Raw genomic sequence first — 104,560 nt, 5'->3', positions numbered from 1 at the left:
GCCACTTCCTTTGCTTTGTAAAGAATTTCGTCGGGTAGAGTATCGTCCAGGTGAGATGCTATCTAGCATCGCTATCTACTGTCTATCTGCTATCTAATAATCTAGTTAGGTATTGTAGGGAGCAGGGACTCAAGGAGAAGGTACATACTGTCATATCTTACTAATTTCCCCGAACATCCTCCAGGCTCTTAAACGGTGAACCCACATGCACCGCGCGCCCAGCAGGACACCGTTCGTTAAACCTTTCGGCCGGAACTGAGATTCATCCTAAGCGCGGGGTCTCCACCACCCATCTGTCTTGGCCCGGGCTGTTAAAGTTAGTTGCTAAGCCTCCTTCTCAACCATATTCTCCAGGCGGGAAACCACGGCCTGGGTAAGACGACGACGGACTTCGCGGCCTTTTTTTCACAAGCGTCAACTGGAACATCAATTCGCCCAAATGATTATACTACGGCCATGTCCGGTGAGCTCATTCGGAACGCAAAGGCATTTCAATCAATTGCTGAATGAGAGGAAGACTGTTGTTCAAACCCACGCTGCTGAGAATGGGCGCGAATGGAAGCCGCCTTCTACTCAACGCCGCCGACGCGAAAAGAATCCGTCTCTATTGTAAACAAGCGATGCCCCGAGAACTGGGCCAAGAGACCAGTATTTCTTTCCTGGGTCCTCATTTTCTACCACTGTTCGCCTCGCATCTGCGTTCACCTTTTTCGCTCGCTCAGGCAGCCGCCAAGGTCGGCGCAGACCCGACGTATATGGGAGCTGGCGCATTTGCCACCTAACCATGGAAATCCAGGGTTTGATGATACTAGAGCTCGAAACGTTGAATACGACAAGGCTCAGCCGCTCAACATCTGCGACATGTTTGACAATGAGTGATCTAGTCGATGGGAGACAGCTATCCTAATCCGGTTGTTCTCCGGAGCTGGCGGCCGGCGGCTGGTGTGGATCTTCGAGAGACTGATCCTTCGAGGGTCCAGCTACTTTATCTATCCAAGCACACTATTAGCATTGTATGACTATTATGGCCGACCGGGTGATCCTCTGAAAACTCTCAGTTCAATATACGATCGGTTCTAGTGACTGCGTCTACAGTCTTCACTAGGTATTCCAAGGCCTCGGTGCACCGGGTTGACTGGAGCGATCGGGGACTGAAGTCTTCCGGTATGTATCGGCATCGAATTTTCTTTTTTTGTTTCGAGTTGAATAGGGGAGCTAGAGGCGAAGATTCTTTGTTGAGACGTGAGAGTGATGCGAGGCTGAATGAAGTAGGTGGGTCAGATTGCGTTGAGGGGGAAAATAGAGTGATGTTGAATATACGCCCTGCACAACACGTTCTTCTCGAGGTGCTTCTTTCCATTTCCCTGGAGTGGAAGGTGGTTATTTAAGTAAGGGTCTTGAACGCGAGTGTTTCGGGTCATTTGATCTTGATTCGGGGTGAGATAAGGTTGGAACACGATCAACAGTCTGGTCCGTCTGTCAAGCTTTCAAAGGCGGAAGCTTCGTAAGTAAATACACATCAAACAATGAAAGTATTTTCCCAAAGCAAGATCTTCTAAGTTCTGTGATGCTGGTTTGAGCAATTGGTACTGTACTGGCCAAGTCCTGCGAAGATCTCATGAGTCTCTGCAGAGCTTATCGGGTTTCCTTAGATCGATCCACGTCTCTCTACCCGGAAAATTGCAAGATGTCGTGCTGAATCATCAAACCTTACGTGCGGGGATCGGAGTCAGTTACTTGGACTTGGCCTGTGGATGATCAATTTGAACAAGTTATTTGTCACATACTGAAGCTTGCCCTGCCGGGACGCCCCCTCAGAGTCCACAAATCAGATCTGGCACTTCCTCGTACAGGATTACTTCGAGATGATCGGAGATGACATCGCTCTAGGGTAGAAAGTTGGACTTTCACGCAGATCTATTCGCGATCTCATGCTCCGCACCACGAGCCTCTCACCGAAACATTGACTGATATCATCAATCCCAGATTTTGAGTCCAATGACCCACGGACACCGCTCAGATCTCAATCGATCCATCATGATCTCACAGCTGACAGCATCCACATAAGGGTTGAATCTCCTTTGCAGGCAGCTTCCTAATCTAGACCATGATCCAAGAAAGCACGCCCAGCAGCACCAGAGAGCTCATGCCACCGACAGTCTGAACCGACACGCCTGCATTAGGCGTCGTCGAAGGCGATGATGCCCCAGCGCTTGTCTTGGTCGCGGATGCGCTCGTAGCAGTGTTGCTGATGCTGTCTGTTGTCCTGCTGGAAGTTGTCTGATTCGTAGAAGTTCCGAGGACACCGCCGAAAGCGTTCGCCGGGGTCGATGAGTCTTGGACTTGCGAAGCGGCGCTCTTGAAGGCTTCGATGGTCTCTTTTCCACCGGACCTAAAAAGAAATATATCGAGACACGAATGCGATCAGCTCTGGATCAAGTCTGAGAGCGCTACAGGTGAGCATCCACTTACGGAGGATTGATCACTCCCACCATACCGGCTTGACAGTGCTGTCCCACACCACAGTAGTACCAGATGGGATCGGTGTTGTTCACTGTCACAGTAAAGGTGGTCTCCTAGGAACAGAATTAGTGCCATTATACCCTGTTCTGGTCGGCGTCTTCCATTCTGTCATCGTCACTTCCGGTCGGGTTCGGGTTCGGGTTCAGGTGCTGGTCAACTTACAGATTTCCCAGAGGTGGAAACCACTCCCGAGTAGAAACCACCCTGCTTGATTGGCGAGCATGGGTTTGCAAAAGTGGACTGGGCCACCAAGTGTGCTGGCGGGTAAAAGTGAAACTCAATCTTGTCACCCACGGGAACGTTCAGGGACGCCGGGGTGAAAGAGAGACCATCTTCACCCACGTCAACACGGTGGACGGTACCGGTTCCAGAGGGAGCGGAGGCCGATGATGAGCTTGACGAAGTGGCGGTTGTCATTCCATTGCCACTTTGGGCGTGGATCAAGGGCAGAAAAGAGAGCGCGGCAACGCTGCTTAGAAGACGCATTTTGCAGGAAAGATTTTGATAACGTCCTGTCACTTTTAAGGACCTGGTGATGAAATGAATATGTGAGTAGTCTCAGTCATGACGGATGTGACTATGGGCTATTTATACTCCGAATCGAGGAAGCCATAACGATCGTGCACTACGCCTAATGTGGGCTGATAGTTTGAATTCCAGTTGAATGGGACGAGAGCTTCATACTCTGACTGACATCCTTCCAAGAGACCCAGCCTCGGAGGTCACCAATTGATGCTTAGGTGAATGTCCTGCAAGTCTGGCAAAGGATCAGACTCCGGAATGTCCGGGCGAATAACCGGGGTCGCTCCCCCCTCGTCCGCGCATCGTTGATTGATAAGACCGAAGGATTGCTTAGGTAGCTACTAGCTACCCACCTGCCTGTCGAAGTAGCTCTCAAGGACGATGGCTAAACGAGAACGACAGGCAGTGCCCTACATCAGACGGCAGTGGGGACGGGTTTCCGTGAAGCACTATTAGCACCGTCATCCTGATTCTCTCCTCTACTTCCTCCGACGCGGCTCATACCCACAGCCCAGCCATGCAAGTCTTCTCTTCTTTTACTGTAATGGGTTAATGTGCAATGGAGCCCACGCTCAGCCTCGAAACTCCAATCCGCCAGTCGCTGACCTGAAGTGGAGAGACAGTCCCTGAAAAGAGCTGGATACTGCCAGATGGTCTTGGGTGTCATGAATGAGGGAGCAAACTGGTAATTAAACTCCGTGGGTCAATTTCGTGCCAAGCCCAGACTAAAGATCCTTTTAAAGTTTGTCGGTCTTTGCCGGTTCTGGCTAGTCTGAAAGGGTCTCTCCAGGGCGGGGCGCAGCACTCTTGGAGCTCTTCTTCAACAAAGACGCAAGGGTCACGTTGAAACAAATGGCCAAAATCTTGAAGGATGTGAGTCGGGGGATGATCAGCCGCATAATCTCCAGATTCAGCCGGCGGATCTCTGCCTACCATTCTAGATTGGGCAACTCGTTCATTGCTCTTTCGAGATCAGCCCCCGCAACTGGGTTGAATGATCGACCATAACCTGGACCGTCGAAGGATCTCTGTCGACGAAGATGCCAAGCTTGAACCCAGACTTGGAGAGGAACGAAAACGCCAGTGACAAAATGATTGTCATCCCAGCAGGCCGGCTCCCTTCTTCCAGGCTGCAATGAAAGAACTAAAAATATGTCATTGCGACGACAACGTGGCCCAGTTCAAAGCTGCGTCGCGTCAAGTGCATATAGTCCCCCGTTGCAACCCCGAAGATAAAGGTACAGAACAGTCAACAAACTCAGTACTTGGGCTCTGAGGCGGATTTGAAATAACCCACCAAGGGCGTTAGCAGTCGCAACTTACCCAAGCGAACACTCTCACTCTTGTCCTTCCTTTCTCTTTCGGTTTGCAACCTCAACATTAGTTCTTTCCAAGGATCGGTCCCTGCTCAAGATGCAGAGTCTCCTGCGACGGACAATAATTCAATGCCTGTGTTGGCTTGCCTGGGCTGAGGTCAGCCTGGCCCAAATACAAAGTTTCCGCCCCAGCGGCATCGATGGCATCACGTACAGCGTCAATATCCCTCAAGATACAGCCCAGTCTGGCTCGGGTCCAATCTACTTTCAATTGAAGTCGACAAGTCAAGTATCGTGGTTTGCCCTAGGCCAAGGCTCCGGCATGTCGGGCTCAAACATCTTCGTTGTATATCCCAACGGCAACAACAACGTCACGATCTCCCCTCGCCTGGGTAGAGGGCAAGTGCAACCCCTTCACAATGATGCTGCACAAGTCTCACTGCTCGAAGGAAGTGGCGTGGAGAATGGTGTGATCACGGCCAACGTGCGATGTGACAGTTGTATCAACTGGGGAAGTGGAAGCACTGACCTGACCAGCACATCGAGCTCATGGATCTGGGCTGTGAAGTCTGGCTCACCACTGAGCTCAAAGGACGCGTCTGCCTCTATTTCCTTTCACGACCAAGCCGGCAGCGTATCGTTGGATCTAACGAAGGCCACTGGAGGATCATCAAGCAATCCTTTTCTGGAGCGAGGTAATACACCCGGGCCGACGACAATCGTGGCTGCCTCCCAGAGCTCCGACAACACCACTCAGAAACGCAAGACTGCGCATGCCGTCTTGATGACTGTCGCCTTTGTCATCTTATTCCCCGTCTTCGCCCTACTTTTCTATCTCGTCCCGTCTCCCCATGTTGCTCTCATTCATGGTGTTCTGCAACTCTTCACGCTTGCAGTCGCAATTGCCGGAATGGGTCTGGGAATCGCCATTGCTGGAGACCTCCAGCTAATGCATGAAGCCCATCCCGTCATTGGAATTGTCGTTGTCGCTGGACTCACGGTACTTCAGCCACTCATGGGCCTCGCACAGCATCTCTATTACCGAAAGACGCAGAAAAAGGGCATCTTTGCGTACACGCACCGATGGTTTGGCCGGGCTTTTATTATCCTGGGGATTATCAATGCTGGGCTTGGACTCAAATTAGGTCGGGCTTCACGAGGAGCAGTGATTGCAGTCAGTGTGGTAGCGGGTGTGATGGGTCTGTTTTATATTGCTGTGCTGTTCTTAGGCCAGAGGAGACGTACGTTGAAGGCGTGATTGAATACTTTTTTCATTGAAAGACGGTTCTTCCCGTGATGAATTCTTCCAGTCCCAGCCCTGTGTGGGATACTTGCGTGTACCAACATACCGTATTTTCTTGTGATAAATGTGTCCTGCGTATAGCAATCTTGGATATTCAGGAGGTTCTGGATTTGCCGAATGAGTTGGCCTTTCATCATGATGTCTGTTTATGTCTTTCCCCGGGATACCGTCAGTCTCGTTCGCTGGCTGAGGGGAACTGCTATGCCCCGATTTCTTGAAAGTCAGTAGGTTCCAAACCGAGTCACGGAATCTTGTGTAATAAGTCAGATTCGGCACTCTATACAAACAGAAAATTTCTTAAAAAAACTTGACCTCACGTCAGGAGTGGGAAATAGAGGATGAAAACAGACCAAGCAATCGCGGTACGTCTGCAGGGCACAAGGTTCAACCACAATTGCGGGTATATCCCAATTGCCACTTTAGCTACCAGATCCCTTTGGTACTGACAAGGCAATATGTGTACACTGTACAGGAATAAGGCATGAGAAGCCCAGGTTGTCTGAGATTGACTGCTCCAATGCCCTTGACCGAGAACATCACACCAAGGACGTTTGAAGGGCGATAATGCACACTATGCACTCGAGCATTCCACATTGGCACATGTAAATAGTGAGCGGGCATATGACCATAGAAGAGAAGGTCGAGTATAAGGGGCCCGCAACGAAGTTGGGAAGCGAGGGTTGAATATAATGTATCTCAATGCTTGTTTCTTACTAGGTACTACATAGGCAGTATTAATTGACTCTGTGATTAACAGATTGATAGGTAGCTTTCTATCTAAGTAGGTATATCAATGATAATTGTCTACCTAATATACAGTATTTGTTGGCGAGCTGCATCCTCGTAGGAGAATACATTATGCATGCATTCATGATGATGGATTCATGATCAATCGATGATGGTCAGCCCTCCATTATTGAACAAACACCTCGGTGGCATATGCGAATCTTTCGTCCAACAGGCGCGTATGATTATTTTCTTGTCTTGAATGTACAGACCAGTCAATCTCGACTAGTCATCCCGTGGCAATCTTCGTATCGCGCGGATTATAGGCGGTGCACCGTCTAATTGTCCATTGAACTAAGTACTCGGCGTGCTACTACACAACCGCCACAGGGAACGTCAAAGCAGGTGCCAGATGACGTCATAGAGTCCCGACTTGCCAACAACAAATTTGCTTTTGGACTACCATCACTGAGCATGCCTCATGCATCCCCATCACGATACATATGGTGGTCTTGTGCACTAGGGCATTTTTGATTCAATTTATTGGAATAAAATATGGATAGAATCAGCACGGTTGATCAGTCATGGTGTGAATCCTTCAGGTTCAATTGAGTGCAGAGCCCTACAGGGCTGGTCTCCAATCCTGTTTCCAAACCTGGCTAGCAGACTTCTACCCAGCAGTCTGATCAAAGATACCTTCTCCTTGAGTCAAGTCCGGGACGCCAGATGAAAACAAGACCAAAGAAACCGGGAACCTGAAATGCAGCTTGAGCCTAGTTTAAAGCTTTCAGTCATATCGTGGATGATTTGCAGGTGGGCCATCGTTTCGAGGGGCAACTCTTTGTCAGGTCGATTCAGACATTTTCCATGGATCCGCGGTCGGGCGCATCAAGATTTGACCCATGGAACAGAACTATGAATTCCCCAAATGTATACAGGTGTAAACAAAAGATGCTTTCCTTCTGTCACAAAGCGAAGAATGCATGCCATGCCTCATGCATCAGGTTGCGCACCCCCGCGAGGGCTTAGCTTCAGACTCGGGCGCTGTACAGCCCTGCTGCATTTCGGCTCACCGTCTGGTCTGCACGTATTCCTGGATGGTCAAAGTCACAGACAGCTACCCGGGTGTGGTCAGGAAATGAGAAAGCCAGCATTTATCCAGAAAACCATTCCTATGTTCTAGCAGCCGTTGTACTCCTCGGCGGTGTGTACAGGAATGTGCCTTGTGCAATGTACTGCAGAGCCTCACGTGGCTGTTGCGTTTTTGACGTGCAGCTTCGTAGATGGTCTGACCTTTTCCCTCACCTCCACCACTGCACCCTCCTTTTAATTACTTAAACTCATCAGCATCATCCTCCTCCTGAAAAGTACATCGTGACTACGTCTTTCCTCAAACGACTTTATCCAACCTACTTGACCTTTCACCTTCACCTGACACTCATCCTCTACCTATCTGCTCCTCTTCTGTGCCAATTAGTGTTGCCTGCTGATCATCTGCAGGCGCCTGCGGGGCCGACTGGCTGCGAAGAGACTCCGCTCGGCTGTGGACACTGACTGTTCTGACGAGACACGGGGTGCATTTTTGATTGAGATCATCGGCTGCACCCTCGAAGAATCTCGATCTTTCCGACGTGGGCCAAGTCTTGGACAAAGGTGAAATTGTTTCCTTTGAACTTCCGTGCTATCATACGCACGACGTAGCCCACTGGGTGGCTTTCGACTCGCTTCTGGAACTTCCGCTTGCCAATCGGATCTTGTCTCGACTGACTGAGCAGTGAGCAACTGAGCACCACTTTCGTGCATTGGGCCGCTTTGTCTGTCTTGCGCCGCCCGACCATACACGCCAAGGACAGCTTGTCCACATCTGGCAGCCTCTCATCTTCCCTTCCCATTTGGAACCGACTGGACAAAGGTGTGCCAGGCTCAGCCAGTGGCGCGGTCTCCTCGGCTGGGATCTTGTTACTGCACTCTCGCATCAAAAGACCCGCTGACCTGCGTCGCCGCCTTCCCCCCAATTCCTTGCATCGCATTTGTTGCCGTCGTGCCCCTCCGTCGGCACCTTTCCACTTCAGCCTCCCCGATCGGCTTACTCCCACACTCATCTCTTTTGAATCCTTTGCTCTAGTCTTGAATCCATATATCTAGGACTCATCTGACTTTGGTCATTCACTTATTCTCTCCTTCACTGGTGTACCATGTCGTACAGCTACCGGGAGCGTGATCGGTACGAGGATGACCGACCCATCACTATCAAGCGTTACGTCATCCCCTCTGAAGAGCGGGATGAACGACGAGAATTCAAATTTGACCGAGATGATGGATTTGGTGAGCGAGAATTGGTGATCCGTCGGAAATTCGAGCGTGAACAACCCTTGACAGTGGCTCGGTATGAGCGCGATGTGGAATACGATCCTCCAGTTCGTCGTGTGGAACGTGAATATGAGCGGGATTACTACTATGAGCGTGAGTCCACAGAACCCCACGGCCCCCGCCATTACGCCAGATCGAAGACGATGAGTCGGGACCCATACAGACGACCCCTGGGCTCGGCTCATTCTCATATTGAGCATTCATTAACGTCCTCGATGTCAGCTCGCAATGCGTACTCTAGTCCGCGGGAGTCGGAATACGACATGGTTCGACGCTCCGATGCGGAGGAAGAGCCCTACTACTACCACCGTCATCGACGTGTGCGCGAGTATGATGATCGTCGCTCACGTCGTGAGTTGAGCCCCGGTGACTCTGTTTCTCAGGCGAGCCGTCGTCATCGTCGCGACCGTGATGATTACAGCAGCGACGATAGCATGGTCTACATTCGCAAAGAGACCCGTGAGTATGACGATGAACGTCCCCACCACAAGCTCCATCTCGCTGAAGGCGCACTCATCGGGGTCGGTGCCGCCGAGCTCCTTCGCAACCACAAGCAACGTGAAGGTAAGGAGGTGGGTCACGGGATGAGCCATGCTGTACAGACGGCTGGAGCCGGTGCCCTGGGCGCTGTCGCGGCAAATGCGGTAGGCCAGGCTCGGGACTATTATCGCAGCAAAAGTCGCCATCGCCATCGCTCGCACTCTTTCGATGACGGCCGCCGCTCTCATCGCCATAGCCGCCGCAGTCGCAGTCGCAGCCGCAGCCGTTCACAATCACACTCTCGTGCGAAGACACTCCTGGAATTGGGCCTGGGTGCTGCAGCAGTTGCCGCCGGCGTGGCTGCCCTGCAGAAGAAGAAGTCCGATGATCGTCGCAGCAGATCTCGAAACCGCTCTCGCTCCCGCTCGCGTCCTCGCGGCTTGTCTCGTGGTCGCTCTGAGACGGTTCTTGACGGTAAAGAGGGCGAGCGCAAGACGCACATGGTAGAAGCAGGCTTGGCTGGTGCTGCTGTCGCAGGCTTGGTGGATCATGCTCGCAATCGATCGCGCTCCCGCAAGGGTGAGCGCTCGCAGAGCCGGCTTCGCAAGGCCATCCCCGTCATTGGCGCTGGCCTTGCGACTGCGGCTGCCACTGGTCTTTATGAAAAAAGAAGGCTGAGAAAGACGCCAAGGGTCCTGTCGATGCCGGTGAGGAATCCCGCTCACGTTCGCGTTCACGAAGTCGCAGCCGAGCGCCGTCTGAAGCCTACGCGGACCCGTCGCGTGAGCCGGCCGGACTAATCGAGTACGGTGCCGAGCCTGTTGCAGGAAGAATCCCTGCGGAGCATTACTATGGCCAGCCGGCTGGTCCTGCAGATGTCTATTACTCGGACGGAGCTCGGCGACACAGTCGCTCCCGAAGCCGCGCTGGTCGTTATAGCCCCAGCTCCGACTCTGACCGTGGCGCTCGTCGCAAGAGCAAGAGGCGTCACAGTCGTTCGCGCGACCTGGCTGGGGCGGCCCTGGGCGCTACAGGCCTGGGATATGCAGCGCATAAATTCTCGGAGCATCGAGAGCGCAAGAAAGCTGAGCGGTCCCGTTCCCGCTCACGTACCCGTTAGTTCAGCCCTGGACAAACGTACCTCATGGCTGAGACGCTGACATTAACTCCACGCAGGGTACAACGACGACTCCCATCGAGATCCTTACGTGGAGGCTTACGATCCAGTGCCGTACCCCGTCTCTCCCCAAGGTACCCACCAACACCCAGCAGACAGCTACTATCCCAAAAACAACTATTTCCCGCCGCCTCCTGGTTCGTCAACGACGAACTTGAACAGTACCCCTCAGCCCTATAATCCCGCAAACTACCCACCACCGCCAGGTGCAGCGCCTCCGTCACAACCTTACAATTATGGAGTCCCTCCGCCTGAGGCTGATCCCTATGCTGCTCGACCACGGAGAGCCGATGAGAATGTGAGTCCTGTGGCGAGCTCCACCATTACCCTTCCCAATGAGAAAGCCCACGACGGTGCGTTCTCCGTAACGTCTCCGCTTGCCACATTTGGTCGAATTGTCTATAGCTGACACGCTTTTCGTTAGGTTTAACTGAGCGCGGCGTTACACCAGAGCAATCACCTGTGAGCCCAATGGATCAGCAACCGACAACGGCCTCCAAGTCCGTGTCATTTGACTTGGACGCGAAGCTTAAGCGGGCTCAAGGCTCTGCGTATCAGACCGAAAATAGCAAATCAACTATTGACGGCCACTCGTCGCATCGTCATTCTCATCATCAGCACCGTACCCAACAACGATCGTCTACGTCTCCCTTGGAGCATGATGACAATCACAGACTGAGTGGTCGGACCCACGCGAGCTCCAGTTCGTCCGCGTTTCCCGATGGAGCGTTGTCATCAAAGTCGCAGTCCCGACATTCCCGCCGGTCCTTAGTCCAAGAGTCTCACGATGATTCAGATTCTACAGTTGATCTGCCAGCCCGGTTCGACTCTGAAGGCCAGCCTCTCCCTGAAAGAAGCGCAAGCTCCTCTGTTGAACGACTTGAGGACTTGTTAGAGCGAATCACCAAGGTTCTGATTTGAATGCTGCTGATTCGCGGATACCTTGGTGTTCCAATACCCCGTACCCTGAGAAGGAGAGCGTGGCCCGGAGCCGCAATTTCCCTCGACGCTGCTTTGATGAACCGCCCCCTTTCTTGTTTTATGATTTGATGCGTTGTATTTCGGAGGATAGAGATGATGACCGGATAATGTGTTGAGGCTTCGATGGATATCGCCCTTGTCCTCAGCACGCTCTTACACTGCTTCATGAATGTAATGATGATGTCCCTGCCTTTTCTCGACTCCCCCATTGTTACTCCACGCTTTTGCCCCTTTCCGCCAATGATATGATTTTTTTTTTTCAACGTGATGTATGTTCGCCCCCATTAATGATGATGATTGATGACCAGCCTCCAGCTTGATTATTGATAGGATGCAATTAACTTCTTGATCCGATCCGTCTCCATACATTATTTCCCTACGTAACCTAGTCTTTCTTAGACTCTGGTACTACGTCCGCCTCGGATACGTGGACCATGAAACTTATTTACCATGCCGTATTTTAGCTGGACGAGCGTACTGAGAACTCGTGATCGCAGAAGGAAGATTGAGAGACACTTCACCGAGGGAGATATGTCAAATGTATCGTCGAGCATAGGTGAACGTGATCTTTGGGATTGTAAACACGCTATGTCCATGCTAGTTGCTTAACAGCGTGCGCTTAACAGGATAAAGGAGAAGCTGAAAACAACCACCTGATTGAAATGACCAGGTTGAAGTGGTTGAGCGATTCTTGGCCGTCGTTATCGTAACACGTAGACACATGATGATGCTAAACATCAGAATCCATGCAAAGAAAAGAAAGGGAAAAAGTGTGTATATAGCAATGCAGTATTCCAACTCGGGTGCTGAGAAAGTGAGAACAGATTGCAAGGGATGAAGAGCAATGAGACAGTTCCCAAGTCCATCAGAAGTAGTTCGAAATGCGGGTTGCAGGTGGTCTGTTCTCGGATAGCGATTTCGAGCGAGACTGGTACAGATTGACCCTTGTGTAGAGGGAGAGGGTGGGAATAGGACACAGCTTTGGGTGCGGATGCGATTGGGGTTGCGAATCGTGACTGTTTGGTCGTTGCTGCCTTTCCTCGAACATGACAGGACAAAGACGGGTTTCGAACGGGGCGCTGGAGGTTGGAGGAATACCAGGGAAATCAATGCATTCAAGTCGCAAATCACAAGCTTCTTTTTGTGGTTAAGAGGAAGTGTCAGGGCGCCAGTTCAAATTTCTCCCAGGATTATGCAGATCGTGCCAAAGAAAACAGGGGCAGTGAAAAGGTAGGAGTGGGAATCATGGTTATACAAAGTCAGAAACAGCAAATAGAGCAAGTCAGCTGGACAGCTGCTCATGCGGCTCAGAGCCTTACACTGAAGGAACAGAAATAAATACAAAGGCAGGCAGAAAGGTATTCTGTAAGGTTGTCATGAAGGACATCAATCTATCGCTAAAGGGTTGTACAATAGTATAAAATGTAGGGGAAAAGAATTCGTAGTCGGTCAGGTTCACGATGCAGTCTGTCGACGTTGTGTCTCAGAAGCGTGGTCGGAAAGACGGCCCGAGTCGGCGACAGGATACGTTGCCGCAGGAATGCCCGCTGAAGAAGAGGTTTGTGATGGTGATAAGAGGCCAAGGTGGGTTGAATTGTAACTGATCGGTCCGTCAACGTCACCGCTGTCCTCGTCAGGAATGACCCGGCGAGTCGAGCTGATAGACGCGGAATTGTAGCGCGCGCTCAGTGGAAGTTGGTATTTGACCGTGCCGCGCACAATGAGATCGAACGGATGCTGGAGAACGCGCTCCCATCGCTCGGTGCCGCCTGCCTCCGTCTTATTGCCAGGCCGAGCGAGTCGAATTTGGCCCTTTGAGACTGACAACATACGCCCCCAGGGAGACGCCTCGAAAGAGAGCGGTGAGTCAAAATGGTAAACACGTCCCAAAAGCATGGTTTGCGAATCGCTCTCGGGGTCATTTATGGGATCCGTGCCCTTGTCAACACCATCACCAGTGTGTGGCTTAGAATAGCGATCCATGGCTTGCTCAACACAGTCAGTGCGACCCAAGCACTTGACCAGCTGTGAGAGATACCATCGCTGTCGACTCTGCTTGACGCGTGGAGTTTGGTCGTTGACCATGGCGGGGGCGTTGCTTGTCCATGAATTATCTGTACCCACATGTCGGCTCTTGGCAAAGAGGTTGAGATCGGTATCCTCTATTGTCACTGGAAAGATGTTGGGATTCACAGCTTCGACCAGTAAGTCGAGCATTATTTCTTGCTCCGAGGCCAAAACATTTTGAATTTCGAGGATCTGAACATCGACCAGGGTCTTCGTGGCCGCAGCTATGAATGAGGCAGCGCCACCAGCGATGATGAGCATGACCAGCAAAAAGATGACGCACGACCCATATCGTGAAAGGCAGCCCCTTTCGCGCTGAGCCATGTATTCCATCTGCCTAAGACTGGCACTGCCGGGGCGACGTCCGTGGCGACTGCGAGAGGTTCGTGTAGTCCCCACAAGGGGCGTTCGTTCATCATCGGCACCTTCGGCATCAAAATCATATACATCGCTGGTCCTCTTGCCGCCGGGACCTTTATAATTTGGAGAAGAGCGCGTGTTGCTGTTGCGGGAATGGCGATATCCACTGCCAAGAAAATGGCGAGGTGACTTCATCGAGCCTTGCGGCTGGGGGAAAGGCCCATCCCCATCAAACAGGGAGGGATATACACCGTTGCGTCCATGGCGTCCCACATGGTGATGGCGAGGGGTTACGGTACCGCTGCCATCGACTCGGCTACCTGTTCGGCTGCCATCTGCATCCTGAACTTCGCCATCTAGACTGCTGTTGTATGTATTGTTGGTGAATTTCATGCTGCGTTTGCCAGTCACGCTGTGCGCACCGTCGCGCATGGCCCCACGGGCTCGACCGGCCAGTTGGTCCACCTGACTCGCCATCGATGTCGCGCTCGGCGTCCTGGAGTGGTATCGTGTCTGACGAGACGGATAAGGATCCGGAGGATTTGACTCGTACACAAAAGTCTCATCAGAGTCAGACACGTCGGCTTCGTCCACAGCGCTAGCTACCTTGGCTTCAAAGATATCAGCCTTGCTGGTGCCCGGGCCATTGGTCAAATGATTGGACCGGCGAGTCTTCTTCTTTTCTTTGCGTGGTCGTATAGTCTCTGTGGAGGGCTTCATACGCAGGGTTCCCGGGTCGGCACGAATTGTCCCTCCTCGCTCGCCGGGAACCACACCTAGCGAGACTTGCGGGATCGAGGTCACCGTTTCCGTCTCGACAATCATATTTCGGACGGAACCATCAGCAGGCTTGGCCCGTGCATTGGCACTTAGAGATGCCGACGAACGCTGCGGTATGATTGTGCGGGGCATCTTCACCGTGCCTGTAGCGGGGACCGGCGTCTTATCCTCTTTGATACTTGACTGGCCACCAGAATCGCTACCACTCTCTGGATTGTGTTTAAAGGCCCGCGGTGTGGTATCCTCATCAATCGTGTGTAATCGGGCGTCCTCCGGGGTCGTGGGCTTCACATCGGTCTCGCTAGACGGAGTGGATGGATCACTGGCCATCTCTTGCACCGTCTCCAAAGAGAGTCCTTGCCCACTCATGCCCCTTGCAGCTGGCCGGTGGCTGCTACGGTCAGCCTTACCCGACTCTTCCACCGGCGAGGGGGACGCTCGTTTGTGTGAGATATTCGAAGCGGACGGATCCTGCTCCGGACGTCGGTTCCCCGCCCAGGATGAGATGTTGTGTTTGTCGGTATTGGGAACATTGGTTGATTGTTCGGAGAAGGCGGGGGAGGGGAGGAGAGATTGCGGATTTGAAGTCGGCACAGGTGAAGAAGAAGCACGCTGGCTGGGTGGAGGCGGCGGGATACGGGTTGCAGAGTGGGAGGTGCTCGAAGCTCGACCAGGAGAGAGGCGGTCCTGGCTGGGTTTACGGGTGTGAGACAATGTAGAAGTGGTCGATCCGGGATTGTTCTTCCGTGAGGATGTCCGGACCGGAGAAGATTCACGGGAGGAGACAGTAGAATTGCAGGTCGATGAAGATGCAGAGTACGCAGGCAAGGTAGGGAGCAGTTTGGGAACTTGAGTCATCGCCTGTCCTTGGAACCGACCAGTTGAACGTGAAACTTCCGACATGTCATTGCTATCCTGAACCGGCCGTTGTGTTGTTGTGGTGTCTGCTGCGGGCGGGTGCGCGTCCTTGCTGCCCGGGGAAGTCGATGAATCGTCACCGCCGGGCGGCCTATATGGCTCTGAAGGCATGATCGATGAGTAAGAGAATGGCTGACACGAACAGTACAGGTGTCTCAGCCGACCTAGGCGACAGCCTCACAGGTCGGGCAGGAATGAATCACTGCAGTGACTGCCCCGGAGGTAGTGTGGATGGTCCCCAAGTCTGGCCCTAGACGGGAGGGGCCGAACGAGCCAGTGGCCGACACCAGACTAGACAGACAGCCTGATGTTGTCCAAGGTCGTATTGATTGGTAACAGGATGATCAAACGCCGTGAGAGGTGCAGAGTTTGCTATGTCGTGCAGGAGGGGAGTGGTCGTTACACAAGCGATGCGGTCAAGCGAATCATCGAAATTCACATGCTGGTTTGCGGAAAGCCGTGGGTACCAGGGAGAGCGGTCGGGTCCGGGAAAGGGTAGGAGGCAGAGAGAGGATGTCGCGGTCGGTTCTAGCAGAGAGAAATGCAGGAATTGAAGCAGGTAGACGCTGATATTGTGTACTGTGTAGTGGAAAAAGCGGGAGGAAAAACAGGGACCATGAACAGTCTGTGCCTCTGTGGTGGTCTGCGCTTAGTGAGAGCCGGAGAGGGCAGGAAGGAAAAAAACCGAAGATCGAAATGGTCACGATTATTCAGGCGCCATCACCGGCCTGGCCTGTTGGCTTTGTTTGCCGTGATCGCTCAGACTAAACAGGAGGCGTCTAGAACCGGAGGAAGGTAACTGGGGGGGGGATTATGGTTGGCGGGAACTCACAAACAATGGGGGAGGGAAGCCGCCGATCCGGTTCAACGTTTGGGCGTCGATTGGGGGCGCGGCGTGGTACATGGGACATACTTGTTTTGACACTTTGAGCCCTTCTCGAAGGGCGAAGATGTGGCGTAGGTCTCGTCTTTCCTGGCAAAGGCGTGCAGACGTGCAGAGTTGTGCGCACTTTGAGGTGTCGGTGTCCACGACCTCGGGAGAACAAGTGGCTGATAGAGTGGAGTGCACAGAGCCGTCGAGGAGCAGAGAAGCCAATGGTGGTGGCCCACGTCAAGACTGAACGGCTGGGCCTTTTTTGGCGGACTGCAGGAGAGCACTCGGATGGAGGGTCTATAGGGGACTGGACTGTGCAAGTGGTCAGGCCTGCAGAAGATTGAGGAGAGAGCAGGTGACAGCAGTGGAAGTAGTTGCCAGTTACTGGAGGACTGAAGGAACAGCCATGAAAGGATTAGAATTGCGTAAGAGTGAAGCAACGATTCCGGGGAAGGATGGGAAGATGACTGTGGATCGTACCTTGCGAGAGAGGCCTTTTGAGAAGAAAAGGCTCAATAAGCTGGGAATCATATGACGACAGATGGTTTATTTCTGATTACAGTACATGAATGTATTACTGTATTTTATGGGTGTGGCTTGGGCTGTCACTGGATGAGATTAGTAGTAATAATACAAGCCCCATGAACATCGCTTACCGTGGACTGGAGCAAGTCACGTGCATAGCTTTACCGTAGGCGTACGCGAGTTAGAGTACTCAGTACATCAGTACAGCACCACTGCAGTACTGCACCAGTGAGCATCTTACGTGAGTGAAATAAGAATACTGTCAAGTTTCAATTCGTCGAGTCTTCAATGAGGTCATCATGACCTTTACCAACGGTTCGTCGATAGTTACCAATTACCTATCTAAACGTTTTTACCGTCATTCATGGTTTAGTTATCATCATCTGAACACTCATCCTTACTTTAGGTATTACTCATGTTCGACCGTCGTGAGGTGTGATCACCTCGAAAAATGACAAATTCTTCCAAAGCAAGGAAACATCCCTATGCACATGCATAGTATAGTTAGTACTCGGGACTCAGAACTCAGTAGAACCTATGTACTAACTTCATCATGTTGATAACTTCATAAGGTCCCTAGCGGTGATATATGAATCCCTAGCATACTTTAGTAACTTTACACGTGCGCAAGCTCACACTGTCAAGTGTCAACTAAACTCTAACATACACAGCTGACCAGTTCCTCTTAGTAAATGACAATTACTTTCCGCGTCAAAGATCACCCTCATGAGTCGATAGTCGATACTCGATATACTACCGAGCTATTACACGCACTGAACTCAGTAAGCTAGATGGACAAATAATATACTTAAATGTAGTAGTGCAGACTGCAGAGTGCTGGGCAGATGGTACCGTAGGCTCTGCCTCATTACTGTCCGCTGGCTCCCTAAGTACAGGCCCTGCCGACAATCTTCACCTCCGGGGCCTGCATGCATCGATAGCAAACGGGGCAAGGAAAACATACAGTACAAGGAAAGGGGCGAATAGGCCGATCCCGTGATCTACCCCCATCATCAATGACTTGCTGTGCGTATACTACGCTCAACATAATGCCGAGGCAAGGCAAGCCATTTATTTTGAAACCTCTGCAATTATTCAGTTAGGGAGGTTGAATAAATGGCCTGTGAACGCCGGGACGGAGATGATTAGCTTGCGCCCCCTCCCTCACATGCACATGAGACTCTCGTGCGAGCCCCCTCGGCTCTTTTCGACGGGTATCATGGAGTGTTGTAATGGGGGATTAGGGATGGCTTGCTTGATTCGATATGAAAGGGTAGATAAATAGTACTGGAACTGATGGATTTCACCTCGTCTATTTGTCAACATTCTAAGTCCTTGATACAGTACAACTTTCGGGTATGCAACCATGTGACCATGTCAGTGAACGATACCAATCGTGATACTCGTCTCGATGATGGTATTCATTCACTCAGTATCTAAACCAACGGGCATCGAATGCGCCCACAATTCATACATCATTTCATAAATCGCCCCGAGGGGTCTTGCGCGTCGGTGCTGATGGCACCGTACGCATCCAGCTTACTCGCTTTTGCCATCCAGCAGACGGAACAAGGTCGTGAACTCAAATGGACCCGCCTCCAAGCGGTTACCCTCGAACGCACCGGGGCCACAGCTGCCGGTACCGATACCATGATGAGCAAAATCAACGGTGAACTCTGTCTCATTTTCCAGCGCATTCAGCTCATGAGGATGTTTGGCACGGTCCAGCTCCTCCGTAGAGTACCGGCTCAGCGAGAAATTGAAAGGCGAGTCCATTCGGGTCTCAATCTCAGGCAGAGCTGCTTGAGCCTTGGCAGAGGCAGCGTACGATTGGTCGGCTGATGCCGCATGAACCCGGACCCAGCGGGTATCGGTTCGATTGCCGTTTTCTTGAGGCCACTCGTAGGGGGTCTCGAGGCCAGTGTCGATTGACGAGGTGAAGGTTCCGAAGCGAGCAGCGGCTTTCTTGTCGCGGTAGGACTCGCCGGGACCGCGGCCGAACCAGGTTGCACCCTCGTAGCTACGGGGCAGACGGATCGTGAGACCGATACGGGGAACGACGGTAGGGAAGGTACCGGAGAAGTCACCCTTGACGTGAAGCTGGACGGAGGACCCAGTGATGGTGTAGGTGAGATCGGCAACCATGGCCCACTCAAGGACGACGGGTGCGACGCGGACCTTGGTAGTGATGGAAACGCTGCCGTCGTTGTTGCTTTTCCAAGTAGAGCTTTGCACGAGCATGCGACACAAGCTGTCCACACGGAAACGCTGCCACTCGGCGAGAGGACCGCCAGCCCCGATGTCGTTCTGAGTCAGGGCACGGTAGATACCAAGCTGGGGTCCGCTATGGAAGACCTTGCCCGCATCGGTAGACCATGCCAAGTCACCTCGGACAAGGTCATAGGTGAAGTTGGAGGCAAAGCTGTCCGAGTAGATGTGCAGCTTACCCTGAATCTCAGTAATAGAGAGCTTGGAAGGAGGAGCCGAGATTTGAGGAAGGACGAGGCTGTTCTCATCAAACAGGGGAATCTGTGCCCATGCAATCTCGTGGCCCTGGGGAGCCCATGATGTGGCCTTCTTCAACGAGAAGTTGACAGCAAACCAGCTCGCTTCCGAGCTCGGGGCAACTCCCTGAGGCAGATCAACCGTTTTGGACTCGCCCGGCTTGATCTCAGGGAGCTCCCAGGCGACGGGTTCGGTGTTTCCAGCCTCTTTCACAATGTGCCATGAGACAGACAGATGATCGAGGGTGCTGAAATCGTAGTGATTGGTGACCTCCACACGACCGTCCTTGAAGGCCACGGTGACCGGCTCAATGGCCTTCTTGTACTCGATCAATCCAGGAGTGGGGGTGTGGTCAGAGTACACCATCCCATCGAGGATGAAGTCAGCATCGTTGGGCTTATCGCCAAAATCGCCGCCGTAGGCGTAATAAGGTTGATTGCCCTCGCGAGTCAGGATGCCGTGGTTGCACCATTCCCAGATGAAACCACCCTGCAGAAGCGGCTCGCTTCGGTAAGTGTCAATGTATTCCTTTAGGCCACCCGGACCGTTACCCACTGTTTGTGTGATTAGACTGCAGTTCTTTTTGACTTTGTCCCTGGACTCGAAGGATTTGCTTTTTGCACTTACTCGCGTGAGCATATTCGCATTGAATCATCGCCTTGTCGGGCTTCTCCGCCACGTGCTTCTTGAGGGCTTCGGGACTCCAGTACATGGTAGAATACATGTCGGCAGACACGGCGTCGCGATCACCTTCATAGTGAACGAGACGTGTAGGATCGGCTTCTTTGATCCACTTGTACATGCTTGCATGGTTTTGGCCGTAGAATGCCTCATTACCCAGGGACCAGAAGATGATGCAAGAGTAGTTCTTGAATCGCTGAACAAGCTGTTCAGCCCGATCAAGATACGCGTCCTTCCACTCCGGGTTGTCCGATGTCCACTTGGTGGCAATCTTGTAAGAGGCTTCCTGCACCTCATACTCCGTCATCAGGTGTTGGTCTGGGATGTTGGAACGCTCCACAGGGTCAAAGCCGTGTGTCTCCAAATCGGCCTCGGCGATGACATAGAGACCTAGCTCGTCACAGACCTCGTAGAGTCTCGGATCGTTAGGCTGGTGACTGCATCGCAAAGCATTGATATTGTACTTCTTCATCAGCAAGAGATCCGCACGCATGCTCTCGTATGGCACCGCACGACCGTACAGGTGATGGTGTTCATGGCGGTTCATGCCGTACAGCATAATTGGTCGCCCATTAACGTAAAAGTTGGGACCCTTGCGCTCGACGCGACGGAAACCCACGCGTTGCGGGATCGTGCGACCGTTGAAGGTGACCAGCAAAGTGTACAGCACTGGGTTTTCGGCAGACCATAATTGCAGATCGTCACCAGTCACCTTGATCTTGCTCGATTCGGAAGATGAGAAGCTGGACTGCTCAAGAACAGAACCGTCCGGGCGAAGGAGTTTTACGTCCACGGAGCCGGCCTCGCCCTGAACCTTGACCTTGGTGACCAGCTCGGCCGAGGAAAGGTCCTCGCTCAAAATCGGCACGGCATCGAAATCCACAATGGTACTCTGGGGGAAGCCCAGCAGACCCACGTCACGGAAGATTCCACTCAATAGCCATTGATCTTGCCGCTCAATGTATGAACCATCACAAAACTCGTACACGCGCACTGCCAGAGTGTTGACCGAGCCAGTCGGTTGAAGGAGGGAGGTAATATCGAATTCGCTGGGGTTTCGCGATCCCTGAGAGTAGCCAACCTCTTCGCCATTCACCCACAAGTGGAACGCGCTGTCCACTCCCTCAAAACGAATGCGAACCTGCTGGCCCTCCCAGGAAGCGGGTGTCACGAACTGGCGCCAGTAGGAGCCCGTTTCGTTCAAGAGGGGAACATTGGGAGGGTTGACATGGAAGGGATAGTTGACATTGGTATAAGTTGGGTGGGAATATCCCTGAACTTGCCACATGCCGGGGACCTTGATATCATCCCATGTCAGAGGGTTGACCGTATTCCATTCCGGAGCCTCCAAGGGCGAGCTATCGTGACGAAACTTCCACGTGCCGTTGAGGGAGATGTATTCGCTCTTCTCGCGATCAAAGGTCAAAGCCTTGTCCTCGGATCCATACGTGTAAAAGTGCGCTCTTGAAGGCAGTGTGTTTCTGTGCAGGACACTGAGATTGTTCCAATCGGGTTGCGTTCTGGGGCACGACATAGCTGCGCACGACTATTGCAGTAACCCGGGGGGAGTGGGGGACGTACGGCGATATCGAGTTGGAAGAGAGAAGGAAAAGTACGCAGACCGGTGAAACAAATGGTCGCGGATCGGGGACTTTATTTAACAGATCATGAGAGGGGTATCTCATGGCCAGAGGAACCAGCCCGGCCACACAGACCATGGAAGGATCGCTGATAGCCTTTCACTCTTGGCTGTTGTGGCATACCCAGTCTGCATGAATCCATTGCTGTCCTTTCTTTTCCCCGCCGCAGGTAAACTTTCCCATCCCCAGGGAACCCCACCATACGTTGGAAAACCTAACGCAATCGGGGTGGGGTACGAACTTTCCAGGCCTACCAGGGGCCCGACGCCGCGCCGGAGATGTCCTCATTGCAGATGCCGAGTGGAGGGCTTGCCAGGACGGGCTTTTACCAATATACAATTTGTCTTGAGCAGGAGTTGTGGCGAGTGGCTCACCGATTGAGTGAAACGTGCCTCCTGCCGTGCGCACCGCGAGGAAGAGTCGAAGCTGCTGCGTAGCGAGTGATCGGAGGTCTCTGGAGAGACACGAGCAGTCCAAGTGGTTCATTCGGGGATATCGGATACTCAAAACACTCTCGGCCTTACCCTCATGGATGCCGCTGATGCCACCCGACTCGGACCGATTTCCAGGCTTCCCTCATGCGGGGTGAATCAGCCTCGGAGGGCGAAGGCAACTGCTGTCCTTGACTTCCCCGCCAGACCCGCGGTCGACGACCAAGAATTAGTAGGTCATCGGTACTCCTGAGGCCTGATTCAGGAGTGCTGCCCTGGATCTGGAAATCCGTAGTTGTCGTGTCCACTTGGGGTCCCGATGAGCCACGGTACTGCGATGCGTGCTACGGTGGCCGGCGTCGAATTCAATGGGGCAATTTCGCCAGAATCTCGGGGGTGCCTCCTGGTGATCATACTATACGGGGCCCCAAATCCACCCCACGATGAGCTCGCTGCTCATCCATGAATTGGGGGAGTTGCCTCACTTGATTCGCTTTGCCTAGGGTGCAGTATCCACCGTCTACTCTCTGCAATCTGCGTAGTCCATACTCCATAGTCTGGCCTGGAAACTGAAGTATGGAAGAATTTGGTCCACGGGAGGGAAAAGCCAGCAGTGCCACGTGCCGTCCGGAAAAAGCAATGATTCCAGAAAGTCCACCGTACTGTAGTGTGTAAGTTGGAAGCCACATGGTAGTCCATTCGCGAAGAAGAGGGGGATAGTCAGGCGTTGCGGGGGACAAGTGTACGCCAGTATTCGATCAGCCATTGCGCTTCACCTTCCTCATACATCAGACTTGGGACTTTCCCTGCGTGTTCTGCAGTAGAGCAAAGAAGAACCGACGGCATATTTGGGTAGTGCACGTGGTACATTATTATACGCAGGTGTCACACGGTGCGCCGGGGGGGGGGGGGCTGGGTTGCCTGGATAGAGACAAGAATTTGTGGATCGTGGAGAACTCCAGACAGGAAATAGCGAAGCGGGTGCTCGCAACCGCGCTTGCTCCTCTCATCCTCGGGGCACGCGGGTCCGGTTGGGGAGGTCGCAACCAGTCGGTGTGGAGTCTGTAAACAGTCTGCAGCTGCTTTGAGGCGGCTCTTCGATCGAGGGACAGACTGCGTTGGAGGTCGGTCCGAAACGGACCGAAGGGTGCGAGTCGACGTGAAAATCGTAGATAAAATAGTGTAAAAGACTACTGTCAACTTTGTCAAGAGACTCAATACATAATAACATACTGCTACGCGTACGAGCCTAGCGTGACCCTTGGAGCCAAGGCAGAGAGAACTGATGAGATACGGCTACTGTAGGGGCAGCAGTATCGATGTGTGAGAGGGATGAGGAGTGAGATTGCTGCGGGGGAGAGATTTTACCTAAGCTATGGACAATTGTGGAATACACTCGGACAAGCAAATTCAAATCAGTTCCTCAATCAGGACTGGACCTGACGATTTCGGAAAAACCACCCGATCTGACCCTTCGCCCACTTTCTCAATTGACATTAGCTTGTTTTTAGCCGGTCATCCAATTCCACAGCACTGAGTCAGTGAGTACTAAGTAGTCACTCGTTAAGACTACAGTAGTAGGTACTAGGTACTAGGTAGGTAGTAACTTAGTACACAAGTACACAAGTACATATCACATGATCACACATGTGTACTAGTAGGTAGTTTACTAGTTGCCCACGCAGCAACTTGAGCCTGAAAACCACGGAACTAACCTAACACACCGTGGCGCCGAGGGTCTGACCGAACCCGAGATCCCGAAAACATTTAGGTCGGCACCAATGCGATAGCATGTCTATTGTCCAATATATTATGTAGCAATCTTGGAGCAAATACTCAATCACGACGGAGCCAAAAGAGACCGTTGGATTCATGATCATTTTTTTTCACCAATCTAACAAGTGTAGTTGAGCTGGAACGAAACACTAGGTGTACCCACAAAGCCCGCAGGCACAACATAGGAAACATTGTAGAACCGGTTGTCGCCGAGAGTACTCGACCCGTAAACAACAGGCTGTTTCTCCAGCCCCGTGGCATTGATCTTCGCGTTCAGACACGGCAATTCGTCGAGCCCGCGCACCACGTTTTTCTTCGTCAGAGTCCAGCTGGGAGGCACTTGCGACAGCACAAAGGTGAAGATATCCGTTCCTTCCTGCGTGGTGTTGGGATAAGAAATCTCCAGCTGATTCGGTCCAGCAACGGCATGAATGGTTGATGCGGTCGGATACAAGCTGAAATAGGTCATGTAGGGATGAGGCTTGTGGCCTCTGTCACCGGCCCATTGAACAAGAGCAGGCACATATTGTTCGCCGCGGTTGACGGTCTCGTTGACGCTCTCTGCACCGATCATAAGCGAGGAGCTGATCCAGGTGGTTGCGGTACGGGGCTCGGTGTGTAAAGTAGGTGCGTCGGGGATCTCCTTGCTGATCATGCGCTCGCCGGTCCATTCTCCCTTCGATTGAAGCCACGTCGAGTCCGAGGGAGAGATGTGCGACTTGACAACATCAACGACGAGAGCCAGAGCGGATCCCTGCGCGACGTCGTACAGAAGATCGGTCTCCATCTTGTTGGGCTGAGGACCCGTGCCATACCCATACAATGCCCACCAGAAATAATCAATGACTGCAGAATGAGTGACTATGTCGCGGGTATATGCTCGGTCATACTACAAGACAGAGTCGGATGTCAGCGCTTGAAAGTTCTACAAGGAAGAAATCAAACAGGCAAATACTGACGGGGCCGGCCATGACAGAAAGGTACGGATTGTAATGAGCAGCAATATCCGCCCAGACTGCCGTCAACATGGTCTTGGAGTTCTTAACAATGGTTGCGTTGCGCGGAGCGTACTTGATGGCGCCCGCGAGCGCCCAGACGTCCATTCCATAGTAGGTCGGGGCATTGTACTCGGGGAGCACATTTGAGCCTGTGGATTGGAAAAGGTTCAGAATGGCGTCGGCTTGATCATTGGCGTACTTGATAAAGGTCTATAAGGACTTAGCAAAACAGCAAGGATGTCGGATCAAGGATAGGAAAAAAAAGGACCCCTGCTCACCTCGTTATGTCGTCGCGCACCAATCCACGAGACGTACCAAGCTCTCATGAGTGCTGGGTTGGAATATGCCGGAGTCAGGTTGTCGCCTTCTGGATATGAACCATTGCGTCGCATTGATCCCACCGCTGCATATTCTAGGCTGTCTTCGATGCGGGACACCAGTTGGTCTCCGAGAAGGTCTGAGAACTCTTCGACAACTTGGACCAGCTGACTTCCAATGAATTCTCTCCAGTTTGGGTCATATGTGTCCTTAATACCAGGGAGGAAAGCGATCAGTTTATCACGCGATCGAGCAGAATTTCGTCTCCCTTTTTGGTACACTTACATAAATCTTGGGAGGATACAGATCGGAGTCCGGAGTGGGATATGGCTCATCGGGGGAGAGCTTGAAAGTACCGTACCATGCCGAGTCGAAGCTCTCAGTCATCTGACATGCCAATCTGAACAATCAGTGCTGTTAGCACGCGCAGGGTAGTGATCATTGCCCGAAGTGCTTTTCGCGAAGACAGATTTCAGAACACCTACATCGCTTCAATAGCAGCCTTTGCATTGTCCACATCATGGCCTTTATTCCGATACAACAGACCCGCGACATACCATGCGGTAAATCGAGTCGACCAGGGGCCATTGTCGGCATACCAGATGAGTTTATATGAGTCGTCGAATCGAAGATCATTCACGTGCATAGAATAGTCGAACAAGTCTTGCGCATCTGTTGTGATATTTGAAGACGCCGTTAGCCTTGACTCTAGCGTAATTCACTGCCCATGCTCCTACGATCAATGTACTTTTGGATAAGCTCTTGGTGATTTGCGCAGCTGAAACACAAGTTGCAAGGATGCCACTGGCTAGAGCCCAGCGAGTGAAAACGTTCGCCTTCATTGTAATTGCCCTCAGGCTTGTCCGAGCGAGGTAACTCCGTAACTGAGGAAAGGCACCTGGGAAATCGCCCTTGATCAATGGACGACCAAATGAAGGTCAGCTCCGACTTTTATCCCACTCCATCAATCAATGCGTGCGTGATTCGAGCCCACGCAAAGTACTTGTCCACACTCTTCCGTCCACTCATTGCAGACACCGCAAACCCAGCCGCGATCTCATTGTTCAGGGCGAGTGGACCCCCGGTAAAGTCGCCGGCGAAGAGCTTACAATCACCGAAGGTATGTTGAACGACAATCAGTGACCTTGTCATGTGGGGCTGATCTTTGGGGCATTCATCGAGAAAGATCTGCTCTGTTTCCCAAGGAGCCATGGGTGACCAGTCCACTTCCCCCGCATCTCGGCTGTTAGGAGTGAGATTGTTTGAAAAAAAAGTCTCACACAGTTTGAGTTCACCTGTGGTTTGTGGGAGATAACCTTACCGGCCTTGTCTTATCTTTCCCCAGCTGTGCTGCGGTCCTGTTGGGGACCCGGGGTGACTTTCGCAAGCGGGACGGCTCAGACACAAGGGGGGGATTGTCAGAATGCATGGCCGAGTCTCGGAGCCATATATCCCGGTAGAGGTATGCTTATTGAGGACCTTGTGTGTCATAAACTTACTCTATCTTGATGTTTCGCGTGTTGAAAGTGATCTATGGATTTCCCGCGCAAGTCAGCATGACCGGTATATGTACTGTATAGTGCATACTGTACTATCCAGATGATATGGGCCCTGGTTCAAACGCTCCTTCTATGTCCATCCTCGCCATGTTATGAGGCATCAATGTAGTCACGGGCAGTGGGTTAGAACAAGTGTTGAAACCTATGAGATCGCTTACTATCGGCGTGACTGGCATTCAGTAGGATCCTATTGAGCTGTCTTCTGACTATTTGCTTACTAGGTGGTTTGATGCCTGATTCTGGCCATCTTGCTAGGGTTGGACACAGTTCTTTCTGCTGGCCAAATAATAGGGTTGTGAAATTTCTGTCCAAGGGCACGATATGCCATGCGGGAAATCCGAAGAAAAAGAAATTCTCATATCTTGTATTAGTGTAGGTCTTGATAAAACTACTTCGCCGGAGTTCCATCTGTCTGAACTGTGACCGTGATCATTTGATCAGTACCAAGCTTTTTCTCCGCCATAGATGCTGTGGCCTCGATGAGTTTGTTCTCGTATTCCTCTCCATCCATGATAACGGCACTTTCTTCAAGACTCAGATTACCGGTCTCCACAAAGAGGAAATAAACCACCACCAATTCAAAGGCCAGCCACACGTCGTACGTGATGTAGTATTTCCACTTGCTGTTCGTGACCCCAATCGGGTTGACGTACTGGTTGAAAATCCCGGCGATCGCAACGCAGAGATTGTACAGCACCAGACCGCGGGCGCGTAGATCGAACGGGAGGATCTCGATGCAGTACGTCACCTGCAGCGGAGTCCATCCGACCGAGAAGAAGAATGTGTACAGAAAGATCATGGCCAAGACTCCCTTGGCATACCCATCGCCTCCAGTGCCGTTCAGCGAGGTCTGAATCTCGTATGTAGCCTCCAGGGCAGTCCAAACGACGTAGACGGCCAGACAGCCTGCCGTTGAGATGAGGAACAAAGTGCGACGTCCGAAGCGGTTCATGACAGAGGCAAAGACAAGACTCCAGATCATGCCCCACAGGGTCAGGAGAGCGTTGATCAATGTCTGTGTGCTTTCGGCAGTATAGCCGATGGAGTCGAGGATGAGCGTCAGATAATAGGAAATGAGTCCATTGCCGCTCCATTGTGAGAAGAATCCCACGGAGATGATGATCATGAACCGTCGGATGTTGGCCTTGGTTTGGAAGAAAGTCAAGTAGGATGTATTACGTCGTGCTTCCAGTTCGAGTCGAAGAGCAGTGCGGATCTCCTCCATTTCCAGAGTGACGAGAGGATCCGAGTCGTCGCCGTTTGCATGGTACTTGCAGATCAATTTTCGCGCCTCTTCGTCTCTTTCCTTGCTGAGAAGCCAGCGCGGTGACTCTTCGATCAAGAAGCAGAAGCCCAATTGAATGACGCTCGACAGACCTTGGAGCAAAGGTGGGAGACGCCATGCCCACGTGCTCGGAATTCGGAAGGAGCCGAATGTGATCCAAGCTGCGACCAAGGCACCGAGGTTCCAGAGACTGTTGTAAATGGCCACTTGAGGACCTTGTTGCCGAGGAAAAGCTAGTTCCAAGAGAAGGAGAGGCGCAGCCGTGATGTTCAAAACCAATCCCATACCAATGATCCCGCGCGCAGCAATGAACATGCCCACATTCTGTGCTGCAGCTTGAAGGGCTACTCCGATAACGAGGATGCATGCCCCAGCAAAAAGCACGGGACGTCGACCGAATTTGTCGCAGCTGTAAGCACAGATGGGCATTGTAATCAATTGGCCCACATTTTGTATCGCGTTCAATCTAGAAGGCAGGATTGATGTAAGCAGTGTTCGGTGAAGTCGATATGCCTCAACAGTAAAGGTGCATGTTAAAAGCCAGGTACCAGGTGTCACTTAGGGTACATACAGTCCTAGTTCAGAAGCGCCAGGATTGTTGAAAGATTCTTTCCAGGAAGTAAGAGATTGAAGTCCATTCATCATAGAGCCATCGTATCCCGTTGCAAAGCTGGACACCTGAAACAGGACCAACATCATGTTGAGCTGGACGATGCCCTTGTTAGACAGCCAGCCGAGACCTGAGCCTCTTTTGCTCATGGCACCGACTGTCAAGGGCGACTCTGATACCGGGGACGTGGCACCCATGGTGTATGCAAATTGTACAGTGTTGCAGCAGTGTAGGCAGGTGTTGAGGGTCAATCATTGAACGATAAATCCGGGGCAGGTGGGACTCGACCGCAATTAAAGCCTGGACGTGTAAGGAGAACAACCTTTTATCCTGTCAAGCGGCGGGCTCACGTTGACCTGTCTCAGATGGCTGATAACACTCCCAGTAGAAGCCATCCCCACGCCGGACCATCCATCTAGACCCGGACTTGCGGACACGGTCCAGGAGATAGCGTCTCCCTGGACCCAAAGTGGCTGCCAGATCTCATGACCCAATGCCGAAAAGAGCGAGCCCTGATATGGCCAACTGTCTGATATCTTCTTCCCCGCTTCGCAGATGGGAATCAGCCACGGCGCTGCTGATCCACCCTTTTTTCGGCGGTTCTGATAGCCGGAACCCTGAATCCACGTAGACTTCGCACCGGCGAAATCACCAGATTGCCGGACTCTGCCGGCAACGTTCCGATGCGGGGGAATTAGACTAACGCTTAACGTGCACAACCTTGCCGATAACCACACAGTCGTTGAGTTGGTGAACCATGGCGAGCCTTCATGCTCCCACGCAGTGTAGCATCTCGTAGTAAGGCGCGACGAGAACAAACTTAGCTCGAAAGTTTAGTTCTTGATGTCCAAGACTTGGTAAACCGGGGCCATGCGAGCAAGAAACTGCCGCTTTGGCGGGAGTTCTATACACAAGTCAGAGCTTCAGCGGACAGGCAGTACTGCGTTTCACTGCCTGGGCATGATTAGATGATGTGGTGCAGTGCGAACCTAGAGGTACAGTGAGGTTGATGATGAGGTTTTGGTGGTTGCCGAGTCGGGTGCCCTTCCACAGGAAGTCGAGGTGGGATTTTGGCGATCGAGCTCCTGGAGAGACTCCATCGGTATGTAGTAGAAGATACGGTACTACCTAGACGAGTTGAGTGTCTAACATCGTCCTTCCTACCCCACGTCCCTCAGAATGAAATATCTCCCAGACGAACCCCCGTCGGGTCATTCGAAAGTCCAAGACGGGCAGTGGTCTTAATTCGTACTCAGATCGCTCACAATACACCAGGAATCTTACCTCTCAAAGATCGTATACAAGTTCAATGAGTCTAGTTCTAGCTCACAAGGCGATTTATGAATATCTCCCGCTATTATCTCAGTTGTCATCGTGTCATGTGTAATTAGGTACCTTTGGCAAAACTCGCTTTGAACAATTCTTGGTATACAGTCTGCCACAATACATAAATATACAAGATCTTACAAATCACGAAAAGAAGTCGCGAACGTGAGGTGGGGGGGCAGCAAGGGGGCAGCAAGGTGTCAAGTTAATGAAGAACATCTCTGCATGCCGGTTGGAAATAGCAAGAGGAGCAAGCGTCGGTTGGTTATCAATCCATGCGGTGCAGAAACATATCTGGAATGAGGCGATTCTTGACAATATGTCGCTCGACAATCGGTTTCATGGATACTTGCTTGTGGTGTACGCATGACTGGGAAATGTCATGAGAACAGTGCGTGTCGAGTGATTGAATAAGCATTAGAAGACATTAGAGGAGGACATGGACATCTCTCTATACGATTTTGTAGACGCGCTTAGCAATCAAGAATGATGCAAGGCCAAACAAGAGCAAACCGGCAGTGACTATGTATCCCGTTAGTACCCATGCACGACACGTCTATATAATTAAGGGGAAAATAAGACATACTTGACCAAAACCAGTTGAGATTTTCAATATCCTGCCCGGGTACTTTGACGTTCATACCCCACATACCGCAAATGATGTTCATCGGCAGCACGATAGTACCGAGTACTGTCAGTTTGCCAAGCACATCTGCGGTCTGTTCTTGGCGCTCATTCATGAGGATATTGATCTGCGCAAGGTAATTTGAGTGCGCACGTGACAAAATTCTGCACGGAAAGGACGTGTGAGCTTCAGCGGGTACTGGAAAAGCAAACCGCAAACAGTAGTACTGGGTAGAGGAGGAAGGGGGGAAAAATCTTACGTCTCATAGTGCGTCAAATTACCAGTCATTGTCATGATATGATCCTGGATGTCGCCCAAGTAGAGGCCAATTTCAGACTTTGGTGCAACCTCCCACTGTTCATTGCAGCGCTTGGCAAAACCCTTGACGACATCCGCCTTGTTGCTCAGCAGCCGATATAGACCCATCACCTTCTTGCGACATTCGCCAGTTCGTCGAAGCATCTCTCCCGGTGCAAACGAAGGCGGTTCGTTATCAGTCACATCATCCTTGGTAGACGAGTGCATCTTCATGATGATCTCATCGATCTCATCGACTTCATCTTCAATGGCCTGGATGAGAGGACCGAAGACATCAGTGATATCGTCGATCAGGGCATAAGAGATCCAATCTGAGCTTAGAATGAGATAGTCCATGAGTTGACGAATCCGCCGACGAACGTTGGCGGGATGTGGGGTTTGTGAGAAATGGAAAGAGATCACTCCTTCCCTGAATACCACCACGTACATGTTGACGGGCTCGAGATAATTCTCGCTGTTTTGGTCTTGTTCGAAGGTGCGATAGTTGACAAAGTAGTAGCTGCGGAAAAGCTCGACCTTTTCTCGCGCTTCTTGCATCATAATATCTTCGGCAGTTAGGGCATGTATGCCGAACGCCTTGGCAATGACACGCATCTCTGCGTCCGTAGGTGACAGGACATCAAGCCAGAAGGTTGGCCGTGGACCGTATCGCTTCGGTTTCTCTGCTTGATGCGACTGTGAGGGCGATGCGTCTCTCGTGGAACCTGGACGGGTCTCGCTGATGATGGATAAGCGTTGGTTTTGAGGTCCTCGATTACTGTTCACTGTACCGGACCCTTGTTCTTGAGAATTCTTCGTTTCAGGGTTTGCTTGCGCAGGACCAGTACCGGTATTTGCGTGGTTGGCATTGTTAGTGCTTGCAGGCTGCGTTTCGTGGTTATTGGACCAATGCGCGCCGTTCATACTGGCAAATACTGATGTGGGGTTACCATTCACTGAAGGTTCAACATCATCCTCATCTTCGGACGAGGAATATTCGAGCTCCGGTGGATCAGGAATAAACAGCTCACGGAAGCTACCTCCTGGCTGAACTAACTCGGAAATGGTCTGCGCATGAATTGTGCTTTGGAATTCCTCGTTGAAATAGGTGAATCGATAAGGAGTGTCATCTTCCTCGCGTCGCCATAGCTTGTACTGCGGGCGCAACCGGCCTTCCACCAAGACCGGCTCACTGATCTTCTTCACGCGCAGGTCACCATTCCGGTCTTCTTTTTCACCGCGGCTCCACTCCTCCAAAACATCGAGATCTGGCCATTGACGGCGTCTTCGTCTTCGACGCTCACCCTGTTCATCTCGGGGTGTTTGCCGCTCTTCATCAGCGAATTCGGAGACATCCTCGGTCGGGAAGCACACGTCCTCCTCCACGGGTAAGGTCACCGTTCGGCGGCGTCGCAGCTCTTGGGGGGAGTACTGGCCGGAATGAATCGACGAGGGCTCTGACTTTTGCTGTCTGGGACCACCGTCGACATCAATCAGGGCGTCATTGGGTCGATTCATGGACTCTCTACGTGTCTCCATAGACCGCGCCAGTGCGAACTCGAATTCGGCTCCCGTCACTACCGCATCGTCATAATTCATATCGGGTCCCAGCTTTGGAGTTCCTGGAATGGACGGTGGATTGTTCACATCGTAATCACGCCCTAGGTCAGGGGAGTAGGGCGGGGTCTGATGAGTCCGTGGAGAGCCTCGGGGCGAGAGCGTATGAACGGACGCCCGACGAGGGCGCGCGAATGGGATCGAGCGCTGGTCGGTGCCGTATCGAGATTGACCAGGCGTGTGGCCCGAAGACCCTCTAACCAGTGGTGTCCGGTCGGTGGCATTCTCATTTTCGCTGTCTGAATCTTGGTACTGCTGAGTTCGACTGGTTCTCGGCGTGTTCCGTGATTGACTGTCGTTCGACCAGACACCCCCCGAGAGGAGTGAGCCCGGACGGAACGAGCCCGCCAAACGGCTGTCCCGACGTGGTCGCATCATAGGTTGATCTCTGCAGCCAGCAGCAAAGAATTAGTCTCGTTGATCCCATATATTTGCTGTAATTCCTGGCATCTGCAATTCTCAGAATGCGGCTTGACGTACCTATGGTCCAGCAATGCGTCGCTCTCGAGACTGGTGTTGCTGTGCTTTCGACGCAAGGTAAAGTACGATGGATTGTCCCTGGACGTCGGCCGCTCGCTATCATCCATTTCCCTGCCTCCAACAATCGTCGACACAGGCCCCGACCCCTCGTCAGTCTCGTCGATCTTCGGCGTGAGGAACGACTGTTGTCGATTACGTCGTTTGCCTTTACGGTTTTTTCTTCGCTTGGCCGACTTGGACGGTTTCTGCGCAGGAGCATTGTCGGAAGCGGGGGCCCCGGGGCGGGTCTCCGGTATCTTCGCCGGAGATTGATTCATTGCCTCGAATGACCAAGGTTCAAGCGATGGCGGACTGATTTAGCGAGAGAGAAAAAAAGACGGCGATGATCAGATGCACGATTGAGTAGACCCCTCGATCAAATCTGTCGAGTCTTAAGCCGTATGTGTCTACCTCGCTCAGTTGTAGCAAACTGGGTCGAAGGCTTCTTCAATCGAGTGGAGATCACATGGGATGTGCGACAACGTGCGAACCAGTGCTCTATCAACGATTGCACGCGAATCTCACTTCGCCAACGGACTCGCGAACGTATGAGCTAGGGGTCTGGTGCGTTCATGAAAAGCCCAGTGAGCACGGCAGATGCGCAGCAAGGAACGGTTGGAGCACCTCTGCCGAGTCAGCGTATCGAGGAAAATGACTCGCCGCAATGCAGCCCGGGCGGGGGCTAGACCAAGCAGGTCTTGGCTGTGGATGACGCGTGTGGCGACGAACTGTGGAACGTCAAGGGTCGAGACGTGTGTTTCGATATCAAAGACAGAGCCTGGAAGGGTGTGAATGTCACAGAAGACTGTATGTGCCTCTTTGAACTGGAGAATCTATCACGAGTCGTAGAAAGTTGGGCGATTGATCGTGGTGCTGTGAACGTCGTGGAGAATCAGTGCTGGCACCGACACCCGCTCCGTTGCTCAATCCGGATCGATGAGGTCAGCGGGAGGACGGAGTGCCGACTGGTTCAGGGAACTTGACTCGGGTTGGAGTACTACAGTATTACTACTGCAGCCGTGTACCTTGAATCCAGTAGATTCATTTGATTGTAGATACGAGAATGACAGCGACCGTTCCGAGGATCGCAAGGACTTGACAAAGCTTATCTTCAACAGCTCCTTATCTGCGAAGCTCCGGAGTGGACACTTTGACCTGTTGGAAGCATCAGTAAAAATGGCCCGAGTCCTTCGTTTCCAAGCCATTGGAGCCATTTTGGCTGCAGGTGTTGATGCCCGCTGTTCAAACAGGTGACGATTCCGGTCCTCTTCCCAGTTCCCAGCGTTGGCCCATCTTCGCGAGGTCGTACGCTTCTGGTATATGCACCCAGGTTTGGAATCCCATCCTTAGATCTTCCGACCCCTTGACCGCTATCACAGGATCTGGGCGTCTCATCTCTCGGCAATGTAGGCCTCGGGTAGAGATGACCAACGTGAGCAACGTTGTGGAGGGCCTCGTTGAGGAAACAAGAGTCTCAGTCGGCGAAGACCTGTTCTTGATGGGGCCAACTATATCCCACCACATCACCACCATCATCCGCACAGGATGACAGCAGTGGTACGCTTGCTTTTCCGGGTGTCAAACTCTCTTCAACAAAACGCTCTGCTGGATGAACGCCCGAAATCGACGGCTCCTCATACAAGGTCTTTCCTCGGACAGTACTGGCTCACTGGGTAACGAGCATTGTTCCCCAGAGGAATAGATAGTAGATAGTAGATACTGTAGTGCATACTTGTCGCCCGCCGTACAGGTGCTGGCCTTGACGAGAATGGCGGTCCGGGGAGTCACGCGGCCCACGCCGCTCAGATCACCTTCGTGGATGCGTTGGCACATGGCAGGTCACCTCCAGATTCCACGTTTGTCAGGGTACGAACGATTCAGCTGTCCTCCGCTGACCAGCTCAAGAGACAAGAGATAACTGATACACAACAATCATGCGAGACCAAGTATGATCCCAGCGTTAGCCGACGACATATTACAGTCCGACGCACATCGATAGATTCGATACACCTCGCCGTCCCTGACACTTCGAGCCTTGGCTTCCCTACTACGCCAATGTCACCATTTCCGGCGCGTGAACATCGTTCAGTTTCTCTCCTTGTCAGCCACTTTTCGACAGGTGCAGGAAAAAGCTTCGAATACATCGCCTTTCTTTTTCGATCGAGATCCCTGAAAATTCCTGAAAGTTCAGCCTAATTCAATTAGCGCTGGCGCTAGACGCAGGTTGTGGGCCACGCTCGTTGCTTGAGGCTTCCCCACCCATCGGGAGTCTGGACCAGATTTGTTTCATCCCTGAAGGTGTCGATGAAGAGGACGAGAAGCAGACCCCTCGAGGTTCACGCCACCATACAAACTTGATGATCCTGTCCTGGGATTTGGGCAACTCGGTGAGGGTGAGACGGACACGATGTCGATGCTCCCCTGACTGGCTAGTCCTTGATGTGTGGGAATCGGACTGGGAACATGAGAAGCCCACCTTTCGAGCTGAACTTCCACCGCGCTCAACTGCCTTCTGCGGCAGCTGCTGCATTGTGGCGCTGACGCCCCCCAGCTTGAGAGTGGATCGGGCAATTAAGAGCGACAGACCAAGGCCACTGAGTGCAGGAGCAACAAATGACGATCAAAGGCTCTAGCGAGCGGAATGCCAAGAACTGGTGGGAATCTTCGTATCGCTGCGTCGGTCACTCCTCCACGTGTTGATTGGTTGTGCGATGAGTGAAGCACAGCACTAGCCGTCTGGCGAAGACGGAGAAATGGCTTTATCCTTTCTTTCGCGTGGCTGTCGCGAGCAGATGGGTTGGTCTAGCTCTATAATACGATTTCACTCCGAAATGGTTGATTTTGTGCTTCTTTGCCTCCATCTCTCCACCGCTGTTCGTTTCCTCGTTGCTCGTTTCGGTCGCCAGTTACAGTCAGCACCAAGACTGGATACCACAACGACAACGCCGAGCCTACTTGCAATTACCTCATTGACTAAATCTCCAAATTTCGAGCTGGATACACAGGCATTTGCTCCATTAGGACCTGCGCATTTCCAGCATCCCCTTTGCCCGCGTCAATTTGCCATTCACGTTTGGCCCTTCCAGTCGAGGACCCTTTTACTAGGACGCCATTCTTACCGATCACCGACCAGAAGACCATATCATAATGTCCCTCCGCTCTGGCCGTCGGAACGGTGTCCTTGAAGATGATCCAGTGGGACCCTATGCCATCGAGAAGACGCCTAGGAACGGAGACAATTCTTCGTTGCCGACCAACAATCGCGATATTTCCCACCGATATGTCTTGGGTCTGTTCCGAGTTGACAGCGCCGGCGAGAGTGGTCGTACGGGCTTCCATCCTCTACACTTCTTCAGGGTCATCTTCAGAAGCACATGTACATTTTCGATGATTGTCAATGTCCTTTGGCCATTTGTACCCGCTGCGATTGCCATCCATTTCGCTCGACCGGATCTGCACGTGTGGGTATTTGCACTCAACTATATCGCAATGGTGCCTTCTGCCAACGTGCTGGGATTTGCGGGCGGCGAGTTGGCGAAGAAATTGCCGAAAGTGCTTGGAATCATTCTGGAGACGTTCCTCGGTGGAATCGTCGAGGTGGTTCTCATCATGGTCCTGCTGCACAATCACACTCCGGATCACCCACTCATCCCCGTCATCCAGGCTGCCATCCTCGGCTCCATCCTCGCAAACTTGCTTTTGTGTTTGGGCACATGCTTCTTTATTGGCGGTCTTACACGCTCCGAGCAGAGTTTTCATGAAGCTGTGAGCGAGGTGGGCACGGGTCTGCTCCTGGTAGCCGGGTTCGGTCTGCTGATCCCGAGCGCCTTCTTCTCGACCCTCAAAGGCGCTGTCAATGAAGAGTTCACCCTGGACATGCTCCGTAATGACACACTGACAATAAGCCGCGCCACGGCCGTCATTCTCATTGTGGCCTTCTTGACGTAAGTCAAACGCACACTCCTGGAGCTGGTGTCGGATACCCATTGCTAACACCTGCCCCTTCTATGTACAGGTATCTCGTGTTCAATCTACACAGCCACAACACGATCTTCGATGAGATTTTCGAAAAGGATGAGGAGCAGGACGAGGATGGACACCTGGAGCAACTGCGGAAGAAGCTCACCTTCCTCGAGTGCATTATTGCCATCCTCATCTCGCTCACTTGTGTCACTCTGTCTGCTGTGTTCCTGGTGCAAGAGATCGAGCCCATTGTCGAGCAAGGTGTCTCTGACACCTTCATGGGTCTGATCTTAGTCCCTCTTGTCGAAAAGGCCGCGGAACATTTGACCGCGGTCGACGAGGCGTGGGACAACCAGATCAACTTCGCCCTTTTCCACTGCCTGGCACCGTCCATTCTGACTGCTCTTCTGAACGCGCCGCTGGCCGTGATTGTGGGCTGGGGCCTCGACAAGCCCATGGACCTCAATTTTGAGATTTTCATGGTCATTCTACTGGTGCTGTCCATCCTGGTCGTGGGGAACTTTTTGCGGGATGGCAAGTCCAATTATCTGGAGGGAACACTGTGTGTGCTCGTGTATGTGATTATTGCAGTGACTTCATGGTACTACCCTGGTGCGCATATCACTTCGACGAACGGGGATTTGCCACAAACCACTCACGGCAAATGAGTGGTGTCTAGGTGGGTTTGTATGTTTCATTCGGGCAATTTCTTTGCCCAGAAAAGGGAATCCGACTCTCACTCCTGTATCCTACAAACGATTGAGATTACATAATCTAATTCAACTCCAATTCCCCTGTACTAGGATGGAACTCAAACACAAAAGGTTTCTCATATGAGGCCGCAGGGTTAAGGCACCCAGTCACAAATCTATCAATAGATGTTATACAATTTCGAGGCGCATCTCCAGCTTTAATCGAGACAGTAGTACCACGCCAGAGAAGCGAACAGAGTGGGAATTTGGGAATATCTTGTTTATACCACGTGACTCGATGATAGTATCTATCGATGCGAGCGCAGATAGGGGCAGACTCAACGTGATAAGGACATTTCGTCAGCATTGAAGACATTATTTGAATCACGACCGACTCTGTCAGGAATAGATCTGGCCTTGTAGTCCATGAGTTGAACATACTGCACCACTCCCCGACCCACTTATTCCTGAAGCAATTCCCGAGTTTCGGGTTGCCGCATTCCCACCGCGGGCGGCCCCGCGACTCCAACGCGCTATCCAATCCACTCAAGATGCAAGCTCCCAGGACGACCAGCGACATTCTGAGCCTATTCCGGGAGCGTGGTCTTCCAATCAAGCGAAGTCTGATCGATGAAGTCGATGCGGCACTCTGCTATTCTGCCGCTGCCGCCGAGACTCAGGAATGGGTGTCAACTCACCTGACGCCGAGCACTCTCCTGTCACGCGAGGAGGTCACCCTGTATGTTGAGATCCGTCATGAACGCATCTTGTCGCGAGATCAACCCCGCCTAATTATTGACCCGCTCTCCCAAGATATGACAAGCTTGAATCATCTGGCGCCCTCCAGCAGATCATTCACAATCCTGATCTGGGAGCAACAAGGCCATTCCTCGAAGATGAGATCCGGTTGGCCATAGCGTCTTTGGAGGCGACGACGGCAGAGATTGAAAAACAGACGGAGACGCTGTCGTTCCAACATGAGATTCTGCAAAAACAATTGCGACAGAGCGAGGAATCCGACCAGGCACGCGACCGAGATCTTGCGCGATTGAAAAAGAAGCATGAAGCTGAAAGGCAAAGAGTGGTGATTTCTGTGAGTGGAGTGCGTCTTGATCTTGCGGCGGAAATTACTTGGCTGACCTGCGCAAATGTGTATGACTAGGCCGATGACCTCGCGCAAGAGCTCGAGAATGAGTTCAGAATCATGACGGAAAGAACTGCGATCGAAAATAAGCGAATCCTTGCTCTACTCTCTTCGCGATTGAAGCAGGATGATAAAACACTAGCCGATCTGGAAGATTTCATTCTGGGGATAAGATCTGATGGGAACGATGCAGAATCCCTCAAACGGACTGGGCAGCTCAGTGAGCTTCTTGCAAAGTATAGTGCGGAGCAAATACACTACCGACTCGACAGGTTGTACTTGGAAGGTATCATGGCTGAGGAATCTTCGCCAACAACGGTTGGCGGCGATGTGGCAGCGCTGGAAGAAGAACTCGCAGCACTCTATCCAGAGATCGAGATTCTAGCAGAAATGTCTACCAAGCACGAGTTTCGAGATCCGATCTTGCGGGCTATCCAACACGAGCACAGTCGGCTGCGGACCGCCTCGGTGCAACAATTGGAACAAGTCCGTCCCTTTCCCTGGGGTACTTCCAGCCGTTGTATGAGACAGCAAGTACTGACAGAATGATTCGAACTAGGCTCTCGACGTGCTTATTGATATGACCCGGTCCCAAGAATGTCTCACGGAACAGTTACACGAACGAGAGTCCTCGTGTGAACTTCTCCAGCAACTCGCCAATCTCTACCATACCGTAGTGGGCCAGACTCTCACGACGCCAGCGCCCTCTGCTCGTCGCGACTCACTTCGACGACGTTCCATACCGGCAGGGGTCCTTACTGCGCCACGCTCGTCTGAGACTTCATCTTTAATCGCTCTTAAAGATCCAGCCCTGGAGAACTTGCTTCGGCGCGTTGGGCTGTCACCGGAGTCGATTGCCCGTTCACACGCAGAACATGGGGAGGCCTGGGCGCAAGATCTTCATGAAAAACGTGTCGAGTTGAATGACACCCTGCAAGCTCTAAGCATGGCGGGTGACGCGCCTCTGATTACTGGATTGGGTTCTGCTGACAAGGCATATCATCTTCTGTTCTCTGCTCTGCATCGGGAATCCAAGTACGCAATTTCGCTCCGTGATTCGAGTCAAGAGAAAGCATTGTCTGATCTTGACTCGGAACTGGGCCAATTACAGAAGGCAGTGAAGATGTTGGATCTCAATGTGTTACATCAGCGTGACCAGAGGCGGGATCGATTCATGGACAAATGGGGCCCCTAGCCATTCCCCCGGAGGGAAGTAGGAGCATAGGTGTTCGAGATCCGAAAATCATGGTCATGACGGTGAAAGTGGTGTAAAAAAGTACTGCTGCCTAAATAATGCTAATTACTTCAGAGGAATATTAATCCACCGGCCATGAATTGCTCTTTGAGTACACATTGATGATTCCTATAGAACGACGAGCCCGACCAACTGCCCTTCGTGTTGGATTTTCTCCAACACGGTAGACTGCAAATCATTCAAGCTTCGCCACGCATGCCTTGGCACGGGGGGTTTCTATACCGAGTATCTCCGCATCATAACTTCACGTTTCAGACAACACGCTTCTGGCAATGGTGTTGTGGGATAATCGGGGCTGAGTCTGTGGCTAGTGGGTTGTCCGAGCACCAGCGTATCTAGCTCGCGCCCAAGTCAAAAGATTGTGGCTACGGCTCGAGCATTGCTCCGAGTCAGGCGCAGGTGGTTACTAATACCTCATATCACTGATTAAGACTACCGAGAGCATGATATTTTTGTAGTTGATCTTAGAGTTGGTAAGTTTAGGTCTACTCGAAGTTCTGGACCACTGAGTAAAATACTTCAGTATACTAGTAGTCCAGCCTACCATAGCTCAGTTGTAGACTAAGCTTCTACACACCCGCGAGAGTCAATGGAGGAGGAGAGAGAGACTCCCCCGCCTTTAAACGTGCGGCTCGACCTGCACCCGATCTGCTAGAGGCCACTGAGTGAGCGCAACATGCGGTATGGTTGAAAGCACCTCTGGTGCCTGACGAGTTCTCCACGGCCCAGCTGGCCATATGCATGTCTATTCAGGACGCAGACGAACGTTTGGATCTCAGTGCTTGAACAGGTAAGCGCGCAGACCTGGCGGGCACTAGCATTGTTGTGATGGGACGGACGGTTGGTCCCGTAGGCAAGGCTGACTTCCTGCGGTACGAGTTATGACTTGTTCGTGCAAAGGTCGTAGACTACTTTAATTTGTAGAGTGGTGTACCTTGCTATCCGTCATACCGTCACACGGTTGTCTGAGCACAATAAATAAACCCGTGAACAAAGAATCCTAATACTTCCGGTAGAATTAGCAAATCTATTTTTTTTTTTTTGAAATGCCTATACTAAATCTGGACATATTTCAAAATACTTGAAAAGAAAAATAGCATTGTCAATGCCTTTGACCAGTTTTCCACGGTTGCCCTATGCAAAGTGTAGCGATATACTGCCAGTCTACTATCGTACTGATTCATGTTAGTTGGTCCGGCTGACTAGTACAGCGCCTCCCGTGACCAAGCTGCCACAGCAAAAGACTAGTCCCACGGGGCACCAGGATGACAAAATGATCAGGAACACCTTTTCTGACTTTGATAGCGGACGTGAATTGAAGTCACTTGCGATCTGAGAATATTTTTTTCATTAATACCATATTTGACGGTGCTCCGTGGCTGTTCAGCGTTCAAGCTACCTAGGGCTTCGGGCTTACCAGAAGAGGGAAGTAAGAAGGATGTCGGTTTTGGTTGGACGTGAGCATTGCACAGATCTCTCTGCTGCCTTGTGCCTGGCTGTCTTGGGCTGTCACAGAAGCACGATGACGGACAGACTTTTGAATCCCTTGATACATACACCTAGAGAGATCGATGGATGTTGCAAACCACTCGGAGGCGTGCTCTGCTACCTATTGCGGGTTTGGTGGAGGGATGGCCATAGCCCCCTCCTGGAAGCTCTTTCGCCTATATCTACATCTTTTATTATAGAGGACAGAAAAATTAACAGAAACAGCCCATAATTCAAATTTTCAAACAGCTATCTTTTTATTTTACGGCCTACTTGCCATTCACTCATCTGATACTTGTCATGACCCCCCTCATATGAGGAACTGAAAGGAAAAACGACCCGGCGAACCTGACCCGTCCGCGGGAATGATATCGAGTATCACCTGCATCGGGCCGATGACTCGTTCTCCCTTATTATCTGATATGAGATACTCGGATGGAAAGATACTAAGCTAAGGTCCCTCCCAATACGAGACTTTGCTAAAGAACAACCCTTTGTCTTTTACATAATATGCCATGTTCCATCTATTCCTGTCATTGTTGGCTCACAAAGGACGTCCCCATCAACAAAGACTCGATCTTCCTCGTTTTCTCGGGTCCTCTGATTGAGTCTTTGAGTAGGTTCACCATTCAAGTTCGAAACGCCATTCATGATTATAGTCCATTGTTTTCGAGCATGAGTTGGTACTCAACCAGACTGCCTGTCACCAAAGAATTGCATTGTCTCTAGGAGCCGCAATCTATACGATGCCAAAAATGGACCCTGGACTAGGCAAAAGTCCAACCATGATGTCGTCGGCACATACAAGAAGATATTCTTTCCCTCTCACTCCCTCGAGCCTCCCCCTCTGTCAGAAACGATGCTTGGAGAATCGCCCATCCATAGATGAACGCTGGAGAGACAGAACAGCCTTTGGCCTTGCCCTGCACAACCTAAATCGTCTCCGCCGACTCTTCTGCTTCTATCCAGATTCACATCTAGTCCGGTGCACCTGCAGGATTAGTGGCAGCTGTCCATCATTGTCGTTCTCGCCTTCAACATCACTTCCATCACTGCCCTTCTCTTCAAACACCAGCATCACAGACCCGGATGATCTGTATTGGATACAGTCTCAGAGAACTCCAAAGATCAACATATCCTCTCCTCTCGGCGCCTCGGATGTGGAATCGGCTTTCCACAGTATGAACACAGATCGCTGTCGGCCCCGGCGCTTCTTACGCCACTTTTCGGAGTTGTTCGATGGAGATACTCGTCGGTATGGCTGGCAAGATGCGCGAACAAGAGTGGATCACGCATACCGATATGAAGAGACACTTGCCCGTCATCGGCATCAACCTTCGTACCCAGATGCACGGACATATCGAACTCAGTATGAGCATCGACGTGAGTGGGATGGAGAACGCGCAGCTCGTCTACGGTCCGGGCGTACGCTGCCACCATCTCGTTACCACCACCGGAGATATCGCATCTCGCCCCAAGCAGGCGACCGTGCTGACTTGGCACATGGGATGCCTCGAAGAGATTTGGCTGAAGACGCCGAGGAACGTCCCGACGCGCGTTTCCGCGAGAGACAACATGAGATTTCTCGCCAATTTCCACGACAAACCCCTCAGCAAAGTTCAAGAGCACGTTTCCTTCACTCCTCGCCTCCTCCAGAAGAACGAGCAGCACGCCCGAGATTCTACAGTCGTCCATCATCACCGTTGCTACAGCCAAGACGACGTTCAGGGCCCATTGAAAGACCTGAGGCTCGGTCAAGACCAGCTCGCCCACCCAGCCCAGTGAACGAGCACGAACCTGCAAGAACAGGCCGATACACCTCTCCACGGCCAGTCTTTCGTCAAAACCGCCTCACACATCGCTCCCCACCATCGCCGATACTCACTCATTTCGATTCGGGTCTTTCGTCTTATGAACGCATCCGCCCTGTCCCGGACGCGAGTACGGACGATCATGGGCGTCGTTTGACTGGTGAAGAGACTCGTCAAGCGCGGAGTGAAGTGAGCGTGAGAGCAAGGGCGTCTCAGGTGGATTCTGACGGGCGCTCACCGACCGAACGAGTCCGATTTGATGCACGTAGTGACAGCGTGATCCCAGAAATTGTCTACAGTTCCAGCACCTTCAGCTCCCGCAATTCAAGATCGGGAGGACACGCAGACACTCGTCAGAGCGCGAGTTCTGACTCAAGCAGCGGTTCTGAATCTGAATCCGACTCGAGTAATTCGACGTCCATCTCAGCGTCTGGCGGTGCATCCGGATCAAGCTCTTCTCGGTCGAGCTCCTCGGGATCACGCTCGGTACATCGCCCTGCATCCCTGGTCGGGTCCGATCACAGCTCAAGCACCAGTGCAAGGTCAAGCTCCGGTTCAGAGACTCTGACTAGACCCTTTCCTGGCAGACAAGCTCTCCCGCCACGGACGCGAAGACGGGTCAGAATCATCGAGTACCGTCGCCCACAAGAACAACTTGTTGATGTTGTTCATCGGGAGCCTCGGCCAACGCTCGCTTATGGATATCGGCCGGGGGGCCGTGGTGCGGATGAAAGGCAGTTCTATGTGGTCCGTAGACCCGGGAACTCGGGCAGTATGAGACAGGGATGGTGGTGAGACGGACGGAAATGCCAGGCTTTTCTCATGGAAGATTGATGTTCCTTTAACTAAGGAAATTCTTGGAGACGCGTCTTATCTTGGTCTCTCTCGTTTCGTCTTGAGCCCGAGGTCCAGATGAAGATCATGCAGCGTGAATGGTGATGGAGTGTGGCATGACGGCTGAGTGTTGGAACGGATCACGTTCGGATGTTTGATTAGATCACGAGATACCCGCAGTTGGTGGGTTTCAAAGCATAATTTCCTAGATGGTCAAGTTTTCTTGCCGGTTGCTTTGCCAGCACTTTCTTTGCCAGCACTGTATGATCGGACCTGTCACTCCTTCGGCTCGAGGGACACTGCTCAATCCGGATCCATCGGGCGCATAAGTTACATAGCGGATCTCGGGATGGCCGTTGATCTCTGCTAAGCCACCTTTCTTCCGTCCAGATAGTCTAAGTGGATCTGAAAAAGGCCTTGCCTTGAATGTAAGGTTGCAGCTCAACGACAAAGACAAGACTTGAGACCAAGCGAGATTAGGTTCAGGCTCCAAAACATGCAAACAACAACCTTATATACCGAGCTAGGATACAGCGCTCTGTAGACGACTTAATCAGCCATGTCTCGAGTAGTCATAGAGCAGGTCTTTGGAAAAAGACGAGGCTACTAGTAAATAGCTCACATAATAATCGACCACGGTCGTGCAACTCATGACCACGATTCAGCATGTTACGCTGGAAGATGCCGGAGCCCGCAGTATACAGTTTCTGCACGCCACTATCTATACGCGAGAGGAACGGTGGAGACACGACCTGGCCCCGATCGCAAGCATCGGCAGGTTGTTCAACCTTGGCAAGTAGAAAGCAAGTCCAACGACTGTGGGATGCAGCATGGACCGTACTCAAGCACGCTAGACAGGCACGGAAAGCATCGAGAACGGAAGAGAACAAACAGTCTTATCTGGCGTGTGAATCGTGTCCACATCCTCCCCTGATTCCTTGGCTCGGTGGGCCGAACACTTGGATCTTCAGCCAGGCCTGGAACGCAGGATCCTCCATCGGAATGCGTCCAGATGATTTCTTTCTCATGCAAACTCTCCGACTGCGGTTGTCCCAATGTGCGTCATTCCCTCTTTTCCACCTTCATCTTCACCGTGAGTGTATATCGATTGATCAGTCCACACTCCACCCCATTCTCCCGCGGCTTGAAAGCTGGCTATCCTGTATCCGAGTCCCCTCTTCTCTCCATCACCATCTCCACGAAGCCCCCGTTGTGTCGAGCGAATTGTCTCCCAATCACCATCCACACATCGTCCATGTCGAAAAGGATTGGTTCCAAGTGAGTCCGCCTGGGCCGTATCTTCTTTTCCCTCGGCTGTGACTTTATCATCCATCACTCTTCCCTTGGAGTTCACGCCATCTTCGACCCTCTCTGTCTTTCTCTCTCATTCTCTCTCTCACCTGGGACGGGACTTTGAACCCAGCAAGATCATTAACCCACTAAAAGTCCACCACAGCTCTGAGTCGCCGTCCACCAGCGTTTCACAGCACTACGATCCAATCACGGGTGCTGCTTCTCTGGACGCCGTGCACCTCTCATCCTTGAGCTGCATCACAAGACTCGCCCCCGACGCCGCGTGGTTCCCTCGTGCAGTCCACTCCCCTCCCCCTCCCCCCATATCCACCTTCTCCCGCCTCGGCTTCACCTCGCTTCTTATCTACAAGGCGACGAGATCGCCCCTGGCTCCCTCCACAGAGTGTCCCACGGCGCCATCTCTCCCCCCCGAAGCCAGAGCCCGGGTGTTGAAGTTGAACCATGAGAGTGTCACCGGTGGAGCCGCGATCAACCTACACCATCAGGTGTGCTTCTATCCAGTCACCAGCCGCCGTTGCGGCGCACGTCTCTCACAGACACTAAACCCACCTAGTCTCGCGGCAGGATGACCGCTGTCATGACACAAATTCAGAGCGCGTCGCCGGATGATGTGAAGCCGCCGGGGTCGGTCGTCAAACTCGGCCTGTCCTCCGCCGATACCGATATCTCGAGACCAGAGTCGTTGCTGAACGGCGCGATCAGCGTCTTTGACATCCCGCCCGATACGGCACTTCTTCTGTTCTGCAATAACATCGAGAAACTAGTGACGCAATTCACCGACCTTCCGCTCGAATCCTTTCCCGGCTCCAATGGCTCGACCCCATTTGAACCCCGGACTCCGCGAGAGGATCTGGTTCCCAACCAGACCGTAGGACTGCACTGCGGCGATTCACACGAGGCAGGCCATGATCGGACGGAAGAAGAGACGTTTCAACTCCGGATCCTGTCCCGCAAATTCCTCTCGAAGAAGGTGCCCCCGATCGCGCTCCGGGATTATCTTCTACGCCTGCAAAAGTATTGCCCGATGTCGACCGCCGTTCTGCTTGCGGCGAGTGTTTACATTACAAGGATGGTCGTGGTGGACAAAGTAGTTCGTCCATCTCCCAAGAACATGCACCGCCTTGTGTTGGCCGGTCTCTTGGTCGCCACCAAGGCTCTGGAAGACCTCAGTTTCCCACACAGTCGCGTGGCCCGAGTCGGTGGTGTATCGGAACAAGAGCTTTCCCGGCTCGAAGTGACATTTTGTTTTCTAGCCGACTTTGAGCTGCGAGTAGACGCGCAGATGCTCATGGATGAGGCGACAAGACACTGGTCACCGCGCTCTGAATCAGGAACTGGAGAAGGGACCGATTGAGTGAATGTTGGGGGGACCTTTCGAGGAATCTAGTCTCGGGGGACTCTGGCTCATCTATGTGAAGGCTTTTTCACCTAATCTGTACACCCGTTTTGGTATTAGCGATGCAAGTTATCCGCGGAAAGATACAAAATTTTTTTTGGCCGAGTCACGGTTCTTTTCAGCTATGATTGACCGTACTGTATCAGATTCTTACGGTCTGAAATAGCGCGAGCTAAGACCGCCAGCCCTGAGATGGTAGCACGTCACGCTGCTTGTTCGGATTCTCAGCTTGAGTATACCCTCCCTAAGTCAGGTCTGATTTGCGAAGCTGCCCGAGTCTACATATTGGCTGTGGCCTTGAACCAAGGTCCGCTCAGATCATCAGAACGAGACAGAGTGCCTACGAATCTATCCGATGATAGATCGAGACTTCAAGAGTCCTTTCGCGCTTGGCCTTAGTGCAAAGGCAGCCGCAATTTGAAGTTGAACATGGAGTTGAAATGTATTGATATCTCTACTCTGGCGTCGTGCAGGACGATCTGTAATATGAGCGCCCACAGAGCTGCGTATTGACAAGCCACACTCACTGATCTTGTCTGCATTCTTAGACTGCGCCCTCTACCTGGACAAGCCTCAGCCCTGCAGTGCGCGGAAACACGGCTGCCTATGGGGCTGAGGAAGGATGTCCTCATGGAGATCATGGACCAGGAACCCATACTCCGAAGTAAACGAGAGCAAATTTAATTGGACTCAAAATCTGTGAAAGGAAAATTTGCCGACTCAAGTAGCACACTCGTATCCAATTTGAGGAGGCTTATTATTATTAAAGGACGATTGAGCATCTGGTCAACCCTTCTTGGCGTGGTGCTTCGCTTCTTGAGCTCCGAATCAATTAGCGTGAGGGAGAGCTGTGTCGCTCTTCCGAAAAAGACTCCGCCTTGTCGCCGCTCTGTAACCAGGCCGATCATCGTCTCCGACAACTCCCCTTTTTTGAGTTGGTCTTGTCAACAGGCGCGGGCACGGCAGATCGAAGGAACAAGTCTGCATTCGCCATTACGGCCGCATACTTGCCTTGTGTCAAGTATATTCAACGGCGCATCAACAAGTCCTCCTTCCGTCATTCGGGCGTCGTGTCCATCTCCGGCCCCGGCTTTTCCTCCGCATCCTGACACTTTCTCCCTCCTCTCGCTGCGCCAGAACAACGAAATAAAGGGAGCGCACCGCTTGCAAATATGGCATCAACCTCTCCAGCCGACGACCAGGGTGCAAAGTCTGGATCTCCCGAGTCTGGGAGTACACCAGCCAGTGTCAACAAAGAGGCCACCGCATCGGCGGGGAGCGAGGTTGAGATGAAGAGCATGCGGTCAAACACGCCGCCAAAGGGATCCATCCCGCTGGGCGAGGATATAATGCAATTAGCCCGAATCGGTGAAATTGGCGCGATGCAGAATTTGTTCGTGACGAAGAAGTTGACTGCGAATCACCGGGACGAAGAGGGGATTACGCCGCTGCATGTATGATTCCCAGACCCAGCTTCCTGTTCGGGTTCGCTTGACGATTTTACATTGGCACCATTCTTTCCAGCACCGAGGATCCTGCAATTCCAAGCTCGTCCTTGCTGGTGGAATGAAAGTTGCTGTGAACTGAAGCTGACTTTTATTTTTTTATTTTTTCCTCTCGCAGTGGGCGGCCATCAACAACCAATATGCCATGTGCAAGTTCCTGCTCGATTCCGGCGCCGACGTGAATGCCAAAGGCGGGGAGTCGGTCGCTACGCCAGCAATGTGGGCAGCGCAACGATGCCATTATTACATCGTTAATCTACTCCTTTCCTATGGCGCGGACCCGCTGCTCACCGACGTACAAGGCTACAACATCCTCCACCTGGCGACGATCGATGGGAACGCTTTCCTCGTTCTCCTCCTCCTTCATCAGGAAATTCCCGTGGATGTGATGGATCAACAAGGCCATACAGGATTGATGTGGGCTGCGTACAAGGGCTACCCTGTCTTGGTGGATCTCTTCCTGCGATGGGGTGCCGATGTCAATGCTGTGGATGAGGGTGGCTTGACACCGCTGCACTGGGCGCTGGTCAAGGGTTCATTGCCCAGTATTGTCAAATTGCTCGAGTATGGCACCGATCGCTTTGCAGAGACTCGTGACGGCAAGTCACCCAGCACTGTCGCGCAAGAAATGAACACTTCTCGGGTCTGGCAGCGTGCGCTTGCTGAGCGCGGGTTTGAACCGGACGGTACTCAGAAACCGCCGGGGACGGGGTTGTCTGGCTATTTGAAAAATAAGAGTGTGATGGGCAAATTCTTCTTCTTGTGGCCTTTCCTGACCCTCCTTGTTGCAATCTGGATGCTGAGCCATCTTCCCATTTTCTTGGGCGTCCCCGCCACGGCAGTCACTGCTTTTGGCATGCAGTATGCTGCGCAACAGGTGGCGAACCGTGGTCCATCGGAGTATCGGATTCTACAAAAAACGGTGAGATGATCTTCCAAGCTCCTTGCGGCTTTCAGCATGCACGACGATTGAAACGAAGCTAATCCAACTTCCTTAGCCCTATCTGGCTGGTATTTTTGCGGCCACGCTGTTCTGGACTGGATTCCGTTACGTTACCAAAGTGCTGCCCGGTAAGTAGACTGTCTCAACCTTCCTGATGAATTTTTCAGACTGTTGTCCTAATCATTTGCTACAACTACAGCTACTTACTCCTCGGCTCCGATCGTCAACATTCTTTTCACTGCCTTCTTCTGCCTTACTGCGTACTTCTACACCTTGGCCATGATCGAAGATCCCGGCTATGTACCCAAGGTGAACAGCCGCAATCAGCAGAGAGAATTGGTCAAAGAGCTATTCGAGCAGTGGAAGTTTGACGAGGAAAACTTCTGTATGCCGTGTATGTCAAGGAAGCCACTGCGCAGCAAGCACTGTCGTCGTTGCGGACGCTGTGTTGCCAAGCATGACCAGTGAGTGCACAAATCGCGTTCCTCTGATAGAGCATTCCGCCCATTGCTAATCGCATCACTCAGCCATTGCCCTTGGATTGACAACTGTGTGGGAGCAAATAATTTGCGCCACTTTGTATTGTACATTGTGTCTCTCGAGATCGGCATCATTCTCTTTGTGCAACTGAGCGTCACTTGTAAGTGGTCAATCGTTCATCATATGGTTGGTTCTCCGGCAAGCTATACCTTATTGACACATTTCTACGTTTAGACATCCAAGGTCTACCGTCCATTCCTGGTGCCAGGTGTAACGTTATTAACGACACACTTTGTGACATCATGACCCGTGACACGTTCACGCTCGTTCTGGACGTCTGGGACACCTTGCAACTCGTCTGGGTAACCATGCTCTGCGCTGTACAGCTCGTTCAGGTGTCCCGCAATCAGACCACCTACGAGAACATGCGTGGTCACCATGTTGATCGGTCATACCCCAGTTCCCAAGCCTTCGCCTCGGCCATGGCTGCCGGTACTCCCTCAATGGAAGCCGCCGGTCTCACTGCCAACGGCGCCGGACCCAACCCGGCAATCCCACGTCCCGGTCAACCTCGACGGAAACACGGTTTCTGTGCCCAGTGGTCATCCTTGCTCGGCATTGACACATTCTTTGCCACCGCACGTGGAGGGCAAGTTGCACGGCCCCGAAATCCGTTCTCACGCGGCGTGATCACCAACTGCCGCGACTTCTGGTGTGATCCAGCTCCGGTGTTTGGAAAGAATCAAACCGGCTCTGGTATGCTCGGCGGCGAAGTCGTCAATTACCATAACATGTATCAGACTCCGACACGGATGCACATGAGTGCCCGAACTGGTGATGGCGGAGCCTACCGCAGTGTGGCTGGTGAGGATCCTGAACAGATGGTTTGAATAAAACAAAGGAAACATAAGATTTGCATTGTCGACACGATCTTCCGCGACGTGTTTTGGCCTATTATTCTTTTTTTTTCTCCTCTTTGCAGCCACGATTCTCATATCTGTTTCTTTTTGTCCATTTGGCTGTATATGCATACCCCAATACTTTTGAAGAAGCTCATGGCATTGCGTCTCCTTTGGTCACGATTTCTCCCTTCGCCGTCTCTTACTTTATGTTTTCCCCTGTTTGCCTTGTCTTACTTGCACCGTCGCCCTTTTACTTTTGTGGTAGATCCTTGTTTTATACGCGTCCGTCTCCCTGCCTCTACGTACATGAGCGATGACATGAACTCAATCATAATGGATGTTACAAAGATAATTATACCACTATTTCGATGATCTATGTCTGGCCGCTGCACCTAATATTCGACTCGATATGACTCTCTCAGGCCTCACGTGTCTCCCATCTCAAGATCTCCTTTACAGTTCAAGTCTTCACAGGCGGTTCGTCAAAATAGAGACCTGCCTAGCGCCAGCCTTCAAGTCACTGCACCTATGACCTACCTTACCCACCGGGCCTGGTCGCGTATCTTACGACGTTCAAGCGTGATCCCATCCGTTCAGGGGTTTCCGCTGATGGAATGCAAGCGACGCAATCGGGCAGCCGCGTCCTTATGATTGGATATCTGGAGTGAGAACGGATCGAACTTGAGGACGGGAAAAGAAAACAATTGGAATGAGTGGAAATAGAAGAGATGGAATGTCTATTATCTTATATTGCGTACAGCAAAAATAAATCATAGCAAAGCGTTGACTTCGGTGTGCCTTGCATAGGTCCTCGTCGTGTATTGCATCACATGCATTTTGAGTGAACTTGCACATCGGGAAATGAGGGACTAATACAGGGTTCAGGTTGACTGGGCCTGGAGTAGATCAATGCTTCAGTGATTAGGTTTATCTGAGAAATTTCCAAGAAAAAAAAGAAGAATCTCATTACACCCAGTCTCTACTCTTTTTAGGGGGGCGGTGAGGTGAAGATGGGGTTTGGTTTCTTCATCCACATTGGAGAAGTTCCAGATCATAGCATTGCCCGAATTGGGGTGTCCTGCACCTGCGCGGAAACGCCAGTCAATTCATCGCCAAAGACAGAATTGACAATCTCGCCACCTCGCACCGCGAGAATGGACAGCAGACTGTCGCTCAGACCGTGCGTCTTTTCGTTACATCCTTGCAACCAGATTCCTGCATCGGGGCTGACTTTGCTCTCGTCCAATGCTACGCGGTAGTCTCTGCCCGTGGACCAGGCTGATTGACCTTCTGGTCGGAGGGCGCGCACTTGCTCCAGGAGTTGCTCATGGGCATCACGCTGGTAGCCCGTGGCTACCATCAGGGCGTCGACGTCTAAGGTCTCGTTGTGGGCGGTGTCGTCTTCGTTCACGGACTGGACGTGGATGCGCATGGGACTGTTGGGGTTATGGTGCTCGATGCGAGCGACCTTGCGTTCGGGCAGGATGCGATGTTGCCAGGTAGACTCGTCAGGGTTGCGGATGCGTTGCAGATACATGGCGTTGTAGATTTCTTCGATGAGTTCTAGACGGACGACGGAATAATTGGTGGCTTTGTCCCTGGCGATGCGTGCGTGACGTTCGTCTTGGGGAAGTTGGTAGAATTGTTCGACGCGCTCGGGGTTGAAGATTTCGTTGACGCTGACGGGGAGGGTTAGATAAGTGGCCACGTACAAGAGATGAGCGGATGAAGCCTTGGGGAGGGAGGAAAGGCCTGTTTGGGCAATTGACAAGGGGGAGTATCAACATACAAAGGAGAATCATCACTCGGCCGCAGTGCGGTATCGCGTAGGATCAATGTTGTGCGGCATTTGGGATACCGGCGTTGCAAGTCATGGAAGATCTCCGCGGCACTCTGTCCGGATCCCACCACGGCGATGTTGTATGAAGCAGACTCATTCTTCAAAATGTTGGGCAGCCCTGTGCAGTACTTGGACGAGTGCATGATGCGAGCGTCCTGGGGGAACCCCGGGGGCATTTTAGGTTTACCACCTAGTGCCACAACCACTTTTCGTGCTCTCCTCGAGGAAATCTTCCCCGTCGCCGAGTTCCGAGATCGCACGATGAAGTAATCCACCACGCCGTCGGTTTTGCTTCCAGGCACCACCTCGACGACTTCCTCGCCGTAGCTCACCACATCCTCGAAACGCTGCGCACACCAGCGCATATAATCTTCAAACTCCATCCGCGCCGGCAAGAAGGTCCCCAGGTTGGTGAAGTGCACCAATCGGTTCTTGTTATGCAAGTAGTTTAAGAAGGTGAAGCTACTGCGAGGGTCTCGCAGAGTAGCCAGGTCCTTGATGAAGGAGATCTGCATGCGCGAGCCGGGCACCAACATGCCCGCATGCCAGGCAAACTGGGTTTGACGCTCGAGGAAGGCCACCTTGGGCGCGAAGGAGGAGGTCGAGGCGGTTCGTGTCAGAGCCGGGTCCATGGCGTCATGGAGCGCAATGGCGATGGCCAGCGAGGCCGGACCGAATCCCACGCAGAGAAGGTCATGCATCTCCTCGGCCGGGACGGAGCGAAGCCGCGTACGTTGTCCAGATGTCTGTGAGCGTGCTGTCATTTCGTTCAGAGTGGGAAGCTCAGCTTTGCGAGAAATAGATTGCATGGTGTGCGGTCGAACAAGAAGGACGTCGACAGCAGAGGTAGCACGAGCCGACCTGTGATACGGAGGATGTTTCCAGAATATAGTGACGGCACCAATTCCAACCTAGGTTGACAGTTCAAGCAGACGATCCAAACAGTCAATAAGACAGTATTGGTCAACGGTACGTGTAGACAATGTCCAACGCAAGTCTAACAATGTGAAGGCCTCCGGAGCTGTGATGCGCAACCGACACGATCGAAGCTTGTAGAGAAGGAACAAAAAAGTGAAACCGGGAAATTGACCCCATCGATGGGAGAGGCCGGATTATGTACAGCTAGCGAATCCAACAAACCGCATCTAGCGGGACAGCGGGACAGTCCTGAATAATCGGATCGATGCGAAGAAAAATGGCGCGGTGGTCCGATGGGAAGGAGAGTTGGCGTTCAAAAAAAAAACATAAAAGCCCAAAAGTGAAATTGACCTTCGAGGGAAAAGCTTGAAAAACGAGATCGGAGCTCAAGAAGGCCGAGGACAAGTCCGCTTTTGGAGGTGGGGATATGGAGGACAAGTCATGGATCACAAGCTTGCCCTGCTGCGGACCTGCGCACCAGCTTGGACTCTTGAAAGTTTGCAGCCTGGAACGGAGCTTCGGTCACTGAATTACTAGTTATTTGGGTCACATTGGTATTGATCATTTGACACTGGGCTGATGGGCTCGGCAGAGTCGGCACCAGGAAATCTGGTGAGTTCGAGGAGAGCGTACTGTAAATTCAGAAATTGTTGGTCCCGTACCATACATTACTTTCGATCTTCCATCTTGCAGTGGGATGCCCGATGCACGCCCCCACTTGGGAAAACCGGCGGTGGAAAGTTTTGCCAGTGAGACGGAGGCCCAAGCGGATCAGATAAAAAAAGTGGCTCATCAAAAATGGAGCCTCCGTTCCTCCTGTCCTGGCGAGACGGTCAGCGTAGCAATGCCGTTCTGCTGCACCTCTCAACGTGCACTAAAGAGGGAAGAGACTAGCCCGGCCTCGCGCTCACCAAAGAAGGCAGACGATCCAGGGGATGGTCATGGGCAGCGTTATCAATCAGTCTCCACCATTCAGTTTACGACTGCACATGCCTCTGGCGGGGCTGACCTCGTTGTAGAAAAGTCAAATCACTACAAGTTGTTTTGTGCGATGTGTCAGTTCAGCAATCGGTATTTCGGGCTTAGCTCTTGGAAATCCATGGGGAGTCCGGGTTTCTCAATTGTCAAAAGACGTAGAGAAATATTAGATTCGACACAAATTTGAAACGCACGTTGAAAATGTGTCTGATGATGCGGAATAGCTACGGACATGTCATGGGAGATTTCCTTCAAGCTGACTCCGCACGGACATGACATCCCGCCGACGTCAATGGAATCACCTTTTTTTTTGAAGCTGCTCTCTTGCGCTTCGAATTCTGCAAGAAAAAGCGCGTGGCGTCCTGGGACCGGTCGTCCTCGCTTGGCTCCTATATACGGTCAAAGCCTTGACACATAGATGTCGGCTACTGGCCGAGACTGGAACTCGACAAGACCGGTGTCAGAAATTTGGTTCATTTCCGATGTCGGGAAAATCCACGAGCGCCGACTGTTCCATGGAGTCTACGCGAAAGACTTTCTAATGAATAGTCCCAATCGGAGTACAGATGTCAGATGACAATGAAGGAAACAGCTGATTTCAAATCTGATCTGCCGTCTGGTCTTATTTTCTTCTCGTCAAATCCTGCATCAGTGCATGCTTGGCAGTGGAGCGCGGCCCCCACGAGGCTCACGGTTTGAAGTTGGGCAACAATACCACCGGAGCCGGGACTGCACGTCGGCGCTGGAGTCGACGAGAAAGGCAATTGAATGGTCCCGGGATTCCTTGGCAATTCTCATGGTCAATGCACGTGATCTTCTTCCAGTTCCAAGTTTCTCCAGGAAGATGGATAGGATCAAAATGACCAAAGAAGAAAAGCGGGGGTCTGACGGTGTTCATCGCTAGAAGTACTCGAGCATGAAAAAGAGAGACCTGTCACAGCTCGAGTTCGTATGTAAAAATCAAACAGAAGCGAGTCATGAACTGATCCGGGAGCGTTCAGGAATCAACTGTAGTAGTGTACACACTACACAGTACACACTACACACTAGGAAGGTTGGATGTATATCTCCACATGGTACGCACCAAAATTCAATTGGCAGGCTCAAACGCGTCGTCAGTGGCACGGTTTACTTGGCAGACCTTTGGAGTTTTGAGACCTTTGGAGTTTTGAGACCTTTGGAGTTTTGCAGATCAGTGATTTGAGTTTTTCAATTGTTCCACATTAACATATACGAATGGTTTCGGCTCGCTTCTTTGTTTTCCCCCCAATCTGTTGTGATTCACACCTTTCTTGTCCTTCGGTGAGCAGTCCACTTGAATCCACCAAGGGGCGGTGACTTTGAATCGGAAAAAGGATGGCCAAGTCTGGTGGCAGGTTGGCTTGAGTACGTACTTCGCTTCTGTCCCGATGGCGACGAGTGGGGCAGGCGGCACATGCACAGAGTATGTTGTGGAACGATCAAGGAATCACCCGAGTTGGTCTTCGGCGGAAGCGGGACAAACGATCTGATAAGAAGTTATGGATGTTATTCACGGGCTGAAAATCAGACCGTTGGCATCCTAGTCAATTCGCACACAAAACCATGAAGGATTTGTCTCAGCTTGGTGGGGACTCGTGCCCAGCTGACGGGTTAATGTTACGAAATTTCATTCAGATGCCTCGGTAGTACCCATCACAAAAGTGTACAACATCTCGGTGTGGATGGTGCTGTGGTCACTTGGTCTCCATTTTGAGACGGGGTCGGGTCGAGCTCGAAGTATCTAAATAACGTTATCAGATCCGCTCTGATGACTCCATGCTCCGCGAGCTATTTTCTGTATGGCTAGTACCCACGGAAGAGTATGTCACGTCACCGAGAAGAACTTTTGTTCGACACATACTGCTGACTAGAATTGTGGCATTTGCACACCCACATGGAACAGCCCTTTACCAACCGTCACTAAGGCATATGAGGTGTGAGCCACTTCGCTCGGATTTGTGGACAAACTGAACATGGGGACGACTCCATCAACAGAGACGCACCTGGTTCTTATTCGACTGCCCACCTTCATGACCATGCACTACTCATGGTGTAGAAAAACGCAAGACAGCACTGAAAGCCCCTCTCTCTGAACCATCTAAGCTGGTAAAATTGGCGATTGAGATTGATGGCTCCTAACATTGAGATGAGACATCTGCACTCCTCCATCCATGGAAGCGAACAAGTTGCTCCACGAGTTTGACTTTGTCGATCAAAAACTGTTGAAAGCAATCCATCGATAGGTTTGTGCCACATCATTGACGTAGTCATAATTTCTCGACACCGAGCATCTTTCTATTTCACTCCGGTTTGATCCGAAGATTGACAGCTCGAAACGCAAGATCGACTTCCATGTTGTCCCCGTCGGAAAAGGTGTGGGTGAGCCGGAGAATTAATGGAGGATCTGATAAGGAAGCTGGAAGAGCGCCCGATTCCGAGTCTAACTACATTCGGCCCAGTGCCCGACACAACGGAAAATGACGGGAGAAGGTGGTGAAAGGAATGAGAACCGTAAATTACATGTATCATACACGCTATTCTGCCAGATTTACAGTACTGTAATCTTCCTCAAGTCATCTCCAAGCGGCCAGAAGTGGACGCATGTAGAGGTACGTCATCTTCGTCATGGCGCCCGCAAGCTCCGCTGTCGATCGAGCGGCAGCGAAAACATCTCTGCACGTTTCATTGTATGACTACGCAGGCGTGCCGATGTATTCTACCTCAGCCTTCGCTCGTCGTTATAGTGACTACAGCTCCTACTGTATAGATACATTCAGATACCTTGCCAGACAATCTGCGATCCGCCAGATCTTTGATTTAAGCTAGATAAACCCCTCGCTCGCATAATCGTCAAAATCCAAGATACCGCCCCACCCTGTTAAATGTCCGTATCCGTCGTGGTCAAGGTTGCTCTCGCCTTCTCTCCGAGTTGGATTCCCACTTCGGTCACTACGATAAAGTCGCGAAGCTCGGACTTGTCCACTTCTTCATGTTACACGCGGTGATGGATCTGGTAAGGAATAGACTTTGAGTCTTCAACGCGAACGCGATCGGAAACAGTATTTTGGACCTTCTCCCGCAAGATTTCTTTGGATGCCTGCCCAGTAACCAACCATCAACCACTGATGCGCAAGGAAACGACTTAAGAACTTGGCTGTGGATTACCCACTTTTATCTAACTTCCTCCTCTCCTCGGTGTTTTCGTTCTCGCCTTGGCTGTTCGGTCGGGCATCGGCAGAGTCAGCCAGACCTCCTCGGATGTTCTTGCGGAGCGCCCATTCTAATACGGCGGTGCATCAGGCCCAAATACAAGTGGATCACCCGAACTGGAAACGCTTTCGTGCTCAGTCCACCCTTCAGCCGCCGGTCACGAATCAGCTGCGTGTCGAGTCTGTCGACCCTGATTCAAATTTAGCATATGAGACAAGATCGTTCCTGATTGTCCTTCGATGCTTACTGGGCGCCGGACCGTGCTGGTATCATTTTGTATTTTCCTTTTCCTCTATTAATCGATTGCGAACAAAGTCATTATTCTGCATGGAGCCCATGTAATCAGTGGGAGTTGATCCACTTCACGAGAGGACCCATTCATGACCCCTCCATCCTTCCGGATCTTTCATAATCAGGTGAACGAAGTGCGACTACCTTGTCGGTCCTTACGCCAGGTCGTTTCGGATATGTTAGTGTTGGAAAGACAGCTATCAAATTCAACGTCCGCTTGAACCAGTGGTCAACATAGATTTGTCGTCACTTTGACGACTATTGATTCACTAGCGACTCGGGCAACATCCCACTAGCCAATCGAACATCGTTGACCAGACTTTCAAGTTTGGAGCATGCACCTTTAGCTACCAATCATTCCAGGATTCAATCAGAGACTTGGAACGAGCATCATGGACCGATTCACTCAATTTCCTGCGATTCAGCGCCAAGCGGTTGCTGATGAAACCGGCATTGCATGCATCAGCCAGGCATGGCCGGCAGAAACTGCAGCCTTGCCAACGGAGATCTTGGGCCTCGCATGGGCAGTTCTGTTGCGAGCCTTCACAACAGAAGAAGCCCCGGTATTTCTGCTCGACGGTAGCCCCGTGAAGGTGGACACCTTGACGCAAGAGATTCGCCCGGCGACCCTGGATCCCATTGAATTCTCTGCAGAGCACACTGCAGTGCATTTGACCGATGATCCTGCACGAGTCTGCGAGGAACTGTCGAATGGCAGCGCGAAAGACCAAAAACTACCCTCTGAATTGTGCACTTTGACGTGGCATTTCAATCGCAAGGCCCAGACGAGCACATTGCAAGCAACCACTGGCATGGATTCTAATTACATCCAGCAGCTGGGCTGCCAGCTTGAACACATTGTTCGAGATCAAGCATCTCTATCGGGAATCGCAGTGAGATGGAGTCCTCTGGCAAATCAGAATTCCGAGACGACAATGAGACTCTCTATTGCGAATCCCTCTCCCCGCAACTTGGCAGGGCCTCAGTTGCTTCATGAGCTCGCACTGTGTAATACCACGTCGGAGAATGATGCAATTGAATTTATGGCCGCAGATAGAGCTGTCTATCGTCTCAGCTATCGTGCGCTTGACCAAGCCTCTACAAGGCTAGCAGCAAGAATCAGCACTGCGGCAACAACCACGAGGACGCAAGCAGAGCAGCGACAAATGGTGGTGCCCATTCTGCTGCCTCAATCCTTGGAGCTTTATATAACCCAGCTCGCCATTCTTAAAGCTGGCGGGGCTTTTTGTCCTCTCACAATCGATGCACCCTCAGACCGCATCGAGTTTATCATACAAGATGTAGCTGCGGCAGTGATTGTCACGCAGGATGCTCTGACCACGAGAATCCCCAAGGGCAGCAATGTCACAGTAATTACTGTTGACGAGCTCGAGAGCCACTTGGAAAGCCACAATAGCACAGGGACCATAGAGCAGGTGCACGCGCGAACCATCGCTCCTACGGACCTTGCATATGTCATGTACACTTCTGGCTCGACTGGTCGACCCAAAGGTGTGGGCATCTCCCATTTGGCTGCAACGCAGTCTTTACTCGCACATAATGAATTGATACCCCAATTTGCTCGCTTTTTACAATTCGCGTCACCCACCTTTGACGTTTCGGTCTTTGAAATCTTCTTTCCCCTTTTCCGTGGAGTCACGCTCGTTGCTTGTGAGCGCGAACAGATGCTTCTCGATATCTCCCGCGTGATGACCACCATGCGCGTGGACGCAGCTGAGCTGACACCTACGGTGGCCGGAGAGCTTCTACGAACCCGATCTGCAGCGCCATCATTGCGCGTTCTCCTCACAATCGGTGAAATGCTGACTCGAGCTGTGGTCGATGAATTTGCGTCCTCGCCCAACGGCGAAGACGGCATCTTGCACGGCATGTACGGTCCAACGGAAGCGGCCATTCATTGCACAGCCGCAACGCAGTTCCACTCCGATGACCGTGTGAATCTTATCGGTCGAGTCTTTAGTACTGTCTCTGGATTCATCATGCCCATCTACTCAGACGACGAGACGGATACCAAAGTCGACGAGCTGCGGCCGTTGCCCCTGGGTCAGATCGGCGAGTTAGTTGTCGGTGGTCCTCAATTAGCGGATGGCTACATCAATCGGCCGGAGGAGAACGCCAAGGCCTTCATCGACAGCCCTGTTTATGGACGCCTCTATCGAACTGGTGATAAGGCTCGAATGTTGCCTTCTGGGGAGATTGAATGTTTTGGGAGAATTTCCAGTGGTCAGGTCAAGCTCCGAGGCCAGAGAATTGAGCTTGGTGAAATTGAACATGCTATTTGTCAAACTCCAGGAGCGCGCAGCGCAGTCGCCGTCGTGAGCAATGGTAGCCTGGCCGCGTTCGTGCTGGTCAACAGCAAAGAGACAACCGAGCGCACACTGCGAGACGTTTGCCGGCAATGGCTTCCGCGATTCATGGTTCCGGGAGAGTTCATTCTGGTCAACCAGTTTCCCCAGCTACCATCCGGCAAAATCGACCGAAAATTGTTGGAAGCCGATTTCAAACGTCATCGTAGCAACGCTCAAGCCGCCAAGGACTACAAATTTCGTGATGAACTCGAGGAGACAATTGCTTCATGCGTGGCAAGCGTGATGGGGAGACAAGTGTCGGCTATAGAAAGTCTCGGTGCGGCAGGGTTGGACTCGTTGGCTGCCATTCGGCTTGCATCTCATCTTTTGGACAGTGGAATCCGACTGGACGTTGCGCATCTCCTCGAAGCAGACTCTGTGAATGGGATATGGGAGCTCGCGAGGACAGCCGAGGCCGTAGCTTCGACTGAGAATACAAGCGCAGGTCTGCAGCTGATCCATCAACTGGTGGCAGATGCAGGTGCTGCACGGATCGAGGCTCTTGGATTGAGTTCAAAGGTTGGTGCTGTTGATCTTTGCAGCCACATCCAACAGGCGATGATAATGGAGACCGCTCGGCAAAGGCAAGCATACTGCAACTGTATCGAATTGGAATTCTTGCCCGAGACACGTTTCTCTGATATACAGCATGCGATTGTGAAGCTCCTGGAAAGTAACCCAATTCTTCGCTCCGGTTTTGTTGAAATCGGTCTCAAGGATCAGGCTTATGCCCGATTCGTGTACAACCCGGCAGAACTTGATGTTCTTCACCAACGCGAAACATTCAACTACGGTTTTTCACTGATGGTGGAAAGCGATCTGCTAAATCCACTTCAATTTTACTTCCGAGAGGCAGAAAGCGGTCCTCGATTACTCGTTCAGATTCACCATGCGCTATATGACGGCTGGTCTTGGCAGCTGATCATGAGAGATCTTCGTCAACTCTTGTCAGGCGAGGCTATTGAACCCAGGCCTTCTTATACACTCATTTCAGACTTCTTCGCCGAACACAAATTGGGTCATTCGTATATTAACTCACTGAACTTCTGGCGCGACAGATTGCAGGGGTCTCCAGTGGCTCCCTTTCCTAAATTTGTCGCGTCTGTGACTCCAGTTGGCACACAAGAGGCAAGTCGTGACCTGCAAATATCGATTGAAAGACTGGCAGAAGCTTCTCAAACGCTGCACGTCAGTCGCCAAACAATCTTCCAGGCGGCATACTGCTACCTTCTCTCGACATACTTAGGATCAGACGATGTGACCTTTGGTACTGTCTTTTCCGGCCGCACGCTTCCAGTCAAGGGCATTGAAAGTGTTCTTGGTCCTTGTATTCGCACACTTCCTACTCGAATGGCAATGGGCCAAATGCGAACCGTCGCCGATTTGTTGCTCGCAATTCAAAACATGAACCACCGATGTCTGGAGCACGGTAGTGTCTCGCTTCAAGATATCAAGAAAGCTTCTGAGATCGACCCACGAGCTAGCCTCTTCGATACCGCTTTTGTCTGGCAAGAGACACTATGGCAAACTAAGAAGAAAGATGAAATTTTCAAGGAAGTCAAAGAGAGGGAGTTTCTAGAGTTCGCTGTGTTGTTGGAGCTCGAGCCCCTCGAGACAGATGTCCGCGCAAAGATCACATTCCAGCAATCTATTCTCTCCCGTGAGCAGGCTCAATTCCTTCTGGAGCAACTTGATGCCGTTGTGGCCGTGATACTTGAGGCACCAACCCTTGTTATTGAGGAGATCGGGCAACGACTTCCAATCAATATTCTGTCAATTGCCGATTCCGAAGATGTCACACATGATGGGTTATCTGAGATATTGGGTCCACTCGCAACAATGGGACCTGATTTGGAAGCTGTGAAAATTCTGAGCTCATGGGAGTCGGACACGCCATGCTTCGACTCCATCACGTACGGCCAATTGGCAAACCAAGCCAATGGACACGCCGAATATCTGTCACAAGTCGGTGTCATGAAGAGTGATCCAGTCTTGCTCGTCCTCACTCAGTCAATAGAGTCTTACATTGTTTTGCTGGCTTTGGCAAAGCTTGGTGCTCATCTTATTTCCTTGTCGCCGCGAACAACATCAGAGGATCTGAGCAGTGTTGTGTCCGACATGCATGTGAAGTACTACCTTTCTGGTTCATCGCGCGAGTCTGAACTCGGATTTGCTATTCCGGGATCTGTCCAACAGATCTCTCTCCCGGAATCATTCGAAGCACCGGATGAGATACCTCACGCGGCTTACGACAGTTTCCGATTCTCAACATTTGACCCGACGATCAAAGACTGGGCCTCCTTCACGTCGCCGCAATTGGGTGATTGCTTGGGTATTTTTAGAAAATCCTATGATCTCACACACGAGGCGAGGATTTTCTCGACGGGTAGCGCTGCCTTCCCTGGTAAGTCAAAGACAACCCAACTTATAGGTCATTTCTAACCGTTCTAGTTCCCATCATTGAATCAATGCTGGCATGGAGTGCCGGAGCCGTTCTCATTTCTGCCTCCAGCGATGCCATAGCCGGTGATTCACACAAAGTTCTTCAGGGTATGGGGCTCACTCATCTTCACACCACACCAACTCTAGCATCTCGGTTGGATCCCAGCAATTTCCCCACAATCCGAGAGCTGTACGTCTCTGGTGAACCATTGACGGTGAAGGTTCAGCGGAAGTGGGTTGGAACAAATATCTACTACGGTAAGCTCTCTATAGCGATGAAATTGCTGACGGGTTAACACTCACATCGGCCATGTGCTAGGCTACACCTGTTCAAACTTTGCCGGGCCATGCACAGGCCTCGTGAAATTGGATACTATCGATGAAAGCAAAAACCTTGGCAGGCCAAATCGGAACACCTCGCTGCTTGTTATTGCAGATAGTGTTGGTTTACAACCAGTGCCCCGCGGAGCTGCTGGTCAGCTCTGCTTTGGTGGCAATCAATTGGTAAGTAAATTTTTGCGGCTTGTCGATACCGATCATCACTGACGCAAGTCAAATCGGCCAGGCTGAAACATCCTCAAAGAAGGTTCTTCAACATGCTGAGTTGGGCAAATTCTACAAGACGAATGACATAGCCCGGTTTCTTGCGGATGGTACTGTTGAAATTATTGGCCAAACTGCCACTTTTCGTCGAATTGAGCAGGTTCTATTGTCTTCGAAGCACGTGCAAGATTGCACGAGCTTGTGGATGGAGATTTCGACATCGAAGTCGCCGCAGTTGGTGACTGTCTGGGTCCCTGCTGAGACAGCTCGTACAAGTGACGATCTGGTCGAACACTCGCTGGAGCTTCTGAGGGACTTAACATCCAAGCTACCTTCTTCTGAAGTTCCGAGCTACCTGGTGCCAGTTCCAATCATTGCTATGACAGAGGGTTTCCTGACGGACCACACAGATGTTTCAAATATTGTCAAACGACTTGGGCCTGAAACACTTCGCCAATACTCTGCCGTTCCTGATGACAGTGCCCAGGACGAAATTCTCTCGGATACTGAGAAATCAATTTCGACTGCTCTTTCTAAGGTTCTTGACCTCGATGAACGAATAATTGGAAGGCACACATCTTTCTACAAGCTTGGCTTGGACTCTCTGTCTGCCATAGCCTTATCCAGACAGCTTCAGGAATCTGGGATAGGACGCTTGCCAGTCTCTACTATCCTTCGCTACAACTCAGTGAGTCAGTTGGCAGACATCGCTGCGACCACTTCTGAGACAAGGCAAGTCTTTACCACACAGAGTGTTGGACGGTCTCTGGAGGTTTTCGATTCAGACTTTGTTTCCGCTGTGAAAAGTGATATAAGTTGCGGGGCTTCATCAGTCCAGGGGGTGTATCCGTGTACGCCTCTGCAGGAAGCTATGCTCGCGGCAGAATCTGATAATGGCACGGCGTATTTCAATCACCTGCTGCTTCGTGTGAATGTTAGCCCTGACACGATGAAGGAAGCGTGGCTACAAATGATACAGCGTCATGGGATCCTCCGGTCATGCTTCAGGCAGACAAATCATAAACGCTTCGCCTACGCGCAGATTGTTTTGGACAGTGCCACTTTGCCTTGGACTGAGAAAAAGACTGCGCCGGATACATTCAAGCAAGACATCGCCGTACTGAAAGAGGACTTCGAGCGTTTGTCGCCAGTCGATGGCAAATTACCCTATTCTTTGACATTCCTCGAAGACGCTAGTTCGGGGAAGGCTTATCTGCTGCTATCAATTCACCATGCACTCTATGACGGAGAAGGCATAGCCCAGCTTCTTGACGAGGTTCAGACTGTGCTTGCTGGAGGTGCACTGGCTAGTGTGACGCCTTTCCACCGCTTCATTGAATATATGGTTTCTATTGACTCAGATGCATCTGATCAGTTCTGGGACAGGTATCTGTCAAGTGTTTCCCCCACTCTACTATTGAGTGCACAGGAAAACTCCGCTACCGAAATTTCCGAGTTACAAGCGGCTTCCCAGCAGATCAGTATGCATCTCAATCTGACGCTTGAAGTCTTCAAAAAACAGTGTCAAGATTTGTCAGTCACTCCGCTTAACGTGCTACACGCCGCATGGGCTAGGCTACTAGCGCTTCAGTCCGGAGCACCCGATGTCTGCTTTGGAAACGTTTTCAGCTGTCGAACAATACCTCTTGAGGGTGCTGACAAGATCGTGGGTCCGTGTTTCAACACTCTCCCCATGAGAGTTAGATTTACATCATCTGCGACAAACAAAGATATTATGAGGCTAGCTCAAACTCATAACAGCGACATCTTGCCGCATCAGCTCAGTGCTTTGCGGCACATTCAAAGGCGTGTTCTGCAGGGTAACTCTCGGTTATTTGACACGCTACTTATTTTCCAGTCCACCGCCAATCAGCTGGATTCACGCTTTTGGGAGATTCTCGGTGATGAAGGCAACATGGGCTTTCCTCTGATCTGTGAGGTCGTGCCCGACGAAGAAAGGAATCTTCTTCGGGTCTGTGTATATTTCCAGCAGTCGCACGTCAGCCGTGAGGCAGCGGAGATTCTTGCCACGGACTTCCTGGCCATTGTGGAACAGATGATGCAATACCCCTCTGCTCAGGCTTGGGACAAGCGGGCGATCACTTCTGACCTGTCTGCCATGTTTGATTCGAGACTTTCCTCGGTCATGGAAGTAGATGACACTGCAGAAAGGGTGTCTGACTCGCGATCTTGGTCAACTCACGAGGAATTACTTCGGAAAATGATCTGCGAATTTGCAGAAACTGAGACTAATGCCGTTACGCTCGGTACGACTATCTTCCAGCTGGGTCTTGATAGCATCAATGCGGTACAATTATCTGGAAAGCTTCATAAAATGGGACATCCAATCTCGGCAGGAGACATACTTGAGGTAATCTTACACGCTTGATATGAAATGAGCGATTTTGGCTGACTTAACACAATATAGGCGGCCTCTATTGAGAAAATTGCAGCCCTGTTCAATCAATCAGACAACAAGGGGGTTGAGCTTGAGTATGATTTCTCTGCATTTGAGAATGAGCACTTACGAACGGTGTGCGAGCAACTTGGTATCGCTCAGGACTCAGTGCAAGCGTTGAGACCATGTACTCCCGTTCAAAGCGGCATGTTGGCCCTTTTCAACCATTCACAGGGAGATATGTACTATAATAGGATGGTGCTCAACGCGCCTGCCCCTCTCGAGAAAGCTAAACTCAGAGAAGCGTGGAGCCTAGTCATGGCTCACCACGAAATGCTTCGGACAGGCTTTGTGCAGCTGCGCGATCAAAATTATCCCTTTGCTATGGTCACCTATCGCGCAGGATTTGAGCTCCCGTGGCGGGAGACTTCAGGCCCCGACATAGTCGCTCGAGAACAGTCTATACTACGAACCTTGCATCTACCGCCTTGGGAGGTCCGTGTTGAGCCCGGTGATTGCGTTAGCACTGTTCACTTCTCGGCGCTTCATGCCCTTTATGATGCGCAGTCTTTGGAGACCGTCTTTTCGGATGTTTTAGCTGTCTATGAGGGCAGAAGTCTCCCTGGGTCTGCTCCTCTCAATGACACCCTCGGTCCCATTCTTATCGAGAGTGAAAAGCAATCAAAAAGCTCTCGATCTTTCTGGGAAAGTTTGGCCACCGAGCTCAATTCGACCAAGTTCCCTGACCTTCATCCTACCCGCACAACCGAGAAATATCTTCTCACCAGATCGATCCGCTGCTCTCTTCCGCTTACTGATCTGGAGAGTGCTTGTCGTGCTGCCGGTGTCACGCTTCAGGCAGCGGGCCAAGTAGCCTGGGGCCGATTACTTGCTGCACTTACCGGTGAACAGAATGTCACTTTTGGGACTGTCTTGTCTGGTCGCAATCTGTCTCAAGCTGCTCAACAAGCTGTTTTTCCCTGTCTTGTGACCGTGCCATCACTAATCCAGACCGACTGTTCGAATCGCGTGCTTCTCCACCGCACTTTAAAACGCAATGCTGCTCTTACTAGGCATCAATTCACGCCTCTTGGACGCATCCAAAAATGGTTCGGCAGCGATGAACCACTTTTCGATACGTTGTTTGTTTACCAGAAGTTTGCAAAGCAGACATCGCCGAAGTCATCCTCATGGGAAGTCGTTGATGTAGAGACCAAGATTGATGTTGGTCACACTGAATCGTGTCTTCCCCTTGATAGAGCACTTGCTAACAATATTCCAGTATCCGGTCTCGATTGAGCTTCTGCCCCAGGCAGAGGAGCTTGAGGTTCGCATTAGTTGCCGAAGTGATCTTGTTCCAACAGAGCAAGCTGGTCTCATTCTGGATCAATTTGACAGGCTATTAAAGCACACGGTCCTGTCACCTGACTCTGCTGCGACTGACTACCTCTCTCTGGGCAACCAGCTTTTGTCTGTGACTCCCGCCAAAGAGATCCTGATACCCACTGAAGTGGCTTTGTTACATCAGTTTGTGGAAGAGAGCGCTAGAAGATACCCAGAGAGACCAGCATTTGAATTTGCCTATGGGCCTAACGCCGACTCCCTGCAGAAAAAAGTCTGGTCTTACAAGGAATTCAATGCCGATGGTAATCGGGTGGCTCACTTGCTTAAGGAGCAGGGAGTCAGGGCAGGAAGCATTGTTGGAATCTGCTTCGATAAGTGTCCAGAAGCTTCATTGGCCATTCTGGGAATTCTCAAAGCCGGGTGTGCTTATCTCGCAATTGACCCTTCTGCTCCAATTTCGCGAAAGCAATTCATTTTGGAGGACTCCGCAACAAAGGTTCTGCTCTGTGATCAGTCGCGCTGTTCAGAGTTGGAAGCGCTTTCTGGTGTGCTTGTACAGACTATCGATGTAGCAGGCAACATCCAGCAATACTCTGCCGGAAAACTGGTTCTTGCTCGTGATATCACTCCTGATGATACCTGCTACTGCTTATACACGTCTGGAACCACGGGTACGCCAAAGGGCTGCGAGATTACACATGGCAATGCCGTACAAGCCATGCTTGCATTTCAAAGGCTTTTCGCACCTCATTGGGATGAGACTTCTCGTTGGCTTCAATTCGCGTCCTTCCACTTCGACGTCAGTGTTCTAGAGCAGTATTGGAGCTGGAGTGTCGGCATTTGCGTCACTTCTTGTCCGCGTGACTTACTCTTTGAAGATCTCCCCGGCACAATTCACAAATTGGGAATTACACATATTGACCTCACGCCCAGTCTTGCAAGACTCGTCCATCCGGACGATGTACCATCTCTGTGCCGAGGTGTCTTCATCACTGGAGGTGAACAGCTGAAGCAAGAGATCCTGGACGCATGGGGGGAGCATGGCGTCATCTACAACGGATACGGGCCCACTGAAGCGACTATCGGTTGCACCATGCTCCCACGCATGCGCGCCAACGATAAGCCTTCCAATATCGGTCCACAATTCGATAATGTGGGCTCGTATGTTTTCAAAGCAGGTACTTGTACACCAGTGCTACGGGGTGGTCTTGGCGAGCTTTGCGTCTCAGGTCCTCTCGTCGGGAAGGGTTACCTGAATCGCGCAGAGCTCACTCAGGAACGATTCCAGACTCTTGACAATGGTGACCGGATCTATCGCACAGGAGACTTGGTGCGAATCTTGCACGACGGAAGTTTCCAATTCCTGGGACGAATCGACGATCAGGTTAAACTTCGTGGTCAGCGACTTGAGATTGGCGAGATTAACGAAGTTATCAAGCAAGCAACCCCTGAGTTAAACGAAGTTGCTACGCTTGTTGTGAAGCATCCGAAACAATCAAAAGATCAACTCGTGTCCTTCGTCACCGCGAAACATGTTGGCAAGAAGCCGAACGGGGTGGAAGTGCGCTATTCCGAGGACGATCGATCGGTTCTAGTTGCTGTGAAGACTGCTTGTTATTCGCGTCTTCCAGGTTACATGGTGCCAACACACATCATTCCCATGACCAATTTTCCGTTGTCTGCCAATAACAAGGCCGATATGAAGGTGTTGAAGGGCATCTATCAAGAGCTTTCTCTGGAGGATTTACAGAGACTCGGCTCGATCGCCCTGGACGAAAATGCTCAAAGTGGATGTGAGAAAGAGATCATCTCCATCTTGGCCAAGTTTACAAAGTCCCCTGAACCTGCTATCTCTTCATGGACAAGCATCTTCGAGTTGGGGCTCGACTCGATTTCCGTGATTTCATTTGCCAGAACCCTCAGGGAGGCTGGATTCTCGCAGGCTCAGGCATCACTCATCATGAAGCGTAAGTTGTAGACAATCGTTCAGCTCGAACTTTGCTAAAATCTTGAGTTTATTTCAGATCCGACCGTCGCCGGGTTATCCTCGGTGTTGAAACAGTCGACCCCTGTGTCAAATCTTCAGAGCAGACTTCGCTTGAGCTCCAAGCACAAAATTGATGCATTTACGCACAAGCACGCTCATTCCGTCATAGAGAGTATTGGTGTTGATGAGAGTCTCGTCGAACGGATTGCGCCATGCACGCCTTTGCAGGAGGGTATCATCTACCACTTCTTGTCGAGTCCTAAGCCTCTTTACTGCTCGTCATTCAAGTTTGCTCTTCACGAATCGGTCGACATCAAGACGTTGAAAGATTCATGGAGTAAAGCACAGGATCGGCTTCAGTTATTGAGGGCTAGATTCTCGCCAACTTCGGACGGCTATGCCCAGGTAGCTCTCAAGCGTGATGAACTGGCTTGGTTTGTGGAAGATGCTGCATCCGCGGATTTAATCGAAGATGTCCGACGAAGACGTTTCCAGCGTTGGACATCTTGTCTTGCAGGACTTCCAAATCAACTTTGGGAAGTCGGTGTTGTCAGATCGTCCGATAAGTCGGTCATGTGTCTCAACATCTTCCACGCTTTATACGATGGCAACAGCCTAGAGTTGATTCTGGACCTGGTAGCCAATCTGTACCTTGGTCGAGTGAATCAATTGCGAGATGGGCCACAATTCTTGGATGCACTACACTTTGGTCCATTGTGCGAGACCCCAGGAGAAGAAGGTTTCTGGAAGGAGCATCTGAAGGATGTTCCTCAAAAGGTTCTGCCCCAGCTGAACGACATGGCTGCTGGCAATACCTTCCTAGTTCGCAAGATGAGTATCGAGACGACAGAGCCCTTGAATCAGCTCACGAAAACTCTGAACGTGACAGAGCAGGCCGTACTTCATGCCTGTTGGCTGTTGACTCTTCATCAGCAATACGCATTCGTCCCTCCCCTGGGAATTGTCGCCTCTGGCCGCGCATCTGACACAGTCGATCTCTCGAATGTCATCGGTCCGTTGTTCAACACGATTCCTAGCAATGTGCGATTCCATGGTCTCGGCTCCTGGGCCGAGGTTGCTCGGAAATGCCACGACTATCATGTCTCCTCGATGTCTTTCCAACACACTGCTTTGAGGAACATCATGAAGTGGCTTGGAAAGTGTCCGGATGAGAGTCTTTTCGATTCTTTGTTTGTGTTCCAAAAGGATAACGGGGTTACCGAAAGCTCGCAAAAGGCTCTGTGGACACCACTAGACTCAGATGCCTCCCACGAGTATCCACTGGCCTTCGAAATTGTGCGCAACGGCAATGAATCGCTAGATATGACGCTTGCAGCACAGGAGAAATATGTTCCTGCCGCTGTTGCCGAGCAGCTCCTGCTCAAATTCCAGCGAAATCTGTCTGATTTCTCGCAAAATCCTGACCATGAGCTTTCTTATTCCAATGGGTTTGAGATGGCGAGTCAGGATAAGGATATACAGTCAGATTCCTTGCGTCGCGACGTGAATGGAGTGAATGGTGCGAATGGCACGCATGTGTTGAGCACGGAAGACTTTCAATTCGAATGGAGTGACCAAGCCTCTACTATCAGAACAACCATCGCCGCTCTTGCCGACGTCGACATGCAATCAATCGACGAAGATACCTCTATCTTCGAAGTTGGCTTGGACAGCATTGACGCCATTAAGCTGTCTTCTCGTCTTGCCAAATCTGGTGTCAAGCTCCCCGTGAGCATCATAATGCGGTACCGAACAGTGAAAGGCATGGTCAGCCAGCTTACAAATGCGAACACTCAGGAGCAAAATGGAGCTCCTTCTATGCTTCGTCAAATGGAAGCCTCATTGGCGACATTCCTTAAAAATGAAGGCCTCATGCCTAAAAGTGCACGCAGAGTACTTCCTGCTACTCCACTCCAGGAAGCAATGATTGCCGAGATGGTGGCATCCGAGTATCAAAACTACTACAACCATGATATCCTGCAGATTGAGCGCCATGTCAACATTGCTCAGTTGCAGAGGTCGTGGGAAGCTGTAGTCAAAGAGCATCCAATCCTCCGTACGTCCTTTGTCGAAGTCTGGGATCCTAGAATCCCGGTCTCGTTTGCTCAGGTCATTCACGATGAAGACACCTTTGACTTCCAAACCGTTCACTTGAATGGAGCTTCTTTGGAATCCGTGATTGAGTCGCAGCGCCAGAGAGCCCATTCAGCGCTCGCCGGGAAGCCTCTACTCAGCTTGACTGCTGCAATTAATGACGATGATCAATACCTGATCCTATCAATCTCCCATGCTCTATATGATGGTTGGTCGATCAATCTTCTTCACGAAGACATTCGCAGATCGTACAATGGGGAGAGCTGTACACGTCCATTGTCAGATGCAATTCTCGGGCAAATACTTGCATCTTCTGGCGATCGTGCCTTCAGATTCTGGAGAACGACCCTATCCAACCTCACCCCTGTGCCATTCCCATCAGGTGAACATGGCGAGCCTGGATCAGAGGCGATTCATCGCTCTGAAAAAGCACTCGCTGTATCCTCCGTCAAAGCTGAAACATTCTGCAAGCGCCATGGTATTACAATGCAAGCACTAATGGTCAGCTGCTGGTCATTGGTTCTCTCCTCTTATGTTCAATGTCTCGATGTGGTCTTTGGTCTCGTTCTTTCGGGTCGGAACGCGGCTGATGCAGATAAAGTCATGTTTCCCACTATGAACACTGTCGCTATGCGCGTTCTGCTCCACGGATCTCGCCTTGAGTTGATCAAATACGTACAGGATACTTTGCTGGAAATTTCTGAATACCAGCATTTCCCTTTGCGTCGGGCAAGGCCGGACACAAAATCTCAGCAGCTCTTTGATACCCTATTTATCTATCAAAAGCGCCCACCAGGAGTCAGTGTTGACTCTCAGCCGTTATATCGATCTGTTGGAGGATCCTCCAGCGTGGAGTATCCTATCTGTGCGGAGGTAGAAGGAGAAGGGGCTGACCTGATCGCTCGTGTCGCCTGTCGTGGCGATGTGTTCGGGAATAAGGACACGGAGGCGCTGCTAGATCGCATGGCACAGGCTCTTCTTTATGTGGTCGATGAGCCCGAGAAACCGACCATCCAATTTGCAGACGATGCAATGACCGTTCTGGGTCGCCCGGTTCTCCAAAGGCAATCTGATGATGCAGCTCGGCCATCACAGCCCTGTCATGATGCACCGAAACGCAGCGAGTGGACCAATATAGAGTCGAGTATTCGCAGTGTGCTTTCGAGTGTGTCTGGCATACCAGAAGACTCGATCGGTAAGGGGACGAATATCTTCGAACTTGGCTTGGACAGCATCAGTGCTATCAAGGTCGTTGCACTTCTCAAGAAGCAGTCCATCAAGTTGGTTGTGAGCGATATGCTTAAAGCTGGAACAGTTGAAAGGATGGCACTGGCAGTCAATCAAGAGCAACTTGAAATCTCACAACATCAAATTGACCGTGCATTGGACGAGTCTCTGGAAGGGCTCGACTTGAGCTTGCTTCTTGATACACATGGAATCGATACGCAATATGTCGAGCAGAAACTGCCAGCTACAGCTGGTCAGTCCTACTTCTTGGCCATGCATAGTCTGAATTCACATGTCTTCTACTCGAAGTTCTATTACATGGCTTCACTAGATTTGGAGACGGGATCGCTGAATCGTGCATGGTCCAGTCTTATCAGTGAATTCCCGATCCTTCGCACGGCTTTCCTTGCAACTGGGCTCTCACACTTGCCATTCTTGCAGGTTGTTCTCAGGTCGGTTCAAAACGCACCAATCTGGCATGATAATCTCGATCATGCGATCAGTGTCAATCAGCCGTTAGGCTCGCCTCCTGTTGCTCTGCATGTCAGCCGAACTCCCCGCGGAGTAGTTTTCATGCTCCACATTCATCACGCTCTATACGATGCTGTGAGTCTTCCGTTGATAGTCGCTCGACTGGCACAGCTGTGCAGCGAGCGTCCACCCGCGGCACAACTGGGACATGACCTTTCCCATCTTGTGGGATTCCAGCGAATTATCTCACCTATTGATGTTCGACGCCAGTTCTGGCAGAGATACCTGGGCCACAGTCAATCGGTCGACTTACCAAATAGTCAGACCCGTGAATCCGCCATCCGACATGACTATCAGCCAGGCTTAGTGTCAAACATGTCTCGGCTAGACAAAGCTGCCAACCGCCAAGGACTTAGTACCCAGTCAATTTTTCTGGCTATATACGCGCGGATACATCATCAGATAATGGCCAGCGATACTGTTAATGGGGCCAGCGCACCACATCAACTTGTGGTCGGCCTGTACCTGGCCAATCGATCATACGCGATCGAGGGTCTTTCAGAACTTGTTGCCCCCACCGTCAACATAGTCCCGCTTCGTCTTGATGACAAACATAGTCACGACTCGACGTCATTGCTTGCTGCTGCTCACAGAATACAACAAGATATTCACGCAATCAGCTCTGAGGAGAACGCCGGCGTGTCGCTGATGGAAATTGCCGAATGGACTGGGATTCGCATCAGTACCTGCATCAATTTCTTGCGTCTGCCAGAGTCCGATGACCCCAATGGCGATGATGCAAGTGATGTCGTCATCTTCAAGCCCATCTCGAGAGAAGAACTTGATGAGATTCACACGTCCAGCTCCTCGGATGACCCCGCACATATGAACGGAGATAGAGTTGCGTCAAATACAGACCGAGCGATTGGTATAAATGCGTCATTGGCAGCATTGAAAGAGGTCTTCCTGGTAAGTTCGACCTATCTCGTACGTACGACCGGTACACTGCGACCGTGTTCATGACCAGCAGCGGGCACTAATGCGAGCAATTCACTTTCTTCAATAGCCTACGATTGATATCGAAGCCGCTATTCGTGATGACCATTTGGACTTTGGTGTCTTTGCGCCGGACACTCGGCTTGATCGGCACAAGGCTCGCAAACTCATGGATACGATGAAAGCTGAAATGACGTCGCTAATTGAAGCGTGCGAGCTTGCCTGAATTTTGAAAGCGATATGATGTTGATGGTGTTTTCAGGCGTTCGAATTCCGTCTTCGAATTCTTTGCGCGATTTTTGCTTTTAGTTCTGTAGATATCTTCCCATCTTCTCTGAATCTCATTTTTGGTAATTTTATTGTGGAATACTCTGCGACCTCTACGCACATCATCTTCTCTACTACTGGATAGCGCGCCTTCAAAGGGTCCCGCTGCTTGAGGTTGATCGCGACAGGATGTACAGTATGGCTTCCCCCTTTTCTGTGCATACCCAGGCCCCATTCTTGACGCGGTACTTTTGAAATCTTTGGATAGCTTCGATTCTGAAGCGCAATGTTACCAGGGCCATTTTGATCTGTCATAAAGTCCACCTGTCAACACGGCAACTGATCAAGTGGCTGGTGATTGACGGGCCCACAGAAGCTGGGAGACCCACGCGAATCTTCATAGTGAAAGAATTGGATTGTCTAGATCGTTAGCTTTGTTGCCCACCCGTCATCGCTCTGATGAACTTTGATCGCACAGAGTCTCCACACCCCACAGCATCAGCATCCGTACCGTACAATGGCCTTGTGCATTGAGTAGGACCCTCAAATGACGAATGCGTGAGGTGGAAGAAGAGGAAGAAAAGGAAAGGAAAGGAAGAAGCTGAGCATGCGCCTTGCTGGTTTTCCTCCTCTTCCTTCTCCCCAACCGACATCAGCATGACGGTAGTGAGATCTTAATTGCAGAGTCTGGCCAGCCTTCCGCGATGTCCAGAAAACAGGACCGTGATCGCGGATGCAGGCGGTCCGCACCGAGTCAAGGAGGTTTTCCTTCGCACACGACATCGGTCGCTCGCTAGTGAGATGTCCCTATTCTCTCAACTGTCCTGCCTCATCTTTCTTGACTCTCTTCGACGGTAAAGAATTTCCTTTTCAGGCGAGGACGTGCTTACTGGAGACTTGAGCCAATGACAGTTTCTCCTGGAAGAAATGAAGCAGATACTGTTCATTATTGGCCGCGCTAGCGCTTCTCGCAGTACTATGGTTCGTGGACGCTGGTCAGTAGTACTACATGCGTACATGATACATGCTGCAGCATCATGCGCTTGCCTATCCTCGGTATGGATGGCGTCGATGCGAACCGAGCAGGGACCCTCTTTGATGGATAGATCATATGGGGCAATAGTATTGGTGTGGAGACCCTGTGCCGGTGCTTCGGACGTTTGCGCGAAGATCAGTGATGAGCGGACTGAACAGGCGCCTATGGAGGCACACAGGCAGACAGGCAGGCAGGCGGGCAAGTAGCTTTCTCTTCCAGATACAGCCGAAGCAAGGAGAGCGCCTTTCCTTTCGTGCGGAGGGTGCGATGATCGGACCAAGGAATGTGGATTGCGGGGAGCTTGGAAGAGCGATGTGCAACAGGAACCGGCGCCGGACAAAGGAGCGCGTAGCTAGTGCTCAATCGAGCGAGCCAGGCATTGACTGATTAGAGTCTCTTTGTAGGGATATCATGACAAGTCAAGGACAAGTCAAGGAGTGCCCCTATAGAAGTGAAGGACGTGCTGTAAGAGTTGCTGTTGGAGTCTTGGAGAGAACCTCAGGTGGAGACGACCAGAGGCAGGTGCATATGACTTGACTCAATCCACGCATTCTTCCAAGCTTTGATGGGTTGTGGTAGTGACAGCTGAATGGAGGAGGAAACATTCTCCAGAAGTATAGTACCACCATTTTTTGATGGGGATCGGACATTCTTTCAGCTTTGTTATGTCTTGTCTCGTGGCCTGAGAGTGGCTGGTGTGACTTAGATGACGCTTCAGATCCCGACGTTGTCCCTGTAGACTCGAGAATCAGTACATACTACATAGTACATACTACATTCGGCAGGTCTAGCAAAGTTCGTTGTATGCTTATCTACCTATAATGCACATCCCAGGCCGAAGTGATAAGATGACCACGCTAGAGATGGTCTTGTTTAGTTAATCAAAGATTCTGTTAACCAGGTGAAGAAAATGGGCCAAGCCCGAGCCCGCATGGCGCGTTTGAGACTAAGATCTGGTGTTGCGCGTGTGTGTATCTGCTGCAGAAGCGAGCTCTGCCCTTGTCTGTATCTGAGACTTTTCTCTGGACAGCGACTCAAAGACGGGGTCAACTGAAGTAAACAACCTCAACCAGCCGCATGGACTTATAATAGGTAACTTCAACGCAGTACTACTCTACCGTTTATGTCGGTCATAGCTCCGAAGTACTACTAAAGTTACTGCCTAGATAAAGGTACAGTGCAGCTCCAATCTTCATGTGGCACTAACTTGGCAGTCCCTACTAAGATACCTCAATACCCGTTGACCAGGTATTGGGTCATGCAGTGGTGTACACCGCTGCTAGAACAAAGCCGATGACCACAAGATATCTGAATTTTAGGGGCAGTTTGTAGACCCGACCCTCGCATCCGGTAGTCATGGATAACCGAGGGTGGGATTAAAAGATAAGGTCAAGGATGAGATGGGCAATCGTAAGTAGATTAATTGATGAGCGCATACCTACATCGACAAAGCTTATCGAATATTGAGGCTGAGGCCGGCATTGAGCAAAATCCACCTGCATAGCGATAGCTTTGATGATCATTCAATGGTGTTGAAGAATCTCAACAATGGCACGAGTTCTGATTGCTGTACACTTGTACAGTTGTACGCTATGATGCATCCTCAGGCAAATCGGGCCGATCGGATCAGATCAAATTTCTAGCCTAGCACGGTTCTCGCTTTGATTGATGATGTCTCTAGAAGAAGCAACCATTATGATGGAAAGAAAGCATCAGTCCATAGCTCATATAGAGTACAGCTGTTCAGAAACTCAAGCGACTGAGACTATGGTGGATGAGGTGGAACCGGCAGCAACCTGCAGCTCCCGCAAGCCCGGCCTCTGCTCTGCCCATCCTTACATAAGCAGTGTATTTGTTTATGTCACGACGCGTGATTCCCCCGCCGCTAAGCCCAAAGCGGCAACGAGGATCAACAAACGCGACGTGCGCGTTGATCCCGCCTTCGCCTTCGAAAGCCTAACTTCCAAGTTAATCCTCTCGAGAATCTTGTTCCTGAGATCCTCGATTCATACTTCTGCGATCCGTTTTGGCATTGCCCGCTTTTCACGCCTACATCCTGTCAGCGAAGATTTCCTTCAATTTGCGCCCGATTCCTCAACTCCAAAAAGAAGACGACCCCGCCTCGACCTTTTCGGGCGTCGCTATCGAAAGCTATCGCTTCCAATCCAACATTCCAGCCCCTCCTGCCCAACTTTCGCGTGGTCTGCACCCAATTCACGTCCGCGCTTTTTTTCGCGAGTGGGGATTTTACCCCTTGCACACAGGGACTTTCCAAAGGATACTTGGAATACTGGAACAAACTTCTAACATCCCGCGGCATTGGCACTGCCTTGTTCCGTCCTCCTCCTCGGAAGGGAAAGAAAGGAAAGGGCACTCTCGTTGATCTGAATGACCCTTCCACCAACCAACCCCCCTCGTCACCACCCCATCATCTCCCGTCACCCCTCCCATTTACCCGGCACTGGCTTCGCCACCTCGTAAGGCAGAAGGTTCACCCTGAAACATTCCTGGACGACCCTTTCGAAACCACCCGGGCCCAGCGCAAGACACACACAGCACGATCACTTCTAGCGCTCCAACACACGCGTGCGCCCTACTTCTCCGGACTGTGTCAAAGTCCCCCGTGATCAACTGGAGGACCTAGCGCACTACCAAAGCTTCGCGACTCGCGATGAGTGCATGAGCCGCGACTGCCTTGTGCTCTTTCGGTTTTGCATCCATCGCCACTTCTTTTCTGCGGCTGCGCCTTCCCAGCATTCCACTGTACGTCGTGCTTCTGTTGATTGTGTGCCGACACCACAATCCTCGGCATTAGCTTCTGAACCCCGGTGGTCCATCTGGACCTTGGATGCTCCTTTATCCCACAAACATCCGCGCTCTCGCTTGATCGCACGAGTGTAACCGTTCATCTTATCCATCATCTTCGTCATTGACTCGCCGCGCGACTCGGGAGACGCGTCAAGGGTGCTTTACAAGAGGTGAGAGTTTCTAGAGGTAAATCTTATCGCCGAACGCAGTACATCAACGCGCCCACATCGTGCTCCGAAATCGGAAATCAAAGCGTCCAACTTTGAATCCTAGCAAGTTGCGGAGTGAGAAGCTGGACTCAGCAGTGAGAGACGTTGAGAAGACCCCATCGCAAGTGACAAACAATTCCGGTCTTGCTTGCTTGCAAGACCAGCAAACATTCCCAAACATGGTCGCAACCTTCTCTCCTCACCGCGACACGGGGGGAACTCTCCACTTGTCATCTCACTCGCCGTTGCACCACGTCGACGCCAGTTCAGCCATCAGGCAGCTTCGTCGTTCTCTATCGCGCTCCCCTTCTAAGAGCTCCAACTTTTTCCTCAACACCCGCTCTCATTCCCCGACTAAGTCAACTACCTACATTTCATCCCCTTTATCGCCAACCCGACGCTCTTCACATAACAACTTTGTCCTCTTCCCCTCAACGGGACAGCAGCCATCGCCGCTCGCGGGTCCACACCCATCCAGCGCAAAGATCACTAGACCGGTTATTCGACGACGGACCTCACCTCGAAGTCCAGCCAAGACTGTTCTCGCTGTGTCTGCTGATGGCGGCAACACGTCCCTCACTCCGCCATCATTGAATGCGCCAGGTGAAGAGAATGCGTTGCAGTTCGAAGATCTGGCAGAGCCGAGTAAGACTGCATCTTGCGCCACGACTCCATTCAGTACAACACCTACTGTGTTTGTTCCTGAGCCACCAACGTTCTCGCAGTCAGCGCTTGCACCTCGCCCCACACTGTCGCGCATCGAAAAGCGACGAAGCGGCACATTTGGCTCCTTTGCCGCAGTAAGTCCGTTGAAACGAAGCGACGGCATCATGAACCTCGATCAAGCGTCTCGAGGAAGTCCCTCGGCAAAACGTCGCAGCGTGCACGCCTCGGCATTTTCAGGCGACTTTAACATTTTCGACCAGCAAAGTGAAACTGCTCCTTCGAGTCCGTCGGGCCACGGCGATGATTCTAAATCTTACTTCCCCACTCCCACACAGCCGCTGAACCCCTTTGCGACCATCCCCAAGCGATCTTCCTCTCTGCGTCGATCCACCCTCCAGCAGCGCCAGATTGAGCGTCCTCTATTTGGTCGTCCGAAAGCCGCGGGTGACGCCGAGAATCCAGTCACGACAACACCTCTGGCCGTTCGCCCTCGCCTTTCGTTTGAAACCGGTTTATTTCAACAGTCCGAACAAGAATCCTCTCATCTCTTCTCGCCTCGCCAAGCTCCTGCCAGTCCTCTCTTTTCTTCTCATACATCTCACCCCGGCAACACGTCCACGTTTGGAGTATCGCAACCGCCACGAACTACCGCACATCCACTTTCGCGAACTATCACTCAGTCTTCTTCTGGGTCAAGCGTCGAAGATTCCCCTACTCACGAACCCATCCACAAGCCGGAGCGTCCTCCGCGCACAAATATGAACTTCTCCAAGTCTTTGCCAGCTGGCGCTTCCCGGCCTGCGATGGTCCGGCGGGTGACGCGGGAGGAGTCGACGACGTCGAGCGACTCATTCGCCACACCAGAGAATTACAAACTGGTCAAGCCTCTGCCAGCTGCGTTCATGTCAACCGGTCTGATCTCCAAGAAAAACCGAAATGTGGACGAGGTCTCCGTGGGTCGCTTCCACAAGGCCATGCCGGATACCCCATGCAAGCGTCCCATTAACCTTTTCGCGGGGAGCACAGATTCCCCTTTGCCAGAGGGCCTCTTTGGCAAGTCTCAGCTTGGCCGAAATTCCGAGCTTGCTCCGGCCTCTCCTTTCAATCCAGCTGCATCTTCATCTCGTCCAAAAGCCGGTCCTTTCGCGCGTGGCATGGGCATCTTTGGCAATACTTTCACCCGCCCCGAGATCTCGCGTCGCGGAAGTTGGGTTAGCGTGGATGGGGATGATACCAGCCAGGCTCAATCACCTTCGTCTCGTCTCGATAATCAACAACCCATGACCGACTCTGACCTCCCTCCGACCCCCACGAAGCAGGCTTTCCTTCCCTCCCGCACCTATCCCCCCGCCACATCCCAAATCGCGTCGCTCGAGCGTCTGTCGGAATCACGAGGAAGCGGTACATCGACACCCCTGCATGACCGATTCTTGCAAGCTTCCACAACACCTCGCACCCCACGCGACCAAGTCTTCCCTCCGGATCCTAGCGGTCTTTCAATCTCCGCGCCCAACGACCAACAACTTCTTCAGCCCGACTTTGGCAGCAGTCTCAATCTTCCAGCTACACCAACTGGACCACGTGAGTCCTTGCTATCGAGTAAGCGACCTAGTCTACAGCTCAGCGGTTACCAGGCTCCCGACGTAGACCCTAGCCTGACCTCGCGATTCGCCAAAGTTGAGTTGGTCGGCACCGGAGAGTTTTCACAGGTGTTTCGTGTTGCTCAGCCTCACAATGGTTCCTTCTCATCCGTCTTCTCTCTGCCGGCTGATGATACCATGTCCCCCAAGGATCTGACCCATCAGGTGTGGGCTGTCAAGAAAAGCAAGCAACCCTACTCAGGACTAAAGGACCGGGAGCGTCGACTCCGTGAAGTGGATATTCTGAGAGCTTTGGTGAACTCAGACCATGTTGTCAATTTCTTTGACAGCTGGGAGGAGAAGAACCATCTCTACATTCAGACTGAGTTCTGCGAGGAGGGTAGCCTGGATGTTTTCCTGGCCCAGGCTGGTCTCAAGGCTCGTCTCGATGATTTTCGTATTTGGAAGATACTCCTTGAGCTTTCTCTGGGTCTCAAGCACATTCATGACATGGGCTTCATTCATCTCGACTTGAAGCCCGCCAATGTCCTGGTCACCTTTGAGGGTGTTCTGAAGATCAGTGACTTTGGCATGGCTACTCGATGGCCCGCCGAAGCCGGTATTGAGGCTGAGGGTGACCGCGAGTACATCGGTCCAGAGATCTTGATGGGTCGATACGATAAGCCTGCCGATATCTTCTCTCTCGGTCTCATCATGTTCGAGATTGCAGGAAATGTGGAATTGCCTGATAATGGGGTATCTTGGCAGAAGCTTCGCAATGGCGATATGAGTGATGTGCCCAGTCTCACTTGGAGCTCGGACCCCAGCATCCTCCGTGATGCTACCGGGAACCCGATCGTCGTAGAAGCCTCCTTTGATGATCTCTGCACGCCAGACCTTGGTGGCCTTGGCGGCGACTTCTTCTCCGGGCACAAGACGCCACCTAGATCTTGGCAATCTGCTCGAAGTGGAGAGCTCATCCACCCTCCCGTCTACATGATAGATGGTCGTCACGAGCAAGCTTTGGACAAGATTGTCCGCTGGATGATTTCTCCCGCACCTGAAAATCGTCCAACCGCTGACCAAATTCTCCAAACCGATGGTGTACAATTCGTCAATCGCCGTCGTCGTGCGGGTGCCACAGTCTTTGAGGGCAACTGGGGCCCTGCTGACGATGTTTTGGCCGAGGATGCTGAAATGATCGACGTGTAATCTATCTTTCGTTTTTACAGCTTCTCTTGCGCATATGGGAGGTGTTTTGTGCTTGTTCTCATTTTTCATTTCTTTCTTTCTTTTGTCATCTGGCTTTTAGGCATGAGAGCGGGTCGGCGCTTTGCTTTCACCTCCCTCATGTTACCTCACGATTAATATCCCGTTGCCCTTTATGCATTGTTCATCCCCAAACCATTTGGATAGTGATCAGCTTATCTGGAGCTTTCGTTGCGTTCTTACGATGTCCTGGTCTGTACTCCGGTTCTGCCAATTTTCTCATACCCCTCGTTCCTCGATACTGTTCTGGCTTCTGTGTTTTTATCACGACCAACTGGACTTTTCTCAAGGCTGCAATACCCCCGGAGTTTACGTGCGGCGTTTCCTTTTTACACTGTGTAACGCGTCTTTCACATTCCTTCCTACCCCTCTGTCCCTCTCTTTTGTCTATCCAGTAATATCTGATTGTCATACCCATATCTGTACCAACATTGCTCGTTTATTGCAAGTCCGAGCGACCGGTGGTCTCTTGATGACAATGAGGGTAGGGGCATCTGCCACATTCGTCATCAATTGACCGGTTGGCAGCACTGCCTATCTGGACGGTGGCTTGCTGACATAGGCCCCGTCTCCGATGCCTATTCCTGCCTGTCAGCACTCATGTTTGCCCCTCAGCACTTCTGCTGCTGCAAAGATCTATCTGTTTAAGTCACGATGAATGACTATGCTCTGTCAAACTAGCGAGATTTTTCTGGTTCTATTAGGTTTTGAGCCTATTCCAGTCAGTGTACATTTTAGAGAAGCATGATATCAAGTGTAGTTTTAGTTGAGCCCAGGCTCCAAACATGGTCCTTAATAAACACTAGATGAGACAAGACTTCTCGGTTTCTCTCTTGTACGTCCGTATATGGAGCGACCATATGATAAGGATATGTTTGATACACATATGTAGACGACGCCCCGTCGAGCTGTCATTGCTAAATGAATGGAGGTTCCCATGTGGAACTTCCGTCCATCCCATCAGAAGTACGACTGGAATGATACATAACTACCCGCTATGTAGCTACCTACATAGTATGCAATGGGCACTGGGTACACGCTACACCTATGGAGGTATGTGCTGCCCCCTGGGTTGTGGGGGACTGGTGCAGACACCCGGTCATTTACCTGTATATATATTGGAAGATCTTGGTGAAATAATGATCTTATCATACCTAGGTATACTCAGGCTTATGTTATTACGGATCAAGACGTTAGGTACCAAGATACGTTGATTGAGACATGTATGAAAGACCCAAAGTTCAATTAAAGAGAGTATCAGGAGATTTCTTGCTCATTAGAGACTGGACACTGGGAATGCTCTAACGATACTTTAGTGCAGGTAAGGTTCTCCTTCACAGTCCATATAACCTAGTCGGCCGAGTGAGGTGGTGGTGGTAGGCAAAATTGTCTTTACACTGGACATGCAAAGATATATTGGGTCACTTCTTCCGGCGCCTAGATACCTATACCTGTGTGATGGCGGAGGACTACTACGCCCGTGTCCGTTGTAATAGGTACTAGCATGAGATTGGAAGTTAATACCTGTCTGTTGGTACCGAGATGAAAAATTTCAATCAGTGTTGACATATTAATAATGACATATGTTAAGGGTAGATTATTCGCCTCTTGACAGTGGACAGTGGACATATTAAAGATGATAGCCTGCCGTACATTGTGGGACGGGGGAAGATAAGCTATGCGCATACACCTGGGAGGGAAAACAATAATCCGGCCGCATTATGGACCGGAGATCGCCACGGAACTGACAGCTTCAATTCAGAGTATTGGATTATCCAAGTTGCGGTCCTGCTTCCGCACTTCAGCGTTCTCTCTCTTCAGAGCACTAAGCATCGAATTGCAATATCTTCATTGTTTGACATTCCCATGTTTCTAATATGAGAGCGACTTGACACAGCCGTGAATTACTGCCGCGACTCGCTCCCTCGGCATCTTTACGATTCTCACTGCGCCCACTCTTTTCCCGACTGTCACAACGTTTGCGCACAACATGGACAACAAGACCTTTGTCTCAGACTCACTCATTCGACTTACCGGCGCATCTGACCCGATTGCGGTAGATTTTGTCCTTGCAGAAGCTTCGTCTGCCAAGTCTGTCTCTGCCTTGCAAGATAAGCTCGTTTCATTTCTCGATGGCAGCCCCGATGAGATCGGCGCATTCTGCGGGCAGTTGTTTTCACGCGTCGGCAAGAACAGCCAGTCCAGTACGTCGACTTTAAAATCGTCTAGCAGCAAAGAATCGTCGAAAAAGAAATATCGTCTGGTGGACATGGGAGAGGACCTTCCCGACCCAGCATCTTCACTAGGACCTGTCAACGTCGAGGCGGAACGAGATCGACGTCGACACCGTGATCGAGATCGAGATCGCGATCGCGACCGCGACGCAGACTATGACCGAGATCGAAGTCGTCGAGAGAAGGATGATAGCAGGAAACGGGACCGCAGCCGGGATGCTCAAAGTCGGGATCGCCCACGAACAAAGAAATTGCGGCAGAGAGACACAGACGATTTCGATAATCGATGGGGCGATGAGGAAATTGGAGATGATGAGCGATATGCCGACGAAGTCGACTTTGTGGAATCGCCCGCGAAACGGACCAGACTTGAAGATGGTTCCGCCTCACCGCGCCCCTCCTCCCCGGTCGAAGACATCGACCCACAGACAAAGCAGGAATTGGAGCGGCAGAAGGGTTTGCGCGAACGAGATGAGTTTGCGAAGCGATTGGCCAATAAGGACAGTTCCAAATCGAAGAAAATTGTGGAGGACCGGACTCGTGATAGTGAAGCGGCAAAGAGACGTGCGTTGGCGGATGATGCAGCTGCTCGATCGGCCGTGATGCCCGATCTGCGCGAGCGCTCGCGACAGGAATATCTGAAGAAGCGTGAAGCGGAGCGACTTGCCCTGCTGCGAAGCCAGGTCGCCGAGGAGACGGCCGAGCTTCGAGAGAACCCCAATCTGACACGCAAAGAGAAGGAGGAATTTGCACGCAACCGTGAGGTTCTCCGAATTGCCGAGGAGCGGCTTCGAATTGACGATCACCGAGATGGGTATATGATGCCAGAGGACTATATCACAGAGAAAGGCAAGATCGATCGGAAAAAGAAGGAAGAAGCCCTGTACAAGCGGTACGTGGACCGAGATGAATCTGGTCAAGAAAGATTCGTGACCGAGCACGAAGAATGGGAGCTGGAACAGGCCGCCAAAGCCAAAGCACAAATCAAGAAAGCGGAGTTTGTGGATGAGGGCGACTACGAATATGTCTTCGACGACACACAACAAATTAATTTCGTGATGGAGTCCAAGATCGAAGGAACCCAGAAGCCCATGACACAGGAGCAATTGCGATTCAAGCAGCAGGTGGATGCTGCCGAGAAGAAAGCGGCGACTATGGAAGAGACCCGGAAAAGCTTGCCAATCTACCAATTCCGCGATCAGATCATTCAGGCTGTTCATGACCACCAGGTACTCATCATTGTTGGTGAAACTGGTTCAGGAAAGACCACACAAATCCCGCAATATCTTCACGAGGCTGGCTTCACTAAAGATGGCCTGAAGATTGGATGCACACAGCCCCGTCGAGTCGCTGCGATGAGTGTTGCGGCGCGTGTGGCCGAAGAAATGGGCACTAAGCTTGGAAATGAGGTTGGATACGCCATCCGTTTCGAGGACAACACCAGCGACAAGACCATCCTGAAGTACATGACCGACGGTATGCTCCTGCGTGAATTACTCACCGAGCCTGATCTTGGCCAGTATTCGGCACTTATGATCGACGAGGCTCACGAGCGTACGGTGCCGACCGACATAGCCTGTGGACTGCTCAAAGATATTGCCAAAGCTCGGCCTGACCTAAAGCTGCTGATCTCTTCGGCTACCATGGATGCACAGAAGTTCCAAAAATACTTTGACGATGCCCCCATTTTCAATATTCCTGGTCGTCGATACCCTGTCGATGTGCACTATACATCGCAGCCCGAGGCCAATTACCTCGCTGCTGCCATTACCACCGTGTTCCAGATTCATGTCACTCAAGGCCCCGGGGACATCCTTGTCTTCTTGACGGGTCAAGAGGAAATTGAAGCCGCCGAGCAAAGTCTACAAGAAACGGCGCGGAAATTAGGCAGCAAAATCCCGGAGATGATCATCTGTCCCATTTATGCTAATCTCCCGTCCGAACTTCAGACCAAGATCTTCGAACCCACGCCGCCCAAGGCTCGTAAAGTCGTGCTGGCTACGAATATTGCCGAGACCAGTCTGACCATTGACGGAATTGTCTACGTGATCGATCCTGGCTTTGTCAAGGAGAACGTGTTCAATCCTCGAACTGGCATGGAAAGTCTCGTTGTGACTCCCTGCTCCCGAGCCTCTGCCAATCAGCGAGCTGGTCGTGCTGGACGTGTAGGACCAGGAAAGTGTTTCCGGCTGTACACGAAGTGGGCGTACTACAATGAGCTCGAAGAGAACACTACACCTGAGATCCAACGTACCAACCTCAACAGTGTGATTCTGATGCTCAAATCTTTGGGCATTGACCAGCTGCTTGATTTTGATTTCATGGACCCTCCACCTGCCGAGACCATCATTCGTGCATTAGAGCAACTTTATGCTCTTGGTGCACTGAACGACCGAGGCGAGCTCACCAAGGTCGGCCGACAAATGGCCGAGTTCCCCACAGATCCCATGCTCGCCAAGGCTATTCTCGCAGCGGGCCAGTACGGCTGCGTTGAGGAAGTACTGTCTATCGTGTCCATGCTCGGTGAGGCTAGTGCGCTCTTCTTCCGTCCCAAGGACAAGAAGATCCATGCCGACAGCGCGCGCAACCGCTTCACCATCAAAGAAGGTGGTGATCACCTCACTCTACTCAATATCTGGAATCAATGGGTCGATTCTGATTTCAGCTTCGTCTGGGCCAAGGAAAACTTCCTCCAACAACGAAGTCTTACTCGCGCTCGTGATGTCCGAGATCAGCTCGCCAAACTCTGTGATCGCGTCGAGGTCTCCATCAGTACATGCGGATCCACCAATCTCGTTCCCATTCAAAAGGCCATTACCTCTGGATTTTTCCCGAATGCGGCTCGACTCCAACGAGGAGGAGACAGCTACCGGACCATCAAGAACGGGCAATCGGTCTATCTGCATCCGTCGAGTACTCTGTTTGAGGTCAACCCCCGCTGGGTGATCTACTTTGAACTGGTGTTGACAAGTAAAGAGTATATGCGAAGCAACATGCCTCTGCAAGCGGAATGGCTGGTGGAAGTGGCGCCGCATTATTACAAGAAGAAGGATCTGGAGTCATTGGGGCTGGACCGCAAGGTTCCTAAAGGCACGGGGGCGGCTGGGGAGAAGAGTCGGAGCTGAGTCGTAGTTTTATCAAGTGGCTACGTTCTTCGAAGTCGACGTGGTACATATTGATCTTTGTATATACAGCATGAAAGGTTCTTTCTCTTTGAATACAGCCGAGGCTTAAGACATTTCTATGTTGACACACTTATCATCGTCAAGTGACCATGTCACCTATCACCCTGTATGATGTCATAGTTGGCCTGGAGCTTCGAGCTGCAAGCTTACCCCAATAGGAGTGGTTTGCATGTCAAGATAGAACTACTTGGTCTTACTAGACAATTCTATGTTGGAAAGCGCATGATATCTGCAGGACTCTGCATAACACTGAAACTATTCCACAATGAACACTACCACACTACTGTCTTGATGTGTTCAATAGCTGTTATCAAAGCCCCATGTTGCTCCAACTTTATGCACCTCCACCAATCAGCCGCTCGTCATTCACAATCCGAGCGACCGCGGCATATCCGCGCGCCTTTCACTTTAACCTCGGCCCCGCTTGTTTTTGGCTTGGACGTGTTGGAGGTAAGGTCCGAGTCAGACTAGAATGACTTGAAAGAGCAGATCCTGCCCCAGATTACACTACTCTTCCTCCGCGTGCCATCCATTCCCCGTGTCCAAAAACCACACCAGAACCAAATAAGGCCGTCATTCGTGCCTGATCCTATCACTCCAAAATCCAAACGATTCTCCTGGTGCTCCACTTATTTAGCAAGCCCTCGACACTCTCAACCTCCCTCCATCCACCCCATCCAACCCACCGAATCCCACCGTCTTCGACGCCAACTACCCGTACCTACTTCCTTTACATACCGAATCACCATGTCCAAGTCCTTCACCCCTGCCGACGTGGCTTCTCACAACAATGCCGATAAGGGCATGTACATCATCATCGATAACTCCGTCTTCGACGTCACCAAGTTTGTGGATGAGCATCCCGGCGGTGCGAAGATCTTGAAGCGTGTCGCAGGCAAGGATGCGACGAAGCAGTTCTGGAAGGTACGTTCGTTAAGCAGTAAAAACGCTCCTTTAAAGCCCCCAGGTCTATGATACCGGAATTCCATATTCTCCCTACACATGTCTTGAATGATAAAGTTGGACTGCGCAACGTGCACCGCATGATCTACCTGCTTGTCGATGACTGTCCCTTGCATCCCGTTCCGTGGTGACGCCGGAGTTGGGCCTAGAGACAGTGGGAGAGTCCCTTGAGATGCTGTATAGCACTTGCACTCACCCACGCGATCACCCTCGACGACGCAGTTATCAAGATATTTTGAGGCCCCGATTTGCTAACTCTTGTCTGTGATATCGCAACGTGTAGTACCACAACGAATCCGTTCTCAAGAAATACACACCCAAACTGAAGATTGGCGACGTGAAGGATGCCGCGAAGCTGTGAGGCAGGGGGTGAATAATTGATTATGACTCGAGCGCTTGAACAGTCGCCTTTGCGACGTTCCTATACCTTCTGTGCTTGTCATTCGTCTCTCATCTGTCTCTGTTGCTAGTCGTGTGGGCTGTGGTCGTGGAATCCGGGATAAGACGGGGAAACTGGGCGGAGAGTGATCCCGGCTCGCAGAGGGCGGGAGTAGCCGAGGTCCGTTCAGTTGAAACCTCGTGATAGTCATTTCATCCTTGAAATGCGTGAACATTACTCCTGTATCTATATACAAGTCTTGACGGTACTACACACTGTATTTAAGTATATAACACATCTCGATGCTTTGGTACATTCCTAGACGTCCAATTAAGGGTTTCAACTAGATCCGTAAATACGAGTCAGAGTGGTTGATCACGTAATGAAGTATTGACCAAGGTTGGTGCCTCCCACCCTAATTTGTAAGCTTCCCGCCAGATTTCTGATTTTCTTCCAGAGATCGCATGGTATAAACAAGACAATGGAAGAGAAAGGTAGTCGCAAAAAAAAAGATCCTAGACAAGAAACGCTAATAGCACCCGAGGATTCTCGGGAATTACTAATTTCACTGGCACGCGCAGGATGGTATCAAAATCAGCCACAGGCCACACGAGAGAATGAAAATGAGAATGATAAACTCCAAAGACGGAGAAGATGCGATGCAGAAGTGCTTGGCGAGTGCTGAGAGAGGGAAAATAGTGGAAGACCGTGTGCTTGGTTGGAATGTGCTATAAGAGAAGGGGACAAAGAGAGGGTGAGAAGGTGCGAGAGACACCGGAGAGAGCAAGAGAGCATATGAACTCGTGCTTTTGACGAGAACACTGGCTAGAACCCTCGGAATGGATCTGATCGGAACGAAAATTCGCTCTCAGCCACAGATGGTGCACCCGGTGGACTCCATTGACTTGATGTCTTGCGCGAATGGCGCGGCCTGCTGGAGGGCATGGCTCGTGTTCGATTGATTTGGTCCAGATGAGGATCAATGAATGCCTCCATCCGCACAGTTCCAACATCAAACATATTACTCGTAGCCGTATGGCTAGTGCGTCCACTGCCCTCAGAAGTGCGACTGATGCTACTACGACCGCTTCGAATCCCTGCGGGGAGAGCTGGAGGAGCCGCGGGAAAGAAGTGCGGATCGTGCGAACTCATGATTCCGCTGTGAGAAGCTGGGATGGCGCCTTGACTGGAGAAGCTGCGGATCGCTTGAAGTGCTGGGGTGCGGGGACCTGTGTTGCTGCGCTTTCGTGTGTGATGGTGGCTGCTGTGGTTTGAGAATCGAGGTACGTGGGGCGCGTCGGCCGCCAGGTCAAGATCTTCCACATCGGGCAATTCTGGCACCGGAGCGCTTGGGAATGATCTTTTGCCCTTGGCTAAAGGTCGTGGCTTACCCTTGGCAACTCGAATAGAGTCGCGGATTGGGTTGCGTCGGAGAGTAGCCTGTGACGGGCCCGCTGTGGCTTCCTCTTGGGGTGCCGGGGGGAATGCGGCTAGATCATGAAGTCCCACAGAGGAATGGCTGAGGAAAGACAAAGCTGTTAGCCAAACATAGTGGCGTTCAACGGTGAGTGCGGTAAATTTGAGGGCACGCTGAGGGGTCAAGACGAGAATGGAGCGGTTGAAAGGCGGAGGGCTGGTGCCGTTGGTCGAGCCCTTGGGCATTGGATTGTCATCCTTGACATCAAGGACTGATTGGATATTAACTACAATGATCACTTCGTTAGCACCAGCTTTCGTATTAGCAATAAAGTTGCACATGGATTAACACTCACATTTACGACCGTTCTTACCCAGCAAAGCAGGGCCGCTTGTAGGTTGCTTGCTGCTCCACATGATCGCACCTTCATAAGGTGCCAACCATACCCATCTCTTGTGCCGGACACCGCTATTCGTGATGTTCGCTGAGACTTCATCTGGGTTCTTCCCTTCCCAATTATCTTTGCCGTCACCCATGCCAAAGGACTTCCGACGACGGACATATTTGTACATCCACTCGCCAACCATGGTCTGAGCAATCGCATCGACTACACTCGTAGGCTGCACAGCGCCCACCGAGCCTTGTCGCTCATAGCTCTCAGTGACGGAAGGTGCTGTCTGCTGAGACGACCGGTTTCGGACGTTGGGCCGGTTACGAGGTACTGTGATCTCGTCCATCGGCAAGGGAGGAGTGTCGAAAGTAGGACTGTCCAACATGAAGGACGATGCCGAGCGGGCGGGGGATGATCGTGTCTCGGGACGTTCAGGCAGATCTGAATTAGACATAGCTGCTGCCGAGCGAACGCGACGCAAGGTCGGCCGGCGAGCGATCGTTGAACGACCGCCACGGTCTGAGAATTGTCGGCCCGTGGAACGAGATGGGCTTGGTGGTGCTTCGCTACTCGTCGTCGGAACATTCCGAGAGCTCAGCCGAATAGGTACTGGGAATGGCGGTGCATTGCTTGACCCAATGCTACCGTTCTCCAGGCTCGGCTCACTTGGGCTACGAGCTCGACTTCTCTGGTGATTGGATGGACCTTGCGAATTTGGAAGTGCTCTTCGTGTACGAGGTTGACGGATGGAGGATGCTGCGCTCGCGCTCGATCGGTTGACAGGACGCGAGCTACGGCCCACATCGGACGGTCGCGATTCGGGCTCTGACGATTGCTCGTTAATTTCCGGAAGACCATGCTCAGCAATCGTGGCCCCTGATTTGACATCGACCATTTTTCCACGATGAAGCGTGTACGATGCGAATGGTCGATTCAGGAGCTCATCGTCCGTGAATACATCCCGCTCTGGACCGTGATGATCGTCCTCGTCACTCAGTTGTTCAAATCCAGCGAATAGACTGCTGGAGCGGAATGGTCTTCGCAGGCCGGCTGCTTCCTGGCTACTAGAAAGAGGACCATTGTCATTGTTGCCCGGATAAGCCTGCACAAGGTCGTCAGAATGCGCACGCGGGGGTTTGACCGGACGCTCGGTGTTGAAAGATCGCTTTTCTCTCTTGGCAGATCGTGGAGGAGGTACAGGTGCACGATACGGCTCGAAGGGGGGCTCTTCAATACTGGATTGGACGGGCGCATCTTGTATGGCAGAAGGCAAAAGGCTGGCGGGCAGTTTGACGGGTCGTTGATCGATACGAATTTCCTCCGTCTGTATAGCCACGGAACGACTGTCGATCACGAACCGGAAGCTTGCCTCCACTGAGGCGTTTTTCGTCTGAGGTGGGAGAACCACACTATTCCGAGGCGACGGGGGCTCAGAGCCCGGTGGATGAATTGCGATCATGGGAATTGCCATCTGCGAAGGAGAGTCATGAATACTCAACGGGAGTGTCGAAACGTCAGTTCGCTCAGCTTCTGGAGCAGTGTCTGTCTGAGTCGACGTCGATGCCATTTGGGCTCGTTGTGGCTTTGCCTCGATCCCAGTTTCTGTCAACGGTTCTGGCACGTTTGGTGTCCAAGGCGGACTGGGCAGATCGCCTATTGTCTGGCAAGAACTCGAAACCATGCCAATTTTGATTGTCAGTGTTGAGGAATCCCTCGTTGTCACCCCCTCGAGGTCGTTATCAACCATACTGTCCAAGACCAAATCTTCCACTGCAATAGGCTCGTTCTCGCCAACAGTCGACAATGACCTCGGAGATGGTGGCAGCGAATATTGAATTCCCATATCTCGGTACTCCAGAGGTGGGTTTGCAGGTTTCCAAACAGCTGTCGATTCCGCCGCACGCAATTCGGCCGCAGGCACAGAAGCATTGCTCTGCATTGAGAGACCGAGAATCTTTCTTGCTTTAAAGGAGATGTCGTGCGATGCGGTAGAATGGACTGATAGAGGCCGCTCTTCTGGGAGCGTTTCAGGAGAGCTAGGAACGTATTCATCCTCGGAAGGAACGAAATTGTCATCGTCCTCGTCAAATGCAAGTTCTTGTGCCAAGTTCAACCCTGAATCTCCCTTGCTCATCACAGAATACCGGGTGGGAGTGTAGGGGACAGCATCTCCTTCATCTGTCGTGATGCTCGTCATGCTAGTGCGGCGTCGTCCTTGACTGCTTGATGTCACGCTTGCGGTGTCGCTATTTTTTGTCTTGTCCTTGGTAGCATCCTCGTGGTTTTCTGTTCGCGAAGCGTTTGTTTGCACCTCCTGCACGGCCGCAAACTCGCCCAGCACAGTTTTCAATCGGCCTTCCACCACGTGAACCTTGCGTTCCAAATTGCGACGCTCATTTTCCCATGTTTCGCGATCTCGATCCCAGAGCATTTGCGTCCGTTCAGCTTCTTGCTCATGATTTCGTGCTCGTTTTTGCGTCTGTTCAAGCTTCTTGCGGACGTCGTTCATGTTCTCCATTGCTTCATCCCGCTCCCGAGCCAGCTCCGACATCGCTGACGAGGTGCCTCCCTCCAGCAGTTGGATCTGGTGCTTGAGGGAGCGAGTCTCACGACTCGCTTTCGACAAGTTCTCGCCCAACGTTTCGCTTTCGGTCCTCGATTCATGTAGACTTTGCTCCAGGATATCGATCGCTTTGGTTTTGCTGTCGACTTCCCGGCGAAGATTGAGAATTTCCGATACAAGGGAGGCATGAAGAGTTGGTGTGATTCTGCGAGCATCAAACGGCGAGAGGCTGTCATCTTCCGGGAGGTCATCATCCATGTCGCTAGGTCCATCGGGTGAGAATGCGGGCGTGGGCAACCCTGGCGGCGAGGATGGAGGGGCGGGAGACGAGTTACGTCCATTTCGACCTCGTGGAGGTCTCGATGCTGGTTTAGAGTGCGACCGAGAGCTGATCGGCGTTGAAGTTATTGAAGCCATGGCGGGCACAGATGATTGCAAGTCTGCGGCCATTCCGCATACGAATTGCGCAGCGAACGGCCGATCAAATCATTACCAGTCAATAGCTGAAGGCGAATCGGCTGTTTCGTGCTAGCCAAAGTGCTCGACAAGTGAAAGTCGTTTACAGAGCTGCCTGGCGCAAATGAATTATTCGTGGCAAAGGACTTCAAGTTGGCGTTTGGGGGATTCTTTGTGCTCGACGGTCTTGGTCCGACGACGAGGCGGGGAGTTCGGGCAGCCTCGCCACTTTTGACTTTTGACGTACGACGTGCGCAAGGACGTCTTTCTTCGAGGTGGCTGCGGTGGAACATTCAATCGGTCAGCCATTCTGTGGCAGCGCGGAACCCGGGATGCATGCCCATGAGCGCGAGGGGAGAGGAGAAGCGGGATCGCTGGATGCATGGGGTGCTTCCAGTGCATGGACTCACATGAACAGAGGACTTTGAGGAACGCGAAGGTCGTGCGTTGGACTTCCGCGAAAGTCAAAGAGAGAATATGGATCAATCTTGTCACTCGAGCCTCCTGAGCGAGATCTGGAGGAGATGACGAAGGATAACGGTCCACGATTTGCGAGTGATGTTGAACAGCACTCGAGACGGGTGATATCCCGAAATGGACTACAGTACGTCTGGGGATGGGGCGAGGAATTAAAGGGTCTTAGACCGCTGGGTTCCTGTTTCAGCACATAATGTTAAGGCGAGGATGTGAATTTACGAGGTCCGCGATCCGCCCCGTTTGACTGGACCTTGGCCGCCGATATTGACATAGGCTGCACTGTCGATGATTACGGCTGATCGGCCTCGGATGCGAGGCAAATGTTCATGAACGTCAATGAGAGGAGAAAGGTCAGATTGACGCTAGTTCGTCGAGGTTGGTTAGCGGCCGGCGCAGTGTTTAATTCAGTCATGAGGAAGAAAAAGGGGGCATGGGGAAAGCTAGAAAGCCAGCCCCATCGGCCAAGATACAGCTTGCTCCACCAGCAAGTGCCACTCGATGCACTAGTCAAACTAGCAAAATTAGCCCAACTGCGCGCAGCTTGCAATTGAATTGGAATGGTGAGCCAAAACCAGCATGCCAAACGCCGTTATGCGAAACGTCAGCGCATCGCTCATGGCCCTCTCAGGCCACACCCAGCGACGCCGTCAATAGTGTGTGGAGCTGTGTATATGACAGGGCCCCCGGCCTACGGCTGGCCAACCACGATAGACTGGGAAGTACCAAACCTCCGAGCGCGACTCATATATTCGTAATTTTATTCGGCATTTCAGTTCAGCGCGATGAGAACAGTACGCGATTGAGGCGATGAGTGTACAAAAGCCGCAAAAAGAAAGTCGGTCGGCGCAAATGAGCGAATGATGATGACTCGGGAAAGTGTTAATCACCACTGGCGGATTCCAATTTGGAACAGGAGTCGAGATGTCGGGGTATGGCTGAAGGCGTTCGTGAGCGAAAGGGGAAGATTTACACCAGCTCACAGCGAATCGTTCCGCGCTCCGTCCCTCGGTGGACCACAAAAGTGCTCCACTCAAGGAAACGAGCAACTCAGTTCGAGGGAAAGTGGTCTTGGCCCCCTTTCGTTGGGCTTGACATGGGCGCTTTGCGCTCTTTCGAGACCCAATGCACTCAAACAACGTGGACATTTAGTCGAAACCCGGTTGTTTTGGCAAGATTCTCCTGCAGGTCGTCGTATGGGCTCAATTCATGCAGAAGACGACCACTGCATTTGAAGTATTCTCCCGAGGCTCGTGGCAGAAACATATGCCGAAAGTGTGTTCAAGCGACAGGCCGGATCACCAACCCAATGAGAACTAGGGCGGCGCTATCACAGTGCACAACTGCATACAAATCCTCCCGGGAGGCCAATGATGTTTGCCATAGTCAAGACAAGACGAGAACCCCGATCAAATGAGGACTTATCGTAGCGTTGCTTAGCGTCCGGGCTAAGAAAAATTCTTGCCGTTCTGGCACCATAGGCGTCAGGTCGTTGGCCAGTTCGTTTCTAGTGCAAGCTTGGACGGTGTTGATCGGCATAGGCAATTTCACATCGTCGGAAGGACGCCGGATCCTGGTGGTCTGTGTTGCGTGTTTCAAGTTTGATCTCCGGACGATCTCAGTTCGATCGTTTCCGACCATGAGAAGTTGAGAACTAACACTCTCGACGGAAGCTGCCGTTGAGCTTTCGAGAGCCTCGCATTGTGGCTCTATCATCGCTCATCGCCCTCTGTCGCGTGCGAGTCGCAGCCAGCACGAGCAATTGCGAACTATTCGCATTCAACCACCGGAAACGTGTCGCTTCAGGGGTTCGGGTACAATTAACTTTCCGGAGTGTGAGGCGGGCTTGATTGGGTAACATGAGAAAGCTGGTTTTCTGGTACAGGATCCATACGAGGTCTCCACCAAAATCCATGACTCCATGAGAGCTTCAGAAGTCCCCACGTATCGAGATTGTAGATTCATCGAGGCGACTTTTGTTGGTTATTATGACCAAATGATAGGCTTTCCGGGAAGAAGGGCTCCAGCAAGTTCTCGTAAAAGGTCAATATGGCTCTTGATCTTCGTCAGCAGCTCTTGTCCTCCATCGACGTCTGATCTAACGTATTGACCCAGGTTGCAACTCGCGACAATCAATCGAGTGCCGCCCGACACATTAGAGTGCAGTCTGGACTCTGGCGATCATGGAGCAGCACGAAGTGAAACTCGAAATACCACGAGGGGAACGAATTTGGAATGCGAGGGATAAGCCGGGGGAACGCGTTCCAGACCTCGACTTCGATGCTGCACAGGCGGACCTGTCACCAAAAATTTGATTGAGGATTGACCGTGCTTGGCAATCGTGTCCTGGGACGAGAGATGACACACTGCGTCAGCGAATGACAAGTTAATCTAAGGTATATTGCTCTTCCACTAGTTTGCAACCCTTAGACCCCATCATCCCTGTTCGTTTGGGCCGGTACAGGGCTTGTCGAGCGGACATGGTTACTCAATCGAGGGTGCGCTTACAGGTGACGCTGACCGAGAACATGCCCTATCCGTTGCATCTAGATCTCTTCGCAATGTGGCAGTGATTAAAGATGCGTGCAAAGACCGGTCGGAAAGTAAATTGAACAATAGTCGGAATGGAACACTAGACGAAGTAGAGGGGACGATGGTTCAGGAATGACACCAGTGACCAGGTGAGCGCACTTTCTGCCTCACAATCTTGGCATCCATCTTCCCAAGGTGAAGACCCTCAAGCTAGCATGGAGAGCTCGGTGAGCCCACCTATTATTACCTTCAACGCAACCTGAGCCGTGCTTTCTTTCGAAGGCCATGGAAAAAAATAAATAGAAGATAAACCTTCTATGTGATCAAGTTGTCACTTCAAATCGAAGCCCTCTTCGGGGGTACTTTGGATCGACTAGGCTGACTGTCGTCGACTCACGCGTCCGACAGGGTGTCTCGAATTAATTACCAACAAAGTTGACTACGTCCAAGAATTGAGCCAAAAAATTGCATCCAGCTCCAAAGAAAAAGAAAAAAACGTAGGTTAGCACTACAGACATCACATGCTAACTCAATGCGATCGGGCTGGACGTTTCTGGTTACTACTTTCTGACTGTTGGCAATGCTACTTCGGAAAAGAACTAGTCCCTGGACGATCTCTCTGGGGGGGCGGGGAACCGCAACATACTGCCTTTATTACCTCGGTCCGTATGTCAAGGAAGATTCATTCTTGTCACCGTCGGGCATTTCAGCGGGAGCTCACATATTTCACCCGGGTGATTCGTGAGCAATCACTCGGATCTTGTGTGCAGAGCCTACCAATATAGGGAACCAATCTTGAACTCGGTGAGCAGCTCACTACGGATTCTACAAAGTATGAAATACCCCACCATGACGACCCTACCTCAAGCGCTCTTCTTCGACGTCTTTGGAACAATCGTCGAATGGCGCATCAGCGTCACCAAGTCCTTGCAGGATGCAGGCCAGAAAGCACTTGAAGATACACACAGGGAGCTCTCAGCCGACCTGCGGTCTCGAATTTCATCATTCACCGAGGCAGATTGGCTCGGCATCGCCGAAGAATGGCGGAAATCATACGGCGAATTCACCAGGTCTTTTGACGCGTCCAAGCCTTTTGTGAGTGTCGATCAGCATCATCGCACTGCGCTACAAGACATCCTGGAAAATCACGCCCTTCAGGGTTTATTCAATGACGACGAGCTCAAAGAGTTGACTCTTGCATGGCACCGGTTGACTCCGTGGCCGGACAGCTCGCGTGGACTCGAGCTTTTGAACAATCAATTCATCACCTCGACTCTATCCAATGGCAATGTTTCACTATTGGAAGACCTCCAAGAATACGGGAATCTGCCATTCGCTCATTTGATCAGCTCCGAGAATTTTGGTGCATACAAACCTTCACCTCAGGTCTATCTGGGCGCTGCCAAACTATTGCAAATCGAGCCCGTGCAGTGCGCACTTGTGGCGGCACACTTGGAAGATCTTCAGGCAGCGCGAAAGTGCGGCTTCCAGACAATTTATGTGGAGCGAGACCAGGAGGAGGCATGGACGGCTGAGAAGGCCGCGCAGGCGAAAGAGGATGGAATGGTCGATATGTGGGTCAAGATTGACGAAGAGGGTCTGATCGAAGTCGCTCGGCGCTTTGGCATTTCGGAGTAGAGGGCTACAAAAATTGACTCAAGCAAGGCCTCCGTCTGGATTTTGAAATTACGCGTGGACTGTATTGTCTGATTGAAAGTCAAAAGGGGGGGGATACACTTGATCGCCATCTTAGGTATCACTTGAACTCTGCACGTGTAGCATCCATTCAACATTGTGCCACTGGTGAATCGGGAGGAGCACTGCCCTGCATGCTACTAATGGCCTTTTGAGCAATGAGGACACATGTCAATATTTTGGAAACAGCTAATCAATTCGGTATAGCATCAGAAGTGCGTTGATTTATTTCTGTCCTGTCGCAGCAGTGCGCGGCTGTGCCTACGAGATTATCTGATCAGACTAGCCGCCTTATCTAATCTGATCCCGCGCTGCCCAGGCTGGCCCTGCTCGAGTTGGAGATCGACGTGCCTTTCTTTTCTACACTGCACTTGGAATAGTCTCGCGTCATTCGTGATGCAGCTGAAAATACTCACATCGCTGGCGGTCGGACAAGCCGGTATACTTCACCACATTGTACAGATGATCATCCTAGGTTCAACTTGACTGAAAAGCTAACCTCGCGGCGCTCCCCTTCCACAGACCACCAGCCTAATCGCCTTCGAGCACACCCACGGCAGCCCCCGAAAACCACACACCCTCCTCTTTATCGGCGGTCTCGGTGATGGACTTGGGACGGTCGAATACCTCGAAGACGTGGTCGTAGGCCTTGAGTGACTGGTCCGTCTTCAATCTCGTTCTCAGCTGCTCCAATGGCGGCTGGGGCATGGGCCGACTCGGGACTGACACCGACGAAATCGCGCAGGCTGTCGAGTATATCCGCAAATACAAGGAGCCGCACTATGGACCTGGAAAAGTTGTGCTGATGGGTCATTCAACGGGCAGTCAAGATGTGATGCACTATCTTTATAGCCCCAAACCCCGGCCAGCGCATCCGGTATTGGACAAATGCTGGGAGCCAGTCCTGCGGACTCCAGTCGACGGAGCTATCATGCAAGCTCCCGTCTCTGATCGCGAGGCAATTCTGTGGGTGGTCAAATGTGGCACGGCCAGAGACAGCCCTGCCTCTATGCGAGAATTGTACAAGAAGGCGGTCTTTGATGCCGAGCGAAACACATACGAAGAGAACGAGTCCGTGGACACGATCGTACCTCTCTCAGTGACTAGTCGAATCGGATACCCGGCCAATGCACCCGTGAGCAGTCGTCGATTCCTGAGTCTTGTCAGCCCCAAGAGCCCCGCAGAGCCATCTGAAGATGACCTCTTCAGCTCTGATCTGACAGATGCACGCCTCAGCGAAACATTTGGTAGCATTGGAAGTCGAGGACTGCTGGGCCAAAAAATGATGGTCCTGTACTCAGGGCGTGACCAGTCTGTACCTGACTGGGTGGATAAAGAGGTTCTCCTCGATCGGTGGGAGAAGGCTTCGAACGGGTGCGGGCGAGATATCTAGGACCATCGAAGTACGGTGATACCCAATGCCTCGCATGCACTGAGCGATCCCGATCAAGCTGAGCCTCGAAAGATCCTATTCGAAAGGGTCGTCTCGTACCTCGGTGATATTCAAAACTGGTGATTTTAGAGGTTCAGGGTCCAAGTATGATCTGAAGCGTTTGCGAGCACGTATTGCGCACAGATAGCGTCATTTGAGCATTCGCAAAGCAGTTGTGTTAGAGAGGCCTGCGCAGATAGATTAAAACCAAAACCTCGGCCTTCAAGGCCATAATAAAGTGTGACGTAGGTACGACAGGGTCAACGGCCTTCCGCACAGGTCTCAGATCATCGGCGATTGGGGGGAATCGCTGACACATTGTCTACCAGTAAAGGAGTCGTAAGTATTGTCTTCCCTCGGGCTGACTAAATACAGTATAAGTTCTCGGTTTTCAGTCTCCCCGGCTTATAAAAAGACCTGCTTTCTTCAGAGAGGAGACTGATTGAACGCTGGGCGATATCAACGCTCTGATTCCAGTCACTCCGGCTGGTACCCCAGCCGCCGTGCCGCCCTGACGACCCCACCGGCAAAGGAAAAAAATTAAACCTTCTACGAATCTGATTTGCCCCGCATTTGAACAACCATCGAGAAATCATACTACACCCATTCATCCTTTAACGGTATCATATTCAGCGCAATGGGTGTCGAGAGAAAGATCATCACTCGTGGCAACGGGTCCGATTCGCCTGCCTCGGGCGACAAGGTCTCGATCCACTACACCGGATGGCTGTACGATGCCAAGAAGGCCAACAAGGGATTCCAGGGCAAGCAGTAAGTTGGTGATCATCTAAAAAAAGGCACCCTTTCTGCTAGCGATACTCTGTATGGCGGATGTGCTGACTCCTTGCCATAGGTTTGATAGCTCTCGCTCACCGGGTCGGGGCCCCTTGAATGTTCAGATCGGTGTTGGACAGGTCATCAAGGGTAAGTGTCCCTAGTACTAGTAGTCGGTTGAAATCTGTGATTCATGGCGACACATATTGATGAGACTGGAATAGGTTGGGATGAGGGTGTCCAGCAGATGACGCTGGGTGAAAAGTCAATTCTGACCATCACGCCGTAAGTACATTGTTAGACTCTACCTTGCGGCATGTACGCTGCCTGGATGGCTGTGACTAACAATCAAATTGCAGTGACTACGGATACGGTGACAAGTAAGTATCAGTCCCAAGTTGACGGAGTCGTATCGCTTGCTCGAGCTTCGAGTATCGTCGCTCAAACGATGTCGGATGTATGTACTGACCAAATTTTTCTGTAGGGCGGCTGGCAAGATCCCCGCGGGCTCTACTTTGATCTTGTGAGTACCTCAGGATTTGATTCTGTGCACAGACTGCCTCGAATACTGACTCATCAACAGCGAGGTTGAGCTTCTGAAGATCAACAATAAGAGTGCTTAGATGGATTGGGAATGTACACAGCAATCTGAACAAAGAATCGAACACTTCACAACGATGTCCACTTCATTGGTATCTGGAGGCTACTGCCACTGACGTCTCTTTCTCATATGGCACCTTATTTCATGTTCTGCCAATCCTGCTGTCTGGAGACAGTGTTTAATGTTTATTGGGAGTAACTGGCTATTTCTCGAACTTTTCTCATCGCCTGCACATTACAAACTTGTATTCGCATCCGCGTCCGGGTAAGCATCAGGAGACAACGCCCGTCTTGAATCGTTCCCCTGATCCCGGGTAAAATCCAGCCCCCTTACCGGTGACAAAGTGCTGACAGCAGCTGCCAAGGCGAACTGAGGCATACCAGAACGTGTCTGTGAATCCACAAAGTGCCAGGGTAAAGTGTGGCTTACGATCAACCAAAGGCAGAGCTCAATACCACCCCCTGAATCTCGAGGTCAATCAAGAGTTGACCGACATTCGGAGTTCCCTTGGGTTCCCCACAACCCGGGCATCCCTCCCACGTCCCGGGATCACTTCGGAGTCAAGCCACCACTGTCTCACATGGGTCAGCGTCCAGGATGAAGCTATGCTTTCTGAGGGAGTTCAGCAAGATGAATGCCTTCGACCCCCCTGAGCAAGATCGAAAGAAAATTGTGCTCGCCGGCTTCTGGCACGCACTCATGTCAGAACCATCTTTTGGCCTCGTCAACGATTGTTCATCTTGGCCAGTGCGCCGGGAATGTCGTTTTGTAAGACGTTCTCGTGGGCCTTTCACAAAGACAATTTTACTGAAGAAAGAAATGACACATATCTGTGATGCCTCGACGGTACTTTAGGCGACACCCGATATCCTCGAGCAACAGGCCATTGGAAGGTTTCAAGTGAGAGTGGTTCAACGGTAGATCAAGGCCCGTGCCTATCGGGGCCATGACGATCGGAACGTTCTTACATTATTGGTGACGTCCTAACACCTATGGCATTATGTGCCGTCGAGGACGGGGGAGTCCTCTCAACTTACGTCTTGCCGGTGAAGGAATACCTCGGACCGTTCTCTAATTACTGGAATCTGGCATTGATACCGAACCAAATGTCAAAAGTCAAAATCGCCATGATCCAGACCAGCGTCAGATTACGCAGGAATGACGCTGGGACTTGCAAAATGTCAAACCATTTTCCCAGTGATTGGTGAGATGAAGTGCAAAACTTGTCGGTCAAAATACCTCAAGACATTCAGTCTCCTCGGTGCTTTCCAGACACCCAATTTGCACCCAGCTTGGAGACGTTGCTAAGCCGAGATGTCAATTCCAGTCTTCCATATGGAGCTTCCTTTTAACGATCCACTCCCGCGTAATGTTGATGAACTACTCGTACCCAGCAGACCTTTTAGATTCGGATTCCAGGTTCATTTCCTCTGTAAAGTGTACACCATTCCAGAAGACGTACTTTAAAACGTGGAATCGCATCTGTAGCTGGGAAGACATTATATAAGTGTAGAACACCGGCTCATTTACATACGCAGACGTCGCGGAGTCATGAGCAGTCGAATCGAGCACCAATTCACACCATCAAGTGGGGAACTCGACGTGCGATGTCGCAGCATCCATCAATAGTCAATCGCGCGGCCGCTGACACTCCGATCTTCTCCGTTTATGGGCAATGGCTCGGTTTAGCCGAGACCACCGCGGCATGTTATGGCAAGCCTCACCAATCCTTTTCTGGCCGACGGGTCAAGACATGTCATCGCTCGGGTCCAGCGTCCGCTTAGCCGAAGCTGCGTACCGTCGATCAGCCTTACCCCGAAAAGGAAGGTAGTGGTTCGCAAGCTTCATCCAATCATTGTCGCGACAGGAGAACGGTCGAGAAGGAGGAGAATGATGCGTAGACGAGCACATGTCCCGAGAATAAAAAGAAGAAAAAATTGTTGGAACCCCCATCTGCGTTTGACGGAACCGGATATCAGTTGCTGCAACACTTGGGAAACCCCCAAAATGCCAGACGATAGAATCACGCGTGCGACGACCGTGGGAATATGATTGCGCAGTCGGTGTCATCCTTGGCCCTGCTTCACTCGTCGGACTAGGTCCATCCTCCCACGGTATCCGTCAAACCGACTTTTGTTTTTCCCGCGTCAAGGTTAACAAGCTTTGATAATGAAACAGTCCAGTAGTCCAGTGTGGAGCCCAACGTCAATATCGGTACTTGAACGGCGAATTTTCCCACGTGCAGACGGAAGCCTGCACAAGATTATAGGGGACAACTGCATGTTTGCAACCATAGTGACTTTTCTTGGTCTTTGTCTTTTTTTTTTGAAAAAAAAAAAAAAAGATTTCAAGGAATGTGTCCCGAGTCAAACAGTGCAATCGAGTCAGACAGTCCACTCTAGGCCCTTAGCCTCAACTTGGTCGTGAGTGCGGAGCGAAGATTCGGGCTCGTAGTCTTGTTCAACTTGCTGATCCTGGAAAGCATACATTAAACACCTACCTAGTGTGGCACTCAGTCGGTAGAATCAATTACCTTTATTGTACTATACTTTAATTGAAATATACTATGGGCCACTGGCTGCCTGATATGCAGATATGGACCTCTCTACAGTACTACGAAACCTCGTGCCAAGACTGCGCAGTCCAGGCCCATAATCTGACTTTGGCAGTCCTCGTGAGATCCCTGGGCGTCTCACAAATCGTACTTGACAACCTTCATTATCGTATCCATTTCGCCTCGGTCTTCGATCACAATCAAGTCTAACCACAAAATCTATGCAAACACCCGAATCAATTTCACGGACACTTTGTGTGCACTGTGCACTGTGCATTACTAATTCGCTTTCTGCGCTCCCGCCCGCCTCCCGAGAGTCCCAGTCTAGACCCATCCTCAACCCAACTCAGAGAACCATGAAGCTTCCGGCGTCCCGGTCCCAATTCCATCGTGATAAATCCACACCTGTGCTCCTTGACTCCCGACTAGACTCCTGACTGGTGCCACTACGTTAGGTGCTCTTAGTAATCTATAATCTTGTACACATCCAGCCATCGAGATCCACTGTTCTGTTCTCCTGTACCCACCCAGACAGAAGCAGCTTCCTGTCGCGGTTTGGCAGCACCGACCCCTCCTGGCGGGCCGCGGTAAGGATTGACCAGCATGCTGACCTGTGGGCGATCCTTCCAGAGACGCGGCAAACCCTGTTCCTTGGGTGTTTCGAGTCGTAACATTCTTGGGTCCGGTTGAAATATCGACTTACCGACTGCCCTTTTCATGCTGGTAGTATGATATTACTCAGGGTTGGTAACTTATAGCGATACACTTATTCAGTAGTAGTGTTCTACTTGTCGATCTTTTGAGTGGAATGGAGGAAATGAGATTCAATTTTTTTTCCGTGCAGGGGCTTCTTCGGAGAATTAATGCCCGGTGCAAGTTCGGGAATCGAGTATGTACAGTTGGGACTTGTGAAGTAGTTCCTACCTTCTCGGTCGAAGACTACTCACAACATGAATTGAGTCTCGGGATGAAAAAAGCAATGCTTATACACGGTCTATTACTGTTCGTGCTTGTTGGACTAGGTAAGTTGTCGTGTGAGAAGCTTGCGTTTTGCGTGGGAAGCTTGACTGAGCCATCGTCCAGGATTGTCGAAAAAGTTTAACCGCCAGT

General features: G+C 51.5%; 28 protein-coding genes across 28 annotated transcripts; 14 read left to right on the top strand and 14 right to left on the bottom strand.

Moving 5' to 3' along the window:
- Positions 1 to 2,100: 2,100 nt before the first annotated feature.
- Positions 2,101 to 3,009, bottom strand: N7539_005403 (cupredoxin domain-containing protein; the record flags this gene model as incomplete). The annotated part of the gene is made up of 3 exons (XM_056935005.1): positions 2,101 to 2,392; positions 2,473 to 2,576; positions 2,686 to 3,009. 3 exons carry the CDS (start codon positions 3,007 to 3,009, stop codon positions 2,101 to 2,103), a joined length of 720 nt encoding a protein of 239 aa, XP_056790199.1.
- Positions 3,010 to 4,458: 1,449 nt separating this feature from the next.
- On the top strand, positions 4,459 to 5,619 carry N7539_005402 (cytochrome and DOMON domain-containing protein; the record flags this gene model as incomplete). Its single annotated transcript, XM_056935004.1, has 1 exon — positions 4,459 to 5,619. One exon carries the CDS (start codon positions 4,459 to 4,461, stop codon positions 5,617 to 5,619), a length of 1,161 nt encoding a protein of 386 aa, XP_056790198.1.
- Positions 5,620 to 7,982: 2,363 nt separating this feature from the next.
- On the bottom strand, positions 7,983 to 8,492 carry N7539_005401 (uncharacterized protein; the record flags this gene model as incomplete). The annotated part of the gene is made up of 1 exon (XM_056935003.1): positions 7,983 to 8,492. One exon carries the CDS (start codon positions 8,490 to 8,492, stop codon positions 7,983 to 7,985), a length of 510 nt encoding a protein of 169 aa, XP_056790197.1.
- Positions 8,493 to 8,585: 93 nt separating this feature from the next.
- N7539_005400 (DUF3824 domain-containing protein) lies at positions 8,586 to 11,338 on the top strand (the record flags this gene model as incomplete). Its single annotated transcript, XM_056935002.1, has 4 exons — positions 8,586 to 9,894; positions 9,924 to 10,355; positions 10,417 to 10,770; positions 10,842 to 11,338. The coding sequence occupies 4 exons, from the start codon at positions 8,586 to 8,588 to the stop codon at positions 11,336 to 11,338; spliced, it is 2,592 nt and encodes an 863-aa protein (XP_056790196.1).
- Positions 11,339 to 12,853: 1,515 nt separating this feature from the next.
- N7539_005399 (putative phospholipid metabolism enzyme regulator) lies at positions 12,854 to 15,634 on the bottom strand (the record flags this gene model as incomplete). The annotated part of the gene is made up of 1 exon (XM_056935001.1): positions 12,854 to 15,634. The coding sequence occupies one exon, from the start codon at positions 15,632 to 15,634 to the stop codon at positions 12,854 to 12,856; it is 2,781 nt and encodes a 926-aa protein (XP_056790195.1).
- Positions 15,635 to 18,461: 2,827 nt separating this feature from the next.
- Positions 18,462 to 21,642, bottom strand: N7539_005398 (putative beta-galactosidase; the record flags this gene model as incomplete). The annotated part of the gene is made up of 2 exons (XM_056935000.1): positions 18,462 to 19,981; positions 20,055 to 21,642. 2 exons carry the CDS (start codon positions 21,640 to 21,642, stop codon positions 18,462 to 18,464), a joined length of 3,108 nt encoding a protein of 1,035 aa, XP_056790194.1.
- A 2,431-nt stretch (positions 21,643 to 24,073) lies between these two features.
- On the bottom strand, positions 24,074 to 26,113 carry N7539_005397 (uncharacterized protein; the record flags this gene model as incomplete). The annotated part of the gene is made up of 6 exons (XM_056934999.1): positions 24,074 to 24,844; positions 24,915 to 25,163; positions 25,232 to 25,480; positions 25,557 to 25,671; positions 25,757 to 25,943; positions 26,020 to 26,113. The coding sequence occupies 6 exons, from the start codon at positions 26,111 to 26,113 to the stop codon at positions 24,074 to 24,076; spliced, it is 1,665 nt and encodes a 554-aa protein (XP_056790193.1).
- A 109-nt stretch (positions 26,114 to 26,222) lies between these two features.
- Positions 26,223 to 27,077, bottom strand: N7539_005396 (uncharacterized protein; the record flags this gene model as incomplete). Its single annotated transcript, XM_056934998.1, has 2 exons — positions 26,223 to 26,514; positions 27,049 to 27,077. 2 exons carry the CDS (start codon positions 27,075 to 27,077, stop codon positions 26,223 to 26,225), a joined length of 321 nt encoding a protein of 106 aa, XP_056790192.1.
- Positions 27,078 to 27,218: 141 nt separating this feature from the next.
- N7539_005395 (sugar transporter) lies at positions 27,219 to 28,922 on the bottom strand (the record flags this gene model as incomplete). Its single annotated transcript, XM_056934997.1, has 2 exons — positions 27,219 to 28,581; positions 28,687 to 28,922. 2 exons carry the CDS (start codon positions 28,920 to 28,922, stop codon positions 27,219 to 27,221), a joined length of 1,599 nt encoding a protein of 532 aa, XP_056790191.1.
- Positions 28,923 to 30,502: 1,580 nt separating this feature from the next.
- Positions 30,503 to 33,387, bottom strand: N7539_005394 (magnesium transporter CorA family protein; the record flags this gene model as incomplete). The annotated part of the gene is made up of 4 exons (XM_056934996.1): positions 30,503 to 30,573; positions 30,638 to 30,840; positions 30,936 to 32,978; positions 33,071 to 33,387. 4 exons carry the CDS (start codon positions 33,385 to 33,387, stop codon positions 30,503 to 30,505), a joined length of 2,634 nt encoding a protein of 877 aa, XP_056790190.1.
- A 1,919-nt stretch (positions 33,388 to 35,306) lies between these two features.
- N7539_005393 (uncharacterized protein) lies at positions 35,307 to 35,639 on the bottom strand (the record flags this gene model as incomplete). Its single annotated transcript, XM_056934995.1, has 1 exon — positions 35,307 to 35,639. The coding sequence occupies one exon, from the start codon at positions 35,637 to 35,639 to the stop codon at positions 35,307 to 35,309; it is 333 nt and encodes a 110-aa protein (XP_056790189.1).
- Positions 35,640 to 36,256: 617 nt separating this feature from the next.
- On the top strand, positions 36,257 to 37,740 carry N7539_005392 (hydrogen/calcium exchanger domain-containing protein; the record flags this gene model as incomplete). Its single annotated transcript, XM_056934994.1, has 2 exons — positions 36,257 to 37,053; positions 37,125 to 37,740. 2 exons carry the CDS (start codon positions 36,257 to 36,259, stop codon positions 37,738 to 37,740), a joined length of 1,413 nt encoding a protein of 470 aa, XP_056790188.1.
- A 575-nt stretch (positions 37,741 to 38,315) lies between these two features.
- Positions 38,316 to 40,103, top strand: N7539_005391 (uncharacterized protein; the record flags this gene model as incomplete). The annotated part of the gene is made up of 4 exons (XM_056934993.1): positions 38,316 to 38,503; positions 38,578 to 38,857; positions 38,927 to 39,394; positions 39,468 to 40,103. The coding sequence occupies 4 exons, from the start codon at positions 38,316 to 38,318 to the stop codon at positions 40,101 to 40,103; spliced, it is 1,572 nt and encodes a 523-aa protein (XP_056790187.1).
- A 2,509-nt stretch (positions 40,104 to 42,612) lies between these two features.
- Positions 42,613 to 44,134, bottom strand: N7539_005390 (uncharacterized protein; the record flags this gene model as incomplete). Its single annotated transcript, XM_056934992.1, has 5 exons — positions 42,613 to 42,745; positions 42,901 to 43,485; positions 43,537 to 43,755; positions 43,835 to 43,966; positions 44,037 to 44,134. 5 exons carry the CDS (start codon positions 44,132 to 44,134, stop codon positions 42,613 to 42,615), a joined length of 1,167 nt encoding a protein of 388 aa, XP_056790186.1.
- A 2,041-nt stretch (positions 44,135 to 46,175) lies between these two features.
- On the top strand, positions 46,176 to 46,964 carry N7539_005389 (putative cyclin-dependent protein kinase complex component; the record flags this gene model as incomplete). Its single annotated transcript, XM_056934991.1, has 1 exon — positions 46,176 to 46,964. One exon carries the CDS (start codon positions 46,176 to 46,178, stop codon positions 46,962 to 46,964), a length of 789 nt encoding a protein of 262 aa, XP_056790185.1.
- Positions 46,965 to 48,178: 1,214 nt separating this feature from the next.
- Positions 48,179 to 50,824, top strand: N7539_005388 (ankyrin repeat domain-containing DHHC palmitoyltransferase family protein; the record flags this gene model as incomplete). Its single annotated transcript, XM_056934990.1, has 6 exons — positions 48,179 to 48,460; positions 48,630 to 49,433; positions 49,510 to 49,582; positions 49,654 to 49,918; positions 49,982 to 50,094; positions 50,169 to 50,824. The coding sequence occupies 6 exons, from the start codon at positions 48,179 to 48,181 to the stop codon at positions 50,822 to 50,824; spliced, it is 2,193 nt and encodes a 730-aa protein (XP_056790184.1).
- Positions 50,825 to 51,887: 1,063 nt separating this feature from the next.
- Positions 51,888 to 53,485, bottom strand: N7539_005387 (lysine N(6)-hydroxylase/L-ornithine N(5)-oxygenase family protein; the record flags this gene model as incomplete). Its single annotated transcript, XM_056934989.1, has 2 exons — positions 51,888 to 52,515; positions 52,626 to 53,485. The coding sequence occupies 2 exons, from the start codon at positions 53,483 to 53,485 to the stop codon at positions 51,888 to 51,890; spliced, it is 1,488 nt and encodes a 495-aa protein (XP_056790183.1).
- A 5,001-nt stretch (positions 53,486 to 58,486) lies between these two features.
- Positions 58,487 to 74,191, top strand: sidC (nonribosomal siderophore peptide synthase SidC; the record flags this gene model as incomplete). The annotated part of the gene is made up of 8 exons (XM_056934988.1): positions 58,487 to 62,867; positions 62,915 to 63,163; positions 63,225 to 63,409; positions 63,471 to 65,819; positions 65,877 to 67,070; positions 67,129 to 69,157; positions 69,215 to 73,938; positions 74,036 to 74,191. 8 exons carry the CDS (start codon positions 58,487 to 58,489, stop codon positions 74,189 to 74,191), a joined length of 15,267 nt encoding a protein of 5,088 aa, XP_056790182.1.
- Positions 74,192 to 77,035: 2,844 nt separating this feature from the next.
- N7539_005385 (uncharacterized protein) lies at positions 77,036 to 77,895 on the top strand (the record flags this gene model as incomplete). The annotated part of the gene is made up of 2 exons (XM_056934987.1): positions 77,036 to 77,191; positions 77,251 to 77,895. The coding sequence occupies 2 exons, from the start codon at positions 77,036 to 77,038 to the stop codon at positions 77,893 to 77,895; spliced, it is 801 nt and encodes a 266-aa protein (XP_056790181.1).
- Positions 77,896 to 77,916: 21 nt separating this feature from the next.
- N7539_005384 (uncharacterized protein) lies at positions 77,917 to 78,186 on the bottom strand (the record flags this gene model as incomplete). The annotated part of the gene is made up of 1 exon (XM_056934986.1): positions 77,917 to 78,186. One exon carries the CDS (start codon positions 78,184 to 78,186, stop codon positions 77,917 to 77,919), a length of 270 nt encoding a protein of 89 aa, XP_056790180.1.
- Positions 78,187 to 78,464: 278 nt separating this feature from the next.
- Positions 78,465 to 81,743, top strand: N7539_005383 (tyrosine protein kinase SWE1; the record flags this gene model as incomplete). Its single annotated transcript, XM_056934985.1, has 1 exon — positions 78,465 to 81,743. The coding sequence occupies one exon, from the start codon at positions 78,465 to 78,467 to the stop codon at positions 81,741 to 81,743; it is 3,279 nt and encodes a 1,092-aa protein (XP_056790179.1).
- A 2,047-nt stretch (positions 81,744 to 83,790) lies between these two features.
- Positions 83,791 to 87,159, top strand: N7539_005382 (putative mRNA splicing factor RNA helicase (Cdc28); the record flags this gene model as incomplete). The annotated part of the gene is made up of 1 exon (XM_056934984.1): positions 83,791 to 87,159. One exon carries the CDS (start codon positions 83,791 to 83,793, stop codon positions 87,157 to 87,159), a length of 3,369 nt encoding a protein of 1,122 aa, XP_056790178.1.
- Positions 87,160 to 87,966: 807 nt separating this feature from the next.
- N7539_005381 (cytochrome b5-like heme/steroid binding domain-containing protein) lies at positions 87,967 to 88,543 on the top strand (the record flags this gene model as incomplete). The annotated part of the gene is made up of 2 exons (XM_056934983.1): positions 87,967 to 88,143; positions 88,466 to 88,543. 2 exons carry the CDS (start codon positions 87,967 to 87,969, stop codon positions 88,541 to 88,543), a joined length of 255 nt encoding a protein of 84 aa, XP_056790177.1.
- An 843-nt stretch (positions 88,544 to 89,386) lies between these two features.
- N7539_005380 (putative nuclear migration protein) lies at positions 89,387 to 93,349 on the bottom strand (the record flags this gene model as incomplete). The annotated part of the gene is made up of 2 exons (XM_056934982.1): positions 89,387 to 90,264; positions 90,334 to 93,349. 2 exons carry the CDS (start codon positions 93,347 to 93,349, stop codon positions 89,387 to 89,389), a joined length of 3,894 nt encoding a protein of 1,297 aa, XP_056790176.1.
- Positions 93,350 to 97,243: 3,894 nt separating this feature from the next.
- Positions 97,244 to 98,032, top strand: N7539_005379 (haloacid dehalogenase, type II; the record flags this gene model as incomplete). Its single annotated transcript, XM_056934981.1, has 1 exon — positions 97,244 to 98,032. One exon carries the CDS (start codon positions 97,244 to 97,246, stop codon positions 98,030 to 98,032), a length of 789 nt encoding a protein of 262 aa, XP_056790175.1.
- A 453-nt stretch (positions 98,033 to 98,485) lies between these two features.
- Positions 98,486 to 99,482, top strand: N7539_005378 (uncharacterized protein; the record flags this gene model as incomplete). The annotated part of the gene is made up of 3 exons (XM_056934980.1): positions 98,486 to 98,545; positions 98,612 to 98,731; positions 98,835 to 99,482. The coding sequence occupies 3 exons, from the start codon at positions 98,486 to 98,488 to the stop codon at positions 99,480 to 99,482; spliced, it is 828 nt and encodes a 275-aa protein (XP_056790174.1).
- Positions 99,483 to 100,158: 676 nt separating this feature from the next.
- On the top strand, positions 100,159 to 100,918 carry N7539_005377 (FKBP-type peptidyl-prolyl cis-trans isomerase; the record flags this gene model as incomplete). The annotated part of the gene is made up of 6 exons (XM_056934979.1): positions 100,159 to 100,292; positions 100,375 to 100,445; positions 100,520 to 100,580; positions 100,655 to 100,675; positions 100,780 to 100,818; positions 100,879 to 100,918. The coding sequence occupies 6 exons, from the start codon at positions 100,159 to 100,161 to the stop codon at positions 100,916 to 100,918; spliced, it is 366 nt and encodes a 121-aa protein (XP_056790173.1).
- Positions 100,919 to 103,911: 2,993 nt separating this feature from the next.
- On the bottom strand, positions 103,912 to 104,124 carry N7539_005376 (uncharacterized protein; the record flags this gene model as incomplete). Its single annotated transcript, XM_056934978.1, has 1 exon — positions 103,912 to 104,124. The coding sequence occupies one exon, from the start codon at positions 104,122 to 104,124 to the stop codon at positions 103,912 to 103,914; it is 213 nt and encodes a 70-aa protein (XP_056790172.1).
- Between the last annotated feature and the right edge of the window lie 436 nt (positions 104,125 to 104,560).

The sequence above is a fragment of the Penicillium diatomitis genome (assembly GCF_028827545.1).
Source record: "Penicillium diatomitis strain IBT 30728 chromosome Unknown utg000005l_segment0_segment0, whole genome shotgun sequence".
Taxonomy (NCBI): Eukaryota; Fungi; Ascomycota; class Eurotiomycetes; order Eurotiales; family Aspergillaceae; genus Penicillium; species Penicillium diatomitis.
This window is presented reverse-complemented; position numbering and strand designations above follow the sequence as displayed.